The 144,179-nt window shown below is 42.4% G+C and overlaps 1 long non-coding RNA gene and 2 pseudogenes across 1 annotated transcript; 1 reads left to right on the top strand and 2 right to left on the bottom strand.

Annotated features, from left to right (window-relative positions):
- Nucleotides 1-58,473: 58,473 nt before the first annotated feature.
- LOC111165693 (regulatory solute carrier protein family 1 member 1-like) lies at nucleotides 58,474-60,712 on the bottom strand (annotated as a pseudogene).
- Nucleotides 60,621-97,522, bottom strand: LOC111165692 (protein DDI1 homolog 2-like; annotated as a pseudogene).
- Nucleotides 97,523-110,416: 12,894 nt separating this feature from the next.
- Nucleotides 110,417-134,330, top strand: LOC111165661 (uncharacterized). Its single transcript, XR_002642415.3, has 3 exons — nucleotides 110,417-111,510; nucleotides 130,910-131,069; nucleotides 133,379-134,330. It is a non-coding gene; the product is annotated as an uncharacterized LOC111165661 (long non-coding RNA).
- Nucleotides 134,331-144,179: the final 9,849 nt, after the last annotated feature.

The following is a 144,179-nucleotide window of genomic DNA, read 5'->3' as shown; positions in this document are numbered from 1 at the left end:
AAGTTTTAGGAGCAGCAAACTGGGATGGGGGTAAGGGGCTGGCACATTACTGAGAATAATGAGAGGGTGTAAGGTTGGTATAATGTTGGCGAATACCATGCATATGTTCCTTTTCCTCCTTCCTATGCTCATGGAGTTGTCACTAATCAGTGTTGGCTTTTTTCCTTTTGAGAAAGGTTAAAACCTTAGAATCCTTCTCAACTCAGGAACGTTCTAGGAACCACTCTAATAGGTCAGAGCTAGTGTATGAGATGAAATAATAACACGACATCTCGAAGCTAATGAGTAAAGTAGGTACTCACCAGATAGTCATTGGTTAATTATTGATAATAACTTGGGTGAAGTAGTTTAGACAAATTCTGGACTCCAGAAAAAAAAAAAAAAAAAGGCAGTTGACCTTCTCTGATATCTAATTTCCAATAAAGACCACAATAAAATATGGAACATTCTCATATTCCCAAGGTGTGCTGTGTCTGACCAGATTTCCTGTCTCATCAGTGAAAGAGGAGAGAGATTTTTGATGTAAGCAGAAGTTAGTGATAAGTTGAAATATACACAAACACTTGCCCATTTGAAACTCAGCTGTCTTCCTAAGTTTAGAAACTCAGGGAGCTATTATATGACTCTCTGATAAAGACAATTTCTCCTTCTGCCTCCAAACACACATCTACAGTTTGTCCACCCCATCAAAACAGAGGAGCTCTGAGTGTCTGCCACAGACCCCTGCTGAGGAAAGTGAACCCAGGCTTTTCTTTCTGCCTGAATGGCTATGGTTTATGTCATTTGTGATGAGAGACAGCAACCTTGTTCTAGCTGACGACAGTAGGAATGGAACCCCAGTCAAAGGCCATCAAGTATGGGATGACGATGATGCAAAACACTCTTCTACATGGTGCCTTGGGGAGAAACTCTATCCAGTGGTGGCCCTCCACATTGGATAGTGACAATGATTGACAACAGTGCTCTTGGGGAGTATGAGAGGCGCTCACAGACAAGACGGGTCACACAGGAGCCATTACAGTAAGGTGAATCATGTCAAACTGCTTTATTGGGCTTCCGTGGTGGCGCAGTGGTTAAGAATCCACCTACCAATGCAGGGGACACGGGTTCGAGCCCTGGTCCGGGAAGATCCTACATGCCTCGGAGCAACTAAGCCCGTGGGCCACAACTACTGAGCCTGCGCTCTAGAGACCGTGAGTTGCAACTACTGAGCCCATGCACCACAGCTGCTGAGCCTAGGGCCCATGCTCTGCAACAAGAGAAACCACCGCAATGAGAAGCCCGTGCTCTGCAACGAAGAGTAGCCCCCGCTCGCCACAACTAGGGCAAGCCTGCACGCAGCAATGAAGACCCAAGGCAGCCAAAAATAAATTAATAATCAATTAATTTTAAAAACTGCTTTATTGCTACCCTGGATTCAATCTAGACCTACCGTGCATCCCACTGTGAAAGCCTTGGACCAATATGCAGGACCCACAATGGCTATGGAACTGCTGAGCACTTGGCCTACCTCCTTACTTCCCTGTAAATTCCAACAGTAAAACTGCATCGCTTAAGATAATTTAAGTAAGACTCTTTCTTGTAATCTGAAAGAGCCTGAATAATATGTCATCTGTTGTGAAATTCAGAGCCTTGAAAAATTTCAAAGGTGTTTTGAGATGACATTTTGAAACCAAAAAATGTTCTGCTAATTCTACCCTACAAAATGCATCCAATACTTTAAACCTCATCTGAAGCAATTAAATATTTGGAAAATGAAGTAAATCATGAGAAACCTATAAAAATTGATATATAGACATTTACATGATACAATATTTCAAAAGCAAAGCTATTTGGTGTTTCATCTCTTTGAGGAATGAACAAAGGCTACTTAGGCCAATATGAGCAGCTGGCATGTGTTCAGTATTTCCTTTCAAATGTCTACCATACCTGTAGCTTCCTTTCCATTTGTACTGGTACACCCTGGTTCTTGATGTTTCATACCCATATCTTACAATATAGGTGTAATGGCAAGTTCTCCTGATTCTAGTCTGTGTGTCCTCCAACTTGTCCTGCATGCCAGGGCAAACCAATCACCTTTTAGAACTACATTCATGTCATTTCTTTGCTCAACATCTCTGTGGCTCCCCATTTCCTATGGTGGCTCATTTATAATCTTCTTTTTGTGTTACTAGGAACTATATATCATTCAGCCTCTTTCCCTGCCATCCCATCTCCTCTTCCGTCCTAGTCCAGCCGACTCTTCATGAAGACGCCCTGCATATTCCTTTGTCTCTGCCCTCACTCTTGGTGTTCCCTTCCCTTGGCAATGGAGTCCCCCATTCATAAATCTATCCCAAGACTAACACATGTCCCATCTTCCACATGAAGTTTTCCCTGATCACTTCCGACCCTCACTGGGCTCCCCGTCCAGGAACTTCACAGAGTATATCCTTTTAGCTCACAAACCTACTTGCCTTACAGAATCACTGCTTTTCCATATGGACCAGTTTTAGCTCCTGGACTAGTTAGTAAACTCCGTGATTTTGAGTAGGAGATAACTATTTTCTTGTTGACATTGAATAAATACCCTGAATGTCGCATACCACCCCCAGAAGCAGCTTCAGGAAGCAAGACTGCATTAGGAATGTCGTTTTACCAAAAGAGAAAGTGGAAAACTCATTTTAATCTCCTGTAGTCAATGTCCAGCCTGCAAAATGAAAACTAGTGAGGCAGTTCTTACCACCAGAGGGGCTGCTAATACTTCCACTATTAGCTATAAGTAGAATTTATAACAAAAGCACACGTGAAACATGGCGCCATAGGAAAACAAGAATTTCCAGAAGCCAGACATTGGGAATCAGACTGGGTACTAGAAAAAGCACTGAACCAGGTCCGGTGGCCTGGGCTCTCGTGGATTTGCCACTCACTAGCTATATAGCTTTGGTTAAGTCTCTCAGCTTCTCTAAGCCTAGCTTACCCCATCTGGAAGTAAAGCATGTCACAGAGCTCTGAGGTTTGCTCTAGCACTAAAATCTTGGTGTTTGTTGCCATGCCTAGGTGGAATTTCACACTAAGTTGGAAGGAAACACAGGTGTATCTTAGAAGGTGATTTGGACTATGTGGTCAGAGTACCAGCGACCTTTAGCTCGTGGTCTCCCATCTGGCCAGAGGAATGGCTTCCCCAGTAACCCACCAGGAGGCCTGGCTTCAGCCCCACCCTTGGCTTTGGTATACTGTTTCCCAACCACAGCCTAGTTCCTGTAAAACTTGCCAATTGGCTTAAAAGATTGTTTTAATGTATGTGCTTTCTTTTCACTTGGTTAACCTTGAAGTTGAACCCAATTTTGTTTCGCTACTCTCCTTCTTAGCTGACTGTTGAACAGTTTGAGACTTTTGGGGCCTTTTATATAGCTGAACCTGGACTGCTCTGTCCTAGGAGCTGTCCCCCGCCACCACCCCCCGTGCTCCTTCTAGTTTGGGCCACAATCTCTCTTCCTTCCTCTGGTGACATTGCAGAACACTGCTGTGAACTACAATGCAATAGCACAGGTCCTGTTCCATGGAGTCTAAATTCCACAAGGAGATTACTGGAGAACAGAGGAGCTGAACGACTAGACTTTAATTCAGAGGAGATGTGAAATTTGGCACATTTCTTCTTCTGGTTAGCAGCCCCCAAAGCCATTTTAACCACAGTAACATGAATGACTTGCCTACTTCTCAAGCTTATGAAGTCTTTCTTGAAAGCCATCACCAGGCCAGCTTCATGTGTGGACCTGCAGGCTCTTGGTGGATTCACCTGATAATGCCTTAGGGAACACTGGACATGAGGATGCATCTTAATTTCAGGCATATCAGGTCCACTGCTAACATGGATTTGGTGCCCTAAAGTTTAAAAAGCCAAGCCTGGGGTTAGAGTGGGTGCTCTTGAGAAGTGCTGCTGTGGGCACTTGCAGCAGTGAATGTGGGCTTGGGGGAAAGGCTGGAAGAGCATTTAGGCCTCAAGCAGTCACTATCAATGAATGAATGCCCCTTGCTTGATTCCTGTGACGTAAGACATCTTCTTTGAATAAGGGATTTTCTTTACTAAATTAAAACTAACCAAAATAAATAAATAAAAGGAGATTTCGCAGGCAATAAAAGTTGGTTGTCAGATAATGCTGGTTAATAGTAAAACATTACAGCCTCCCTCTGAAGTTGGAGTAGGCTCTGCTGAAAATCACAGCTGTGATTATCCAGTGCAATGAATTTGGGAAATTAGTGGTTCGGTACAGCTGGAGCTCAGGAGATGTACTGGAAAGAAGTAGGAACTGGCAAATCAGGCAGGGGTAAATCTTTTTAAGCCATGCTGATACTTTGTTCTGTCCTGTAAACAGTGAGAATCCAATTAGAAGATCAGATCAGACTTGTATATACCTACAGTGAGGGTCTGTGCTACTTGATGATTCTGAGACGCCACTTGTATTTAAGCAGGAAAAAAAATAAATCTATACCAACATCAACTGAAAACCTTTTGACAGTATCCTAGGAATAAAGAAGTTCCAACAACCTCTACAAATGCCTTTAAAAGTTGTCTTACATCCCTATAAGCACTCGTATAAGCCTGAACCTGGAAAGGCAGATATGCCAAGCACAAGCTGTCTCACCCCGTCCTTTGCCTGTAATATTTATGCTACTAACAGCTAATATTTATTGAGTACTCTGTGCCAGATACTTTCCTAAGCCCTTGGCCTGAATTATCTCAACCAATCCTCGTAATAAATCCTGTGAAGCAGGTGCTATAATTTATCTGCATTTTACTGATGAGAAACAAGGCTGAAAGTGATTAGGTAACTTGCCCAAGGTCACCCTGCAAATAAGTGGTGGAGACAGAACTTGAACTTCTGACTACAATACCCAGGCTGTTAACTACCATGCTGTCCTGCCCACGGCAGGCATCACTAATCAATCATTGCATTCTTTCTCACTCAGCCCAGACTGGGCCTCCCAACTTCTTTTAGCGTAGTGCTCTAGAAAGCCATTACTGATAGATCAGAGTTGATACATGATAGGACTAATTGCTGCCCTTGGCCTATAGCCCAGCAATACCATCTCAGATGCAGCCTCAGATTCTGATTCAGCACTGTAAGCCTGAACAACATCAAAAGCTGACCTGCTACCATAGATTGTATTCTGACACCTTTACTTGGAGATTTTACATTAGATGGTCCCCCTAGACTGCTTTTCCAAGCTGACTCATACTGGTCAATTTGTTGGTATGGAAAAATGACAGAAGGAATTTGAGCCATCCAAAAACTATCAACATGAGTTTGCTGCCCATAAAGAGTGACTTTTATGAGGAAATTGCAGAAGTGATTCCAGGAAGAGACTATGGCTTTATGTTACATGTTCTATACATCTGGATTGTCTGAATTAATGTAGAAACTAGAAGCACTGTTGAAGACTCAGAGTTGATTAGGATTTTGGAAAAGATTAATGTATTTCTAGATATTTTCTATAACACATTAAATGTACCTCATCATTCCACACAAAGTGGCAAGAAATCAAGCGTCCATCTTAATATCACAGGGCCCCTTCAGGCAGACAGCTCCACCTTAATGCAACGGCTTCCCCTTTTCTTTCCAAATTCCACAAAAGTCACAATTTGTCACCAAGTATTTACATTGCACAACAGTGTGATGGCTTGAAATGGTTCAGGAATGAAGAATGGTAAGTCCGGGGACACAGGTTCGAGCCCTGGTCCGGGAAGATCCCACATGCTGCGGAGCAACTAAGCCCGTGTGCCACAACTACTGAGCCTGTGCTCTAGAGCCAACGAGCCACAACTACTGAGTCCTCGTGCCACAACTACTGAAGCCCGTGCGCCTAGAGCCCGTGCTCCACAACAAGAGAAGCCACCGCAATGAGAAGCCCGTGCACCGCAACGAAGAGCAGCCCCCGCTCGCCTCAACTAGAGAAAGCCCGCGCACAGCAACAAAGACCCAACGCAGCCAAAAATAAATAAATAAAATAAATGGGAAAAAAAAACCAAAACATAATATGGTAGAAACTCTTAGTGCCCAGCAAACTTATAAATGTTAAATAAAAATAAACTATTGGGGATGAACTTTGTAACTTCTAAAAATAGTAATAGTTACTGTAATATAGAAAAGAAAGTAACCTTCTCTTTAAAATCTTAAGGCAAAGGAAACACAGAAAGAAAAAATGCAAACTTTCTTATCAAAAAAGCACTTCTTATCAGCAATAATTGTAGTTAAAAGAGCAATAATAAAATGTGGTATTGTAAACTTGAAAAAAAAGAATGGTAAGTCTGGGGCTGAGAGGAGGGGAGAGGTCTCACTGAATCAAGCAAGGGTCTGATCCCTTGTGACGAGAGGGAGAAACAGGAATGACCCACCCAGATTTGAGACGGGTCCTGGAAGGGCAGCTGGGTGCTCCAGGAGTGGTGTCGTGGGTAGCACAGCCATTTCCATCTCAGGGCTGGAGCTGGTGGGCAGGTGGAGGAGCCAGTCAAAGTCCGGGAGCCTGTGGTTACCAAGTAGGCAGAGGGTGATACTGGAAGATGTGCCAGCATAGACTAGGAACCCAACCAGGGCTGAGATGTGAGAGCCAGGCCTCATCCCAGGGAGAGATGATGATAGGAGTTAAGCAGGGTACCGGGCTAGACACTCAAGGAAGGTCTCTGCAAAGGGAGAGATGACAAGGGAGAATCCAACAACAGTTAGCTCACGTCAAAATCCCAAACATGTGGACTGGGACAATGCATGGGAGTAGAGGGAAGCAGAGAGGTTTAAGCTGTTTAGGGATAACCTGGGCATTTGATCCTAGGATGCTAGATCCTAGGAAGAGCTGACAGTGTAACAAGGCTTTGGGACAACCTGGGAGCCCAGTGGCCATGGTCTCCCTCCCACGCCTGGCAGTCTGAATTCACGCCCAGCTCCCACAGGATGCTGGGCAGTGGCTCTGATGCATATCTCATCTCTTCTAGGATGGTCTCAACACCCAGGGAGGCCTACAAGGGGAGCTAATTGTGTGGTAACAGGGAAGGGAATTGACATGTTATTAAACCTGCCAGATGCTGGGTGCTAAATATCTCATCTCTTTTAATTCTCAAACTACTTCAGAAATGTTCAGACCTGCCAAAGATCACAACTAGTTGGTGATCCGGCCAAGATCTGAATTCATGTATGACTCCAAAGCCCTGGCTCTCTCTACCCCATCAAGCTGCTCCTGGGAGGACCTCAGCACATGCTGCTGGACAAGACAGAGGTGAGAGACCCTGAAGACCAGGCAAAGGGATCTGATTCTGTCATCATCTCAGGGGTTTTTAACCCTGGTTACACATCGAGCTCTTCTGAGAAGGTTTAAAACACACACACACACACACACACACACACACACATACACACACATCAGGACCATCCCCAGAGATTCTGATTAAATTGCTCTGTGGTGGAGACTGGACATGGGTGTTTTTCTTTAAAAGCTCTCCTGGTGATTCTAAGGTGCAACCATGGCTGAGAACCATCGATTTTCCTTGTTCCTGGCCCTTTAAGGCAGTCTAAGGCACTCAGGCCTGCTGGTCCAGGGAGGCAAACTGAAAACCCAGGGCTCAAGTCCATCCTTGCCTGTTTTTCACTTTTCTTTTGTTCTTATTCCTCTGGGCTCTCAGGTCCTGTGCTGCCCGGGATAGAAACACCCAGTTCTTGCTCAGGCTCTAGAACCCAACCTTCGTTCTCTGCTCTAGACAAGGAGGGGTCATAGGAGCTGGACACAGGAGGGGTCCTGTGTCCTGGAAGCCAGTGGTGCTGGGGTTCCAGGATTCTCACAGAGGGATGCAGGACATGGAGAGGAGGAGGGTGGTGTTTCAAGGGGAAAACAGAATTAAATCCAGGGAGAACACTTCAGAGAGTCATCATCAAAGCAGAGGATCTAGGCAAGGAGAACCCAGGAAAGAGCTGCAGGGGAACCAGCACAGAGCGGGAGGCGGGGAGGGTTTATAGCTGATGTTGGGAGATAGAGCCTGGAGAAACCCTCTGGGGTGGTGATACTACCTGCAGCTGCTGCTTACTTAGCAGGAGCCTGTGACCCAAGGCCGGCCGAGGTCATCACATGGGCTGGCCTGGGCCTATTTACCTGCCCAAGCTCAAGGAATTTGTGTGCTGTTATCCTTGGGCTGCCTCACCCTCGGACAAAAGATCTGGCTGAAAGGGCAGTGCAGGTGAATAAGGGAGCCTGAAGCAGAATTTCGGAAATGAACCAATCTGGAGATGTCTGGTCTTTCAATGTGTTGGCTCAGGGTTGATCTTGCTGAATTGTCAACGAGAGTTACCTAGATCAGCTCCACCCAGACCTAGCAAAGAACTTAGAAGAAAGATATAAACATACTCTTTGCTTATTTTATCATGAGAACTGGTCTTTTTTTTTTTTTTTTTTGGCTGCACTGCGCAGCTTGTGGGATCTTAGTTCCCCAACCAGGAACTGAACCCAGGCTCTCAGCAGTGAAAGCGCGGAGCCCTAACTACTGGATCTCCAGGGAATTCCTGAGAACTGGTATTTGGATGGCAGCTGTGAGCAGGCCAAGGCGGGCTCTACCACCTAGGGCTTGGACTGGCAATGCCCTTCCCAGGGCCAGAATTCAAGTCGTTTCTCTGAGTGCATAGCTTCCTGCAGACTCTCGTCCTCTGTGGTCCAGTTGCCTTTCACTCCCAGCCATGTTCTAAGCCAAACAGACCGTTCCTTTCTGGGAGCAGCCAGGCCATGGAGAAACAGAGACCCTTAAGAGGTATCTAGTCCAGTCCTTCCCAAACCTGCTCATCATCAGAGCCTTAAAGGCACAGATTCCTGCACCTTGAGAGGGATTTACTGAATGAGGACCTCTGGGGGCTGTGTCCCCACTCTTCTGCCGAATTTCCCATCCAAACTGACATCCACCTCAATTAGCCTGGACAGAGGAGAATCCTCCTTCTGTATGTTGAATTCACAGCTTCCTTTCATCCCTAAAGATGTTTCATGCGATCTCTGATTCAGGCGCAAGCCCAGGCTGCAGGAAGAATCACAGCTGTGACTGATATTTGCGCAGCCAAACAGTCATTTGCCTCTCTGCCTCCTAAATCATAGTTTCTGCTATCAACTCTACAGTAGAAAAGTGATTAAAAGCATTTTACTACCCAGCTGCTGTGTCTATCTCTAAGACAGCATCTTACTAGATAGTAAAGGGAAGTACACTGAATTTTGAATCAGAAGGTCCAGGTGTGGAGCCCACACTTTCTCTATCATTAGTAGATAATCCTGGGCCAATTACAATACTCTTCTCAGTTCCAAATTTATCACAGCCTTCATGAAGCTAACATTTATGAGGCAATTCCTACATGCCAGGCAAAATGCTAAGGACTTGACTGACGTCATTGGCTTTAATATTCCCTACGTACCATTACACAGAAGAGAAAACTGTCTCAGATAGTCAGCCGCTTTTGCTAAGTGATCATAGTGATGCTGGCCCTGGGTACTTCACGGGGTTACTGGGAAACTATTGGGAGATAATGATGTGATGGTTGCCCTATGTATATGTTTCTCTCCTCAAACTGTAAGTTCCTATAGCCAAGATTGTATCTGATTTGTCTTCTGCTCCCTCACCCAGCATTGTACCAGCACATCAGTAGACAGTTGAGTGAAAATGAATAAATGATTTAAGAAACAAATTAACATTGGAATGAAGCGCTATATAAATGAAAGCCCTATTGATCAACCTACTACATCAGTGTGACAAAGACCCCAGAGGTACCTGTGCTCTACATCCACGGTGGGCTTTCTATCACCAGGGTGGCTAATCAGGGGCTCTGTTTACATGAGATCTCGATTGGCCTACTTGAAGAAACAGTAACCAGACATCTGGAGGGTGTGTCCAGCCCTGTGGATCTGGGCCAGCACTACAAACTTCCACCTTGCCAACCTGGACCCCCACCATACAGCAGGCCACCGATAAGAGCCTCAACATCCTTGCCGTGGCTTCTTCACAATTCTCCTCGCAGATCTCATCTGTCCTCCTCTCCCCTTGGCCTGACCCTACCTCTCTCATTCCAACCTTGGCTGTCCTCCTGTTTTGCAGTGGGCACTCTGGACAAATTCCCTTCTCACTCAAGCTTGGCCTCCACGTCCATTGCCCATAAGGCTGATTTTCCCACTGTGCTTGGTCAAGCTTCATGGATTGGAATCAGACACCAGACTGAGCCTCCTGGTCAAAACCAGGGCAAAGCTGCTCATCTGCATTCTCAGAGAGGGCTTCCAGGTGGGCCCGGAACCACCCTGGAACTGGACAGAGCTGCTGTCCCCAGTTTCAGTCCCCAGACGTAGATGCTGATTGAGTATCGGTGGGAGGGACAATTCGTGTGGGATACAGCACTGTACCACTCACAGAGAGTGAAATCAAACACTCAGAAATATGTCCGTGCCCCAAACCCTCGGAGGGAAAGGGAGAGAAGGATGCTCTAGAAAACTGAAAACTACGCAAATGAAAAAGCTGGTGCACTGGCAAAATTGTAAGAATGGGAGCAAGATCTCCCTGATTTGGGATCCCATGAAAATAATACTGAGGGTGCCTTAGTGAGATGAAGCAGCAGAGAACTGGCAAAGACTGAAGTAGTAAAAAGACTGATAAGAACGTGGAGATCAATGGCAGCGCGAAAGGACAGGTGGGCCTCACAAAGCTGAGCTAGGTGACATTAATTTAGCTGCTATAAACCAGCAATTCCTAGCCAAGTCAGCCATGGATTAGCTGTCAGGGCCACCAGGTGGCGCTAGAGTAGAGAACTTCGGCGGTGACTCAGCTGTTACGAGGATCCCGCAAGGGGAGCGGGGGTTTGAGAGGCTGAGGGTCCAGCAGCAATGGGGGGCGGCCGAGAGGGGAAGATGCGAAAACATACTTCGGTCCTCACACTTTTGAATGTCCTTGCCTGAGCTGGAAGCTACAGGGGCATGCTCTACTGGTTTCCTAGTGACAAAATTCCCAGCGGGCCTCTAGTTACAACTGCACTGATGTGATACTGCGCAAGTCTAGGGTGTCGGTCACCTGGGGAAAAAATGCTATTTGCTTCCCGTTTTCCAACTCAGTGAGAATCCATACTGTGACCCCAAACTCGATGAAATACGTAAAAAGAGCCTAGCATAGTGCCCCGTACCCAGAAAATGCCCAATAAACGTTAGTTTTCCTCCTAGGTAATCCCGCGTGGTGGGCAATCTGCTTCCAGTCTCACACCGGGGTTGCTCGATGCCCCTCGGAACTGAAGTGCCCCTGGCCCCATGAAGCCTGTAGCCCCTCTGTCCAGAGACCCTTTTGTCGGAGCGCCTTGGCTGTTCCAGATTTCTCACTGTGAGGCCTGGGCAGCTGCCAGGGGCCACCCCGGGAGCTGGAATCGCAGCTCACAAGGAGAGCACTCCCCGCAGGCCTTCTGCCTGCTCCCCGCCCGCTCGCGGGCTCCAGCCTCCCCCCAACCCCCAGCCTCCAGCCCTCTCGCGCCCCCCACCCCACCCCGCTTCTCCAACAACGTGTTTCTAATCTGCCCAGGAACAGTCAGCACGCTTGGTTTTCCTGCCGGGTCTAATCAGCTTCACCTCTGGGCCTCGGCGTCCCAGGGTGTGTAACACAGAGGCTTGCACGGAGGTGATGCGCTTGCAGGGAACAGTACGTGCCCCTCCCTGACTCCGCTTGTTTTCTTCAGGGGCCGGGGCCAGCCAGCTGAGCTGTGTCTCTCTTGCTCCACTCCTCACCCTCCCTCCCACGTGGTCTGCCTTCAGTGGGTGCGTGGGAGGCGAGCGGAGCAATGCACGGGGCGCGTGCACAGCTCGCCTGGAGTGGCTGTGAGTTGCAGGCAGGTTTTCTAGGGGAAGCAAGATTGCTACCGCTTGGGGCATAGTGGAAGAGGAAGGCGGGACAGGAATTTGTGCAGACCAGTTCTGGCCAGATCTCTTAACATGTTTTGTTCTTGCTTTGCTGCTGCTGTCGGTTTTTTGTTTTTTTTCTTTTTTTCCCCTTCCCTATGCTGAGCTGTCATTTCTTAGTCCAGCCAGACCCCTCTGAACTTCTGGTTCCTCGAGGCAGTAAACACCCTAGTTTCCCAGGCCACACTATTGCTCCCTCCCCTCTTGTTGTTTTCCAACATGCAATTTTGAAAAATGAGAAAAGTGGCAACATCAGTGAAAGGGCGGGGTTTAAATCAAAGAACAATTAAATACAGTGTGTATTGAATCTGACACCTTCTTCTATTGTATCCTCTCTTGTTCTTGGCAATATTAGATCAATACCTAAAAAATGTTCACCCTTTTAGAGCAGTATAAAATAAATACTTTCAATAAAAATATTAAAGAGCTAATAATTAAAGCATGAGCATGTTTATCCCTAGAAGGGGTCAGAGTTCCTTTTGGCCACGTTAAATTTTCCACAGGAGTCGGTAACAAGGTGACTAGGAATGTGAGATCTGAGACTGCCCTCCCAAAGGATCATGAGGTCAGCTTGGGGTGAGTTTGCCTGTGGCACCCCAGCCTCAGTCCCATGTCATCTGCTGCTTGGACTCGTCCAGGCAAATGTCAGCTCGCTGACCAGAGATGGCTGTGGCTTACGTGTGCTCAGCAATCCTCAGGTCTACCAGCCCGTTGTGACCATGCCAGGCACACTGGTGATACTTTGAATGCTTCATCACTTTGCTAGAAGCAGATTTTTTTTTTTTTTACTGAAAACGGTTTGTTTCAGAAGAAAACTTTTCGGTTTCATTTTAAGTGCAAAATCAAGATCACTTCTTAAATAAAAAGGAAGCATAAAAATCCAGAACTGACAACATGAAATCATGAAAACAATGCTATTTCAAATACCTTGCAAGCAGCAATGTCTCATCAATGTATGCAAATAAGTTCCTCTATGAGAAAAATGAAACAGTTTCTAATCTTCCTGTAAAAAAGGCATATCTGGCTCCACGTGCTAAGTTTTCGAGGATGATGAAACGCTACGTCTGTTAGAGGCGGTTACGCAGGCACAGCAGCCAGACTTCCTGAATCTAAGTCCCAGCTCCCCATTTAGGAGAGGAGTTGGGAGACCACTAAGGGCCAGTTTCTCCACATCCCGGTGCCTTAGTTCCTTGTTTGTCAAGGAAGGCTTATAATAGCACTGATCTCAGAGTTGTTTCTGACAGCTGCATGAGTTAATACTTGCAAAACACTTACAACAGCGCCCGGCCTGGCACTTAGTAAGCTCTCAATGAATGTGAGCTATCATGATAATCAGTAGTCATAGTATTAGCATTAGCAGAATTCATGGACTTAAAATTCCTACTCATTAGAGTATTGAGTCGGAAAGACTGAAAAAAAATTTAACTGTTTTCCTCTGTGAGATTGGTTACTAAAAGTCAGTTTCTAACCAAAATGAGGAGAGTGACTTTTACCCAGCAATCTCTAAAATCTTAGTCTTAGAATATATAGAGTTACCTTGTAATGTTTGGAAAGTGAAGGAAAATGGGTTCCTCATCTACTCCCGGCTGCATCCCCATCTAGAAAAATAGTTATAAAGGTATTTTATTTTATTTCATTTTCCAAGGATCCATATATAATATTCAAAACAATTGTCAGCTACTCAGATGAGTTCATAACCATATGGTTCAGATAATGAAAATATTTTCTGATATTTAAAATGAATTGAACGCTTGGGTCAACTCATCCCTGGGTTCTCGGTGTACTATCTGATACCAGCCACCCCTTACTGAGGGTTAACTATGTGCTATGCAAGATTAAATTACTCAATTCTCATAATAACCCAATAGCACACACATTCTGTCTCCATTTTACAGCTGAGAGAACTGAGGCTCAGAGAAGTCAAGTAACTTAGGAGCAAACCATTAATGATGGAGTCAAGATTGGGATTCAGGTCTGTTCACCAGCATTCAGGACCTGCTCTGCATCCCATGCTTCCCTGACTCAGTGGGAGCTACAATGTCAGCCGAGGCTGCAGCTCTGCCTTAGGTGTTCCCACGAACCTAGGCCTCAGAGCAGGGTACCAGGGTGGGATGTTCTGCCCCCTCTAGATTCCTGCTGACCCAGTCCTACCTGGAAACCCAGATGGTGAGCAAAGAAGCCTTGGTCACTTGGACCTGGGTGTCTGTAGCAGTATGTGCAGGGGTAACCAATGGCCTCAGAGCCTGCAGAGAAACCACAGTGCTTTCTCCTTTGCCCAGAACTGCTCCCTACCCCAGTCCCTTCCTTTCTTCTTTCTGCCCCCTCCTCTACTACTGGTAAAACCTACCCTTCTGCATAGTAGTTCTCTAAGACATGCATGAATAAATGAGAAATATAATTGGAAGCTTCTTTTATTGTAAGTACCTCTAGGGCAAGAATTTTGTCTGATTTATCTCACGAGAACCTAGAATAGTGCCTAGCACATATGAGGTGCTCAAAGAGTCTCAGTTGTTGAGTGTTTGGCACAAAGGAGCAGAAGGAAAGCTCAAGAAGAAGAAATGAGTTTGGGTTTCATTTTTAGTGCCAATGTTCAAAAGTATTTTAAAGAAAAACGTTCCACCAAACCCCAAATATTTTATTGAACCTGTAAGACATCTCAGCTCTGGGAAGATCTTCCTTCTTTCCTTCTCACTCCCTTCCTATTCCTACTTCATTCTGGAAGTTCTTCAGTTATTGGGAAAGGTTCTAAAGGCAGAGGACTGGTGGTAGGAAGATGGGCAGAGGCAAGAGGCAGGAGTGGAAGAAAAATAAGGGATGCAGCAAAGAAATATAAGAGTGAGAAAATGCTTCCATTTCTTTCCACGCACTGCCAATTTGCCAAGAGGGACGCTAAGACCTGCCGTCAGCCTTCCCCACCCTCGCTGGTGTCATGGCCTTGGTGAGGGGCTTCAGAGACCTGAGCTCTAAAGCTTGAGGAAGATTGAAAGCTGTGATTATTATTGTCACTATCCAATGTCACCCTTCTTTCTGAATCTGATTTCTTTCAAGTCTTGACTGTTTCTTAGTGCTGGTGTCTCTTTTCAAAATAAAACAGGGGAGGCTTGCAGGAAGCTTCTGAGGACTGGGTTTGGTTTGAGGGGAATACGGGAGGGGAAGGGAGCTGTCTTTGATGGGAGCCCCTGGGGAGGGAAGGAGGTGTCTTTGGAGGTACTCCCTAAGTGATAGAGGTCCTCATGGGGCAACTCATCCAGGGAGGGTGGATGCTGTTCTAAGAAATGGGCACACAGTGGCCCCCAGAGAGTCCTGAGGGGCCCCAATCTCATGTTGCCATGGAGAGTCTCATTGTTCCATGACAACAGATTCACTCAGCCTCTGCTCCGGCCCTACTGAGTCACTGCAGATAATTTTTTTGCTCTCTGTCTACTACATTTCTTTAGAGAGTCTCAGGACTGTTCCTCCCAGCCCATCGCTGAGTAAATTTTTGGTTATGGAATTCAGCTTTGAACACAGTGTTTCCAGACAGGATCATGTGGCCTCCAGTTTTGGCCATCTCTCCTACCGACCCATTACTCTTTGTTTGCCTTGACCCCCGAGAACTGTGTGCTTTGGTGCTTTTCCCCACAAGGAATTTCAATTTTGTCTTTGTGCCCAGGCCAGCCGTGGCTCCCTGCTATGTCAATCTCAGCTCAATATCACATTCACTCAGCCCATGTTTTTTTAGCCTGGCCCTGACACTTGCATAACTAATTTATTCAGCTCTCACATGAAAAACCTCAAAGTCTCAGCCCAGCCCTGGGCACAAGACAGGATTAATCTTCTGTGGATTTTTGAGCTTGACAGTTGAAGACTCGAGGTACCTAAAACCAAATTCATGTGTAATCCATGGCTCTCAACACTACAAAGACATGTAGTGATAGCCCTCAGGTGTAGTGCTGAGCATGTTACATGCAAAACACATACCTGTTAGGCCCCCTTTGAAGGCAAGCTCTGACATATTTACTTACTCCTTTGAATCCCTAAATTCAAACCATAGGAAATGTCACCCCCAATTGGGCCCATGGTCCATTCAACTCAGGTCATAACTGTAACAGCCAACATCTACTTTCAAGTACTGGCATTCTGTTAAGTACTTCTCAAGCGTTTCCTTATTTAATATGGCTGTTGTCATAACAATCCACTGTCACCATTTTACAGATGAATCTGGAACTTGGGGAGACAAAGTAATTTGCTCAAAGAGATATATCTTGCATGCTACAAAAAAAGACTTGAACCCAGAGCTGTCCGAAGCCCAAACCCAAGCTTTTAACCAATTACACTCTGGGGATGAGGTTTTCTAGGGAAGAATCGTGTTCTTTGAAAGGAACTAACCACATAAGATTGGGGTTGGGCTCCCTGAAACACTGTTTAGTTCTCTCAACAACCATGGCAATTTTATTATCTCAAAGTTAATTAAATTCCTCTTGAATCTTAATCTTCTGCTTGCACAATGTCTTGAGTAAAATGGTTTTAATCAGATTCTATGTGCTTCCTCTTATTTGAACTAATGCCCCATCTCCAATCTTTAAAGAACAGTCCGTAATTCTAATACTCCAAGATTTGTAAGTTCCAATTTCCCCTCACAGAGACTTCTGCTTTTCTTTAGATTTATTATATTATGCTTTAAGGCCTCATCTTTCAAGGCCAAAAAGTCATGTTTTCAGTGTTTTTATAAGGCAGCTCTCATGCGTCCTTTCCTGACGCCGTGCTCCAGGCAAACCACCAGTTCTAGGCTGGTCTATGCCTTCAGTTTCCCACGACCCTTCAAACTGAAATGCCCTTCCTCTGTACCCACCTGTTCCTCATTTCCCCGTAGCCAAAATCTATACTTGATGATTAGCTCAAAGATGAACCCCTCCTTGAAGCCTTTTTTAATGCCCCCAGATAGAAGTGATTTCACGCTCACGTGAAATAACCACAGGACTCTCTACCTTTCAATTCTTCTTATGGTACGTTTCACTTTCTCTATTGGATTTTAGTTACACAAAACTTTCATATTTCTCCTTTTAGATTATATCTACTTGAGGGCAGAGTCTGTATCTCCATTCTAGGGACTTGTATTAAATTAGGTACTCACGTCTTGGTTCAATGCATGAATGAATATATAAATCAGTGGTTTTGCTTGATTTCTTTTCTGGAACATTTCTCTTTATCAGAATTAGATAGGCTTAACTGCTTGAAGCATTCCATGTGATAGATTAGTGAGGGCTTATACAAGGCTAAGATAACATTTTATAGTTTGTATCGGACAATCTCCAACATTTTATTGGTCATTTAAAATTGAAGTAGCATATTGATAAGTGAAATAAGACAAAGACAAATACTGTATGATAACACTTATATGTGGAATCTTAAGAAATACAACAAACTAGTGAATCTAACAAGAAAGAAGCCGACTCACAGGTACAGAGAACAAACTAGTGGTTACTAGTGGTGCGGGGTTGGGGGTGGGAGATGGGGAGAAATATAGGGATGGGGGGATGGGGGGTACGAACTGCTGGGTGTAAGATAGGCTCAAGGATGTACTGGACAACACGGGGAATAGAGCCAATATTTTGTAGTAACTGTAAATGAAGTGTAGCCTTTAAAAATTGTATAAGAATTTAAAAAATTAAATAAGTAAAGTTGCAGTAGCACATTGAATTGAAGTATTCTTGGAAAGATTGAGACCTTTCCTACACCAGAATGGGTAGCTCTGTACTTGTCTTTTCAAAATGGAGTATGACTCTTTCCCTCATAAATGCATTACTTTGCTTAACTTTAATCTGAAAATACCTTACGCACAAGATGAATATTGCAGTGGGCACTCTTTCAAATTATATGTCTTACACAGATATTATCATTTGTTTCTTGAGCCATTACTATCAGCAAAATCTCAAAATTATAGGCACCTTTGTGGCCAAAGGAATTGAGCCTCCTAATTCATTTCTCCCCAAATGTAAAGTCTGCGATGAGTTGGCCTGAATTTCTGGCCAATGCTGCATGCAGAACTCTCAGCCGTGGCAACAACTGTGATGAGCACTGGCTAAACCTTCATTCCCTGCACGTACACCGTGAATATTTTGATGAATAGTATTCAAATTATATTGTTCACCCACATGCAGCTGATGTACAGAATATTGAAAGGCACAGTTTGCAAGAGACTTAGAGTCCTAAGAGCTGCCTCTTGGATCAAAAACTGCTCCTTTTAGAGAGATCCGAGGGTATGCCAAGAAGAAAAAGAAATCATGATTGTCTAAGATTACTGCTGCAACCATATTATGTTACCTATGTGAATACCTTCTTCTGAGGTGATCACAGTGCTTGCAAAATAAGGGCTTTCAACCCATTTTCATTTCTAGTCTATTTTGCTACCATAGAAAGAAGTTTTCCCTGTGTCATATAGATCAGGATTCCAAAGCCACTCCAGGAGTAGCAGAACTTAAAGGTTAATGTGCCTTAAGGATTACCTAAGAGGCTTCTTGGCAGAATACAGATTCACAGGCCCTACCTCAAACCCACTAATTCAGCATCCCTGGGGGTGAGGCTCATAATGCATTTTTTAACATACCCTGTCAGGATTTTCTGATCAGCGGTCCTGGGACCAGACTTTGAGAAAAAATTAGAAATAATAAAGGAGAAAGGTTGTGGGGGAGTTATCCCAACATCCAGGGCCGGCAGAATAGAAATGTTCTTACTTTCTGTGAGTTGTGGCATCGACGCAGGGCCCCACCTGCACCCTGCTCAACACCTGAACTCCTTGTCTGGGTCAAAATATGTACTGGAAGTGCCGCGGGCTGATAGCACAGAAAGACCAGGGTTCTTGTCCAGCCAGCTGTGAGAGTTTAGGGAAGTACTTTACCTCTCAGATCATCATTCATGAAATGAGAGATGGGCCTGATTAGCTCCATGATGCTCTATTCACCCATGAATTCATTCAGCAAAGGCCCCAGCACTGCCTCTAGAGCGTTTTCATCCAACAAAGACATAATATGAGCCACGTATACATGTGTCAATATCTAGTAGCCATATTTAAAAAAGTAAAATTAATAATTAATTTTATTTAAGCCCATATATCTGAAATGCTATCATTTCAACATGCAATCAATATAAAATTATTGAGCTGTTTTATATTTTCTTTTTTTACTAAGTCTTGGAAATGGGTATATTTTATACTTGAACACATTTCAATACAGACCAGCCATATCTTGAGTACTCAGTAGTCAGCCATGAAGGTGCAGCCATAAAGCAGGGACCTGCAAACTAGGCCCGTGGACCAAATCTTGTCTTCTGCCTTTTATTTTAAATTTATTTGATTGAAGTATAGTTGATTTACAGTGTTGTGTTAATTTCTACTGTACAGCAAAGTGATTCAGATACACACACACACACACACATTCTTTTTCATATTCTTTTCCACTATGGTTTATCACAGGCTATTGAATATAGTTCCCTGTGTTATACAGTAAGTCCTTGTTGCTTATCCATTCTCTATATAATAGTTTGCATCTGCTAACCCCAAACTCCCACTCCATCCCTCCCCCATTCCCCCTCCCCCTTGGCAACCACAAGTCTGTTCTCTATGTCTGTGGGTCTGTTTCTGTTTCATAGATAAGTTCATTTGTGTCATATTTTAGATTCCACATATAAGTGATATCATACGGTATTTGTCTTTCTCTTTCTGACTTAATTTATGTATGATAATCTCTAGGCCCATCCATGTTGCTGCAAATCTGCCTGTTTTTTGTATGGCCCATTAGCTAAGAATGGTTTTTATATATTTAATTATTAAAAAAAAATTTCATGACACACGAAAACTATATGAAATTTAAGTTTCAGATCCACAAATAAAGGTTTGTTGGAACATAGTCCTGCCCGTTCATTTAGATATTGTCTAAGGCTATTTTTGTAAAACAGCAGAGTTCAGTAGCTGTGACAGAGACCACGTGGCATGCAAAGCCTGAATATTTGCTATCTGGTTCATTACAGGAAAAGTTTTACAGGCCCCAAAGAGGAAGCATAAGAGCTGGCCCTGGAGGGCTGGCTGCCTCTGGCCCTGCACCATTTGCATATAAGTAGGGCTTAGCTAAAGCTAGCCTGGGTTGATTTAGCAAGCTTCAATCCAAAGAGATGGGGGCTGGACAGTAGAGGTTCAGGGGGGCAGCCAATGAAATGGAGAACTGATGGAGATGCTGGAGCAGAAAGGAAAGTCAGGCAGGCATAGCACAGGGGCTTGGAACAAAATGGGACATTCTAGGGGGGCAGGATACTAGACAAGGGCCAGGGTTGGAAGTGGTACCCCATGAAAGAAGGGGCTCTGAAGATGGGCTTGGCCAACTTTAGAAGACCAACCCATTTTCCAGTGGAAGGAATTGTTTGTTTTTTCTACTTTTTTGGCCACACCACGCGGCTTGTGGGATCTTAGTTTCCCGACCATGGATCGAACCCCTGTCCCCTTCAGGGGAAGCACGGTGTCTTATCCACTGGCCACCAGGGTAGTCCCTACTGTGAAAGGAATTGGATTTGGGCCTTAACTGAAATAAGGACATAAAACAGCAGCTCTCTGCTCTTAATTGTTGTTTTCTCATGTTTAAAGGTCTACTCTTATCTGGTGGTGAGCTTATTTAACCTCTTTCTAAGTCCATTACCTGACCTGCATCCTCCCTTGACTGTCATCTCAGGCTCTGGATTCGGATTTTGTTGGTTGGTTAGTTGGTTTTCCTCTTGCCCTGGCTGGGTATGTGGATGATTGATGGGCAGTCTAGCCCAGGGCCTTGAGTTTAGGGAAACTTTCCAGGACAGTAATTACCTGGGATTTAGCTCCATCAAAGTCATGTTTTGATCCATCAAGCCCTCGTCCTGGCCCAACCCTTTCAATTCCTGTAAGTCACCTTTGGGTAAAATAAAGATAACATTTATTAATTTTTCTCTTTTAAACAATTGGAAAAATATGACCAAGCCTTTGGGGGGAAAAAACCTTTCCCTGACCTCTTTGATCCATTTCCTTGTGAGTTATAAATTCCTGGTAGTATTTCTTTAATGCGGTAGCATTTTTTGCTGTATTATTCCATAACTGCTCTTAACCCTTTTGACCCAATCATTTCTGCTTTCATTCATTTTTTAAAAATTCTTTTCAAGCGCTTTCATTTCCATTAGCATAATTTAGTCTGAAAAATAGTCCTGTGTTGTGGGGAGGGTGCGATTTGTTACATTTTTGCAGATTCAGAAACTGAGGCCGAAAGATGTCAAGAGATTTGCTTGGCTTCACACAGCTAGTTAGTGGACGACTTGAGCTAAAGTTTTTTGACTGCTGGGCTCATGATCTTTCTGCAGCATTTTACTGGCTGCCTGTTATTCTTACCCTCTCTTTCTTTCTTTGTCTCAATTATCCTTCCTCTCAACTCATTCTACCTTCAGTCCACATTTTCTCCACTCCCCCAAGTCCTCTTCTTCCTTCCGTGCCACAAGTACATTACATGTTCTCTGAAGCCCCTGACTCAGGGGCTCTGCCCCCCTCGACCTGGTACTAGCTGTGAGCTGAAAGCCCTGCCGAATGGCTGGATTTCCAACCCCCTTGAGCCCTCTCCCTATCACTCCCTGAAACACTATTCATAGCTCCACTGGCATCCAGTGTTCCCAGAACTGCTTGGAATCCGAGGGTGGAGGACCGGCAGTCTTGTGCCCAGAGACTGACAGACCCTCCCCACCGGACCATTCCTGCCCACAAGGGATGCAGTGTGAGGTCTGTGGGCCAGGGTCCTCCGTAAGCTCCTCCTGGACTAGAGCCCTCATTAGCACGTCCAGCCCCAGACCAAAGATCCCTTGACCCTCGGGGCAACCCTGACCCCTGTGTCTAGTTTGTATCCTAAATCTTTATTTTTCTAGGACACATTATGCCTTCATTTCAATTAAAATAAAGTTACCCACCTCTGGCCCCCTCAGCATCACTCTTTGCTGGACCAATGGGGCCACATCCTTTAGAGTCTCTCTTCTCCCCTTCATGCACTTGGTCCCATATTACACTCTTTCCCCACAATCTTTTGAGCTACAACCCACTTGATTATGTGGGTAAGAAGGTAACTTTCATCTGCTCTGGGAGAGAACATCAAACTTGAGATGCCCAGAGCTGAGGTTTCCAGCCAGGCTTCTCTTCAGCCCTAGAGCACCCCCAGTGAGCTCATGAGACGCCGGAAATTTTTCAAAGCATTCAAAAGTCAATGTTGGTTACCTTGATTTTTTTTTTTTTAATCATAAAGTGCTAGAGCTAGAAGATTCTTTAGAGATGATGTCATCCATCCTTCTCATTACAGATGAGGAAACAGAGGCACAAAGAGGTGTCTAAAATTCACCCCAACACAGTGTGTTTTTTAAAAATATTTACTTATTTATTTATTTATTTATTTTTATTTTGGCTGTGCCAGGTCTTAGTTGCGGGATGGGAATCTTTAGATGCAGCATGCGGACTTCTTAGTTGTGGCACGCAGACTCTTAGCAGACTCTTAGCACGCAGACTCGGCATACATGCAGGATCTAGTTCCCTGACCAAGGATCAAACCTGAGCCCCCTGCAAGCCCAGAGTCTTACCCACTGGACCACCAGGGAAGTCCCCCCAACCCCATGTTTTAAGATTTGGGAATGAGCATCATAAAATCCTGTAATGATAGGAACATTTCAGTTGTAAGAATTGAGACTCCTTGGTTTAATTTATGTTTAAGACCTTACCAGATTGTTGCTTGCCTAGTTTACTGGAATATCACCAGGCCAGGAAGGACCAGGAAACATGAGAACCAAATTGTACAAAAGTTCTCTTCTGAAACTTATCTCTGCCTCTTTTTGAAGTAAGTAGTAGCTCCACTCCAAGTTTTCTATACATATCTGAAATGTTACCTAGTCATTTATTTATTCATTCATTTATTCATTTAACCAACATTGATTAGGCAATCTCTATGTGTCAGATATTTTTCTAGAAATGGAAGTTATAATCCTTCCCTTTCAAAGTTTACCCTCTGCTTGAAGGAAAGGACACACCAGCAAGCACTATAATATAGCATGAGAGGTAAGCCCAGGGTGCAGGGGAACACTCAGGGCAGACACCCCACCAAGACCCAGGAGGTGAGCCTGTGGAGGGGTAGTCAGGAAGGGTTTACACAAGGAGGCAATTGACGTCCAGGTGGAATTTGGAAGGATGGGTAGAAATGAGCTACTCTTTCATTTATTCAATAAATATTGCACCAGGCAGTATGATAAGGCAATAAGAAGTAAGCAAATATTACAAAGTGTGACATGCTAGGAAAAACAATAAAGGTGCTGATATAGAGAACAAAGAGAAGTCACATTAAAATGATCAAGAAAGACCTTGCTGAGGAGCTGATGTTAGATACGACCTGAAAGATAAGAAGGAATTAACCATGGGAGGACAAGTAAGAGCATGGGTGGGTGGAGGGAGAATGTGCAAAGGCCCTGAGGCAGAAAATTGCCAGGACTATATAGTAACTGCAAAAAGGCCTTTGTGTCTGGTGCAAGGTGAATATGAAAAGGAGAGATGCATGATACATTGCTAGGGAGGAAAGCAGGGGCTGGTACATTCAAGGCTTGGTAAGCCAAAGTATAATAAAAATGGGCAGCAAGAACTTTCCAAGCAGGAATAGCCCATGTAAAGGCCTACAAATGTAAAACACAGTTGGCAGTTGGAGGAACTGGTATGTGAGCATGGTAGCCTACAGCATGGTGGCATACACTCTGTACACAGCATGAGCTAGGCACCCAGAGGCCTCGGTCATTCCTAACCTGGCTCTAATAAACCTTTCAAATAGACTAAAACCATCGATCATCTCCCTGGATCATCTGGATGGCCGTCATTCAGCCTTTCTAATCAGATGCTGGAGGCACAATTTCAGAGAGCAAACTGGAAACAGCAGCTCACCCAGTGCACCAAGCTGGATGAAAACAAACTCTGCAGTCCCTGTGAGATAAATAGAAATTCAGAGCTGAGACTGGCAAGGACAGCTGGCCAGCAGGGAGACAGGCAAATGGCCAATGGTTTGTGTTTGGATGATGAGGAAGGAAAGAATAAAATGCAAAAGAAAACAAGGACTCTCTCTTCAAAGAGTTGGGAAACACCCTCTGCTTCCCTTCACTTCCCAGCTGGGGAGGGCAGCAGCAGCAGGACAAGAGGTCAGGAGGAAGCATTCAGTCCCAGACACCCTGCCTGCTCCCAGGAGACCTGTTGGGGTGGATGCCACTGGGCCGGATGCCGGAAACGGGACACACAGGATGCGGTGCCCAGGCCCCTGCTGAGGCCAAGGCCTGCCCTAAAGAACTGGACGTCAGCAAACAGAAAACCATTGAGACCCTGCAGCAGGCGGGGTTCCCATGGCAAACAACTGGTCCCCCAGCACCTCCCCATCCTTCTCTTCCTGGACTAAACTTTCCATTTGATCACTTTGGGTAAAGTACAGGTTGGATAAGAGGTGCTGGGAGAGGGATGGATTTGGAAGGGGGTGTCGAGTGTGGGAAGAAGAAATCTGGTTTTTCTATTAAGTTTGAGAATTAAAAGCCAGAGGAGCTCTAGGCAGAGATATAATCAGGCTGTGTTTTGTTTTGTTTTTTTTTTTTGGAGCCCAGCTTTGTTCCAGCTCTGGCACTGGCCTGAGGCTTTTTTATAGCAAAAGGCCACTGGTCACTGCTTCCTCTTGGCCCTTCCCTGGCCATCACTCTTGCCTGCTGGAAGGGACACTCTGCTGCCCGCGATTGTTCCCAAGACTGAGCTGGCTGAAGTCCCTCTGCCGCTTCTCAGTGGTTGACAGATTAAGGGAAAGGGAAAGGGACCCTGAGAATGTTGAAGAAAGTCGAATCCTGGGCCCCGCCTCCAAGTTTAGAAGTCCTTAAGCCTTCAGTGGAGTTCTAGAATCTGTTCTTTTCACAAGCACCCTAATCTATGCAGGTTTTGATGGATGCTGAGCACATAGCAAAGAAACACTGTTCTCAGGGATCACCTACCTTGGAATATAGCCCAAACCATGGTATAAACAGACTTCCAAGCATATAGCCAGATTCAGGCTATAGTGTCTATACTCCCCAGGCCATTTGGAGCTGACAAGTATCCTTCAGCATCTTTCAGCTGACACTATAACTTTTCAAAAGAAGGAGGTTCTAGGTCTTCACCTAGTGAAACGTGTGCTCCATTCCCTCTTCCAAAATGACTCCAGGATCTCTAAGAATAGCAGGATTCATGCAATGCTGGACTTGGATTTAAGTGGGTTCACTGGCTGTCATTTCTGATTCAAACAACCCAAATAAGACACAGGGGAAGTCACATGAAATGAACCAGAAAATGAACAGAAATGAGCATGACCAAAATGCTGGGAGGAATTCCTCTCATGTTGGAAACAGAGGAAATGTTTGTGTTGACCTTGCTTTCCTCTCTGGTGCTGATTAGTTTTAAGTAGGGTTGTTTTCATTTTTGTGTGCAGTGAATATATTTTGCTCTGAGCCTCTTCTGGCCCTTGGTTTCTCTGCCATTTAAGGCAAAGAAATTAAGGAAATCCTTAAAGGAATATTTTGGTTCTTAAAGAAATTGATTGACAAGAAATAAATAGTAAGGAAGAAATGGGAAGTGATTGAATCTGCTCTAGAGAAAAAGATGAGTGGTGACTTGTGGAGGAAATGTGCAGGCATTATATATTAAAAGTTAACATATAGAGATTTCCTTGAATGGACCATACACTGTTCAATGCCCACGTGTCAGAGAACTAAACCCTTACTTTTATATTACCCTGCATGAGTTCATAGGGGTTGGTTTTTAAAAAGGGTAAGGATCATGCCACATTTCTTTGTATTCATGATAGTATTCAGCATGATGCTGGCCATCCAGTAGGTGTTCAAAAAGTCAATATTAATTGGTGGACTTTAAGAAGTAATTCTGATGGAGCAATACCCATTCTGCAATGCATGTAGTGAAGTGTTTAACAAGACTTATAAGCAAATGCTTTTTGGAAGCTAATTTCTAGCTACATTCTCTACAGTGTTCTTGCTGTGAATGCAAGAGATGCTTATACTGTGAGGTGCCTAGTGCAGTATTAGTAGAACATGTAATAAAATGTTTCTTACAATCTAAAAATAATAAGTAATTTTGATGGTTCTGATGCCTGAACAGGCTATCTTCAGGCTATATCTACTGGATAATGTCCTGGGGATGAGATGACAAAGGAAGAGACCTGCAGTGTTTCTTCTATTGCTGTGTGCTTGCAGTATTGGTAATAACTCTCCAGAGAGATTGGCCCAATATGATCCAGATCATATGGCCCAGATTCGGAGGCATCTGCAAGTCTGAGCTTGATCACAAGTTAGGCTTCTGAGTTGAAGAATTAAATGAGGGCAGTACAGAAGAGTGCTGAAGAGCGAAGGCTCTGGACCTCCACCACCTCAGATGGAATCCCAGCACTACCATTCATTAACTGCATGACTTCATACAAACCACTTAACTGGTCCTCATCTGTAAAATGGGGACTGTAATAGAATGTCATAGGGTTATTGTTGAGGATTAAATGAGAGAACTCAAAGCATTTAGAAAATAGCCTGACCCATAGTAAGAGTTCAATAATGTCAGCGATTATTAGCACTAATGGGTAGTGATCAGGACTGGATTGGCTCATAAACAAAGGCTTGGGACCATGGCCACAACTCAAAACTCATAGACACACTCAGGTAGGATTCTACTTCATCTATGTCTCCTACCCAAGCTGCTTTCTACACCTGAATTTGTCACTGAATCATTGAGTATAATGACATCAGATACCTAAACATGAGGATTCTTTGCCCTGTTTCTGTTCCAGTCTCATTTCTAACAATTCCATTCTGGACAAATGTCCTGCCCACATTCTTACTGAGCATCTAGATCATCTAGAACCTGGATAAGTAAGGAAAAGAGGGGAGTGGCACATAGCAAAATGTCTGCTCTAGAAGTCACAGTTAAGTTATATTAATACAAATGGGGGTTTATGAATGATAGAAACAAAGGAATCAAAACAGGCACATTCTCTTCTGTTTCCCACTAATAGATGCTAAAAAGTAGCCCCGAGAGAGAGGAGTCAGCTTGTTTCCAAGGGAAGCTGGGTCCTACTGCTGGGAGTAAGGACCAAAGGGAACATCTCAACAGGTTATGAAGTTTGGCATTCTTAAAAAAAAAAATGTTGTTCTAACTTTTGCATACTTCCAGAGTCAGGAAAAGAAAGCCAGAGAACTCAGCCACCAGGTAGTTTTGGCCTTAGGATTTTTGAACCACTGTCCCCACGTCTTTTATGGACAATACTAGCTTCATAGCATTCTTCCCTCTGCTGCTGGTCCAAAATGAGCATTACACAGTGAATGCCAGGGGAGAAGCAGAAGTGTTTATATATATATTAAAAATAACATCTGAATATATACATATAATGGAACATTATTAAGCCTTAAAAACAAAGGGAATTCTGACATATACTACAAGATGGATGAATTTTGGAAAAGAGCTAAGTGAAATAAGCCAGTCTCAAAAGAACAACTATAATTGCATTTGTATGAAATACCTAGAGTAGTCAAATTCACAGAGACAGAAAGTAGAATGGTAGTTGCCAGGAGCTGAGGGAGGGATGAATGAGAAGTTGTTGTTAAATGAGTATAGAGTTCCTGTTTGAGATGATGAAAAAGTTCTGGAGATGGATGGTTGCACAAAAATGCAAATATACTTAATGCCACTGAACTGTACAACTCAAAGTGGTTAAAATGGTAAATTTTATGTTGTGTACATTTCACTGCAATAAGAAAACACATGAAGCACGAAGAAAAATAATGTCCAAGTAGCTGCTGAAGTTTCTGCTCCCTTCTTTGCATGAGCAGCTCTGCTCCAGCCCTATTAGATGAAGGTTGCCGGTTTCCAACCTTGCAGGCAGATGTCACAGCAGATGCTTTTCAGTGGATGTCATCATCGGAGGGATACAGAATCTGCTCTGACCTTCCTATTTGCCTCACCAGTTCTGATGCCTGCTCCTCTTGAGGGTTCTGCTCAGATTGTGGAAGGAATAGAAGGAGGAAAAGCTGGCTGAAGCACGGGCGTTTTCATGCATAGCATAGTGAGCTTCCTAAGAGAAAGGCAGGTTCTTGGAGTCACTGAGTTTATGCAGTGGGTAACTAAAAGCATTTCTCTCCAGTTCCCTAAATAAACGAGAGACTCGTCACTTCCCAGCAGCGAGTTTTGAAGATAATGAAATCAAACTTCAATTTTACATTTCAGTAGCTTTCGAATTATTTTGATTGCCACCCCACAGTAAGGAATGCATTTTACATCAAGACACAATGTGCACATTCATATTGTTGAATTTATATAACTGAAACAACAGTTTCACCAAACAATACTTGCCCTTGTTACATGTAGGGCACTGGAATGTTTAACCTTCTCCCCTCAGTTCTTTTCAACTCTATTGCATTTTTAAAGTGCTAGTTGTGCTGCATTAAATTTGTTCCGGACCTTCTAATGCGTCTTGATCGGCAGTTTGGAAAATACTGCAGTATGTCTGCCTCTCTAGCCATTGGGTCAACACGAAATGGCTTGCTCCAGGGAGCTAACCACAGGTGAGACTCTCTGCTAGCAAGACTCTCTGCTAGCAAGACTCTCTGCTAGCAAGACTCTGTAGGCAAGAGGAGTCAGTTTCTCTTCAGTCTCAGAGGGAAAGAGCCTGATGTGGCAACACAGGAACTGATTGCAAAACAAGTGTGTATGAGCCACGGGCAAGGCTCAGCAGGAAAGGCTTGGATCATATGTCTGCCCTTCAGCAAAAACGGTGAATATGGGCGTCAGCAAAGTTCTCCCTTCTTGGACACCACCGCAAAGAATTATCAAATCAAATCTAATTTGGGTGATCAGGGAAAAGGCAAAAACGGGAAACTGGAGTCCTGCTAAGCCTTTCAGTAAGGAGTCCACAGACTATGTGTCAGTTTTTCAGAGAGAAATTAAAAGTCAGGTAATGTTTGAGGACACATGTGGTGTCACCTGGATTTTTCAGAGCCTCCAAGACCCAATTACTATCCCACTTCTGGCTCCATCTTTCTTGCTGTGTTGTCTAGGGACCTGGGAAAGAGATTACTGAAAACTTGTGCCTGTTTCCTCTGTTTTTTTTGCTTCTCTTATAAGGTTGATGTAAGCTTTTACAATATATATTTTTTTAGTTTAATCTTTTTTTTAATGTCTTTATTGGAGTATAATTGCGTTACAATGGTGTGTTAGTTTCTGCTTTATAACAAAGTGAATCAGCAATACATTTACATACATCCCCATATCTCTTCCCTCTTGCATCTCCCTCCCACCCTCCCTATCCCACCCCTCTAGGTGGTCACAAAGCACCGAGCTGATCTCCCTGTGCTATGCGGCTGCTTCCCACTAGCTATCTATTTTACATTTGGTAGTATATATAAGTCCATGCCACTCTCTCACTTCGTCCCAGCTTACCCTTCCCCCTCCCCGTGTCCTCAAGTCCATTCTCTACGTCTGCGTCTTTATTCCTGTCCTGCCCCTTGGTTCTTTATAACCATTTTTTTTTTCAGATACCATATATATGTGTTAGCATACGGTATTTCTTTTTCTCTTTCTGTTTTCTCTGTTTTGAGGGACTTTTTCTGTGCATGTGAGAGAGTTCTGAAAGAAGCCCCACTGTGGGAGTGTGTGCTTACTGGCCACTTATAGTCCAATCCAGGATAAGAGGAATTGATATTCACTCAGATCATGTGGGAAATCACAAATGATGTTGTGATAATAAAGTGCTATATGCACCATAAAAACAACTATTATTTTTGGCAGATTATGTTGAAATGATTCATTTTCCAGGGCTTAGAAACTAAACTAAGAATTTATTCCGCCCCCAAAACAAAACAAAACAATGCCTCTATACAGACTCCAGAATACTCCCTAATGCATCTAATGTATAGATGTCTAAGAAAGTCATCTAGCATCCAACACACTTCGTTTATGGCATTCTTGGGCTTCTAAAGTCAGCTCCTATCTCCTTTTCTACTCACCTTCTCACAGGTGTGCCTAATGATATGAAAGGAGGTGGGCCCGTCTATGCTACATCATGTAGGTACCTGGGCAATAACAAGATGGTGGCTTCCAGAACATATAAAGAAAATTGCCACCATCAGAGTCCGTAGGATGTAATATGGATACCAAACAGTTCAGGTTACCATCTCCTTCCGTTTCGATGATGGAATGTCGCATTGGAACAATGTTTAAAGATCACTTTTTTTCAATTCCCTCAACACATCATCCCAAGTCACCTGGGGTACATGGGAATGGCCTTCACTTCCAAGTTGGCCTCCTCCAAATCATTCCAGCTCATCCTTTCCATTTTCTAAATTCCAATAAACAGATGGTCCTCATCACAGAGTTCCACAACTCATTTCTCTCTGCTTTCTCCATGTATATAGCATTCCACGTTTCCACCTAGATTGCAATCTCCCTCTTCGGCCTTCCCCTCGTTCTTCTCCAGAACAGGGCATTGGACTCCAGTTGCTTGTTGACTGACCCCACATAGTCTCTACTTAGTACATGTTTGTTCAGACAGGAGAACAAGCTGAGGAAGGTGTCTCTGACTATCCTCCAAAGACAAAGTTCAGCCAGAAGGGAGAAATATGAATTTCGGATTCCTATCTGATCATGCGAAAGAGACTTTGCTGAATTTTCCAAGATATTGCCTGTAATTAGCAAGGTGTGTTAGTTACAACACTTTTAGCTGCCTGAAACAGAAAATGTTCACTCAAGTAGGCTTAAACAAAGTGAATGTATTGCCTCACATAACTTAAAGTCCAGAGATGGCTTGGTTTCCAGGAGAGATATGGTTCACTGCTGCTCAGTAACATCGTTAAGGACAACAGTTACTCCAGCCCTTCCATTCTGCTGTCCTCAGCATTGGCTTCATTGGAAGGTTGGTTATTCTCAATATAACAAGATGGCTACCCCTAGATATCAAGCTATGTGTTCCTTGTTCACGCCCAGCAGGAGAGAAATGAATGAAAGTAACTTCTCCCCAAAGCCGTCTCCTTTAGTCTGATTGGGCCAGAGTAAGTCATGTGTCTACCACTGGCTCAATGACAGTTGCCAGAAGAATGCTATATGCTAACAGGTGTAGATCAAGGCTTCTTAATAGCAGCACTACTGACATTTTGGATGCATTGTTCTTAGTTGTCAAGCCATTCTATACAATGTAGGACATTTAGCAGCATCCCTAGGCTTTGTTATTGCCTGTCATCACCAGTCATGAGAATTTAAAATGTCTCCAGACATTGCCAAATGGCAGGAGTGGTGGGGTAATCAGCCCTGGTTGAGAACCTCTGGTGTAGACCAATCAAGTAATTTATTGACTCTGTGCCTCAGTTTTCTCATATGTAAAATGGGAATCATGATAGTAGGCCTCTCATATGATCATTATAAGAATTAAATGAGTTTATGTAACAATATAGAGTATAGTAAGCACTATATAAATGTTAGCTATTACTTTTATCCACTACTTCTAGTGACCGGAATGTAGGAGGTACTCAATAAATATTTTCTTTATAAATTAAAGAATTCAGTTAAAAAGTCATTTGTATCCATGTAACACTGATGTAGTTCAGCAAAATAGTATTCTGTAATGCCACTCCTGCTGAAAATTTCTGAAGTTGGTATTATACTCTGAGTTTGTGGGGCATTTAATTTCTTCACTTGGGAAGAAACCTTCTGTTTCCAATAGAAGGTAATGTAATGCCTTATTATATGCATAAAGGTAAAAACTGGTGCCATTCAGAATTTATATGGTCATTACAGAATGAGAAAGGTGAGCTAGTAGGAATCAGTGGCCTTAGATGGACTTCCTGATTCATTCATTTAACACATGGAGTGAGTCTTCTCTGCATTGTGTCCTGGAAACCAAGACTAAGAGCATTTCCTTAGCTGAATGCTGTAGAGTTGGAAGGTGGTCTGAAGTCCAATGATTAAAAGTGCTGAGGGTAGTATCTGGATGACACAATTTAACAGTTTATGCATTTTTTCACTTTGTTACTGTTGATAATAATAATGTTTATATTTGAACAGTGCTCCCATACAGTTTTAAAAAGCACTTTCACATGCCTCCCTGAAATTATAACCAGGGGTGAATCCATATCACAAAGATATTTTATCTACAGAAGCTGGGCATAAGGAGTCCTGAAGGAGAACTTAAACAGGCCACACAAATTGGCCAAAGTTCAAGGGCTAGAAATCACCAAGGTTGAGGAAGCCAGCTGATGGTCATAAAGCCTTGCATGTGAGGACAGTGGTGACATAAGTGCTTCTTCAGGGATACTTCTTGGCAAATTAGCACAAGTGGTGAATGGAGAGTGTATTAGGGCCATATGTGGTGGTAAAGGTAAGTGATAAGAGCTTCTGGTAAGCATGATGTGTTGAAAACGTGATCATCATCCTGAAATGCCACTAATATGTCAGGGAAAAGATTTTAAAACCACATTACACATAAATCATCACAGACAAAGAGAATGGGACAGGAGGCATCACTAGGTAAGAAACAGGCGAAGCTGGGAAGAAGATGAGCGTGTGTGTGTGTGAGTGAGTGTGCGCTGTGTGAGTGTGTGTATGAGATGTATGTATGTGTGTGAAGTGTAGTGAGATGTGTGTGAATGAGTGTTTGAGAGTGTGTGAAGTGTGTGTGTGAATATATGCGTGTGTGAGGTTTATGTGAGGTGTGTGTGAATGTGTGTGAGTGTCATGTATATGTATGGGGGGTGTGTGGGTGAGTGTTGGGTGTGTGTGTATGAGGGGTGTGTGTGTGTGTGTGTGTGTGTGTGTGTGTGTGTGTGTGGAGGGGAATTGTAGGAAGAAGCTAAGGTCTCGTCTTCACAGTAGGAAGTTGTTTTAGTCTGCTCAGGTGGCCATAACAAAATACCACAGATTGGCTGGCTTAAACCACACACATTTATTTCTCACAGTTCTGGAGACTGGGAAGTCCCAGATCAAGGTGTGGGCCAGTTTTGTTCCTGGTTGGCTTGAGGACAGCCACCTTGTCACTGTGATCTCCCATGGCCTTTCCTCTGTGCTCTCTGAGAGAGCACTCTAGTGTCTCTTCCTCATCTTATAAGGACACTAATCCTATCAGATCAGGACCCACCCTGATGACCTCGTTTAATCTTGATTATTGCATAAAGGTCTTATCTCCAAACACAGTCACACCGGGAGTTGGGAGTTCAACATATAAATTTTAGGGGGAAACAATTCATTCTGCAACAGAAGTCAATAGAGGATATAAAATGATAAAATTAAGAAGTAACATATTATTTAGAAAAATGGTGGTAAATACAAGAAATAGCTAAGAGTTAGAAGAGATTGCCCCTTTGGGCAAAAAAGAACAGGGTACAGAGGACTGAGGCAGGGGATATATGAAGTTGCTGATAATTATTATTATCTGCCTTTAAAATTCAATTCCTTCATGAAGTTTAATTTGACTGAAGTTTGATTGATTAAGGCTGGGAGGAAGAGGAATTGATGGGGTGCTTTGTCATTTATCGTTCAAGCTGGGGCATGTCTGAGAATGAAAGGGAGAACTATTAGTTACATGGGGACAATAGGTGCAAATGGAACAACCCTGGATAAACTGGGATTTATGATCAGCCTTCTTATGAGGTAACTAAGGTTTGGCTTTATGGGGAAGGATTATTTCAGTGCTACAGAGGCAGAAGGATGGCTATCCTTCCAGCATTTGTGGAGTGGTGAATAAACAGGTCATCTCAAGCAAAATCTACTCAACTGAGTGGCAGCATTCAGGGAAGTAGTCCCTGACCCCTCTGCCAGGCATCTCAGGGCAGAGTTCAGTGTTCCTCTATGCTTCCTAAATATCTTCTTTATATCTTTATTCAAGAACTTACCACACCCCATTGACTCCATGATTTTCTTATCTGTGTCCTGAGCTCCCCTTGCAGGACTCCCACCCCCAATACTGGACAAAATTTTGGAGCAAAAGGATTGTACCAATGTCACCTGTTTTCCCAGAGTCTTTCATAGTAGAATAAACAGTAGGTGCTCAAAATATTTTCTCCTGAATAAATACTGATTGAAAATACAAAGGAGATTATAGGAGATTTCTTTTAAAAAGAAATATAGGATAGAGGAAGGAGAGCAAGCTAATACCTTTAAGAATGCTTTTAAATGTCAAAAGTAAATAAAATACATCTAGAAGGCTGACCATTCCTGGGATAAAATAACCTACTCAAGTTACGGATTTTTAAAATTATCCTCTGGGCGATTGCTCTAATCTTGTAGCTAGACAGTACTTAATTTGTTGGTGTCCACTAGACAGGTTTTCATCTGCTTATTTTATCTTTGATGGGGATGAGGGTGAAATATTATGGTGAATATCAATACTAAAAAATTTAGAAGTAAACAAATTATGAGAAATATAAGAAATAAAAGTTCTTAAGTGGTCTTGGAGTAGGACTATGGGTAGGAATATATAATTCGATAGTAAACAGCAAAACAAAGCTGAAGCTATATGTCATTTTGACAGGTGCCAACAAGAATCGGATTAAAACATTTAGTAAACATTCCTCCCCAAAACTCTTAGTAAACTGGATATGGAAAACTAATTCAATAAATGACACAACACTAATATAGACCTTATAGTCGACACCATGTTCAATAGTGAAAATATAGGGGTCTTCATGTTAAAGGCCAGAAAGAATGTAAGGAGGTGGCTATCTTGATGCTATTTTAATAATGATGAGGAGATTCTAGTCAGTGAAATAAAATAAGGGGAGGAGGGTTGAAGAAAGGAGGATGAAAATTATTATTTGCAAATAATGTGATTGTCTACATCACAAACCAAAGAGAATGTACTGTAAAAGAAAATAATATAAGGGACTTCCCTGGTGGCGCAGTTGTTAAATTTCTGCCTGCCAATGCAGGGGACATGGGTTCAAGCCCTGGTCCGGGAAGATCCCACATGCCACGGAGCAACAAAGCCCGGGCGCCACAACTAGTGAGCCCACGTGCCACAACTGCTGAAGCCCATGTGCCTAGAGCGCATGCTCTGCAACAAGAGAAGCCACCACAATGAGAAGCCTGTGTACTGCAACAAAGAGTAGCCCCCGCTCACCACAAATAGAGAAAGCCTGCACACAGCAACGAAGACCCAACACAGCCATAAATAAATAAATAAATAAATTCATTAAAAAAAAAAGAAAGAAAATAATGTAAAAAGATATTGTCAGTCAGAAAATAAATATACAGGAGGCGGAGTCAAGATGGCAGTGTGGGAAGACCCGGATTTAACGTCTCCCCACAACGAAGGCACCTGCTGGCTGCCAGTGGGTGACTCTGATACCCAAGGAGACGGGAGGAACCCCAGAGTGAACTGGTAGGATGTAGGGGGACTGAGGCAGGAGGAGAAGTGGAGGCCAGACAGGATTGGCACCCCTGAGGCTGGGGAGATCAGGAGAGGTAGGTGGGAGGAGCCATCCCAGACCAGAGGAGCAGGAGAGGAGAGGAGGGCATTTGCCACCCCCACTTGAGCCCAGAAAGCCTGCTGGGATCCCAGGTGAGGTCCCCTGCCCTCTGAGACCAGGGGTGGGGGGCACACCTGGACCCCTTCTGTTCCTTGAGACTAAGCTTCACCCCCCACAGCCCCCAGGGCCTTTTCCAGCCCTGTGGGTCCTGAGCATTGGTCCCACCCACTGCCTAAACCTCACCCTTGCTTAGGCCCCACCCTCCACAGCCAAGGCCTTTTCCCTCCCTTCTTTTTTTTTTTTTCTTTTCCCTCCTCTTCTTTTTTACTATTGTGGTACCGATGTATATTCTGGTTGTTGATTCATCTATATTTTTATTTTTACATTCTTTCTAACATATCTGTTAGTTTCCTAGTCTAATTTTATTTTTTACTTTGTTTTTGTTTTTTGCCACCCCACAAGACATGCAGGATCTCGGTTCACGAGCCCGGGGTAGGGCTGAAGTTCCTGTGCTGGGAGCTCAAAGTCCAAACCACTGGACCAATAGAGAACCTCAGACCCCAAGGAATATTCATTGGAGTGAGGTCTCATGGAGGTCCTCATCTCAGCACCAAGACCCAGCTCTACCCAATAGCCTACAAACTCCAGTGTTGGAAGCCTCAGGCCAAACAACCAGTAAAACAGGAACACAATTGCACTCACAAAAAAACAAACAAAAAAAAACCGAGATGGCAAAAAAATATGTCACAGATGGAGGAGCAAGGTAAAAACCTACAAGACCAATTAAATGAAGAGGAAATAGGCAATCTACCTGAGAAAGAATTCAGAGTAATGATAGTAAAGATGATCCAGAATCTCAGGAATAGAATGGAAGCACAGACTGAGAAAATACAAGAAATGTTTAACAAAGATCTAGAAGAACTAAAGAACAAACAAACAGAGATGAACAACACAATAACTGAAATGAAAAATACACTAGAAGGAATCAATAACAGAATAACTGAGGCAGAAGAATGAATAAGTGAGCTGGAAGACAAAATGGTGGAAGTAACTGCCAAGGAGCAGAATAAGGAAAAAAGAATGAAAAGAATTGAAGACAATCTCAGAGACCTCTGGGACAACACTAAATGCACCAACATTCAAATCATAGGGGTCCAAGAGAAGAAGAGAAAAAGAAAGGGACTGAGAAAATATTTGAAGAGATTATAGTTGAAAACTTCCCTAACATGGGAAAGGAAATAGTCACCCAAGTCTAGGAAGCACAGAGAGTCCCATACAGGATAAACTCTAGGAAAAACACACCAAGAAACATATTAATCCAACTAACAAAAATTAAATTCACATGGAAAAGACTGACAGGTACAGGTTTCTGGTAACTAACTATACTGCTGAACTGAATGAATAAGCATTTTCAGAACTCTAACGGAAAACTGATGAATTCATAAAAGTGCTAACAAAAGATCAAGATTAAAAAAATTAATTACACAGGACTGAGTGAACTGATGAGGATGATTATGATTTTTGTGACTTTCTGTTTGAATTAAAAAAAAATTAAATTCAAAGAAAAAATATTAAAAGCAGCAAGGGAAAAACAAAAAATAATATACACAGGAATCCCCATAAGGTTATCAGCTGATTTTTCAGCAAAAACTCTGCAGGTCAGAAGGGAGTGGCAGGATATACGTAAAGTGATTAAAGAGAAAAACCTGCAACCAAGATTACTTTACCTAGCAAGGATCTCATTCAGATTCAACGGAGAAGTCAAAAGCTTTTCAGACAAGCAAAAGCTAACAGAATTCAGCACCACCAAACCAGCTTTACAATAAATGCTAAAGAAACGTCTTTAAGCGGAAAACACAAGAGAAGAAAAAGACCCACAAAAACAAACCCAAAACAATTAAGAAAATGGTAATAGGAACATACTTATCGATAATAACCTTGAATATAAATGGATTAAATGCCCCAACCAAAAGATACAGACTGGCTGAATGGATACAAAAACAAGACCCATATATATACTGTCTACAAGAGACCCACATCAGACCTAGGGACACATACAGACTGAAAGTGAAGGGATGGAAAAAGATATTCCATGCAAATGGAAATCACAAGAAAGCTGGAGTAGCAATACTCGTATCAGACAAAATAGACTTTAAAATGAAGACTGTTACAAAAGATAAGGAGAGACACTACATAATGATCAAAGGATCAATCCAAGAAGATATAACAGTTATAAATGTTTATGCACCCAACATAGGAGCACCTCAATACATAAGGCAAATACTAACAACCATGAAAGGAGAAATTGACAGTAACACAATAATAGTAGGGGACTTTAACACCCCGCTTACACCAATGGACAGATCATCCAAACAGAAAATAAATAAGGAAACACAAGCTTTAAATGACACAATAGACCAGATAGATCTAGTTGATATTTATAAACATTCCACCCAAAAGTGGCAGAATACACTTTCTTCTCAAGTGCACATGGAACATTCTCCAGGATAGATCACATCTTGGGTCACAAATCAAGCCTCAGAAAATTTAAGAAAATTGAAATCATATCAAGCATCTTTTCCGACCACAATGCTATTAGATTGGAAATCAATTACAGGAAAAAAAACTATAAAAAACACAAATACATGGAGACTAAACAGTGTGCTACTAAATAACCAAGAGATCATTGAAGAAATCAAAGAAGAAATTAAAAAATACATAGAAACAAATGACAATGCAAACACGATGACCCAAAACCTATAGCATACAGCAAAAGCAGTTCTAAAAGGGAAGTTTCTAGCAATTCATTCTCACCTCAAGAAACAAGAAAAATCTCAAATAAACAATCTAACACTACACTTACAACAACTACAGAAAGAAGAACAAAGAAAACCCAAAGTCAGTAGAAGGAAAGAAATCATAAAGATCAGAACAGAAATAAATGAAATAGAAATGAAGAAAACAACAGCAAAGATCAATAAAACTAAAAGCTGGCTATTTGAGAAGATAAAATTGATAAACCCTTAGCCAGACTCATCAAGAAAAAAAGGGAGAGGATGCAAATCAATAAAATTAGAATTAAAAAAGGAGAAATCACAACTGACACTGCAGAAATACGAAGGATTATAAGAGACTACTACAAACAACTATATGCCCATAAAATGGACAACCATGAAGAAATGGACAAATTCTTGGAAAGGTATAATTTTCCAAAACTGAACCAGGAAGAATTGGAAAATATAAACAGACCTATCACAAGTAATGAAATTGAAACCATATTTAAAAATCTTCCAGACTTCCCTGGTGGCATAGTGGTTAAGAATCCACCTGCCAACACAGGGCACATTGGTGCAATCCCTGGGCCAGGAAGATCCCACATGCTGTGGAGCAACTAAGCCCATGTGCCACAACTATTGAGCCCACGTGCTGCAACTACTGATGCCCACGCACCTAGAGCCCGTACTCTGCAACAAGAGAAGCCAAAATGAGAAGCCTGTGCACCACAACGAAGAGTAGTCCCCCACTCTCTGAAGCTAGAGAAAGGCTGTGCACAGCAATGAAGACCCAACGCAGCCAAAACTAAATTAATTAATTAATTAATAAAATAAAATCTTCCAACAAACAAAAGACCAGGCCAGATGGCTTCACAGGTGAATTCTATCAAACATTTAGAGAAGAGCTAACACCTATCCTTCTCAAACTCTTCCAAAAAATTGCAGAGGGAGAAAAACTCCCAAATTCTTTCTACGAAGCCACCATCACCCTGATACCAAAACCAGAAAAAGATATGACAGAAGAAGATTATAGACCAATATCACTGATGAACATAGATGCAAAAATCCTGAACAAAATACTAGCAAAAAGAATCCAACAGTACACTAAAAAGATCATACCCCATAATCAAGTAGGATTTATCCCAGGGATGCAAGGATTCTTCAATATACACAAATCAATCAATGTGATACACCACATTAAAAAACTAAGGAATAAAAACTATATGATTGTCTCAATAGATGTAGAAAAAGCTTTTGACAAAATTCAACACCCATTTATGATAAAAAACTCTCCAGAAAATGGGCATAGAGGGAACCTACCTCAATATAATAAAGGCCATATATGACAAGCCCACAGCAAGTACCATACTCAATGGTGAAAAACTGAAAGCATTTCCACTAAGATCAGGAACAAGACAAGGATGTTCACTCTCGCCACTATTTTTCAACATAGTTTTGGAAGTCCTAGCCACGGCAATCAGAGAAGAAAAAGATATAAAAGGAATCCAAATTGGAAAAGAAGAAATAAAACTGTCACTGTTTGTGGATGACATGATACTATACATAGAAAATCCTAAAGATGCCACCAGAAAACTACTAGAACTAATCAATGAATTTGGTAAGGTTGCAGGATACAAAACTAATGCACAGAAATCTCTGGCATTCATATACACCAACAATGAAAAATCAGGAAGAGAAATTAAGGAAACACTCCCATTTACCATTGCAACAAAAAGAATAAAATACCTAGGAATAAACCTGCCTAAAGAGGTGAAGGACTTGTACTCAGAAAACTATAAAACACTGATGAAAGAAATCAAAGATGACATAAAAATATGGAGAAATATACCATGTTCTTGGATTGGAAGAATCAACATTGTGAAAATGACTATACTACCCAAAAGAATCTACAGATTCAGTGCAATCCCTATCAAACTACTAATGGCATTCTTCACAGAATTAGAACAAAAAATTTTACAGTTCGTATGGAAACACAAAAGACCCCAAATAGCCAAAGCAATCTTGAGAAAGAAAAACGGAGTTGGAGGACTCAGGCTCCCTGACTTCAAACTATACCACAAAGCTACAGTAATTAAGACAGTATGGTACTGACACAAAAACAGAAATATAGATCAATGGAAAAGGATAGAATGCCCAGACACAAACTCACGCATGTATGGGCACCTAATTTACGACAAAGGAGGCAAGAACATACAATGGAGAAAAGACAGCCCCTTCAATAAATGGTGCTGGGAAAACTGGACAGTTGCATGTAAAAGAATGAAATTAGAACACTACCTAACATTATACACAAAAATAAACTCCAAATGAATTAAAGACTTAAATGTAAGACCAGACACTACAAAACTTTTAGAGGAAACATATACCACAGAAAGATCTTTGACATAAACCACAGCAAGATCATTTTTGACCCACCTCCTAGAGTAACAGAAATAAAAACAAAAATAAACATATGGGACTTAATTAAACTTAAAAGCTTTTGCACAGCAAAGGAAACCATAGAGAAGCCAAGAAGAGCACCCTCAGAATGGAAGAAAATATTTGCAAATGAAACAACAGACAAAGGATTAATCTCCAAAATATACAAAGAGCTTATGGAGCTCAATATCAAAAAAACAAACAATCCAGTAAAAAATGGGTGGAAGACCTAAATAGACATTTCACCAAGGAAGACATACAGATGGCCAAGAGGCACATGAAAAGATGCTCAACATCACTAATTATTAGAGAAATGCAATCAAAACTACAATGAGGTATCACCTCATGCTGGTCAGAATGGCCATTATCAAAAAAGCTAGAAACAATAAATGCTAGAAAGGGTGTGGTGAAAAGGGAAGCCTCCTACACTGTTGGTGGGAATGTAAATTGATACAACCACTATGGAAAACAGTATGGAGGGTCCTTAAAAAACTAAAAATAGAATTACCATATGACCCAGCAATCCCACTACTGTGCATATACCCTGAGAAAACCGTAATTCAAAAAGAGTCATGTACCACAATGTTCATTGCAACACTATTTACAATAGCCAGGACATGGAAGCAACCTAAGTGTCTATCGACAGATGAATGGATAAAGAAGATGTGGCACATATACAATGGAATATTACTCAGCCATAAAAAGAAAGGAAATTAAGTTATTTGTAGTGAGGTGGATGGACCTAGAGTCTGTCATACAGAGTGAAGTAAGTCAGAAAGAGAAAAACAAATACCGTATGCTAACGTATATATATGGAATCTAAAAAAAAAACAAAAACAAAAAGGTACTGAAGAACCTACTTGCAGGGCAGGAATAAAGAGGTAGTCATAGAGAATGGACTTGATGACATGGGGTGGGAGGGCGAAGCTGGGGCGAAGTGAGAGTAGCATCAACATATATACACTACCGAATGTAAAATAGTTGGCTGGTGGGAAGCAGCAGCATAGCACAGGGAGATCGGCTCGGTGCTTTGCGATGACCTAGAGGGGTGGGATAGGGAGGATGGGAGGGAGGCTCAAGAGGGAGGGGATGTGGTGACATGGGTATGCATAAGGCTGATTCACTTTGTTGTGCAACAGAAACTAACACAGTATTGTGAAGCAATTATACTACAATAAAGATCTATTAAAAAAAAGTAAAAAAAAAAAGTTTCCTCTTGTCATAGAGTACTGCTTTTGATTTTATTTGTGTCTCCCCATCCAGATGAAGTTGTGTAGGTTCAGTCAATTCTATTAAGAATCTGGGGCTTCCCTGGTGGCACAGTGGTTGAGAGTCCGCCTGCCAATGCAGGAGACATGGGTTCGTGCCCTGGTCTGGGAAGATCCCACATGCCGCGGAGCGGCTGGGCCCGTGAGCCATGACCGCTGAGCCTGCGCGTCCGGAGCCTGTGCTCCGCAACGGAAGAGGCCACAGCAGTGAGAGGCCCGCGTACCGCAAAAAAAAAAAAAAGAATCATCCCCTTGTAGGAGCCTGGATAGTAAAGACTAGTAATTAAATATTTTTCAAACCCTAACTTAGTTCATTCTGTGGAGCTGTCTTTTTTTTTTTTTTTTTTTTTTTTTGCGGTACGCGGGCCTCTCACTGTTGTGGCCTCTCCCATTGCGGAGCACAGGCTCCGGACGCGCAGGCTCAGTGGCCATGGCTCACGGGCCCAGCCGCTCCGCGGCATGTGGGATCTTCCCAGACCAGGGCACGAACCCATGTCTCCTGCATCGGCAGGCGGACGCTCAACCACTGCGCCACCAGGGAAGCCCTACATGTATTTTTAAAGCATGGCGGAACCCATACAATGGTTGGGAGAACATAGAGAAAAATATCAGGAACTATAATTAAGTCTGGTTCTGGAGAAAAGGAATAATGAAGAATAATACAGATTGTTTATAGGATAGGACTAGTTTTTAATTATGCTTTGGAATTGAGATGGTCTTTGTGGTTATTTATTGTTTTCTATAAATCGTACAAATAATGACAGGGGTACTAACTTTTAGAATCTATTATGGGTCAGGTGTATTAGTAATTCATAGACAGTGTTTCACTATTTAAATTGCAGAGATCATACCTCATTTTTAAAAATCCACCAAAACTATTGTTTTTTTAAAAGGAAAAAAGAAAGAATAAAGAAAGAAAGGGAAAGAAGAGGGAAAGGAGAAAGGGAGGGAGGAAAGGAGGGGGAAGGAAGGAGGGAAGGAAGGAAGAAGAGAGGAAGGAAGAAAGAAAAGCCAATAGGATATATTAACAAAACTGAAGTAAAAATATTTATGAAATATATTTTTCACCCTTGCCTACTTAATTTCCACATGTAGCCACCTCAGAGCGACATTCTGTTGGAAACGCTAGCTGGTTGTTTTTTCACTTTGACCCAGGCCCAGTTTCTTGGATCCTATGAGGGCAGCCTCTCCCCTGAGGTGACATGCCCCAACCAGGGCACAGAGACTCATGAGTAACTGTTGCTTCCCATCAGAATGGGGCAGCCAGCTTCCCCATAGAGTTCATAGACATACACCAGGCACAGAGGCATCTGATACAACTCTGGATGCTTGAGGAGCAAGGATGGCAAGGAAGCTGGATTCATAAGGATCACTTGGGAAGCCAGAATTTGAACTCTGTGCCTAATAAGCCCCCAGAGTCAGATTTAGGAGAGTAAATAGGAATTCCTGGGGAAATCCAAGTAGCAGAAATTTAACTGGGATAAACTGATACCCTGGACAGGTTAAAGGAGACAATCAAAGTTGGTCAACAGCTGGACTAAAATAGGTCTTGCATTTATCTGCTGATTAATTACTGCACCTTGATTGATGTCATGGGGCCCCACTGCATTTAAGCTTCTGGAATATTTTAAGAGCTTGATATTCCCAACTATTTTTAAAAAATCTATTGGGTATTGTTACAGACTGAATATCTGTTTCTCCTCCAAATTCATAAGTTGAAGCTCTAACCCCCAATGTGACTATATTTGGAGATAGGACCTTTACAGAAGTAATTAAGGTTAAATGAGGCCATGAAAGTAGGGCCTTGACCTGGTAGAATTAGTGTCCTTAGAAGAAGAGGTAGAGAGACCAGAGTACTCTCTCTCTGCATGCACACAACAAGCAAAGGTCACATGAGGACACAGTGAGAAGGTAGCTGTCTACAAGCCAGGAAAACAGCCTTCACCAGGAACCAACCATACCGGTACCCTGATCTTGAACTTCCAGTCTCCAAAACCATGAGAAAATAAGTTTCTGTTGTTAAGTCACCCAGTCTGTGATATTTTATTATGGCAGCCCAAGCAAACTAAGACAAGTGGGGACAGAAAAATGTTAATTGGGAGTGTTGCAGTCCCCACAGCAAAGGTTAATAAAAAAAAAAAAAAGTACTTGTGCCTAATAAAGAAAAGGTAAGGACATCACATTCAGGGTCATCCTTTTCACACACAGGTCAGATTATAATGCTCCTCTGCTTAAAATACCTCCCCAGATTCCCTGGGTCCTACAGGACAAAATTGGAATTCTTTGCCTGGCTAACCTAGCCCTTCTCAGACTGACAGAGCCCACATCTGAGACTCTTCTCTAGCCACTGTCACTGTTTCCTGGTTGGGGCATGTCACGGAGGAGGAGCTGGCCTCAGAGGACCCAAGAAATGAGTCTAAGTAAAAAAGCAATCAGGCAGCATTTCAAAGGAAGGTTTACTCTAGGATGCGTTCTCCCCTGCCCCAGAATTTGGCCACAGCCAATCATAGAAGTCTACTCATGTGCTCTGGATTTTCAGTGTCTTCTTACTTTGCTCATGTTATCCTCTCTGAATTTCAGGAGATAATGGCTGGTTACAGGTGGAATAAGATAAAAGCTGAGATACGGTTGCAAGAGAATGTTCAAAGGAGACTCCCATTTTTCACAGTAAGGTACTAAATACCTATCCTGGACTTGCAAAGGAGGTGTCTGGAAATTTTTCTAGACCATTAGCTGATCACTTTATACAGGGTGTTTAAAGAGGCTGAGAGAGGGGGTAGTTTTTTGAAGAGTCATCTGTGTCCTGCAAGTCTTAGGGAGGTGGAGAGAGAAAAGGAAGTACTTTCCCCTCGTCTTACGCAAATCAAGTGAGAAGAACTTCCATGGAACCAACTGGAAAGCTTGGTATGTGTCTTCTGCAACTTGTAGGGCACAGAGGCCTCTGTCACATGCCTGAGGCATCTAAATGTGGAAAGCTGTGGTTGGGAGAATCCTGGTCTGTGGGCAGAGCCAGGAGAAGTGTCTGTGTTTGACAGTTTACACTCCTAGGATTTGTCAGGGCCAAGGATTAAAGAGTGCTTCCTGGCACCACACGTGGGCCATAGGAGAGAGCCTGCTGTGTTTCTTAAACCCCACCTGGGACAGCCCCTTGGAGGGGAGAGGAAGTGGGGATCCTAAGTGACCAGCCAAAGGATGCATTTGTCCATTCAATGGAATAACAGGAGAGAGATTCCTCCAAAGAATCCACAAAGTGCCCTGATAGAAAGTCAGATTGAAATACATCCCTGCTGCATCCAGAGAAAAATTGCAATCCATCATTGCCAGCCAAGTGAGATCTTTCCTGAGCCCTATCTCTTCTCTTTCCTCACTCCAATCTTTGAGGGATCAGAGCCTGTAGATTTCAAGTCTGGGAGTGGGGAATAGGGAGAATGGAACTGTCAACAGAGTAAAGAGAAGGGCAGCCAACCCCAGTCTACTTTCTCAAACCTGGAGCTGCCCTGAGCTCAGGAAGGAGAGAAGATGTATCCTTAAATAAAAGTTGGACCAGACATTTTAATATTGGAAATGAAGTTGTTTGTGAAACTCAGAGTGACCAGAGGGTCTCTTACCATTTAAGAGCGGTCAGAAAAGCCATGGACCTATTTTAGATTCATCCAAGGGTATTAAAAAAAAAAACAAAAAACCAACAACTAGCCCCAGAGAGTAGGATTGAAGGACAGCCGGGTGTCAGCGGAAGGGGAGATTAGTTGCATCCCTGCGTGATTAACACAGACCATCCCCAAAACAGTTTCAGTGGAGTAATGGGAACAGAAGCCAAACTACAACAGGTTAGACTGGGCTAGACGGAGCTGAGGATGTAAATGCATGAACAGGAGGAGAGAGAGAAGGCAGCTGCTGGAGGATTGTGTTGGATACGCAGAGTTGTTTGTTGTTGTTGTTTTGTTTTTTTTAAATGGGAGAAATCAGAGTATATGTAAAAACTAGTGGAAAGAAGCCAGCAGAGAGGATGCTGACCAAGGGGTGTAGTCCCTGAGCAGACCAGAGGGGGCGGGACGGCGGCACAGCTTCAGTCTCAGAAGGCGTGGGCACCTCTTCCATCAGAATAGGAAGGAAAGGGAAAGGGTAGGCACAAGACAGGCAGGAAGCTGAAGGAAGTTTCATCTGATTACTTCTCCGTGTCTTCTGTTAAGTAGGAAGTGAAGGGAAAGCTGAAGGTTCAACCCTGTGAGGAGGATGGAGAAGGTTTGAAAGCGTCATCTACAGAGAAAGGAGAGACACTCCGCTTGTGGAGCAAGGTTGGATGACCTGGCTCCACTGAGAGTATGGTTGAGGCTGGCAGACATGTTTAATTGAATATTCATCTGGACTCTCTGCTAGAACCTTGGGAAAGACCCAACTGTGGCAACTATGGCTGCAAAGTCCCTGGAGTTTGGGAGTGTCTGAGTAAAAATGGAACAATGTGGTGATCACTCTGATTCAGAGAAACTGCTGGTCTGAGATGATTTGAGAGCTTCTGTCCCACATGAATCCACATCACTATCTCTATTGTTTGGGGATTTTTTTTTTCAAATTTTTAAAATAAATGGACGGTGTCTTCCAAAGAAACTTACAACCTGAGCCTATAAAAAAGACATGAGAGACTTATCATCCGGTTACACGCGATAAGACATCATGACTGATGTTTCTGCAGTTTTCGCATCGGGGATATGGCTCCCCTCAGTCTTGTCTTTCCAAAAGTCAATGACAAATAATTTTAAGGAAATAGACAATGACGCACAGGCCCCTGCTCTCTAATCTACTGACAGACTAATCTACTGAAGCCAGATAAGGACTGAAATAGGGTGGAGCTGAGGGCATGTGAAATGTGAAAAATAGAGAGGAATAAATATGCCATGCTATTTTCCAAACTCACACTTTCAGATAAAGGTCTCATAGGCACAAATTAACTTTCACAGAGAATATGAGTGTTTTTAAATGGCATTGTCCAGAAAAGATATGAGTCACCTATTTTATTTTCCATGGTTTCTACATCACGTAGCACAGTGCCTGGTACACAGGTAGGTGCTTGATAAATAATTATGTAATGAGCTCCAGGGTGGGGGCTGACCTGCCCATCTCAGGGCACCGCCTCTCTTCTGCCCTATGTGTGCACACGCACGCGCACATACATGCTCATGGAAAGCTGCTTTACTCCTCTAAATATCCATGGGAATTTGCATGTTAGGCAAAATTAACATTGTTGCTGGAGAGAATTTCTTAGCCTGATGACAATGAAACCAATAAGAGATAGATGTTGAGCTGAGGCAGGAAAGAATGGATTCTGTGCAAGGAGTGTGGATACAGTGAGGCAGGCAGGAGACCCCTGAACTTTGGGGCTCCTGGTCCTCCTGGATGTCTGTAAATCAGCTGAAGATAATTTTGCCCTGTGGTTAGTCTCATTTGTCCATATACTGATTTTGATGGTGAGCAGCTAATATGAACCTACTGGTGTGGTGACTGCTACCAGTAAGCTGCAAACAGGAATTCTCCCTGCACGAACGAACGTACAGCCCTTACTAGCTGGATAACAAATTTGATGACTCATCCTGAGCTTTCAGGATGTTTTGTCTTTGCCGGAATCCTTGGCATACAACTACTGAAGGATTTTTTTTTTTTTTTTAACTTTACTTCCTTTTGTTTTAAATGGAATCCAGGCCCAGCACTAACTGTCCTCTATGCTCCAATGCTTGAAAAATTTATCACCTTGCCTGTCTGTAAAGAGTTTTTTTTTTAATTAACTTGTTTGTTCATTTTTATACTTTAAACCAATGATCAAAACTGAAATGATAAGCCCTCCTCTAATCTTCTGATAGAAGAAAAAGAAAGTAAGTGAACATTAGTCATATAATAAGTCTCTGAATTACGCCTGAAGGTAATACAAGATTGCATTGTGCAAGCAATTTTAGTGCCCGGAGACTCTGGGCTCTTCCATGGATGGTGCACCCTGCTGCTTTTGAGGGTAATACATGGAAAGAGGTTTGCAGGGCTTGCCACACAGGGTGATTTGTACAAGTCAACTTGGTTAACCTGGAATTATGTTTCCTAAAACTCCCTTCTCAGCTCCTTTTGTCACCCTCTCCCCAGTTTCCCAGTGTCACCCAGCAAACCCCAAAATTATCCCTCTGTTGAGAGGGGTCCTGATAGTGTCTTGCACTGGGAAGGCTGAGCAGCAGAGTGAATGTACATATAAACTAGGCAAATCTGGTTTAAAGGCTCAGCTCAACCCCTGATGAGTAGGACAAACCATGTGTTTAAGACAAAGCAACCGAAGATATTAGCTCTCCCTCCGTAACTGCCTGTTCATGCTTCTACCTGTCTTCCATCTTTTAAAGATTCTTATGATTACATTGGCCCACCTAGACAGTCCAGGATAACCTTCCCAGCTCAAGATCCTTAACTTAGTCATAGCTACAAAGTCCCTTTTGCCACGGAAGGTGACATATTCACAGGTTTGGGGAATGAGGACACGGCCATCTTTTGGAGGCTATTATTATTCTACCTCTTGCAAGTCCCAGTGTTGGTGAGGATGTGAAGCAGCTGGAACTCTCATACACCTGCCGGTGAGAATGTAACATGATGCAGCCATTTTGGAAAACATACGCACAAAGACTTGCACCCAAATGCAACTTTATCATGATCACACCTGGAAACGACCCAAATGTTCATCTACATGTGAATAGATAGGTGAAAGAAGCTGTGCTATATCCGTATAATAGAATATTACTGTTAAAAAAAAAGTGAGCAAACGACAGGTATATACAACAACATGGATGAGCAAAAGTCACCACACACAGAAGAGTACATACCATGTGACTCCATTCATATAAAATTTCGGAATAGGCAAAATAATGATAGAAAGCACATCAGTGATTGCCTGGGACCCAAGATGCAGGGAGGCTGGCCCTAAAAAAGGAATGAGGGAAATTTCTGGGTCAATGGAAATGTGTTAAACCCTGATTGTGGTAGTAATTACATGAATGTATTCATTTGTTAAAACTCATTGAACTCCACCCAATAAATGAATGCATTTGCTGTATATAAATTATACCTCAATAAAGTTCATTAATTTTTTTCCTGGAAGGATATTACCTGCCCTGCTGAGGAGACTAAATTGCTTCCAGGAATTTCTTCCTGTGTAGCAGGAAGTGTGCCAGCTGCCATTGGGTTCCATTTCCTCTCACCTGCCCTCAGGGGAGATGAATAATAGCTCTTCAATACCCTTCAATTTCTTTAAGGTACTTAGCCAAGAATGAGCCAAGTCCTGAAAACTATCCCCCTTCAGAGAGCTTCCCTAAACTGTAAATTATCTCTGCAAATATACCCATTTCCCTCATTGCAAAGAGCCCGGAAGTGCTCACATTTGGAGAAATGACCAAGGCAAGAGAAAAGCTTGAACTACAGATCTAGAAAGAATCCTGATGAACTGTCTGACTCTAATTTGTTCTGCTTCCTCCAAGCTAGATCCCATTTCAGTCAGGCAACCAAAAAATGTCTGCGATGTTCTGTGTGCTATGTTTTGAGCTAATTATCATAATAGCTCTCATTTATTCAGAGCATACTATGTCCCTGGGCTGGGCTGAGTACTTTATGGGAATAATACACAAATTAATCTTCATAGCAATCTTATGAAATAGGTACCATTATCATCCCCATATTATGGATGAGAAATTGAAGGCAGGGTGCCTAAATGAGTTCCTTGTTGTCAGTGGAGAACCAGGATTAGAACCCAGAGCTATAGACTGCAGAGCATTTATTTATTTTTTATTTTATTATTTTTTTTTGCGGTACGTGGGCCTCTCACTGCTGTGGCCTCTCCCGTTGCGGAGTATAGGCTCCGGACCTGCAGGCTCAGCGGCCTATGGCTCACGGTCCCAGCCGCTCCGCGGCATGTGGGATCTTCCTGGACCGGGGCACGAACCCTTGTCCCCTGCATCGGCAGGCGGACTCTCAACCACTGTGCCACCAGGGAAGCCCAGACTACAGAGCATTTAACTGTTGCCATATACTGCTGATCTTGGTTCTCAAAGAGCTTTCAACATGTTGGAAGGATGGCTTAGAAGCCTGAAACTAACCATACAGGGAAGTGAGGCTCTAGCCTATTTGAAAAGTCTCTAGAAAGATTCTATCATACTCTCTCTCCCTAACCTGTGCTTTTTTCCTTGCCCAAACCCCTGGGGCCTTTGTGATTAAGCAAAATGATTCCAAAGAAATAAACTGTATGCCTCACCAAATTCCTGATTTATAGAGGAGACATGAATGAGATGCCATAATTTTATTAAAAGTGTTTGGAGAAGGAAGCAAGAATATGGCATTCATGCATTCAGTCATTCATTGGACATCATTTAAACATTATAGGGCAGTTACTCAGCCAAGTTGTTGTATTGGTACGCAGGATACATAAGACAAACATGGATCCTATTCTCAATGTCTAAATGTTCTAATGATTATTGTCTCCTATCACACTTTCCCTGTTGTTGGCCAAATACCACCTCCCATTCATCACAGCCCGACACAGCCAGCCCTGCCCCTGGGATGACCCTCTGAACACTACTTCCCTGACGGGTGTAGGAAAGTAGGGATCCCTGTGGATCTGGCCAAACAATCAGTCAGGAAAGAACAGTCTCCCCGTCCCTGTTCTCCCCCACCCCTCTCAGTGAGTTGTAAAGAAATGGAGAAATAATGGACTGGGATTAGCTGCAGGGCCCCTTAATAAACTGCTCCTACACACCCCTCTTGCATTTTAAATGGAAAGAAAATGGGCGGGGTAGATCTCTTGCACAATTTCAAAATGGAACTGAGTTTAGTTCTGTACAATAGATTCTTAGTTACATCATAAATAATGGTATGGGAACACAGAAATTTGAGCCAGAGAGACAAACTGTTCCTGAAAGTGAAAAATCCTGATGTGCAAACAAACATTAACAAATGAGCAGTTCAATCTCCAGATGCTGCGAGGCTAGATTTCCTGAAGGGGAAGAAGTCCTGGAAAGAGAAGGATTGGCCAGAGGCTCGGGCTGATGTGAGTCATCTGCACAAAGTCTGGCACATAGTAGGTGGTTTGCAGCTGTCCTACTTGATGACATATGATAGTTACACAGGGTGCACAGTACTCCAGCATTCAGCACAGTGCCTGGCTTACAGTAAGCATCCAGATTTTTATTTTTTTGGTAGATAAACAAGGTACATTGTGGGGACCCTTGCTCCATATAAATGGAGCAGTCCTATGTGATCATTTAAAAGGCACCACATGACCCTGCCTGGTAAACAAACAAACAAAGCAAAACTCTCCCACCAGCCACAGATGGTTTTGCTAAAATTTACAAATGCATTGAACATTTACTGCATTTAGAGCACTATGTTATGGTGAGGACAACAGTGAGTATGGGATGGTACCTGCCTTCTAGAAGCTATATTTTAGTATGTGTATGTGTGTGTACTGAAGGAGAGAGGACAGATACAAATGCAATAACTATGATGAAAGAATACAGGGAATCATAGAGGAAGAAAATTCATATTCCTTTGAGAATCTAGAAAGCCTTCTTGAAAGAAAAGGGATTGAGCTGAGTTTGAAGGAGGGGGTGGGGTACATATTCCAAGAAAAAGGACTCTCTGAACAAAAGTAGAAATTTAGGGGAGTAGAGAGCATATTTAGGAAAGGGCCAGAAAATCCTGTAAGAGACCAGTGAGCTGTCTGAACTGTGAGGCGGTGGGTACCTCCGTGGCCTGGAAAGCAGAACAGGTTTTAAGAACTTCACAACCCCTAAGTATGGACATTTTATTACAATACTCTCCAGGTGCTATGTGAAATTTTAAAAATACTAAATTACAAAATAAGGCTAAGGAAGCCCAACAAAGTTCTGACTGCCCATTTAGAATAGTTTAATCTTTAAAAAAAAAAACAAAACTCATGTCAAATTCTTAAAATAAAATTCCATTATTGTAATAAATTCATAGCATCAGTCACTTGTAAATAAACAGCAATGTTCTTGAATAGTAAAAAAATTTTTTTAAATTCCAGAATCTCTGATTTGGAGATTCTGGCGTTAGACTAGGAGAAGCTCTGCTGCAGGAAACATGAACTCTGGAGACTCAGGGGATTTTAGCCCTCCTGCGTTTGGTTGAGGCAGCCCCCTTAGGCAACACTTCCAAATGGTGACTTCAGATTGAAGGCTCCTTGCAAACAGTGGCTCTGCCGTCCACTACAGCCTCCTTGGAATACTCTACTGACCTTCTGCATTTGGCTGCCCAACCAGGCAGAGAGAGAGATTATGGCGCATTGCTTAGTTAGGGTGCAAATCACATCCACCCCCGTTCCAAGAGCCAGAGCTAGTCTCACAGCCCTGCTGATGCTCTCTCTGTAGAGAGACTGGAAAATGTAGAGAAGCACATATGCATTCATTTCCTATGGCTGCTGTAAAAAATTACCACAAACCTAGTGGCTTAAAACAACACAAATTTATTATCTTACAGTTCCATAGGTTAGAAATCTGATATGGGTCTCACTGGGCTAAGATCAAGGTGTCACCAGGCCTGCGTTCCTTCCAGAGGCTCTAAGGGAGAATCTGTTTCCTTGCCTTTTCTACCTTCTAAATGCTGCCCACATTCCTTGGCTTGTGGCTGCCTCCTTCCATCTTGAAAGCCAACAACAGTGCATCTCTTATAAATGTTGACACATAACTTAATGAATATTATTTTAATTGTCAAAGGTTATGTTTTTGTAGTTGTATTATATCTTCATATTTTTACTTTTTTTCTTTTTTGCAATTCCAAAGTTAGACTACATGTGGTGCTTGGTTGAATTTTACTTAATGTAGTTCTCTAAATTTGCTTAAAATTTCACCAAAATATTTCTGCACATTTCAGCCTTAAAATGAAAAAGTTCCTAGTGCATCAGTTCAGGCAGACACGCCTAGGAAAAGTGAATCAAAGTTTGTCAGAAGAGGAGTGAACACCCTTCACATTTTTTGGTAAGCAACAACCAAGTGTCCTTTAGACCCCAGCAGGGTTTTATTTTGTTGTTGAGACACACACAATGAAATTAGAGGCAGCAAACATCCAGGTGGAATAACTTGATGTAACTGACTAATCCATCACAAAGGACTCAGACTCCAAACATGGATCTGGCAAAATCTCCTGGCTGATTTTCAAGAGGAACTAACTGTTTAACAATCCTCAATACATAATTTAAGAAGAAAACAAAATATCTGCTTAAGCCAATAAGAAATGTAGACCAAACCCAGGTATTCTTTAATATGTCTCAATTTCAAGGTCAATATTAAGTCTGCAAAAGCAGTAAAGCTCCCCAGAATAGCAGCTTCTCACTACAATGCTCTGCATTGCTGCCCATGGCCAAAAGTAAATAAGAAGAACCTTTAAGTACTGAATGTGCTCTAGTTGGTAAATAAAATAAATTCTGTGTAGGTTTAATGTTTCTTTTTTCCCCAAAAGCTTTTTTTGAATCAATGAGGTGATTTAAGGAAATACAGTATTTGTAGCAATTCACTTGTGACACCTCTGTCAGAAATGATTGCAATACACCATGAACAAGAAACATTTGTCCATGGACTTTGAGGTCCCTTGCATGTGGGATGTTTCATTATCCTATGAGCCCTCAATCAGTGGTGTGCTGGAGCCAGGTTGCACTGGCTCTTAAGAGTCATTGTATGTGTTTTTTCTCCAACTCTGTGTTCAGTAATATCTCATTGTTAATTTGAAAGGGCCACAGTGAGAGTACTTATACCATAAAAAGTGGCAGATACTACAAATGAGGGCCTTATTTTTTGTTATTTATTTCTGAGAGCCAATTGTTAAGCATTTACCAGCACACAACTGGCTCACATTAATTCTAAAACTGTCTTCAGGATCTATCTGGGGCAATCATCATTCTAACATACTGTTGGATTCTATTATTTTAGTGAGACTTCAGGATCAAGAGCTATGATGTCCTATGGCTTTTAGTAGTTGATGGCAACAAAAAACCAATAAGATTTCATGTTACTTAAGAGGGAGTGCTTTTGCACTATTCACAATAGCCAAGACATGGAAACAACCTAAATATCCATCGACAGATGAATGGATAAAGACGATGTGGTACATATATACAATGGAATAGTACTCAGCCATAAAAAGGAACAAAATAATTCCATTTGCAGCAACATGGATGCAGCTAGAGATTATCATACTAAGTGAAGTAAGTCAGAAAGAGAAAGAAAAATGCCGTATGATATCACTTATATGTGGAATCTAAAATATGACACAAATGAACCTATCTATGAAACAGAAACAGACTCAGGGACATAGATAACAGACTTGTGGTTGCCAAGGGAGAGGTGGTTGGGGGAGGGACGGAGTGGGAGGTTGGGATTAGCAGATGCAAACTATTATATATAGGATGGATAAACAACAAGGTCCTACTGTATAGCACTGGGAACTATATTCAATATCCTGTGATAAACCATAATGGAAAAGAGTATGAAAAAGAATGTATATACGTATAACTGAATCACTTTGCTGTACAGCAGAAATTAACACAACATTGTAAATCAACTGTACTTCAATTAAAAAATTAGAAATAAAACAATTAAAAATTAAAAAGAGGAAGTGTTTTTATTGGTCATTGTCTGTTTTCTTTGCTAGAATATAAGGACAGGAGTCTTCTTCCCTTTTGTTAATTGATGTATCCCAAGAACCTAACAACACATGATAAGTGCTCCATAAATATTTGCTGAGTGAATGAATAAGATTTGTCTGAATCAAGGCCACTGTCTTCCTGGTAGGTGATTCCACCAGGCTTTCTCTGTCATTAGTATTGCAAATTTTCAGTGGGAAGAGAGTTAAACTCCTGTCAATAACTCCTTCTTCTGCATTCTCATAGCAATTTAGAAAATACTTATATGGGTGGCAATTCTGTACATTATAATCATCTCTTTTATTATATACATGTGTGACTCTTCCATTATAATAGCAGCTCCAAAAGTCCAAGTCAATGTTTCTGTTTTGCTTTAATGTTTATTTCCTTTTTAAAAGTAGTATTTCATTTATTTTTTATTATTTATTATCATGAATGTGACACATGGAAAGTATTTGTCTTTGGCTGTGTCCCTTAGCCCAGTGCAAGCCCATTTGCAACAGGTGTGATGGCCAAATCTACATTCTAGGTCTCATTTTCCCTTGTGTCCTAGGCCCTGGCAAGAGTTCAGACTCAATACATGCTTATGAAAGGAACAGTGCTGACTTTGCCTTTGAAAACTCTGGAGAGATTTCAGCAAGCTCAAAGGAAGAGAAGCTGAATTTCTTCCTAAAATTTTGCATGGTCTCTGCTCCCCACACACGTACGGTAGCTTATAATCTTGGTCTTCGCACTAGTCACCTGTCAAAGCAAATCTTTCTTAAAGGGGCTTAAGCAGGAGGGCAGCCCAAGTGACAAGCTGCGTGTCTGAGTGAGGCTGACCATGTTCTTGGCTTTGGCTGTCCCGTCTTGTGACTCAGAAATAACCTGAAACCCTCTGATGTCACAAGCTTTGAGCAGTTCTGCTAAAGTGATTGACAAATCTTTTCCAGGACAGCCTGAGACACCCCGACACCATTTAACTGGCACATTGACAGTGATGATCAAATTAAATAGCTTTCCTTAAGTTTCACTGTCACCAAGGCATAAGTAATCCTGAAAACACGGGCCTTGGGAAAAATATGCTTGGAACATACTTTGGCTTCTTAATAGGGCATTATATTTCTAGTTTGCTAAAAGGCTTCAGGCTGCTGGCATAAACACAAGTGCCACTATATTGCAACCACTAAGAAATAAACAGAAAGCTACAACAAACAAGGCCAGCACATCCTGAACTGATTTTCTGTGGAAACTCCCTAGGGGTCCAAGGTTGCATAAAACTCAACAGGAGAGGACTGCCAACCCCATCTAAACCCTCTTTACCCAATATAGGATTCTGTAATGTTTGAGTTTGCCAGTTGTTGCTTGCAGAATTAATGTACCATTCAGATGCTTCATAGAAAGTAGTTTTCATTGGGGCAGCTCCTTCAGGGATAGTTGGAGGTCAGAGTGTTTTTCTAGAACCCTCTGCCTTGAGCGTTGGGGCCAACTGGCCAAAACACCAGGCAACATTTTTCCAGTCAATCAAGGTCAAAGCTTCAGGTGAAACATATATTTTTGTGTGTATCATGTATGTATGTTTGTACTATGTATTATGGGATAGAGAATCTTTGTCCCAGAGGGCAAAGGGAAATTATGCTGCCTCCTAGTGGCGGAGAGGGTGGAAAATTGAGAGAGCCATTTAGAATAGGCTGGAGTAATTGGAGAGGATCTCAGACTCCAAATAAACATACAAACTCTACCCCTCCCTGCCTTTGAAAATCTGACTCTATGCAATGCAAGGTATCCCTTTCTAAAAATCTATGCAGCCTCACTTGGTAGCCCATTCGAATCCACTGACCAACATATTTTGTACTCCTTCCTATGTGCTTGAACATGTATGTAGAATCATAGAGGAAATATTAGGCAGGACTTCTGCCCTCAGGAAATGTATATATAATTCAGTAGGAGGGACCAGCTTGTACCTTAGAGCAATTAGAATAAGCAAGTTTTCATCTGTGTGGCTCAGTTTATAGGTCAACAGTCTAATTTTCCTTTGGCCCCTCTGTCTACTTTCAAAGATTTTCATAATCTGGTTTCCCACTCATATTCCACCTAACCAAATTTCTTGCCACTTCTCTCTTATATTTTATGTTCCAGCCACTCTTGGAGCTGTCTTAAGGGTGGCTAGTCCCCTCAGGGAGCCAATCTGTAAGGCTTTCTAACACATCACTAGAAATCTAGCAAGGTGTAGAGGATAGAATTGTCAGAACAACTCAAGGAGCAGACATTTTGTGAGGTCCTGTGATAAACTGCTAAGGAGAGGGAGTGATACCCCCCAGGGACCTGTGTAAGTAACAGTAGAAGATTTCTAAATTTCTGCACAATTTTGTTGAACTGAGTCAGAGGCCAAGGAATAGACTTGCTTGGGACAATTGAGATGAGGAATTGCATGTTGCCATCAAAGAGCCCTCCTAATTTCCTTTGAAAAAATTTAAAGGAAACTGGTTAAAAGTGAGCTGAAACCTAAATGTCCATCGACAGATGAATGGATAAAGAAGATATGGTACATATTGTACAATGGAATATTACTCAGCCATTAAAAAGAATGAAATAATGCCATTTGCAGCAACATGGATGGACCTGGAGGTTATCAGGCTAAGTGAAGTAAGTCAGAAAGAGAAAGACAAATATCATATGATATCACTTATATGCAGAATCTAAAAAAAATGATACAAATGAGCTTATTTACAAAACAGAAACAGACTCACAAACTTAGAGAATGAACTTATGGTTACCAGTGGGGAAGGGTTGAGGGGAGGGATAAATTAGGAGCTTGGGATTGACATGTACACACTGTTATATTTAAAATAGATAACCAAAAAGGACCTACCATAAAAAATAAAAAATAGAAATAAAAATAAAATAAAAGTGAGCTAAGAGGGTCTGGTTATGGGTTACTGAACTACCTGTAGTTCTCTGGATTTCCCATGCCACCTCATGCCTCTGTGCTTTAGACAGATTTGCCTGGAACCACTCCATTGATAGTCTATACCAAGTTAATCTCAAAACTCAACAAAACCTATTGCCTCCTCCAGAAAATCATCCCTGACTCCATACTGTACTCTGTATTAGATGCCCAACCTTTGTCTTCCATAGCTGTCTATGCACATCTCTTACCACAGCACTGTGTTATAATAAGCTATTGCTGCATCTGACCCCTTCACTAGGCTGCAAGTTTCCTTATAGGTATGTATTGTGTCTAATTTTTCTATATACACCCAGCATCTCTCCTAGCTCCTGGCTATTTCTGGTATTGGTGCCCTTTTATAAGACTAGGAAATAGAGAGATCACTAAGAGTGCCTGAGGAGTTGGATTCATAGAAAAACACTTGGGTTAGATTTTGGTCAATAGGTAAGTAGGATTTGAAAGCTCAGGGGATGTCCTTCCTGCCAGTAGAGTGATCCAGAGCATGAGTATGTGAAACAAACAGTAAAGGACACAAGCTCAACTGTGAGAAGCAAACGTTTTTTCCATATATCTAATGAAGATCTAACAAAGTCCATTTCCTTTTTCTCAGTCCTTCCCAGAAGGTCAGAGAAATAAAAATATGGTATAAATGTGCAATTGGAATTGCAAGCAGACAGAACCTTGGCTGCCATTCCAGCTATGAAATCAAGTCTTCTCAGGAGCTGTATGAATTCAGAGGACAAGATCCTTCTTAAGACATCCCCTTCCCCTGATTCCCCATGAAAGTCCCTAAACAGAGAGGTCTTGTTCATGTGGTATCACAGCTCAAAGTTGAAATAGCTAGAGGTTGACCAGAATAGCGGGTCCTTGACCTCTCACCCTTTCCCACCCATAGGCCTCAGCTTACTATTGGTGGTCTGTCTGTTCCTCAAGCCCTGGATTATTTTGCAGACAATGTAGGATTTACTTTATTTTATTTTTATTTTTACTTTTTATGCTATACACAATACCATCAATTTTATTCCAGATTACATTATCTTAATGATAATAAAAAGCTTTTGTATGCACATACTGCCAATACATTTAAAAAGACCCAAATTTTAACAAACAGAATAGACAAATCCATCAAATAGACAATCCATCTAGACAAACAGACAAATCCAGTCGAGAGATCAAAAATTACTTTGGCCAAAAAAAATATTAAAAAAAAATCTGGCTCAACATTCTGCTTGCAGGTTTCTACATATACTGTATACGCAGTGAGTGTGTGTGTGCATGTGTGTCGCTTTTTTTTAAGGGAATGGAGTAATGTCTAGCCCACTTTTCCACGGTTATGTAGGAACTACAATGTTCTTTGCTAGCAAAACAATAAGTGCAAGGTCTGCATTTCCACCAACTCGATGCAAAGCCCCAAGAGTTTCTTGCAAAGTAAAGCCAGCACGGAGAATCTGGTCAATGTCTGCAGCAGGAAAAATTAATTGTGTAAGAAAAGAGGGACTTGATGATGGATGGCTGGTAGGTGGTTCAAATTCTAGAAGTGGCCCTGCAGCTGCAGAACATTTTCTCTGGTCTCAGGCCTGTGTGTCACTGGATTCTGTGTGCCCTGACCTGAATCTTTAACCAACGTGATACTGGATGACAAGGACTCAGTTTGCTCAGAAGTCTGATTGAGCGCATCCTCCTCACTTGCTAAAAGTCTAGGTGAAATTTCTACACCTAAGGTGCAGTGTAGTTAATTAGACATTTTAGCTGAGGCTAGAGTGACAGAACTGCTCTCATTTATTGATTCCCTAGATTTGGGGACACCTTCCTTATCAGTTAACAGGCTATCACACGGACCCCTGAAGTTAATATTTTCTACATCTTCTACTCCAGCATCAGCTGAAGTGTCTGTTAATTCTTCTGTCTTCACTGATACAGATATGGCCTGATGAAAGGAGACTTGTGAACACTGTTCACTCTGGGTAGCTGTAAGATGCTCATTTGGGGACCATCTTTCAGAAAGGTCCTTAATACCTGTTTGGCCCTTAGTTACTATCTCTGATTGACAGATAACTTCTTCAGATGTGTTTTCTCAAGCTGGTTTACTATTAATGACCAAAAGTTCATGAAGTTCCTTCAAGGCTGCTGTTATAGATGAGCAAGATTCCTCTGTTGACTCTGCAGAGGGCTGACAACTGCCACAGAGACTTAAAGATGAGGGCAATTCCCATATTCTTTATTTGTTCCAGACATTTCAACATTACTTTCTAGAAGCTGTAAATCCTGAGTGGAAATGGAATTACTCAATATTTCAGAGGAAAGGTTACATTCTGATGTTTCTACTTCCACCAAGGGATTATCTAAGGTGAGATCAGATGCACCGATGTTCTCGACATTGGTATTTTGACTGCCTGTTGAAATAAGCACAGCAACTAGGGACTGTTCTACTGTATCTACTTCCACAAGTGTTTCTGAATTTGAGCAGCCAAAGCATCTTGAAGGTAGAATATTTTTCTCTGTACCTGGAAGGTCCCCATTCTGCTGTAAACTGTCTCCTTTCATTGTAGCTTCCAAATCAACTCTTCTTTGTTGTTTTTCTCCAAGAAGTTCAAGGTCCCCTCTGTTATAAAGATGTTCTTGGTTATGTGGAGCATTTTGTTGTTTAACCTCATGCTGTTCATTCCTCGATTCTTCATGCTGCTGAAGGCCATTTACCTGAATCAGGTACTGATATTCTGGAGGCCAACCATTTTCACTGATAAGCCTCTGTGGTTCTTGCATCTTAGTAAGCTGTGACAAATAATCTAGCTTCCTGTCTTGCGTGGAGATGAGATTTGAGGCCCTGGGTGCGTCTTTCAGCAGATTTCTCTAGATTTCTGCAACAATGACTTCTTCAAGTGTATTCTGCAAAGGCGTAGCTGGACTCTGGTTTGCTGAGCATTGTCTGTTGAGGAAGCACAATCAGAAAGATCCTGTAGAGGAAGATGTTCTTTCTTTTCAGAGCTTATCTGGAATTCAGCTGAAGCCTTCAAAGCCTTCACAGCTTTAGGTTCAATGCTGTCTGGGTCACTGGGCTTGATGGGGTAGACTGAAGCAGAGACAGAGTGAGCGAGACTTGTAGGATTACCAATCTCAGGACTCTGTCCTGAAGGATGGGCTTGATGGTTAAATCCACCTTTTCTCTATTCTGGGGCCCACTCCAGCTGCAGTACACACACACGACACGCATCATGACTTCTGACGCTCTGCATCCTCTACAGATTTCTGAAGGGCTTCTGCTAATTCTTGGTCTGCAACCTCCTTTGGACATATTTCCTCTTGCCTGGCCACGTATGCCAACTGGGCACACTCTGGTAACTCCCTCTCCAGAAGGAAGGTGGTCTGTGAGCCTGTGGTGCTGATCACGAGTACATTTTTCTTGAGGTCAGTGGAACACTGATGCCATTTCAGCATGTCCAGTGCCAGAACCATGTCCATGGGCTCTTCCTCAAGTATAGAGAAGGAACACGCCAAGAAATCGCCTTCAATTTTTACCTGAATTAGATGTACCCTTCCAGTAATCTTCTGGGTGTCCACCAACGGTCCATCAGCCTCATTATTTTGGGCTGGCCAAAAGGTTCGTTCGTTTTTTTCTGTAAGATGGCTCTAGTAGTACTTAGTTGTCTTTAACGTCATTCTAAACAATTTTGTTAGATTGTATGTGACAGCTGTCACATCAGCACGCATTTTAAAAAAGACTTATCAAAATTGATGAATTTTTGTGTACCCAGTTCAATATTGAAGATTAATTTTTGGCATATTATGCTTGATTACTTCAAGAAAGGCAAAAACGCAACTGAAACGCAAAAAAAAAATGATTTGTGCAGTGTATAGAGAAGGTGCTGTGACTGATGAATATGTCAAAAGTGGTTTGTGAAGTTTTGTGCTGGAAATTTCTCGCTGGAGTATGCTCCACAGTTGGGTAGACCAGTTGAAGTTGATAGCGATCAAATCAAGACATTAATTGAGAACAGTCAACACTATACCACGCAGGAGATAGCCGACATACTCAAAATATCCAAATCAAGCGTTGAAAATCATTACACCAACTTGGTTATGTTAATCACTTTGATGTCTGGGTTCCACATAAGTTAAGTGAAAAAAATCTTCTTGACCGTATTTCCGCATGCAATTCTCTATTGAAACGTAATGAAAATGTTCTGTTTTTAAAACAAATTGTGACGGGCGATGAAAAGTGGATACTGTACAATAACGTGGAACAGAAGAAATCGTGGAGCAAGTGAAATGAACCACCACCAACCACATCAAAGGCCGGTCGTCTTCCAAAGAAGGTGATGTTGTGCATATGGTGGGACTGGAAGGGAGTCCTCTATTATGAGCTCCTTCTGGAAAACCAAACGATTAATTCCAAAAAGTACTGCTCTCAATTAGACCAACTGAAAGCAGCACTCAACAAAAAGCATCCAGAATTAGTCAACAGAAAATGCATAATCTTCCATGAGGATAACACAAGACCACATGTTTCTTTGATGACCAGGCAAAAACTGTTACAGCTTGGCTGGGAAGTTCCGATTCATCTACCGTATTCACCAGACATTGCACCTTCAGATTTCCATTTATTTAGGTCTTTACAAAATTCTCTTAATGGAAAAAAATTCAATTCCCTGGAAGACTGTAAAAGGCACCTGGAACAATTCTTTGCTCAAAAAGATAAAAAGTTTTGGGAAGATGGAATTATGAAGTTGCCTGAAAAATGGCAAAAGGTAGTGGAACAAAAGGGTGAATACATTGTTCAATAAAGTCCTTGGTGAAAATGAAAAAATGTGTCTTTTAGTTTTACTTAAAAACCGAAGGCACTTTTTGTCCAACCCAATATTACACCTTTCTGCACAAGCTTGGCTCATACTGGTCATCTGGGCACCTGAATCAACAAAGGCTTTCAAAGGATGTCCATTCACTTTGCAGTTAATATAAAGCACCACTACTCAGCAAAAACTTGCCAGACCCTCTTCCATAGCTATTGTCATGTTTTCCTCAATGTTCTGTTGCCTTATATCTTCTTCTATCTTTGCCTGAGCTCCAAGATCAAAAGGATCTGCAGAAAAGAGATGAATCCTTTCTTGCTCTCTCCAGGCTCAGTCCTGTTGCTGCTCCACCAGGATCCTAGAAGATTTCTCAAGATCTCCTCTGAGCAGAGCATCTGCCAGGGTGGATTGCATTCCTCCAGCAAGGACAGCTCGTGGGGGAGTTGGCCAGCAAAAGGTATCAGAACAAGGCTGGATTGTCCAAGCCCTGATGAAGCTATTTTTCCAGGAGATGAGTGGGACTGCTGGGTTCCTGGTGGCTGGCACTTCCCAGAGTTGGTTTTTTTGTTTGTTTGTCTTTTGTTTCTTTTTTTCTTATGAATGTTGATTTTTATTAGGAGGTGGGTTTTTTATACACATGAGTAAAATAGGCTATAAAAAGAAGTACCTCGTTCTCAAGATTGCTTTGGCTATTCGGGGTCTTTTGTGTTTCCATACAAATAAACCCACGCACATATGGTCACCTTATCTTTGATAGAGGAGGCAGGAATGTACAGTGGAGAAAGGACAGCCTCTTCAATAAGTGGTGCTGGGAAAACTGGACAGGTACATGTAAAAGTATGAGATTAGATCACTCCCTAACACCATACACAAAAATAAGCTCAAAATGGATTAAAGACCTAAATGTAAGGCCAGAAACTATCAAACTCTTAGAGGAAAACATAGGCAGAACACTCTATGACATAAATCACAGCAAGATCCTTTTTGACCCACCTCCTAGAGAAATGGAAATAAAAACAAAAATAAACAAATGGGACCTAATGAAACTTCAAAGCTTTTGCACAGCAAAGGAAACCATAAACAAGACCAAAAGACAACCCTCAGAATGGGAGAAAATATTTGCAAATGAAGCAACTGACAAAGGATTAATCTCTAAAATTTATAAGCAGCTCATGCAGCTCAATAACAAAAAAACAAACAACCCAATCCAAAAATGGGCAGAAGACCTAAATAGACATTTCTCCAAAGAAGATATACAGACTGCCAACAAACACATGAAAGAATGCTCAACATCATTAATCATTAGAGAAATGCAAATCAAAACTACAATGAGATATCATCTCACACCAGTCAGAATGGCCATCATCAAAAAATCTGGAAACAATAAATGCTGGAGAGGGTGTGGAGAATAGGGAACCCTCTTGCACTGCTGGTGGGGATGTGAATTGGTACAGCCACTATGGAGAACAGTATGGAGGTTCCTTAAAAAACTACAAACAGGACTACCATATGACCCAGCAATCCCACTACTAGGCATATGCCCTAAGAAAACCATAATTCATAAAGAGTCATGTACCAAAATGTTCATTGCAGCTCTATTTACAATAGCCCGGAGATGGAAACAACCTAAGTGTCCATCATCGGATGAATGGATAAAGAAGATGTGGCACATATATACAATGGAATATTACTCAGCCATAAAAAGAAACGAAATTGAGCTATTTGTAATGAGGTGGATAGACCTAGAGTCTGTCATACAAAGTGAAGTAAGTCAGAAAGAGAAAGACAAATACCGTATGCTAACACATATATATGGAATTTAAGAAATAAATAATGTCATGAAGAACCTAGGCGTAAGACAGGAATAAAGACACAGACCTACTAGAGAATGGACTTGAGGATATGGGGAGGTAGAAGGGTAAGCTGTGACAAAGCGAGAGAGAGGCATGGACATATATACACTACCAAACGTAAGGTAGATAGCTAGTGGGAAGCAGCCGCATAGCACAGGGAGATCAGCTCAGTGCTTTGTAACTGCCTGGAGGGGTGGGATAGGGAGGGTGGGAGGGAGAGAGACACAAGGGGGAAGAGATATGGGAACATATGTATATGTATAACTGATTCACTTTGTTATAAAGCAGAAACTAACACCATTGTAAAGCAATTATACTCCAATAAAGATGTAAAAAAGAAGTACCTCAAAATAAAATGGCTCTTAGCATATCTCCCCTCTCCTTTCACACTTCTCACTTTGGGAAGTACTGCTGACTGAAAATATCCAATCATATTCCTTTGAAGAAAGCCTTTTGATAAACTACGCAAGTCTATTCGGGGTAAGTTTGGGAACTGCACGGAATGTCAAGGGTCTGCATTCTCCTTCTTTCGTTAAAATCCCAACGTGGCCATCTTTTAAGACTTAAGCAGCCAGTAATCCCTGGTGGTCTATGGGGGGGCCTCTCAGCGGAGACGATCTGGCCCTCGGCAGCTGGGATGCCGACTCAAGCTCGCACAGTGCGGAAGTTGCGCAGCTCCAAGTCAGCGTCGACCTGGAGGGAAAAGGTCACCTGGAGGGGAAAGGTCACCTGGAGGGGAAAGGTCAGCTGGAGGGAAAAGGTCACCTCGAGGAGGTCCATCCGCATACAGTACACGGTGAGCGGCACAGTCCGGACCCGACCCAACTCAGCTCAGCGTGGCCTCGGCGCGGGGCGGCAGGGCGGCGCGGGACCTGATTGGTGCTTCAAGCGGAGGGCGCCGGCCGCTGGCTTGCCCGCTCGCCCCTTCCCTCGCTCGCACAAGCTCAGGTACGCCCTCCGTCCCTCCCTCAGCGGCAAGCGCGGTAGCCACCACCCGCCTGCGAAGGCCTCTCAGGGTTTACTTGAAAGAGTGCTGCTCGGGGCTGTTATCTATCTGGTTAAGTAGATGAAGCGTGGAAAGACTCTATGCTAACACATATATATGGAATCTAAAAAAAAAAAATTGTTCTGAAGAACCTAGGGGCAGGACAGGAATAAAGACGCAGACGCAGAGAATGGATTTGAGGACACAGGGAGGGGGAAGGGTAAGCTGGGACGAAGTGAGAGAGTGGCATGGACATGTATACACTGCCAAATGTAAAACAGATAGCTAGTGGGAAGCAGCCGCATAGCACAGGGAGATCAGCTTGGTGCTTTGTGACCACCTAGAGGGGTGGGATAGGGAGGGTGGGAGGGAGGGAGACGCAAGAGGGAAGAGATGTGGGAACATATGTATATGTCTAACTGATTCACTTTGTTATAAAGCAGAAACTAGCACACCATTGTAAAGCAATTATACTCCAAATAAGATGTTAAAAAAAAAAGTATTGATTAATACTTCCTTTTCTACTTGTGACATTGTTATTCTGAAACAGAAAGAGAAACTAGAGTTTTCTGTTTCTGGAGACTGTAGAAGAGAGGGGAAGAAAAGGAGGGACACACCCCTACTTATGAGAAAGAGTGAAACGATAAATTTGACATTGCCATGAGACACTTTTCTGGAAAAACAACTTTTAGACCATGTTCTAAGACAGGAAGCATTATATCCATACTCTTAAACTGCTTCACCTGCCTCTTCAGTGCCGAGCAGATGAAGATGTGTTTAGAGAGCTGACCCTAAGCTCTATACAAATCTTAATAATCAAAAATGGATTAAATGGATCATAGGCCTAAATGTAAAAGCTAATACTATAAGACTTCTAGAAGAAAACATAGGTGAAAATTTTTGTGACCTTAGGTAAGGCCAAAACTTCTTAGATTTAACACACAAAAAATAAACCATAAAAGGGGAATTCTCTGGTGGTCCAGTGGTTAGGGCTCCACACTCTCACTTCTGAGGGCGAGGGCCTAGGGTTCGATCCCTGGTCAGGGAACTAAGACCCCACAAGCTGCGTGCCCAAAAAAATAAATAAATAAAACTTAAAAAAATATATTTTAAAAAAAGTCAACTGTTTAAAATAAAAAATAAATCATAAAAGGAAAAATTGATGAATTGGATTTCATCAAAATTAAACATTTTAATTTCATAAAAATTAATCATTTGCTCTTTGACAAAAATGTCAATTGCATTGATTAATTCATTTTAAATAGTTATTAAATGTCTATTATGTGCCAACACCCTTCTAGGTGTTGAATTATGGCAATGAATTGGATTCCCTCTGTTATACTGGACTGTCACAGGAAAATGAACATTTTAAAAATGTTTTCAACAAAGGAAAAACACAAAGCAGAGAAAGTTTATTAACACAAACATCCTTGCCATATGTTTTAAGTTTTTTGCTTAAGTACATGGACAGGATGCAGTACCAGGAAATAATGGGAAAATACTGAGAAATAAGTATGTGTATTATCATTTGGTATTTGTTGAATCTTGTATCATTTGAGCAAGAATCCTGGGGATGTGGATGCAGGGTAAAGAACATTAGAGCTTTGGAGAATGGTCTGAGGCCACATTTCACTCCATATTATTTACTGTACTGTGGGAGTTGAACGTCAAGCAACCACAGATTAGATGATTAGTTCCTTCCATGAGCTGTGGGATCGCAGACTGTGATGAAAGTGCCTGTCTTGTAGAGTTGTAAGGATTAATGAGGTAATGAGTGTGCAGTGCATAGCTATACCTCAATAAATGGAAACTCACTGGATGATGATGATGATGGTAATAAAATCCAATCAGGTTCCAAAAGCTGACCAGGACTGAGAAGATCACCTGTTATTTTTGAGAAATGTGCCTCTTCCACTAGGGTCTATGGGAGGAATGGGGCACTTCCTTTCCTCTCCCCATCCTGTGCCCATGACAGGTATCACTAACCAACCCACCACAGCACTGTTCAGTTAGCCTGCATCAGACTTCAAAGTCCTCTCCAGGCAGACAAATCTGATCTGTTTACAGTTAGCACTGGAGATAAATGTATCTACCGTTCCTGATTTAGGGTTTAGTAGACAACTGAAGAAAGACTATAAATTTATTTTTCCTACAAAGTTAAAGGCCCAAGTTAGGCCTAAGGAGGGATGACTGGAGGTTCTAGAAGGTGTTTGGTCACAATGTAGTACAAGTTTATTTCCTAAATAATCAGTCACTGGTTGATTTGTTTTTTAATTTAGTTAAACTATGTTTTTCTGTTTGTTCTAAATGTGGAAGTAAACGATTAATCATTTACCCATCTCTTGGGATTTCTTGAAAGTAGGTCTTTGACTTTTCAGAGCCTAGAGCCACATACCCGCTGTCCCACTTTATAATTAGAAAGGTTGATCCTTAGGTTAGGAGGCCCTTGGGCTCTATCTGACAGGAACTAGCTCCACGAGGCAGAAAGAAAACCTGTCAGGTCGATGTTCTGGTGATCTGACTCAGCTAAGGCAACAATGCTCAAAAGAGCAGAACCTCCCTTACGGCATGGTTCTCAGCCTTGGCTACTACACAGAATCAACTGAGCAGTTTTTAAAAACCCTTATGACCAGGCATTGGCCCTGACCAACTATATCAGAGGCTCTGCAGATGCTGCCCTAGTGTCAGTATCTGAGTTAAAGCCAGGGTTGAGGACTATTTTCCTAAGGTGTTTGGAAATTTACAAGGAGTCTCTCTGGTGGCCCAATAATTGGGGCAGAGATATTACTGGCATTTCTCTTGGCAGAGATATGGGTTAGATGTCATAATGTCATAATGTCTTATAATGCCTAGAACAATTCCCTCCCAATAAAAACATTGTCCCACCCTTTGAATGTCCTACCAGATACTGACACAGTTGAAAAATTTATATGATCTGGAACTTAACTCCACCTTACATATAAACGCAAAGTATTATTTGCATGTTTTTAATTAATACACACTGAATTTTCCCAGAATATAATCAACATATAAATCAAGGTAAAATTGTACTTTATTTATTTAGAAATTTACTAGGAGTTTCTTATCTTGCCAGATAAACATATGACCAATATCAGTACTACTTGTGGTATTTGAATTGTCAGCATTTGTAGCTGTGGTTTCCATGGTGATTCTATACATAGGTGCCAGCATCTGATGATTTCATCATGCTTAAATGTTTAGATATTGCAATGTATACTACTTTATTATAATATACACTCATTTAATGTCTCGTTATGACTAAATATTGATTTTCAAATGTAGTGTGTTAGGTGGGTTATATAATCTGAATTTCATTTCAGGATAGTAAATGTGGTGTTATAAAAGATTTCTTATAAAAAAGGGGCCCTAGGGTTGAGATAGGGTTCAGAACTTCTGATCTAGGGATTCCCTTTGTGATTTATAATAAGGCACTTTCAGTTTGCCTCTCTGTTTATTGAGCATGGAAGTCCCAGCAAGCCCAGGACAGGGGTGTGTGTAACTTTGAGCAAGTTACTTAATGTCTCTAAGCTTCTGTTTCCTCATTCATGAAGATGGCATAATAATAGTACTTACCTCATAGAGCTTTCAGGAGAATTAAATGAGATCAATCAGGGAAAGCAAAGTTTCTGGCATGTAGGAAGCACTGTGTTGACAATGACAATGATGATGGTGATGATGGTAAATTAAGTAGTACAATTCAGAAAGAGACCAAAGACTCTTTAATCCCTTTCTCAGCCAAGCACACCACTTTGTTTCTTTTCTCAAGATTGAACACTGCCTAGAGCAGATATCCAGAACACTCAGTCTTGCATGGAAACACCTTGCTTCTTCTCTGCTTCTTCATTCTTGTAGTTGTTTTGAATAGTAGCCATGGCTGGAAACTCAGGATCTTTTTTTTAACGCGTAAGGAACAGTTAGAGGTTTTATCATGGTGTCAGTGTTCTGGGATCTCTGAGACTTTGCACCTGGAGATATGCTACTTTGACTGTACGCTTTTAGGGTCTTTCAGAGTGGAGCCAGGCAGCACCTTTTTCTGTTTGCTTGTTTTTTCCACTGTATTTTCATCTTACTATTACCCTTTTATCTCATCCTTGCCTCCATGTAAACTTGTGAGAGCTATGCCTCGTCTTTGGGAAAGTCTAAACTAGATGTTCTGTGCTCTTATGAACAGAAGGACTAAAACACTTCTTTCAGGGCTCATCCATAAATCTTAAAAGCCAGAACCATAGCATTCCCTTCCCATTACCACCCAACCCTGACTTTACTCACCTGGAGTACTATATTTCCTAGTGAAGAGACTCTATTTCCCTCATTCAGGAAGGACACTGTCTTCTGTTGCTGTCAGAGTCCATCCAGTCTATGCCATATAAACTGTCAAGTTTTGTAACCATAACAAACCAGGGTCTCTGTCCAGGAGCAATCCTCTATGTAATCCGGTTTTTCACTGTGAGGACCTTAAGTATCACAGTACGAAGTGGTGGGGAGGGGTCCATAGCCAGCTGTGGATTTCCAGCTGAGGAAGCACTGAAAAGGTAACATATTCACCCCATATTTTGAGTAGGATGATACACAAACCATTCCAGATAGAGGAAAATCCATCTAAAATGTTAAGGACCCTCCAAAATGAAGGTTCCACAATGAGTATCTAATACCATCTAGTAATACAATTTCTTCTTACTTAAGGAGAGTTATATTTATTGAGTACTTATTAACAGCTGGGAATAATATTCAGGCTTTTACAGTCATTGTCTTAACTAATTCTTGCAAAAGCACTTTGAGTTAGGAACCAAGACAATTCATTTTACAGATGAGAAAACTGGAATTCAGAGAGGTTAAGTTACTTGACTGAGTAAGTGGCAGAATCTAGACAACCCTAGTATGTCTAGCTCCAAGGTTCAGGAGATCAGTTGCCATGCTTTAGGCTACATTGCCTTACCTAACATGCTGTACATGTTATAGTTTATACATGCTCCCTTGTATTTGCTCCTGGCCTATCCACTAGTCTTACTTAAAATCCTGGGTTTGGACTTCCCTGGTGGCTCAGTGGTTAAGAATCTGCCTGCCAATGCAGGAGACATGGGTTTGATTCCTGGTCCAGGAAGATACCACATGCCATGGAGCAACTAAGCCCATGTGCCACAACTACCGATCCTGCGCTCTAGAGCCCGTGAGCCACAACTACTGAGCCCATGTGCCACAACTACTGAGCCCACGAGCTGCAACTACTGAAGCCCATGCGGCTCTAGGGCCCATGCTCCGCAACAAGAGAAGCCACCACAATGAGAAGCCTGTGCACCACAACGAAGAGTAGCCCCTGCTCACTGCAACTAGAGAAAGCTTGCACGGAGCAACAAAGACCCTACACAGCCAAAAAAAAAAAAAAAAATCCTGGGTTTGACCAGAGCCCCCAGCTAACTAGACCAGCACTGCCCCATGGAAATAAAATGTGAGTCACGAATATGAGCCACATTTATAATTTTAATTTTTCCAATAGCCACATTTTAAAAGGTAAAAATAAATAGATGAAATTAATGTTAATATATTTTATGTAACCCAATACATCCAATTTACAATTTCAACATGTAATCCATATTTTAAAAATTTATGAAATAATTTACACTTTTTTTTTACTGTATCTTTGCAATATGATGTGTATTTAAGCATTCAGCATGTCTCAATTCAGACTACCCACAATTCAATTGCTCAATGGCCACATGTAGCTAGAAGCTACTGAGCTGGATGTCGCCAGCTATGAGTCCAGACTCATAGATCCCAATCCTCTTAATAATCTTAGGGGCTCTTCTGGAGAATAGAAAGGAAAGAATTGGCAAGATGAAGAGCATGTTTCTAGTTAGTGCTTGATTTAATACAAGAAAAAAATAAAAGTAATAAACTCTACAATTTCCATCTATAACTGTGGTTGGCTTAGTTGCCTGAGAGCAGGTGAGAAGCTGAGTGATGGTTTACATGACATGTTCTTAGAGGGGTGCTGGACACAAGAAGATCAGGAAGCTCCAGACCCCATCCAAAGGGTTGGCCCATGAAGCCAGCTCACTGAGGGCATCCAATAGTGTTACCACCACCTCTCAGTGCTTCTCCTCACATTCACTCTCACACCTGGCCCTGCCTGAGAAACAAGGTGCACGAGCCAGCCCTCAGGAGCATGGCACAGGCTCTATTCTCCTCACACTGATTCTGACATCTGGAAAGCAGAGGGAAACCTCAAACCTCCCCTGCCCCCAACCCCATGGAGAATCCTCTACCCTAGCGGTTCACAAACTTTTGCACACATCAGTGTCACATGGAGGGCTTGTGAAAACTCAGATTACTGGGCTTTAGCTCAAGAGTTTCTGATTCAGCAGGTATGGTCTAGGGCCTGTGAATGCGCATTTCCAACAAGTTCCCAGGTGAGGCTGCTGCTACAGGTCAGGGAACCACACTTGGGGAGCCAGCGCTCAATCCTGAAGAATCAAGGGACTTCCCTGGTGGCGCAGTGGTTAAGAATCCGCCTGCCAATGCAGCGGGACACGGGTTCGATCCCTGGTCTGGGAAGATCCCACATGCCACGGAGCAACTAAGTCCGTGAGCCAAAACTACTGAGCCTGTCTTCTAGAGCCCACGTGCCACAAGTACTGAGCCCACGTGCTGCAACTACTGAAGCCTGCGCGCCTAGAGCCCGTGCTCCGCAACAAGAGAAGCCACCACAATAAGAAGCCTGTGCACTGCAATGAAGAGTAGCCCCTGCTCACCGCAACTAGAGAAAGCCCGTGCACAGCAACCAAGACCCAACACAGCCAAAAATAAATTAAATTTTTAAAAATTCCTAAAAATCAATATATAATTCAAGAACAAATCTAAAAGGCATAGGTACCATTTTCACCCTTAATGAGACAAATATGATTTTTACATAATTGATGTGTTTGGCTATTTCTCCCGTCCCCCATTATTTCCTCTAGTCCAGGAAGGGATAAAGCGATCATGATGAGGAGAGAAGACACTGCAGGGAAGAAATTAAGGAGGCAGGAAGTTTGGAGGGAAATAAGGAGGAGGTCTGGGATAGATCACTGGGAGTTCAGGGTGGTAAAGAATCACATGAAACCTGTACTCAGGAGGAAAAAAGGCAGCAAAGCTGCCCCCAATTCCCCTCAGCTAGGACAGATGCACAGACTAGAGGCAAGTTTGCTGGGTCACAAAGCCATCTCAACAGAGATGATTTTCCTCTTTGCTTTTTAGGGGGGACACTGTCTGAAGTCTGTGTGACAGTAGGCAGTAGCTAACACATCAGGAGTCTGGGACACCCCTTGGTGCAGGTTTCTTCTAACCTTTTAGGGCACCTGGATTTTAAAAGGAGGGGCAGTGAGACTTGCTGAGTTGCAAGCAGCTGGGAATTTGGAATGCATCTCTGGAGATACATACTGACCCTGGCTCAGAACTTCCAAGAAAACTCAGTGGGAGGGGAGGAAAAACAGTGCAATGACATGACGCCTGGTAGGGCCTGCCTTGGCCTTGCTGAATTGCCCAGAGATTGCATTTCAACTGCACTGCAGTGACCCAATGTTCCAGTAAACAAGGAGGGGATGGAATGGACAGACCTCAGATCAGGCTATGCTGGGGCTTTTAGAATAGAACACAGGGGGCCAGCTGGGTGTGGCCGGAGTGGGGGGGTTGCCTTTGTGCACTTCCTGGATCAGGGCGGTACATGCACACCACCCACCAGACACACACATACACATCCTCACTTCCAGTGGAACTTGGACAAATACCAAATCCTCAGACGGTCAAGTGTGCAATGGTCAGAAACTGGTGAGCTCCTTTAGAACACTTCCCAGGAACCCTAGAACAAGAGAGTGTTCAAAGGGGCCACTGAGTCAGGCCAAGCCAAGCTGCTGACTAATGCTCTCCACTCCCTAAGCAATACTTCTGCCTTCCAGAAAGACAAACAGAGCTGCCACAGACAAGCACAGTTATTCAATCCATTTCCCCATTTGATTTCATAGTGTACAACAACTGACGATCCTATGATTTCTTGGGCTTTTTCTCCCCTCTCTGCCTCATCCCACACTCTCTTATTTTCTCCACTTCATTTCACCAGCCAGAAAATGGGCTTAAGTAAAAAATCAGAGGTACTTAGTAAAATATGAGGAGTGCTTGGGCTTAGAGAACAAGGTTCTGGAAGTTCCTTCTCTAAGTGTCCACCTACCTGGGGATTTCTAGCCCAAATAGCATGTATAGTTTCCCCCTCCCATCACATAAATGTGTGAGTGATATTCTAGATTCCACATGACTACTAGGTGACCAAAGAATTTATCGTTCACACTGGGACATCTCTGAGAATTAAAGGGGTCACTATTGAAAATTCTGGGACAAAGCCCTTACCTGCATGACTGGTGGGTCCATTTCTTATCCTACATGGTCACCATTCTGCCCCATTTCACAGGTGACTTTCTTTTTTACTATGACTGATTTGTCCTTTCCCTTTTCTGGTTTTGACCTATTATTCCTTTATTCTCTTGGATAATAGTGATCTTCAGGCAATAATTAGATCTCTAGTTTGAAGTGGGGAAAAGGCAGGTTTTAAAAATTCCCCATGTGAAAAGCTGTATGACTCCTCCACTGAAGCTCTGAGTGGTGTCTTCCAGCAGTCTCAAGAAGCTGGTTTTTTATTCCAGAGACTTACTTCATTCTGAATTTTAGTGCCCAGTAAGTATTGTCAGCTTTTACTCACCAAATGGTCACGCCCCAATTTTTGGACAAGCAAAACAGCATGAAAAATGGTGTACTCATGGCAGGAAAAAAGCCTTTCTCATACTGTTTCCTTCAGAGTAAGGATAACAGGCACTGCCTCCTTTCTGTTTCTCCAGTGTGCTTAAAGTACTGTGGGGATTATTTCTAATGTTTATAGCCACACTGTGAAGTTCTAGTCATCCTCATTTTATTGACTGGGGCTGTACATTGGAGCCAGAAAAGGGAAGTAGCCAAGTAGTATCCAAGTCCAGGTTTACCTGGTCTCAAAGTCCATGCCTGTGCTCCACCAGGCCATCCATGCACTGGCCTTTGTAAATCTGAATTGACCTCCTTCCCCAGGGGCTGTGGGACTTTTATGCCCACAGATGGCAGCCTTCATACCACGCCCAGGCCCTCCCTCATAACTGGCCAGTCCTTCTCAGTCAGCTGACCAGCTTAGAATAACCCTTGATGGACCCTTGCTTATTCTTCAGAGACCCATTTTTCTTTCTTTTCCATTATAGCTGTAATGATTTCATACTCCCGGAAGCCCTACTTATTGCATACCGAGACTCAGGCAGCCCCAGAAAAGTACTGGCCATGGTAAGGCTTGGGCTGGGGGTCTGACAGTTTTGGCTGAAGTTCAGAGAGGTCAGAAAATCTTGGACCCAGTAATAAGATGAGATTAAAAACAACAACAGTGAGATGAAAGTTTTAGTGACTTTGGGTCTAAGTGTCCTCTGGGAGCAAGACTCAGTACCAAGCAAAGCTCTCCCAGGCCAAGTGCCTGCCAGGGCAACATTCTGTGCATGGAAGCAAGGAACACATCTGCCTAGAGCTGGGAGCAAAGTGGCAGAGACTAGGACAGGGATTTAATTACCTGGATATCTGAACACCCTTCCTCATCCCAACTGAGTTACGTCTGATCGTTCTGCCAGGTGTATACATTTCTGTATCACTAAATGACCATTTCTCACAATGCCTGCCCTCCTTATGTCCCCTGCCTCTCCCAAAACATAGCATAGTGGGCCCATGAGCATGGGCTTGGAAATCAGATACCCCTGGGTTTGCTTCTATTGGCCGTGTGATTATGGGCATGTTTCTAACTTCTGTCATCCTCATCTATAAAATAGGGATGATATGTAGAATGTACTAGAAGGATTAAAATAAGTAAAGTTATAATTCACCTCATATAGGGTAGGCACTCAATAAATGGTTAGTGTTGATATTACTGCTGTTGCTGTGGCTTAAGTTTGGTATAAGTTCTTCCTCCAGAATCAGCTAGCCCGAGTGCAGTAGGAACGCAGAGCATGTAAGAGATAAAAGGACCCTAGCATCCATTTAGTCCAACTTCTTCGTTTGGGAAGGAACCTGATGTTCAGAGGGGGTTAATTGGCTTGTCCAAAGTTATTTGCCTGAATAGTTCCAACCTTCAAATAAGGAAGTTCATTAGCTGAAGCAGTAGAAAAAGCTTTGGCTTTGGAGTCAGACATATGTGAATTTGTTTTCCACTTGCCAGCTTGGAGGTCTTAGACAGGTGACTCGACCTGATTCTGCCTCATTTCCTTATCTTTGGCATTGAGATAGTAGAGCCAGTCTCCCAGGATTGTGTAGAGGACTTAACGGGCTAGTATAGATCAGGTACCCAGTGGGCACGAATTGCTTGGTTCCCCTCACATCACTAGAACATCCCAGGGCTGGTTAGAACAGGACAGACCAGTAGAAGGAACTGAGTGCTAAATGGAGCTTAAAAACACAATGGGTTTTGCCTAAAAGTTGAAATTGGGACATTGAGAAATAACTTTTGCTTATTAATCTGCAAATTCCCACTTTACAGCGAAGTTTGACACATTAATCAGACAGGAATTCTTTCTGGTGAAGCTGAGAGCAAAGATTAAGCTGATCTGTGGTCTGACCTAGGACTCTAAATGAGGGAGAATGAAGAGAGCTGGGGGCTGGAGTGGAGGAGAGTAGTCAGGGAAGATAATCCTGACAGTTTTAAACTGACCTTCTAGAATACCTTCCAAAACAATTTTGAAAGCACCCTGGTTTCTAGACACAATTTATGTTTTGAATTGGTAACACAAAGTAGATGGTGGCTTTGAGATGGGTGGCCATTTTTCAGATGCAATGGTTTTGGAATAAGAAGCACAGGCAAATTTTGCAATGAAAAGTGAGTTCTGGTGTGGGTTTGTTCCAAGATGAATATGGAGAAGGACACAGACACTCCACAGCAGCTCAGCCCCTGAGTGATCTAATTACAGGTTTTGAAATGGACCTAGAGGTAGAATTTGGAAACCTAAAATGGAAAGGCAGAGGAGAAGCAATTTGTCAACTAGAAAATGACTGACTGTAAAAGTCCTCTGGGGAGAAGAGGGTTTGGAAAAATGCTGTGTAAGCCATTTCTAAATGCCCCAGGGGAATTACAGTGCACTTTTCTAGGAATAATTAGGGTGAGGTTGATTGAGTCTGAGAGAGGACTATAGCACTGTGCCTGTAATTCACCCAGATGCTGGGTGACCTGTGGAATGGAGAGTAGTGATTAGTACCATTAGCAGAAGCAAAGTATATGGTCCTGTTTAACAAACAAACAAACGAACAAACACAGAAGAGAAGTTTGTTCTGAATTGTAAACTTCTTAAGTACTGGGCCTAAGTTTTTGTCACCTTGTAGTCCTAGTGCCTGCCTAGGGAATGCATTCAATAAATATTTAATTAATGAACTAATGGCCTGGCTGCCTTATAAGATAATGAGTTTCCCAGCATACAAGGTATTCAAGCAGTAATCCCTCAGCAGGAACTGTATAGATGGTTTCAGGATCTTTTGGAAGTAACTGATAATCATTAGGATTCTTAACAACCCTAAGATCCTGGGCCTCTAGCAGAGTACAGTAATTCTCTATGACAGTCAGATCTGATTCGAACATTGGGGTCCCAAGTAATGATCATAAAGATTTTCAGGGAACTCCGGAATAAAATGGATGAACATAGGAAAATACAACAATCCAAAATCTATGGGATGCAGTGAAAGCAGTTCTAAGAGGGAAGTTTTTAGCAATACAAGCCTACCTCAAGAAATAAGAAAAATCTCAAATAAACAATCTAACCTTACACCTAAAGGAACTAGAGAAAGAAGAGCAAACAAAACCCAGAGTTAGTGGAAGGAAAGAAATCATAAATATCAGAGCAGAAACAAATGAAATAGAAACAAAGAAAACAATAGCAAAGATCAATAAAACTAAAAGCTGGTTCTTTGAGAAGAGAAACAAAATTTGATAAACCATTAGCCAGACTCATCAAGAAAAAGAGGGAGAGGACTCAAATCAATAAAATTAGAAATGAAAAAGGAGAAGTTACAACTGACACTGCAGAAATACAAAGGATCATGAGAGGTTACTACAAGCAACTCTATGCCAATAAAATGGACAACCTGGAAGAAATGGACAAATTCTTAGAAAGGTACACCTTCCAAGACTGAACCAGGAATTTGAGTATTTTGAATATTCAGATGGCAAAAACCTGGCCAAGTGAAGCCAGAGGAGTCAGAGAGAAAGGGCCCAGGAACCAAACTGGTAAAGATGACAAAAGAGGAAGCAACTCCTTAGAAGACTCCTAAACGCTTCCCAAGAACTTGGAGTGTGAGTGTTGTTTTTTTGCTTCAGCAAATTAAGCTTCCTAAGACCTTGTACGCTGTGTTGCTAGATGCTATTAGGGCTTTCAACCTCTGCCTCAACCACAAACTAAATAGTGCAATTCCAACCTTCATGGTAGCTCTGCCCCGTGTAGAGACTGCTTCTATTTCCTGGAGGTAGAGCCCCCAGTGCCGATGGAATATCGACCTGTGCCTGCAGCACCTCCCTTTTGTCCTTTCTAGGCACCATGCACTCTCTTGCCATTTCAGCCAGGAGTGTGGGGCTTGATTATTTCTAGCATAAGGTCAGGCTTCTGCATTTGTGGAAACCAAGGAAGTCCAACTGAGCTGCAAGAAATGGAGTTAACCCAATTTCCCTGGCATCTGGATCGCAGCTGAATTACAAAACATTCTCCAATGGCAACAGCATCTTATCCAGGAGGAGGTAGGTAAGTTGAAGAAGGTCCCTTTGATCAGACTCAGAATGCCACTCATAATCTGCCTTTGGGGATACAAAGCTTTACTTTTTTGTACTTTGAATATATCCCACTAAAGATGTTTGGCTAGAGTAACTGTGTTCCAAAGTTACATGAAATAATTCTTTGTGTGGTTTTATTATCAATTTCATTGGTAGTTAATGGTTTCTGATGATATTCAATTTTGGGGTTTGTTTTTCTACACTCTTTTTGATTGTATTTTATTCTTTTATTATATAAAACATTTGCAAGTTTCAAAAGCCAAAGCTTAAAAAGGTATGCTTCTAGTTGTCTTCTTGCCATCCCAACCCCTTCCATCTTGTAGCCACACATACTCTAAAGGAAATCACTTTCATTAGTTTCTGGTTTACCCATTGTGAATTTCTTTTTTGCAAAAATAAGTTTTTAAAAATTCATACATATATGCATAAATGTTACTAGATTTCCCAGGGCTTCCTTAACAAACTACCACAAAACTGGGTAGCTTAAAATAACAGAAATGTATTGTCTCGTTTCTGGGGGTTAGAAGTCCAAAATCAAGGTGTTGGCAGAGCTGTGCTCCTTCTGAAACCTGTAGGAGAGGATCCTTGCCTTGTCTAGCTCCTGGAGTTTGCCTGCAATCCTTGGTGTTCCTTAGTTTGTAGATGCATCACTCCAGTCTTTGCCTCTGATGTCGCATGGTTATCTTTTCCATGTGTCTCTGCTTCCTCTTGTATAAGGACACAGCCATATTGGATTAAGGGCCCACCCTACTCCAGTATGACATCATTTAACCTAATTACATCTACAAGGACCCTATTGGCAAATAAGGTCACATTCAGAGGTATTGGGGATTAGGACAGATCTTTTTGAAAGACATAATTCAATTTATAACACTAGATATATTCTCTTTTTTAAAATTTTCTGAACCTAATTTCTTTTTTTATTGAAGTGTAGTTCATGTACAATATTATATATGTTACAGGTGTACAATATAGTGATTCACAATTTTTAAAGTTTATACTCCATTTATAGTTATTACAAAATATTGGCTGTATTCCCTGTGTTGTACAATATATCCTTGTAGTTTATTTTATACATAATAGTTTGTACTTCCTAAACCCCTACCCCTGTATTGCCCCTTCTCCCTTCCCTCCCCCCACTGGTAACCACTAGTTTTTTCTCTATATCTGTGAGTCTGTTTCTTTTTTGCTATATTCACTAGTTTGTTGTATTTTTTACATTCTACCTATAAGTGATACCATACAGTATTTGTCTTTCTATGTCTGACATTTCACTTAGCATAATACCCTCCAAGTCCATCCATGTTGCTGCAAATGGCAAAATTTCATTCTTTTTATTGCTGAGTAGTATTCCATTTTGTGTGTGTGTGTGTGTGTGTGTGTGTGTGTGTGTGTGTATCATATACATGTATACTTTTTTTTATCCATTCATCTGTTGTTGGACATTTAGGTTTCTTCCGTATCTTGGCAATTGTATATAATGCTGCTGTGAACATTGGGGTGCATATATCTTTTCAAATTAGTGTTTTCATTTTCTTCAGATATACACCCAGGAGTGGAATTGCTGGATTATATGGTAGTTCTATTTTTAGCTATTTGCGGAAACTCCATATTGTTTTCCTCAATGGAAATTAACAATGTTAAGACTTCCAATTCATGGTCACAGAATAGCTTAACTTTAGGTGTGGGTTTTATGTTTTATTATGTTGAAGTTCTATCAATTTCTATGTTATTTGGAGTTTTCATCAGGAATGGGTGTTGAATTTTGTCAAAAGTCTTTTTAATAATCCACAGAGATGCTAAAATAATATTTAGCTTATAACAAATAGTATAATGAATTATATTAATGGATTTCATAATATTGAACCATCCTTGCATTTATCCTATCATTTTTATATTCCTGAAAAAAACTCCACCTGATACATATGTATTGTTTTCTTAATGTGCTAAAAGATTCTGTTCACTAATACTTTATTTCAGGATTTTTGCATTAGTTCAGGTATAGGTATATAGAATTTGGACTTTTTTTCTCTACACTGGCATTTAAGTAGCACTGAGAATTCCTGGTCTTTTGTTTTTTTGTTTTCCTCCCTTGCTTTCTTTGGGTTTCACTAAGAACTCCTTCTTAAATTAAGTCTTCATCTTACAGCTCTCTCAGTTGTACTCCACTATTATATTGGAGCCCTGTTAATGTGTTGGAGAGGATAAGTGTTCTATAATCTTATGATTAACAGGCCTGAGTCCCTGGGCTCTGCCCTTCAGAAATGTGTCTCATCATTTTTTTTCTTTTCCTCAGACAGAAAGGGTAGAGAGTGCTGGAGCTTACCCTCTCTCCCAGTAAGATAAGGTTCTGGGAAAGTAGTTTCCCCTGGAGGGCAGAACTTTGGTATGGAGAATATTTCAAAATGTTTTCTTTGAAATATTTCAAAATGTCTTCTTTCACTCTGGGCACATTTTTATTTATTTTTAATAAATTTATTTTATTTATTTATTTTTGGCTGTGTTGGGTCTTCGTTGTGGTGGGGGGGCTTCTCACCGCAGTGGCTTCTCTTGTTGCAGAGCATGGGCTGTAAGCGCGCGGGCTTCAGTAGTTGTGGCTCGTGGGCTGTAGAGCGCAGGCTCAGTAGTTGTGGTGCACAGGCTTGGTTGCTCTGTGGCATGTGGGATCTTCCCAGACCAGGGCTCAAACCCATGTCCCCTGCATTGGCAGTTGGATTCTTTTTTTTTTTTTTTTTTGCGGTACGCGGACCTCTCACTATTGTGGCCTCTCCCGTTGCGGAGAACAGGTTCTGGACGCGCAGGGTCAGCGGCCATGGCTCACGGGCCGAGCCGCTCCGCGGCATGTGGGATCTTCCCGGACCGGGGCAGGAACCCCGGCAGTTGGATTCTTAACCATTGCGCCACCAGGGAAGCCCTGGGCACATCTTTAAATGGTTATTTTTCCCTTCCCCCTGCTAGAAACCAAAGGATATTTTTCTTCAGTCTTCAATGTGAGAACCTGGAGGTATAAATCCCTCAAAAGTGTGGAATCCTCCCTAAGCCTGGGCCCCTAGGAATGTTTAACTCTCGAGCTAGTCTATGCTCAGCCCCCAGCAATTAGTCAAAATTACCATTAAATGTTTCTACCAGTTAATGGCTTGAATGACTTTGATCTTGGCTGTGATATCTGTACTTGCATGTCTCTCCAAATTACAGGGTGGACGTTTGCCCTATGACTTCAGTTCTTTGATGGATCTAGGAAAATCCATTGATTTTTAGTTTGTGCATTCAGCATTTTTCTTGTTGTAAGGAGGGGAGTAACAGCTCTTTACATGTTGGAGCTAAACTAGAAATAAAGTGTTGGTAAAAATTCTCCTGTGAAATAATCCGGGTCTTGTGTTTTTTTTGTAGGGTAATGTCTTGATCACTTTATTTCTTTCTCCTATGGAAATGTGTCTGCTTAAGGTTTCTCTCTTTATGCAGGTCAATTTGGGAAAGAGTATTTTCCTAAGAAATTATCTGTGTTATCGGGATTTCCAAATTTATTTACACAGACTTTTTCAAGTTAATGCCATTTTTAAAAACGTTTCCTGTTTAATTTTTTATAGTATGCTTTCTCATTTTTTATTGGATCAGCTAATGGTTTACCTATTTCATTAACTTTTTTAAGAACCAGCATTATTAATTTATTAGTTTTACTTATTTTCTATTTTTGACTCATTAATTTTTGCTTTTATCTTTACTATTTTATTCCATCTGCTTTCTTTCAGCTAATGTTGTTGATTTTTTCTTGAGGTAAGCTTTATTTATATATGTTAGAATTAAATCTTATATGAATGTCCATGTCCAAACCCACAGAATGTACAACATCAAGAATGAATCCTAATGTAACTGGTGGACTTTGGGTGATAATGATGTGTTCGTGTAGGTTCATCAATTGTACCAAATGTAGTACTCTGGGATGTTGATAATGCAAAAGGCTACACATGAGTGGGGACAGAGGTATATGGAAAATCTCTGTACCTTCCCCTTATTTTTGCTGTGAACCTAAAACTTCTCTAAAAAATTGTCTTTAAATATGAAAAAAAAGTGTGGGGAGGGACGTACGTGTGTCAACATCTGGCATCTACTTTCTTTTAAACATCAAGTTTCTAAAATTAATTCATATTATTGTGTGGAGTGGAAGTTTTTATTTTTCATGCAGTATAGTAGTCCAAGGTATGACTACACTACAAAATATTTATTCATTTTCCTGCCATAAGACATTTTGGCTATTACAGACAATACTGATATGAATGTTCTTGTAACATGGCCCCTGGTACGCAAGTGCATAAGGGTTTCTGGGGCATATAGTTAGGAATGGATTGCTGAGTCATAAGGTGTGGGAAACTGTTCCCAAAGTGGTTGTATCAATTTAAACTGTCACCAGCAGTGTCTAAACTTTTCCTTTGTTCTACATTCCCATCAACACTTGACATTAACATATATCTTAATTTTTGCCAATCTAGTAGGTGTATATGGTATTTCATTGTTTTCTTAATTAGCATTTATTTATTTGCTAGTGTTGTTGAACATGTTGTCAGATGTTTATATGATATTTGCATTTTTTTAAATGGAAATGCCTGTTCATGTCTGATGCCCATTTTTCTGTTGGGTTATATTTTTTATATTGCTTTATCTTATGTTCTCTGGATTCTAATATTTTGTCAATTAGATGAGTTACAAATATCTTCACTCAGATTATAACTTGTCTTTTCCTTTATGATGTTATTTGATAACAGGTTTTTTAAATTTTAAGGTAATTAAATTTAGAAATCCTTTCTTTTCTGGTTAGCAAGTTTTGTGTTTTATTTAGGAAATGTTTCCTTCCACTGAGTTCACAAAGATTCTTCTATATTCTAAAAATTTTGCGATTCTCTCTTTCACATTAAAATTTTATGTATATCCATATTTAAGTATTTAATCTACTAAGAATTGATTTTTTGGTGTGTAGAGTGTGAGGTAATGCTCCAACTTTGTTATTTTTCCATATGAATAGCTAATCATCCCAATTTGTTTACTGAATAATCCATCATCTCCCCTATGATAAGCCATGCCTATTCTCTCATAAATAAGGATTCTATATATTCGTTGCTGTTTCTTGGATTTCTATTTTATTACTTTGATCAATTTGTCTATTTTCATAAAGAAAAAACTGTTTTAGCTATATACTCTAATTTATAATAAGTATTGATATCTCATAGTCCATCTACATTACAGTACTTTTCACAAATGTTTTGGCTACTCTCCCTCTACTTTTCCATATAGATTTTCAAACAGCCTACCAAGTGTCAAATAGATAAAAATCCTCTTGGTATTTTGACTTGAATTTCACTAATGCCCCAAATAATACTTACTGAAACAATTTCTTGGCACTGTTTCTTGGACAGTGTAAAAGGAATCTAAAGTAGGTAGCCTAGGGATAACTTTCTGTTCTAACATCCAAGCAAGTGACTTCCATCCTCAAGGTCAATTTAAAGTTCATGATGGCTATGACAACCCCAACCACCATGCCTATGGCTGCCCTCCCATAAGTCCCACAACACACTTCTGCTTACATGTCATTGGCCAGGACTCAGTAACATGGACTACTAGCTGCAAGGAAGACATAGAAATATAGTCCTTTGGCTCAGTAAACTGCGGCCTAGAACAAAATTATGTTTCTTCACTAAAGAAAAAGGGTGAGAATGGCAAATGCCAAGTCTAAATGATGAACTAGAATAGGACCATTTAAAAGGTTGATCTCAAAGAAGTTTCATAGTGGGTAAAACAAAATAAAGCTTTAAGACCATCTCATGTTCTCCCAAGACCCAATAGGAAGAAGTCCTAGTCTAGGAGAGCCATTAAGGATTAGGGTTAGGGCTAAGTTAGGGTTAGGTTAGGTTCTTCTTTACTGAAGGCAGAGAAATGGGGTGACTTTGTTCTGAGAGCCTGCAGGGCACCAAGAAAACAGGAAAAAAACACTTTCCCTCTAATATTAATCAGAATACCAAGCTCTATCTACAGTATTATTTACATAGTAATGTATGTATAAATACATTGCATATAAATACTGTGTGTATAAATACTATGTAGAGTATTGCTTATATAACATGTACAGTAGCATGTTTCAGTTATGTATAAACACACATCCAGTTTTAAAAAACTGGAAAAAATATTCCGTGTTAACAATGGTTATCAACGTTTACCTCTGGGTGATAAGATTATGTTTAACTTTATTTTTACCATTTATGATTTTCCTTTTTTTCCTAATTTTTACTTCCAAACTTTAGTATTATTTTTATATTTTGAAGAATCTTATTTTAGAAGGAAAAAAAAGTAAAGGAATGAAAACAGGAAAGAAGGCAGGTGGTGGATTTGAACTGTAATTTGCCATTGAATCCTGAGTGTCATTCAGCAGATACTGACTGAACATCTGTATGTATAAAGGGCTGTTGTGAGTTTCCAGGATGTATAAATCTCTGTTCCATGGAGCTTATATTGCAGTAGGAAGGGGAGGCAGAGGGGGTATCAGACAATCACAGTAACTATAATAAACTTGTCAATTGTCTCATATATTAGGAGGTGATATGTACTGTGGAAAAAAATGGAGCTGTGTAAGGAAGATAGGGAATGTAACATAGAGGTAGCAGAGCAGCGCAGTTTGTGATTTTAGATAAGGTGGTCAGGGTAGGCCTTATTGAAACGTAGGGCAGAGGGACATAGACAAAGGAGGTGAGGCAGTGAGTCTTGCAGATGTCTGGGAGATATCTGGTGCAAAGACCCCAGGGCAGAACCACACCCAGTGTATTTTAGAACCAGCAAGGAGGCCAGTGTGGCTGAAATGGAGTTGAGCAAGGAGATCCCAATAGGAAACTCTGGAGGTTTGTTGTTTTTTGACACGGGCACCTGAAACGTAAGAGAGCCTGCCAAGGGTCGCCAAGCCTGTTGACCACTGCCTGCTCCCACCAATCTTCATGGAAAGAGAAAATACAGCACAAAGACATTTGCCGGTGCATCTCAGATGGCTGCAAAATCATGAATAGGAAATGGGCATTTGAAGGGCAATGAAGATCTTTTAAGCTCATATTTCAGTTGAAAGTAATAACCTTGGAAGAGAAAAGGAGATATTGGAAGGGAACTGCTAGCTTCATAAACGAGTTGAAAAACAGGTTTGATTTTCCTGGACCATGGCTTATAATAATAGAGCAATGGACTCTTGGCAAGAGACAGAACAGGAAGGGAGAGTTTGGCAGGTAGTTCATAAACTGAACAAGAGCGTTTTCCATTAACATTTGATGAGGAGGGAGAAAAAGATTCAGATAAAACTGAAGACTCAGGTGTTAAATGAAAAGAACAGTGGTGAAGATTCCCAGCTGATCTCAGGAGAAAACAAGAGGAGAAAGATGTGGCAGCAAAACATATGATCTCAGATATGAGCTAAGCATAGATAATAAAAGCTAATGTGATAATTCATATCAAAAGGAAATCATGCTTTTAAAAAGAAGTATTTGGCTTTTTAAAAAGTGACTCTAGGCTAGAGTATATTCTCTGCCATGTTAAGGCATGCATCGTGTGATAGCATCCACCACCCAAAAGAAGGACAACTAATTGAAGGGTGGAAAAATTGCAACATATAATAGAATTATTTACATTTAGGGACATTTGTAAAGCAGAAGAGACACTTTTAGATGAGGATTAAAGAATAGAGAAATGGAATGATCAAACTGTGGAAGCATTTAAGGATGTGGAGGATATTTTGCAAATCAGATTAGAAAACTAACATAATAAGAGACAATAGGAATGGAGAAGGAAATCTATCTGAACACCGTGAAGACTTATACTCCAAAAGCAAGGATCTGGTAAATTCTTTCCTTCCTGAAGAAAGTAGAAGTAACATTTTGAGGAAATGACACTCCAGATGCAATCCTAATGTACAAGGATAATACAAATAACAATAGCTTACATTTGTTGAGCCCTTAACATCATTTATTGGGTGTTCACTATGTGTCAAACATTACTTCCTTTAATGTTCTCACAAGCTATGAAACTATCCCCATTTCACACATGAGGAAACTGAGCGTTAAAGAAGTTAATGAGTGCAAGGTTACTTAGCTAGCAATAAAGTACCTGAGAATCCAACCCAGATCTACCTGACTCCGAAGCCCATATTGTTAACCAGGCCTCTTAAGATTGGTGAAAAGTAACCATGCCATTTTAAAGACCATATAGTTAAGAAAGAGAAGTCTAGGAAGAATCAGCCTTGCACATTAAGGCTTAGGAAAGTGGGTATGATAAAATAAACAGAGAAGAGAGGATGATCCTGTGGCTAATGACTCCAGAAGACGGAACATGTCAAGGGACTTGGAAGATTATTTAAAAATAACATTTTTATTAATACAGTCCTAAGTCATTCAAGCTGCTGTGCATCTGTGCATGAACATGCCAAAAATAATACATGGAAGTTAACAATTTGGCTGCTCAGGGCACTCAGATGTTATAAACATGAGCACAAAAGATGGAACACCAAAGACCAATGTCAGAAGAAGCCGAGATTTCAAGAAGCTTAAGGACAGCAAAGATTTTTGTTTCAGTCGTGTTCAGAGCAGGAAGAACCAGAAAAAGTCTAGGCTAACTGCTTGAGGCAGATGGTGTAATATTACAAACAGGACTGAAAAGCTGGAAACCAACATGGGATCATTAAGAACAAGTCTCATCAAACTCTCATTTGCTTTATTGATGGGATTACCAAACAGGTAATGTACCGTAGCTTGATCTGAGCAAAATATCTTATCAAAGCTCTCATGGGTAATGCTTTCATGGGCAAGATGGGGAAGCCTAAGATGACTTCCTAACTCACTGAGCAACTAAGCCCATAGAGTATAAGTGGACTATGCCGGTCTGAAGGCCAAGCGTGCCTCGATGTTCTGTACTCTTAACACCTGAAGATGAAATTTGATCTAAGAGTGCACGTTATCACATTCACAGATAACCTGATGCCTGGTAGATGCCTGATTTGTTCAAAACAGACTCAAGTGGCAGAAATATCTGGCAGGCTGAGGCTAACAAGTTTGATGTATATCTACGTAAATAGCTTGGAACTAGTTAGTACAGGATGTGAGGGGTTTGACTTTACAGTATTTGCTTGGAAAGGACCTGGGAATATTAATTCACAGAACAAGAAATGGACAAGAACAGAACCTTCCAAAAGCCTGCAGTCTTTGGCTGTATTCACAAAAATATGGTGTTGAAATTAAAGAAGAAAGTATTTTCACTGCATCTGTAGTGCCCCATTCCCTATTTGGCGAATTGTTTTTTAATTCAAAAAACCAAATTATAAAATGATCTTTAACGGATAAAAGGAATTGTTGATAGCAAAAGTCAACTCTGGGATCTTAGGATCAGAAAACATATTACAGAAAAAAATATAAATAATTAGCTTTGAAAAAAAGTAGGAATTCTAATACTGAAAAAGCTGAGTTCCTTGGAGACTCTATCACATTGCCCTGGGTGTAGGCTCTGTTGTATTTATCACCATCTGAAATCGTCCTGCTTCTTTATTGTCTATTTCCCCTTCATATTTTTCTCTTTTTTTGGCCGCACCATGTGGCATAGGGAATCTTAGTTCCCTGACCAGGGATCAAACCCACATCCCCTGCATTGGAAGCATGGAGTCTTAACTGCTGGACTGCCAGGGAAATCCCAATGGTTCACTATTTTATCTACAGCACCTAGAACAGTGCCTGACACATAGTAGACACCAAGGGAAAGAATGGGATTGACTCTACACAAGTCACAGACAGCCTCCCTTGGGTCCGGTGGATGGGGACAAACTGGTATCTGGGTCCTACCTTTCCCCAGCAGGGGATATGGGGAGGGGCAGTTCTTTAGAAGAGGCTCTGGGGATAAAACCCCTAAACATCTCACTATATGCAGAGGGACATGTAGCTTGAGCTGACAGTTTTTGCTGACCCCTCTGAGGCTTCAGGCATGTCTGGACATGTCCAGGGAAACGGTGGGACATGCTGGGTAGAAGTCAAATTTGCACAGAGTCTAAAGAGCCCTCTGGAAGAAACAAACAAACAAATAAACAATCTCAGGCTGTGCCCCCTGGGTGACTTTCAACCTGTCTGGGAGGGTCTGGTGATTTGGTGGGGTAGTCAGTTAAAAGTTTACTTTCTGATGAAGATGTGGAGAAACTGGATTCCTCCCACATTGCTAGTGGTGACAGACAATGGTCCCACAACTCTAGAAAACTATGTGGCAACTTCTTACAACACGAAACCTGCAACTACCCTACAACCTAGCAATTGCACTGCTGGGCATGTGTCCCAGAGAAATGAAATTTTATATTCACATAAAAACCTATAAAGAGCAGTTTTATTCATAATAATCAAAACCTGGAAACAACTCAGATGTCCTTCAGTAGGTGACTAGATAAACAAAGTATGGCACATCTGCACCATGGAATACTGCTCAGCCATAAAAAGGAATGAACTATTGATAAAAGAACTTCAGTGAATCTCCAGATAATTAGGTACTTACACTGAGTGAAGAAAAGTCAATTCCAAAAAGGCACACGCTGTATGATTCCATTTATATAATATTCTCAAAATGACAAAATTACGGGAATGGAGAACAGATTGCCAGAGATCAGGGATGGGGGAAGGAGGTGGAGTTGGCTATGCCAGAGTGATATGAGGGATTCTTGTGGTGGATGTGGAAATTTTCTGTGTCTGGCTGTGTTGATGTCAATTCTGACTGTGGTAGTGTACCATCGTTTTACAAGATGGGGGAAATGAAGTAGATGGTACACAGGATCTCTCCATATTATTTATTACAACTGCAAATGAATCTACAATCATCTCAGAATAAAAATTTAATTAAAACAATGTTTACTTGCAAGTTGGGAAGGTGAGATGGTAGGGAGGTGTGTAGGAGGGGAGTGAACAATCCAGATAAGTCTCCCAGGAAAGAAGTCATCCTAGATAAACAAAGAACTTGGTGCTATGACCTTGACCTTCCAGAGGGTAAGATCCAATAGAGTAGGAATTGCGTCCACCTTATATGTCACTGGATCACTTGTGCCTACAACTACAAGCCTGACATATCAGAGGGCTTATGACTAGCGTTCCCATCTATCCAAATAAGAGCACTTAGGTATTGAAGAATGATGGGCTACCCAAATCTGCTTGAGTCTTTAGTTTTGAACAACAAAGTTTTAACTGAAAATGTACTTCACTCCATTTGGTTCCTAAGTTCAGACTGACTGATAGACAGCCCTGTTGTGGAGACACCCAGTGGAATCCAGTAGAGCTCTGTGGCTGTTAAATGCACCTGTCCCAAGGTCACCCCCGGATACATAAAAACTGACATAGCTGCTCAGTTAACCCCTGTATCACACTGCAGTCATAACAACACTGCTTTGGGAGTCTCTGACAAAGCATGATTCCACAAAGAGGGAGGTCCCCTACACTGCCACAGAGCACCAGATATCCTTGACAGCCTGAGGACTGGAAACGAGTACTAGCAGAAACTGGTGGGTCTGATGAAGTTGCAGGAAAGAGCACAGCTCCAGAGAGGCAACGACAGTGCTAGGGTGGGTCCTGATCAGTGGCCTAGGGTGCTGTGACCTTCATGGGGTCCAGCCAGAACTGGAACAGTCACCGGCAGCAAAACTTCTGTGAGTGGTCTTCTTGCTGAACGCATGTGAGAAACCTCTTAGGGACTCCCAGAACTTAGGGACTCCCAGAACTAATCAAGGGGGAATTTGCAGGAGAGTAAACTCCTGCATACACAGGTAAGCGGCAGAAGCATGTAACTTGGACTATAGACTTTTAAAAAAATTGAAATAACCTTATATCATATTGGTCCTGATTTTCATGAGGGAGCTGGATTTGGGATCAGAAGACCTCAACCCCAAGCTTCAGATTTAACTTCTTAAACTGGTATCCTAATGTCTGCTCTGCCGCTTGATAAGGCTGTTATTCTGAGAATTATATGAAATGATATATATGCGAAAGCTTATAACATTGTCAGGCACTGTATGCATGCAGTGTTTGGTATCATTATTTTAAGAGTGCTTTGTCACCTCCACTGTAACTTTCTGTCATCTCATCTTCTAGAAGCTGCATACTTTCTTAGCCCCCTTTTTGTGCCCCCTATAAAATACCATGGTATTTCAGGTGCTTGTGACCTAAGACTATTTGAAGCGTGTGTCTGTGGCGGTCTTTGTCTGACATCATTTAAAAGTTGTTCTGGGACCAGAATCTCCTGCAGTTCCCTGCACCCCTACCCAGGGCTCTGCTGAAGGTGTGGTCGTGGGTGTTGGCTGAATGTGAAGGCAGAGGATCCAATTACCCAAAGGCTAGGAATTTGAAAATGTGTTCCAGGATTAGGCTTCTAATTGTCTAATTCATAACATTTTACAAGACCCAAAACCTGAAAATTAAGGGATGATAGTGAATCCTGGAAACGAGGGAGGCGAGAGCCAGGAAGTCAGACTCCCTGTGCCTGGCCCCCACCCACTCAGTGGAACCCACAGCTCTGGGAAAGATTTAGTTCCAAGGAAAAGTGGAAAATGCACTGATTCAGAGTCATGGATTGACTCTGCCACTTAAAGCTGTGTGACTCTGGCTTCAAAAGCTACTCTTTTGAAATAGGGATAATACCTGCTCTGCATATGTTGATCAATGGGAGCTTTTTTTTTTTTTTAATAAAAAAACCTGTTGTGAATTGTAAAGCATGCAAATGCAAAGATTTGTATAGCCCCGGGTCCCCAGACCCCCAAAAAGAAAAGGTCAGCTATAACTGGCTACTGGGATGAACCTTCCACTTAGAGATAGAAACTCTCATCAGTCCTTCAGCTGAAAAAAGGTCTTGTTTGTTTCCGGATCAAGAGACCTTTCAGACACACACTGGAAGCCATAAGCTTTTGTTTTTGCACATAAGCTTCTAAATTGAGTGAAGGAAAATTATTACAACCTAGGAAGATATAGATCATTTCACGGAATTAAAAGAAGCATCAAGGGCTTTCCTGGTGGCGCAGTGGTTGGGAGTCCGCCTGCCGATGCAGGGGACACGGGTTCGTGCCCCGGTCCGGGAAGATCCCACATGCCACGGAGCGGCTGGGCCCGTGAGCCATGGCCACTGAGCCTGCGCGTCCGGAGCCTGTGCTCTGCAACGGGAGAGGCCACAACAGTGAGAGGCCCGCGTACCGCAAAAAAAAAAAAAAAAAAAAAGAAGCATCAATTAAAGTCAAACCCCAGTGTTTCAGATGCTGGGAAGAGGATGAGAGTAGTGCAGTCCTTGCAAGGCCAGGCATGTGAGTGAACCATGGCAACCAGAAGCAGGGACAGAAAAGAGCTGAGAATAGAATGCAAAGAATCCAGCTCTCCAGGTAGCCCGGCTTAGCTGCAGGCTGGGGTTTCTTCATTCATTTATTCATGTGTTCATTCTCCGAGGATCTGCAATATGCTCGATGCGAGAGGTACAGACCTGAATAAGGCAAGGTCTCTGAAATTGAGGCATTCCCAGCAAGAAGGTGTTGCTGCAGAGAAGTCTTGTGTGAAACAGGGAGAGAGCCGCCCGGAAGGTGAGTGTACACATCTGCCCCAGGCTGGCCGAACACTCTGCTTATGTGCTTCTCCAGCTGCCAGCTAGAATGTGTCCCACAAAGGAGCCTGAATGTCCCAGGGCCTGCAATGACTCACCTGGATGCAAGAGCAGACAGTTACCTTTGCAAACAAGCAGATTTGGGGTTCTTAAGTCATTATTACTTGAGAAACAGGCCACTGGATCTTTGAGGCAGGGTCCCCCAACATATTAAGGAATCTAGAGGTCGTGACCCCTTGCCAAGGTGGAAAACAGACACCATCGTGGACTTCTAAGGCCCAGGCAGAATTAGACATTTTCTCTTCTGGGCTCTCACAGCTCTGGGCCCACAGCTCTTTTCAGCATTTCTTACAGTGCATGGTAGCCATCCTCACTGCACCAAGAGCTCCACCAGAGAAGGAACAGTAGGGTGCAGTGGTTAGGCACCTGATCTAGGTGGCAGAAAGATCTAGGTTCACACCCTGATTGGGTCCCTTAAAGACTGTATGCTTTTGCTGGGACAGTGCAATTAGATAACATCTGTAAACGTTTGGACCTATAGTATAACCAATATTTGGTAGCTGTTATTTTAATATTATTTAATATATACAAATACTATATTAATGTGCATAGTATATAATGATATATTATTTATGACAAGATAATATAATAATATATTAATATTAATAACACATACAAATAATAATAGTTGTATCCATCAGAATTCAGGGCATGAAATAGAAATTGCTTTATTTATATTAAATAGGATTTAATTTAATGATTGGAAATGGAGTTTATAAAGGAATAATGTGCTTGCAAAGTTAGTAGAAGGGTTGAAGGAGCCGATTCTAAGCTGGGGCTCCAGAAACAGCTTCCAAAACAACACAGAAATGACCAGTCAGGGGAGTTACCACCTCTGGGGCACCTCGGGAGCTGTGCTAGAATCCTGAAGCTACCTCTGCTACAGTCCCTGCCTCTCAATGCCCAAGAAGCTGGAAAATGGACTCCAGAGCACCACTGCAGAAAACCCTCACATTTCCACAACTTTGGTTGCCAGCAAAAACGGCTAAAAGAGGGTCAACGTAAATAAACCTCAGAGACAATAATCAAGCAAAAAGCCTGATTATTTAGGATCAAAGAATTGCAATTCGGGCACACAGATTTTGGTAACAACCCAGTGTCCCTAGTAGGGACACTGAGTAAAGTTCAGGGGCTTTTAAAGGCAAAGAAGGGCAGAAGATCTAAATAGACATTTCTCCAAAGAAGACATACAGGTGGCCAAAAGGCACATGAAAAGATGCTCAACATCGCTAATTATTAGTAATGCAAATCAAAACTACTGTGAGGTATCACCTCACTCCAGTCAGAATGGCCATCATCAAAAAGTCTACAAATAATAAATGCTGGAGAGGATGTGGTGAAAGAGGAACCCTCCTACACTGTTGGTGGGAATATAAATTGGTATAGCCACTATGGAGAACAGTATGGAGAACAGAATAGAATAGAATAGAACAGAACAGCCAAGACATGGAAGCAATCTAAATGTCCATTGACAGATGAAAGGATAAAGAAGATGTGTGGGGTGTGTGTGTGTGTGTGTGTGTGTGTGTGTGTGTATACATATATATGCAATGAATTATTATTCAGCCATAAAAATAGAATGAAATAATGCCATTTGCAGCAACATGGAATGACCTAGAGATTATCATACTAAGTGAAGTAAGCCAGGCAAAGACAGATATCACATGATATTGCTTATATGTGGAATCTAAAAAAAAAAAGATACAAATGAACTTATATATGAAACAGAACTAGAACAACAGACATAGAAATCAAACTTATGGTTACCAAAGGGGAAAGGGAGAGGGGTGATAAATTAGGAGTTTGGGATTAACATATACACACTAAAATAGATAACCAACAAGGGCCTTCTGTATAGCACCAGGAACTATACTCAGTATTTTATAATAACCTATAAGGGAAAAGAATCTGAAAAAGATATATATTTATATATGTATTTATATATATATATATATATATATATATATATATAACTGAATCACTGTGTGTACACTTGAAACTAACACAATATTGTAAATCAACTATTTAAAAATTTTTAAAAATTTTTTTAAAGAAACAAGTATTAGAAGCTGGATATTCAAAGCAAAAAATAAATAAAAACAAAATAAAGGCAAAGATGGGAGGTCTGCATTACAAAGTCTTAATTGGAGTTGGAGGTGGAAGCTAGTCTTGGCTAATCATGATTTCATGCTAAGGCTATCACTAGAGGAAGGTAGAAGTTTGTTACTATGACAGTTTTCAGGTGTTCTTATAGAGTCCTTGGAATTTTCGTGGTTTCAGTTCAAACCTTCATGGTTCCACCCAGTGAGGACATGCATAAGGTTCACCTCCTTAATAACCTCCCAGCTCCATTTTAAGACCCCTTGACATAAGTGACTCCATTTTATTTCACATATCACAAAAGGGAGCAGATTATGCCTTGCACTTCTTATGCTGAGTGTGTCTACATGAAGGAAGGCAGTTTGCATCTAGAACTCTGACTGCAAAGACATCCAGAAAACATGGTGCTTGGCTTCCCAACGTCTCCCTTTACCTGGGAGGCTGGAATGAAGGTCTGTGAGCCAGTCCACACAAGAGCTAACGTGTGGACTATTGCATTCCAGGCACTCTTCTATGTACTTCATGCCAGGTTAACCTCACAGCCATCCAGTGAGGTATGTACTTATTTCACAAATAAGGCAGCAGAGCCTTAAGGAAGTTGCTTTGTCAAAGGTCACAGATTAAGAGGTGAGGATGGGAGGTAAACAGGTTCTATATTATTCTGGAGCCCTCGCTCTTAACTACCATATTATTCTACCCATCACTGTACCTTGCATGCCTAACCCAGCATGTGGCCACACCTACTCAATGAACATTAGAGGAATTAATTATCAGGGATTTAAACAGAGAATTAAACGTAGATACTGTGGCCTCAGTCTTCTTCACCTTCTGGGTCTGATCCAGGTCAGGAAGGCAGAAGGCCGACAATGATGAGAGAGACACAAAAGAGGTGCCCATGTGGTGGACGGAGTTGGAGCTGTGTGTGCAAGTCCCACAGAGAACTGAAGCCAGAATATAGGGGAAAAGCCATTTGGTGGATTTGAGTGCTTCTAGGATCAGAGGATGTCGAGATGGAAGGGCCTAATAACAATGACTGACTGATTCATCCAAGAGATTTTTATTTTTGCCTTTTTTTTTTCTTTTAATAGAGAATGAAAGTATGATCTTAGAGGAGAAACAGACCCGCAGGAATTCAAGCAGCCTGGTGCCTGTGGTAATTGCTTCCTGAGGGTCCTGTCTCTGCTGATAACTGCAGACACCTGTCCTCTGCAGAAGCAGTTGGCATATCACACACCCAGGCACACGACTGTGCAGGCTTATAAACACCTGCAATAGGACATGCTTTCTCCACTCTCTCCGGACACAAACCGCAGTCCATGTGAGTGCCTAGGAAGTCTCTGTATCTGTATTCTGGCACAAATGCTGAGGTCTGAGAGAAGGGTCCAGGACCAAGACCTGTGGGACTGAAGTCCCCATACAGGAGTGAACACACACACAAGCACAGAAACACAAACATACACACACGGAGGGACACAAACATACACACCACATATCACACACAGAAACATATGCACCACAAATATACACACATATGTACACACAGATGTACACAACACACACATAGACATACATACCACACACACCTCCACACACAGAGATTCACCACATACACACACAGACACATACACACTACAAACCACACATACAAACACACAGAGACACACATACACACCACACCCATCACAAAACCCTCCACACACTTCACCACACACAAACACAGAGACATTCACATACATACACACACCATGTACACACATACAGACACAAATACATATGCCACAAACATATACACACAAATACACATACCATACCACACACATGAACATATACCACATATACATACCAAGACACACACACACAGCAGACACATACTATCACATATAATACATACATCCCAAACATACACACCCACAAACATACACAGTGAACACTTAATACCACATACATATACACAGCCATAAATTTTCTTCTCAATAAGTGCCTCACTATGGTTTAGCCATATTACAAAAGGTTTAAGGTAATATTTATGTGGACTGTGAGTGTGGGAGGTATGTATACAAAACAGTACCAGAAATAAGAAAAGCAGCAAAAAAGGTAAATACACAAAGATGAAATCCAGTGATATGCATGCATGATATTTATAGGAACAGGAAGGCAACGTAAGCAATACAAATAATTGATGTTTATTTAGTAACCTTTGGATCATTTTCTGCGAATGGATTTAGTTGAACAGTACGATTTTTCCAGTAACTACTATTTAGCCTGATACATTCACTATGTGGCCCCTGACTTCTTTCCACGGGGCAGGGTCTGCTCCACCTCTAGCTCACCTCCTTCCATTCTGAATGTACCTGTTGTTAGGGGGACAGCCGCACAGAGCCCCTGCAATGTGTGGTTGATGACAGAGCTTGCCACCCACTCCCTCTTGTCCTTCCTAGCTCCCTCCCTGCCCCAGTGTTCTTGCCTCAGAGTACATACAGGGAAGTGCAAGGGTTTGGTGCTGACCATAGTGAGACACCGTCTTCTCCCAGAGCTACAATTTTTCTCTGTGTGCCTAGGGGGCGCTCAGGTCCAGGAATTGAAAATGTCAGAAGTTCCCTTTAGCATTTCTAAGACCCAGTAGGGAAGGGCTGGAAATCAAAAGTTAAGGGACAGCTGATGAGAATGATGGCTGAGGGTTGTGGAGGAGGAAAGGGTGGGCTAGTTGTAAATATACCTCCAAGACCCATTGTCTCATTGAAGTTCAAATCTAAAAGGAATCTTACAGACCATCAGGTCTAATCCCTACATTTCTCCAAGGCAGAATCCAAGGCCAGAAGAGTGAGCGACATGTTCAAAGTTAAACCTAATTAGAAGCAACTCTATAATAACAAATGTAGAATTCCTCTCTGTTGGAGCAAATGGTTACCATTTTTTATCTTCCTGTTCCACAGTATTGTTTCATTATTCAGTGTATGAGCCAAGATATTATTCTGGATATGAGATTTTATTAGAGAAGCTAATTGATTAAATATACTTTATTTAAGACTTTCCATTTTATTAGATGAATGTTGAAGAATATTGTATAAAGTGCGCAAATCAGCTGCTTAATGCAGACATGTCCTGCTTTAATAGAGTTCAACATCCAAAAATCCAAAAGTGAGGTACGATTGCTTCATTACAAATTATATCATTTAGTGGGGTTTTTAGTTTTTTGATAGGAAGTTTCCACTACATATTTTGACACTGAAGCTTTCCAGGGAAAAAGGGATGTAACTCAAGAAAAATGATGATGAATTTTTGTGTAGTTTTGGCATTCTATCCTGATAATTCTCAACTGTGTGTTTTTATTACATTTAACAAAACAACAAGAAATGGGGAAGATGTATGGATTAGCAATGGGAACCAGAGGTCTAATCCTACACTGGCCTCTAATCCCAAGGCCTTACATGAGTCTCTGAACCTTTGTGAGCTCCAGGTCCCCTTACAAAAGAACAGGCTGGGACCAGACAAGCTCTATGGGTTCTAATTAGGTTGCAAAGAAGAGTGGGAGTATGGTCAGATGTAAGAGTTAGACCAACTGGAGCTGGTTTATCTCCATCCTTAACTCTCTGAGCAAGTGACTTACCTTATCCAGACTGCAGTTCTCTTTAGAGTATAAAATGTGTGCTATCCACCATGGAGGTCTATTTGAATGTTAAATGAGAAAATACACACGGAGGGCTTAGACATTACCTGCCACATCATGGGTGCCCAGTAATTTTAGTTTTATCCCCACCTCCAACTTTGCCATTCTGTCATTTGATAACCATATTAATTTTACAAAGAATTCATGGCATCTATCTGCCTTAGGGTAACATCTTAGGGATGCAGTAGCGGAGGACTTGACCTTGTGCTTCCACAAAATGCCTTTTGCTATCAGTGTGGGAGAGACGGAAGCCAGATGGATGGAGGAGGCCCTGCACCCACTCCCCTGCCGTCACTGCAGCTTTTTGGAGCAGATATTTGCCCCACTGTGGTTTGGCTTTATTTGTTTTGCCTTCTCTTCATTGAGTTTTGCTCATTTGCTTTTTACAGATGACTGTTTTTTTGAGATTCTTTTTTTTCACCTGACTCTTCCTTCATTCGTGCTATTATTTCCTGATTAGGTCATTTCCCCAAACTCCCCTCTCTTTCATCTGGCTAATCCTCCAGGGCTCAGCTTTCCTCATGGAAATTTTTTTGAACCATCGCCACCCTGTTATTTGCTTTCATAGCACCCTGTGCCTCTGCTTCCTAACACTCACCACAATTACAGTTACATAATTTGTGTCGTATTAGTCTGTCTCCCTTACCAGGCAAAAGCTCCAAGAAAGCAGCAATCTTTCCTATTTTATTCACTGATCTGCCCCCAACAATATAATGCTTAGCACACAGTAAACAGTTCTGTGAATATGTGTTGAGTGACTGGGTGGATAAATGAATGAAAAATGAACGAATGAATGAATCCCCAAAGCCATCTGTCATGGCTAGCTTATTAGTACAGTTCTGTCCCTTTTCTCCTTCCATATTTCATCTTCACTTTTTGCAGGATTCTTCACAGCTTCTCCTGCACTCTTAAGAAAGGAATTGATTTACAGCTGCCACAAAAAAATTCAGCCAGAAGTGCTGACAGATCAAGACTTTAGAGAAACTTTATCTTGCTCACAATGAGCCTCACACATCCACAATAATCCCCCGTGTCCTTTAGTTGGGCACTTAAATCTACTTTGGGGTATCCATGGGATTATCTAAAGAAGCAGAAGGGCCAAAGGATTTTATTGATGACAGATCCCATTTTAGATTCCACCTTGACAATTTTTCTAGCCCAACAATTCGCTTCTAAAGATTCTATACACTCCATCTTGGGCCCTGGTTTTGTCTCTGGGATTTTCTACTCTCATCAGGTCCCCAGGTAATCAAATGAGCAGGTGAGCAGGTAGGAGTTCCACAAAAGGAAGAAAGGCATGTAAGTCAAATCAATATTTTCTCCTAATGACAACAGCCCTTAGAGCTAAGAGAACACTTGAGTCTTGGAAAGTGATGTCGAAGAGGGAGCAGAAAGGGAAGACAGAACAATGGGAATGGCTCACACCACTCTTCTTATTTATGTCTTTATGTTTCTCTCCTTAATGGAATAGCAACACACAGGAGTAGTTTTCCTCTCCAGGTCCAGTCTGACTGAAGATTAGGTTGAACAACCGCAGGCAGCTATGGAGGAAACATTTTCAACAATAATTTTCTGGAGCACTGCTATGTTTGTGTCAGCCCTCAAGCTTCCTGACAATATAGCTTTGTTCTCATTTCCTCCCCGATACCTGATCCAGCAGAGTGCCCCGCTCTCAACCTCCCAGAGGTAAATTGTCATTATGAGGGAAACAATAGGCCAAGCTGCTCTGTGGAGGGTATATATTCAAGGATGTCATGTTTAATTTCCCTGCTTCCATGAATAGTCTTCAAGATGAATAGCTTCAAGATTCCTGGGATTTGTTTCTTTTTTTTTGTTTGTTTCTTTAAATAGCATACAGGGTCCCCCACTGCAGCCTAAATGGTGCCCATTTCAGGGATTCAGACCTGCCTGAGTGTGTGTCACAGAAAGGTTGGCAAGAGTCACTTTGGAAGGGATTTATGTGGCAGGAGTGGGAATGGGTATCTCAGACATTAGCCAATCTCTCCCTTGGCCCCAGGGAAAGAGAAGCTACAAGCTGAAGCTACAACAGCCAGTTTTCAACGTTGGAGGAGATATAAAAAGGAGGATTCTGATGCTAGGGTAACTGAAAGTGGAAAGGAAGAGCATTCTGTTTGCTTCTGTGCTGAGGCTGCGGTGTTTTAGACATACTGAGGCCTGAGGTCTTCTGAGACTGTAACAGCTCCTTGGTCTACACAGCTTTGGGGACACGGGGTAAGGGCCGGGGGTGGGGGCGGGCAGACAGCAACACCTGCACAGATATCAGCACTGTCATGGAGGGCACTGGCAGCTGTGGTGCTGAAGGATCCTCAAGTGCCTTCTCAGGCATTGAACGTCTGAAGAGTCCATGGGAGAAGAGGAAGCGCACGGCAGATAGGATGTGGGAGCACGTGAGCACGTATGCCTGAGCAGTCTGCTGCAAGAGGCCTTATTGACTGTGGAGGAGACAGACTCTTTGAGCCATCATTTCATTATGCAGTGAGCCAGTGGGGCTTCAGGGGAGAATGAACTTTCACCAGGTTTCTGGTCAAGCTCCATCCCCCACCCAGTGCAGCCCATGATGCCCTGGGATCCAGTCATACACAAAGCGTTCTCTTGGGCCTGCCTATTTACATTCTTAGACTCCTGCCTAATCTCCCTAGAAAAAGAGTCAATCTGAAGAATATCTACTTCTAGCACCCAAAACTCTCATGAGAAAGCCTGCTCTAAAAGAAGGGCCAGACACTAATGGCTAGAACACACAGGGTGAGATGAAACGAACAACATGAAACTCAGTAGAGTTTGGGAAAGTCTCCAGAGATTAAAAAAAAAAATCTCTGATAAAAGCATCATCGAAGGATTAAGGGTCAAGTGTTGTGATGAAGGCAGATGGGGTGTTATCTACACAATGGTCCCACAGCAAGTTGTAAGAGTTCTCACAACCACCCCATGTCTTTCTAAAGAGAGGGATTGTCAGCAGCAGGGCATAGTTATGTCACTGATCAAGTTCCACAAGGCTGGGATGGCCCGATGGTCATGCGCCCATGGCCATTCACTGCTCTGAGCTAAACCAAGGAGACAGCTCATGGCTTGGGAGAGGTACAGACTTATGGATCTTTTACCTCTGACCTCCAGCCCTGATCCTGAAGAACTGAGATCTTGTCCTCTATGCAGTTCTTTTGGTCAAAGATACCTTGAGCGGTAGCAGGCAGACAGAATGGCTCTCTGGAGGAAAAACTCCCCAACTATTAGAGAAAGAAATTTTCAACTGCCAGACTAAGGGATCCAAAAGATGTGGGAGAAGCCCCGGGACAAGGATGATGATACTTTTCTTCTCCTGTTTGGGGGAAAAAAAAGTGAACCTCTGGATGGTTAACAAATCCCTCACATTTATTTAGTTTTCAATCCAGTTTTTAAAATTTGTCCCCACTCCTATTCCTCTATGAAATCTTTTTTTATCTTCCAATTTTTTTAATTAATTAATTAATTTTTTTGGCTGCATGGCATGCGGGATCTTAGTTCCCCAACCAGGGGTGGAACCCACACCCCCTGCAGTGGAAACCCAGAGTTTTAACCACTGGACCGCCAGGGAAGTCCTTTCATCTTCCAATTAAAATGGAATTGTAGCAGCCTGCTCTGAGCACTGGGGGTACTTATGCGTACTTTTATAATGCTTTACTATGTCTATCTTGTCCACCAAAGTGGAAGCTTCTGTGTTACTGTCTCAAAGAGTTTAGCCATTAGAAAAAGAGCAGTCAGTGGGTTGTAAGGACAAGTAATTCATGAAACTTTCCTGGGGATGAGTAGACAAGTCTTCCTCACTGTCCTGCCCCTTCCTTTCTACACTCTGCCCTTTGGCCAATGTTGACACCCATCCTATGGTCCAGAGAGTGGTACTCACTGAGATTGTGCAGGAGGAGGGACTTTGCTGAACAAGAGATATGCATGACAAAGCCTCAAGTGAACTATCTAGAAAGAAGCATGCAGGGGAAGAAAACCCAATGAATACTACCAGGAAGTTGTTTGGCATTTCTCAGATTTGAAAGGGATGGGATAGAGTTTTAGAAGTATAAGACTTTATAACCAGCCAGCTCTGTGTTTCACTCTACATGACTTAGCCTTTTTCCAGAGGCTGCCCTGTCTCCTTTAGTACATCTACTACTCGAGTGGGGACCAGCAGTTCATGTCCTTACCTATTTATTCAAGGTTAACAAATTGGTCTGTATCACTGTCATTAACACCATCATCTCTATAACCACCACTGTCATCACCATCACCCACACATGTCTAGTGCCTCATAGTTTACAAGGTGTCTTCATATGCACTCTCATTCCATGCTAACAACAACCCTCTAAGGACACGCTGCAGTTGGGATCATGAGTACTGAAGTCACTGGCTTTTCCTTAGGCCTTGAAGCAGGTATTTCCATGGTATAAGAGTATAGACAATGTAATAAAACGTACTGTTGTATAACGTGGGAGAGAAGGATAACTGTATCGTTGAGGCCATTTCGCTGGGGTCACCTATTTGGCACTTCTTCTGGTTTTTTGCTACAGAAATAATGATGCCAACCAAAATAAAAATAAGGACATTGGTCATGAAGATTATAATAAAAAGAGTAATTTCCCAAACTGTCCTTTTGTAAAACAAGAATAAGACCCACTGGGTCAAGTTACATGTGGAATGATAATAATGTAATAATAAAATAACAACTACCTTTCAAGTTATTAAAATAATCATTATTATCTCCATTTTACGGATGAAAAAGGATCTCAGGTAAATAGCTCGCTAAGTCGGTATCAAAAACAGACAAAGATCCAAGTCACCTAGCTCCTGGACTAATGCTCATCTCTCTGCCGACATGTAGTTCTGCACTGACGGGGCGGGCTTTCTCAGAAGCCCTCTGGGAGGGAATAAACCAACAGAACAGTAGACTTCTTTTTCTGATTGGCACATCCAGTAGGAATTTGCTTGCCCCTTTACAGAACCCAAATCGAAGATACTGTAAAACAATAACCTTACTTTTTATTGTCTAATTATTAGCAAACAAATTGGTATTAATACATGAAATGTGGATTTAATATCATGGTGTGTTTCAAAAGGTTCACAGGATCTTTGTGGAATATAGAGGCTCATGAGTTGTCATTTTAAAATGGGCTTCGGTTTACTGGTTTCTGTAGATCTCTTTTCAATGGTTCTTTTAGGCCTCCCTCTCTCCACCCCACCCCCTGCCAAATGTATATTCTTCTGTGGGGATAGAAATCACCTGGTGCTAGGTTAGGTCAAGGTCTTCTTTGGTGTTTACCCACCAGGCTGCCCCCTCCTCAGAGCAATTGCATCTCTGAACCTCGGGGAATAGAGCCCACGTGTCTTTTAAAGGCACCACCCCACCAAGTATTTCTCATCTAAAGTAAAGGTTAAAGATAACAGTTTTACTTTATTTTAAATGTTATCACTATGTTCTCATCGTTATTCTTGCAGGTTGACAAGCCAGTTTAATTTTGTAAGAATGTATGGCAACAAGGGCCTTCTCCTCCGGGTCCCTCGGTCCTTTTTGACTAGGTTTTCCTGGATTTGGGGGTATTTTGTGGTAGCTACAGAACCAGAAGTGGACAAGGGGCAAGGCTTCTGTAGGCCAGTCTTTCTTTCCATGATAAAAAATGGCAATTGTTGGTTAAATAAGTTTCTTGGAAAATCTCTGCCCAGTTTTTCATTCTCCTCTATCTGCTTGTGGACGAATTGCAATCTGAAATATTTAAGTTATATCACCAATCAAGTGTCTAATTGAAAAAAAAAATCCTCCTTCCCCTGCCCAAAGCTTGACCAGGCTGCTATAAATGCAAATTATGAGGCTGGGTGAGACATCGGGGATCATTCCTGCTAGAATTATACTCCAGTACATTAGTCCATGTATATTCTAACCTCAGACCCCTTCTCTTGCCACAAAGTGAATGACCATGGGCACTGCTTAGAGCTCTGTTCATTGGGAGGACTTTCTCTTGCCCCTGCCTTTTTCAAGGCCAAGCCTGAGTGAGACTGTCCTGCAGCTGTCATCAACATTCAACTTTCACAGAAATACCCAGCCAATCCATTCATATGCAAGCTTGCGCTTTTTGATCCTCCTTCAGTTAGTTGTTAAGAATCACCCCGGGGCTTTCCTGGTGGCGCAGTGGCTGAGAGTCCGCCTGCCAATGCAGGGGACACGGGTTCGTGCCCCGGGTCCGGGAAGATCCCACATGCCACGGAGCAGCTGGGCCTGTGAGCCATGGCCGCTGGGCCTGCGCGTCCGGAGCCTGTGCTCCACAACAGGAGAGGCCACAACAGTGAGAGGCCCGCGTACCGCAAAAAAAAAAAAAAATCACCCTTCACACCCCTGGATGTGAGCTGAGGGAGAGGCGTGGATGCAACAGTGATGGGTGTGCGGTGCGGGGGAGCTCTGTTATGTAGCCTGCGTGTGCTCAATCCCAGATGAACCACTTCTCTTTTATGATGAATTATTCGGGGGCCCACTTGGCCTTATGACTTCATGGATATAACAGGATTCAGCTCAAGATGAATAGTCCTAGACTCATGGTCACTTGGTCTCACATGGTCAAGCATTTCTTCCAGGGCCCAGTACCACACCTGGAGTTGTTTTTTAAAAAGGCATATAATCATCTACTGCAAATTGCATGGCCTTGATCCATGTGACTCTCCTTCTAGGGCTTTCCACACATTCCAAATGGCACCTTTCCTTACCAAGGATGCCTCTAACACCACTGGGTCTGCTGGATCATATGGTTCAAGTGGCAGAAATGCTTGTATTGCTGCCTGGACCTGCCACTGGGCTTTTGTCTGCTCTGAGCCTCACTCAAATCTGGCATCCTTTATGTCCTCCATTCCTAGGAGTGGAATATGCTGCCTCTGGAACCCCAAAAGGCCCCCTGGGTGTTGTGCTTCCTTTTTTATAGTAGGAGGTATGTGATGCAATAATTTATATTTTATTTTGAAAGGGATTTCCCAGCACACTCCTTACTACTAGACCTCCAAAAATTGTACAGAAGTGACAGGAACCTGAATCTACATAGGGTTTATTTTCTACTCTCTAAAGTGCACGTGTGCTAGCCATCTGTTGCTCATCCAGCCTGATTACCATAATATCATCAATATAATGGATCAGTACTATAGAATGTCCAGACAGTAGAGCTGTCTTTGGACTTTGTTAGGACAAAAGTCAGGAGAGTTAACATAGCCCTGGAGCAACATGGAAACTGCTTCCGATCCTCTTTTTTAAATGGGATTAAAAAGAATGCATTTACCAAATCAATGACGATATACCATGAACCTGAGGCTGTATATTAGCCTGTTCTAGCAAAAAGACCTAATCTGGAACAGCAGCTGTGCTGTAATCAGGCTACTCCTTATCTGAGTTTGTAATCATCTGCAGTCACCCTCCAGGATTCATCCAGTTTTTGCGGTGGCCAGACTGGTGACTCACATGGAGATATTCTAGGAACCACTGCTCCTGAATCCTTTGGACACTTAAGGATGACACTTATCTCTGCCATCCCCCCTGGGATGCAATAGTGGTTTTTAAAATTTTATTTACTATCTCGGGAAGAGGCAGTTTCATATACTTCCACTTGGCCTTCTCCACTATAATAACTCTTACCCCATAAGCTAAGGACCCAATGTGGGAGTTGGACCAAGTATGTCAATCCTAATTTTACACTTAAGGGTTAAGGAGGTGACAACAGGTGGGTCTGCACACTCAGTGGGCCTACTCTAAGCAGAACTTTGGCTAGGACTGTGTTGAATATCTGACCTCAGGTGCCCTCCAGAAGGGCCACAGTTACACTGCAGGTCTCTGCATAGCAATGTCAATTCAGACCCTGTGCCCAGGACACAGTTACTCAAATAAATAGCTATAGATCCTTTTGGAAAAGGACTAGAGAAATACCCTGTTCACTTGTCATGGTGTTGCAGCGTCCTCCAGATTGTTGCCTGGAGACCCAGCCACCTCGTCAGACAGTGTGTTCCAGGTCTGAAAACTGGATCCTATCTAGGGGCTGTGCAAGGAGTGGAGACTTAGTATTGGGATGACCACCCTCCTCTCATACACAATCTGCCAATCACCCATGCTAGATTTTTTCTGCCAATACAGTCTGAGTAATATCCTTGTCAACTTTCCATCTCTTTTCTCCTAGGACCCCATGTTCTGTTAACTGTTGCCATAGCTCTCTGTGGATCAGGCCTCCTTGGCCGCCACTCTGACCTCATCAGTCTTTTTAATAATTACAAACTTTTAACTTTGGCAGTTAAATGCAGTCTCCTGACCTTTATTATTTCAATGTCCCATCATCCCTACTGCTATGAGCAAGCCAAGGTCTGTAACAGTTTCTGCTACCATCAGCCCCTGGCCTTCAGAGGAGGTCCACTGTTTAACTTTCCCCTAGCACATCCCAATGGCCTTGTGGAATGGTGTGTCCTTTGGGCATTCCTCTGAAACGTAAGCATTCAGTGGATCATCCAGCCATACCTACTATACCCACTGTCACATGACCAGCCCCATAGCCTTTTTTTTAATATTTATTTATTTGTTTATATATTTTGGCTGTGCCAGGTCTTAGTTGTGGCATGAGGGATCTTCACTGAGGCATGCGGGATCTTTTTTTAGTTGCAGCATGTGGGCTTCTCAGTTGCGGCATGCATGCGGGATCTAGTTCCCTACCAGGGATTGAACCTGGGCCCCTTACATTGAGAGCGTGGAGCTAAACCCACTGGACCACCAGGGAAGTCCCCCCCCCCACCATAGCGTTTTGATCCCTTCCTCTACTATCTGCCACTACAATTCTAGCATTTCAATTTCTCTCAATGTGTACCATCACTTTTTCTTTATGCTTCTAGGAGCCATCCGAGTAGCAAGTTCACACTATCTCCTGGGTTCCTTGCCAGGGTGTTCAGTCTTGTATCTCAGGAGGCTTCCCTCAATCCTATAAACCCTTCCCTATCTGTATATTTCAGCTCCCTTGATCAAACACCCACAGAACTTAATTACACATATGGTCCCTTGGCTTCTACCAGTATCTTCTGTTCAGTTTTTCCAACTCCTTGGAGGCATAGGCTCTCTCCTTCCTCATCAGGCCTGGTACATTTCCAGCTGTGCTATCCTGTGGCTCAAACCTAGAGGCCATGAGGGAGGTAGGGATGGGTCCTGTGGAGGGACGATCCACCCAAATGTCCCCACATGCACTGTGCTAGGGTCTCTGGTTTTTCCAACCAGTGCCCTGAACTTGGCATAGCAGATCTGCCTCGGTTGGGCATTTAACTATCTTTGAAGTTCAGGCACTCTTAAGTCATGGGCTTGGTCCTTGTCTTTCTCCATTCTTCCTCTGCAGGGCAACCAAAGAGGCCATCTGGCTTCCACACCTGGCTTTCAATTGCCTGTGACTCTTCATCTGATCTTCATCTTCATGCAGAGCACCAGTGGCGCTTAGTAATAACCATCCGACAATATCATCCTTCCCTCCACACACTGCAAACACCTGGAGTATCTACACAGGTTAGTGCATCCCCTGCCACCAGTACACCTTCCCAATTCACAGAAGTTAAAGTTTGAACGAGTGAATAACCACCTCATGCAGGGGGGCTGTCTGTGCTTCACTCACCACCAGTGACAAGTTTGCCAACCAGGCAGTGAGGGGTCCAGCCAGTGAAATCTCATTTCACACCCTTGCCTTTTTGGCATCCATACTCGAAGGTTGGGTTCTTTGGACAATGTTAAGATGGAGTTTAGGGTGCAGATATTTTTGGGGTTCAACACCTGTGAGAGGATGGGAGGAAGAAGCAGAGCTGGGCGGAGGAAGCAGTCAACCTGCAGCGTAGATCTGACAGAACCTGGGCTGACCTGGGCAGGGAGATCTGGGGTGAGCGTTGCCCACTGTGGTCATCGTGCAGGGGGCTGAAGTGCTGGGCTTTTCTACCCCTCCTCACTCAGTCACCCCTGAGAAGGGTGTGCCTCAGGTGAGGTGGATCTTGTCCGCTGAGGCCACTCTGAAGGAGCTGACAGTGAGAGGCTGTCTGCTGGTCAGTCGCGTGCCCTTCGGCTGGGTCCTTCCTTGGCAGGAGAGATGTGCTCCCACATCCACTGCTCCTCCACACTGTAAAGTGGGGATGGTAGAGTTGGGCCAATTTACTCATGTGATCATAAGGACCAGATAAGGCAGGTGAAAGTATTACACAATGCCAGCATTTTTATGGGAATATTGTTACTTTGGATGTTACTTAGAAATATATTGGCCATAGGTAGGGACTTGAAATTTTAAATTTTATTCGGACCTTTTTAAAAAAAATTTTATATTAGAGTATAGTCGATTAACAATGTTGTGTTAGTTTCAGGTGTACAGCAAAGTGATTCAGTTATACATATACATGTATCTATTCTTTTTCAAAATTTTTTCCCATTTAGGTTATTACAGAGTATCGAGCAGCTTCCCTGTGCTATACAGTAGGTCCTTGTTGGTTATGTATTTTAAACATAGCAGGGCGTACATGTCAGTCCCAAACTCCCAATGCATCCCTCACTTATTCTGACCTTTTTATGATGATGGTGTTACTTATAAGAAGATTTTACCTTAAAACACCAAAAAAAGCAACTTTTAATAATAATCCTAGGGATATGGGGGGTGGGGGGCGAGATGAATTGGGAGGTTGGGATTGACTTATATACACTAATATGTATAAAATATATAACTAATAAGAACCTGCTGTATAGCACAGGGAACTCTCCTTCACTTTGCTGTACAGTAGAAACTAACAGAACATTGTAAAACGACTATACTCCAATTAAAAAAAAATAATAACCCTAGGGATAATAGATGCTCATTGGAAAATATCTGGTCTGGGACTTCCCTGGTGACGCAGTAGTCAAGAATCCACCTGCCAGTGCAGGAGATATGTGTTCTATCCCTGATCTGGGAAGATCCCACATGCCGCGGAGCAACTAAGCCCGTGCGCCACAACTACTGAGCCTGCGCTCTAGAGCCTGCGAGCCACAACTACTGAAGCCCACACGCCTAGAGCCCGTGCTCCGCAACAAGAGAAGCCACAGCAAGGAGAAGGCTGCACACCACAATGAAGAGTAGCCCCTGCTCGCCATAACTGGAGAAAGCCCGCATGCAGCAGTGAAGACCTAACACAGACAAAAATAAATAAAATTTAAAAAGACAAAAGAAAATATCTGGTCAGCCTGGAAAAAAATCTACGTGGCCAAAGTTTCTTGTGTGTTTTTATGTTCTGGGTGGTGTTGATGGTGGTAGGGAGAGTTGCTACTTAGTATTTTCCCCAGGAGAGGTAGTGATAAAATCCCTGCATTCCCACCCCTGCCCAGCTGAAGTTGAGCAGCCCCTCTCATCTTAAATAAATGAGTCACTCCCAGGCTTTGGAAAAAGGTCTTTTGAATACACCTTTAATTTTATTGACTGTGTTATACATCTATTAAAGAAATGCTCACCTTTAGAACTTGATTGTAAATTTAAAAAGAGTGGTCAGAATGGCTCAATCACCAAGTCAGCTATGGGCAGTGGGGAACTGGGAGGAGAGCATCCATTTAGAAATAACCATATCTGAGCTTAGAAAGACATATTAAGTGTTTTGAGCTTACATAGCATCAATTGCATTTTATAAATCAGTTATGTGATACCTTCCATCCAAATTAGGAGCAGAGTAGGAACCCTCTCACCCCGGCCACAACCAGGCTGGGGGGCCTTATCGCATGGCCAGTGGGCGAGTCAGATGATAATCTTCACCTGATCATAATGCTGGGACCCCAGTCCTGGTCTCCTGACCGGCAGGCCCTGTTCCAGGCTGTAATCCACCCAGCCTCTGACAATACCCAGCTCTGCTCTTCACGTTTTCAGCCTAGGGAGGAGTTCCCCTTCAGGCAAGAGAAGTAGCAGAGGGGGGTTTTAGAATCCTAGGTTGGTGATGGTTGGTCCAGGGCCCATCTCTGATCTCTGGTCATATTTTGGCCTGCTTCTCTTTCTTCCTCCAAATTAGGTTGACCTGCCAACTTGCTTGAAGAAGTCATCCACTGGGTTCATTAGATGCTATCTCTAAGGAAGCCACTGTGCCTGGCCTGGTGGTTTTGGTGTATGTAAGACAGAGGCAAACCATCCTAGAATTTCCAGTGTCCCAAGGTGTGCACCAGAGGATCAGATGTGACCGAAAACAAAAGATAGGGTATGGTATTTGGGCATGTGCCTGGGTGGATTTGGATGGGTCAGAGCATTCAGCCTGGGGCCGGTCTTTCTGTGCTGGCTTTAACACAGTGCTTTCAGCAAACCCTGGCAGTGAAGCCTGGCCATTTCTAAGAATGGACCTTGCTGTATCAGGAGACAGCACTTGCCAGAGATGTGGCAGAGAAAGCTTCTTTCTTTCTTTTCTTTCTTTCTCTCTCTGTCTGTCTTGTTCTCGCTCGCTCTCTCTCTTTCTCCCTTTTTCTTAATAACAAGTGATGTAACTTTTAGAAGTCTGGGGCGTGGGGCCAGTGTCTTCATCCCAGAACTCACATTTGTGTGTGATCAGTTAGCTAAATCATCCAGAAAAGCACAAGAGCCATCACAGGGCCCCATGCTGAGTCTTCCACAGAAGTCAGCTCTGATCTATGACTCAGCCTGCTTGCCCTTCCTCTTGCAAGCAGCTCTCGTTTTCCTCAAGAAAACAGACCACTATGCCTCCCCTCTCACGTGACCGCCCCAGGACTCCATAGCAGCATCTTACCACGAGCCAGCACATTATAGTGCTTGCAGACAAAGCCTTGCTTTATGACTTTCACTGCTAGTTATAACTGCTGGGCTCCCTGGGTGCTTAGAACCGTTAGAATCAAAAGTATCTCAACATACAGCACCATGGCCGCAGGCTTGGCTGGAGTCTAACGGTCGTGCCCTGCGGTTATTTTGCCAGTTATGGGTGAACCTCAAACAGTTAAGAACTGCGACTCCATTTCAGTTACCTCCCCAGTAACTCGAATGCTTCTCTTTACCTCATGAGTCTGCAGAAGAAGACGGGCAAGTGTTCAAGAACAGACTGTCTCATGAGATTTCCTGTACTTCCTGCTGCTGCTGCCCAGGCCACACATCCCCCAGAAAGTCTTTCTCATGATAGGTCAGCGCTTCTGCTGCCAGTTGTGGTAGAGGCCAGTTGTAAGGAGGGGCATGAAAAGGCAAAATAATGAGGAAGAAATGTACCCTCTACCTTTTTTCGGAGGGGGAGGGTACAGGGGAAGGAGGTGATGACTTGAAAAATTTACATGTAAGCTCATGTAAAGTTTGCAAGGAAGGCGTAGAGTGGGTTGGAAGAGGCCCAAGCCACTGTGGAATTAGCCACATGGGCGTGCAGCTCTCTCAATCAGACATCTTCGTGGTAGAGTATTGCAAGAACTAATACCCAAATTCTTTCCCTGCTTTCACCCAGCTCCTCCTTCATGAGCTCCTTGTACAGCTCATTGAGTACAATTATTCAAGAGGGAATCAGCAAGTTCAGGGCGACAGGGAACATTGACAGGATTGTGGTCATCACAGGCAGAAGGCCCCGATCACCTTGGAGGGAGAAGATGCTTGCAATGTCAGTGGTGTATCCCCACGCCCAGAAAAGTGCCTGGCACCTAATCAGCACTCAGGAAATATTTATGGAGGAAGTGAATGGAGGCAAATTTGACTCAGGTTAGCATTACTTTTAGAGAAAGATAGTTATTTTAAAGCAAAACAGATATGCTACTTTATTGCCTGTAGAATGATCTCAGGCCTTTGTCTTTGTCCCCTATCCTGGAGAGAACCTGTAAGTGACTCTTCCCTGCCCCACCCCCCATCATACACCCACTCTGAGTGCTTACCTTTTTTTTTTTAGATGACCGTTTAACAGGGAAGAACATGCTACCACAACGTGACGAGATCCCTGGCCTGTGTATCTTCTCAAAACCTCAAGTCTGGTTTAGCCAAGAGCTAGAGATGACCAGGGGACAGTGGTCAGCCTGGGATGGCTCTGCCACACCTGGAATCACCGCTGAGTGAAGGGCCTGTGGAGACCACAACACTCTGAGAAGTCCACAGCAATTCCAGGTAACTTTTGAGGGAAATTCCTGACATTCCCAGTTCTTTTTGTCCCTTTACTCCACAGAGTTTATGGAATTAATGTACACTTTCTTGGAACTGACTGCTGTGGCCTTTTAGGTATCTGGGATCTGAAATACATTTCCTGTTTTCATCGGGACCCATCTTATATCTCTTGAGGTGGCCTCAGGTAAAAATTCCTGGTGGCATCCCTCCCTCTCTTTCTTCTTTCCTTCTTAGAGAGGTGGCTAACGAATAGTAGTCCCTTCCAAACCCATAGCCTCACGCTAAAATCCAAGGAGCAGAAAGTCAAAGACAGGGGCGACAGCCTCTAAGTTCAGCTGGATAGATAAAAATCCATCCCGTTCTGAAGATTCCGTGAAGGAGATGTTGCTACCTCCTCCCTCCACCATTGTTTTTGTGTGTATGCACTGTCCGCCCATCTTCATCCAAAACAAGACAGGAAGTGACTCACCCAAAACGTAACATAAACCAGAACTAGCTACAATAAGAAGTATTAGAAAGAAAAAGGACACACAAGAGTTGGGCACGAGATGGTGCCGTGAATGAAGTTAATACGCAACTCAGGCTCCGAGGCACTCACCAAAGGTCACAAATCTGGCCCAAAGCTGTTGAACAGAGATGAGAACAGGAAGTGGGTTAAGATATCCGTTCATGGGACCCAGAGATACACACGGCAGAGCAGTCCAGGTGTGTTTCTCAGCTCCGGCAACTTCCTCTTCACCTAGGAAGCCCAATGCCCAGGTCCTTCTGGGCCTTCAATCTCAGCAGCTCCCAACCCCCTGCTTCCTCACCACACGTCAGCCACCCTGGTCTCCTTTTTGTTCCTTGAACACACCAAGGTCATTCCTGACTCGAGAACTTTGCACCTGTTTTTCCTCTTTCCTCAGATCTTCACACATCTGCCTTGTTCTCGTCATTCAGGCCTCAGCCTAAAGTCCCATCCTCGGAGAAGTGATTTCTAACTGCCCACTTGAAAGCGGCTCCTCTTCCCCTAAGCCCAATGTGAGATTGCTTCACCCTGCTTGTTTTTTTCTCATAGCCCCTAATCACTACATGAAAAATTTTAACTCACTTATTTGATATGTTTACTGTGTGTCTCTCCCATTACAGAAAATCATGAGCACAAGACCTGGCCTGCACCTCTTAGGACAGAGTCTGGCACTTAGGAGGAGCCTCAGTGAATATTGGTTGAATAATTGAGCTTATACTAAAACTAAGAAAAGCTTTTTCTGAAGGGTCCTCATAAAAGGGACACTGAGCAATATGATGGGCATATCCTTAGCAGCATCCTTACAGCAGTCACTGCAAGGAGTCTCCACAGACTCTTATTTAGTGTCAGGTCAGCTCGGGCAGGGGACAAGGGGAACTTACCATGAATAGTTTTATCTGCACTTGCGTCCAGTTCCCCTTTCTGTCCGACAGCATTCTTGCTTGCTGCAACCAAAGGCCATTATGCCATCCTCAATAGATTCAGATAGAAATTTGCCACCATTGTCTGCCTCAAAAAAAAAGAAAATCATTTTTATAGATGTGAAAAATTCCACTGGGCTTCCCTGGTGGCGCAGTGGTTGAGAGTCTGCCTGCCGATGCAGGGGACACGGGTTCATGCCCCGGTCCGGGAGGATCCCACATGCCGCAGAGCGGCTGGGCCCGTGAGCCATGGCCGCTGAGCCTGCGCATCCGGAGCCTGTGCTCTGCAACGGGAGAGGCTGCAACAGTGAGAGGCCCGCGTACCGCAAAGAAAAAAAAAAAATTCCACCAATTTGCATTATTTGGAAGGAAACTCTGTGGATTAATAAAAAGGTGGTATTTTGGAATATATTTGGTTTTGTTGCTGCTGTTTTGGTTTTTTTTCTTGGCCACACCATGGCATGCAGGATCTTAGTTCCCCAACCATGATCGAACCCATGCCCCCTGCAGTGGAAGCACGGAGTCTTAACCACTGGACCGCCAGGGAAGTCCCTGGAATATATTTGAAATAAATTATTTATTATGATTGAATAGACACATTGGCACAGTTGCTAATACAAAGGGCTAGACACCTTTACGAGCTCCATTTTACAGAAAGTTATAAAAAGCAAAGCTCGACTTTGCCACGAGCTGGCAACTATTTACACAGAATTTACGTTGTACTAGGTATCATAAATACTGTGGTGATGATTTAAAGTATACAGGAGGACGTGCATAGACTATATGCAAATAGTACCCCATGTTATGTAAGGGACTTGAGCATCCTTGGATATTGCTATGAGTGGGGGTCCTGGAACCAATCCTCTGCGGATAATGAGGGGTGACTGTAATAGAGTTCAGTAATAATACCAGAGTTTAAATAACAAAATAAACTGGAAATTTTCATATAAGAATGTAACGCAATCTTGGACTTCCCTGGTGACGCAGTGGTTAAGAACCTGCCTGCCAGTGCAGGGGACACGGGTTTGAGCCCTGGTCCGGGAAGATCCCACATGCCACAGAGCAACTAAGCCTGTGTACCACAACCACTGAGCCTGCACTCTAGAGCCCATGAGTCACAACTACTGAGCCTGCGTGCCACAACTACTGAAGCTCGTGCACGCCTAGAGCCCGTGCTCTGCAACAAGAGAAGCCACTGCAATGAGAAGCCCGCGCACCTCAACGAAGAGTAGCCCCCGCTCGCCGCAACTAGAGAAAACCCGTGCACAACAACAAAGACCCAATGCAGCCAAAAATAAATAAATTAATTAATTAATTAAAAGAATGTAATGCAGTCTTAAGGATTTTCTAGAGACTTAGTGGACAGTGTCTGGTAACTGCAACATGGCCATGGAAGGGTATGCTTTTGTAGATTTCCTGTACCTAGCAGATACAGCAAGTCTCGAGTATCCATGAAGTCAAAGATGAAAGCCCAAAGGGGACCATCTGGGGAAGTCTAAAGACAAGGATAACCAGTAGTAGCAACATGGCTGGACTGAGAATGATGCTATTCTAACACAGGATAGAAAATATAGATGTGATGAGGAATTATTTTCAGTTATCCGGAAATCTACTGTAAGCCTCATTCTTTTTCTTAAAACAGAACTCCTCTGAACTCTTGCACATGAGGAAGCAATAAAGGAACTGCTATTCTAGACTTAATTTTGATCAACAAGTAAAAAGTCATCAGGATTGCAGAGATGAGGGAAAATTTAGGGGAAAATAACCATGAAGAGGCAAACAAGTAAATGGTGAGTTGCATATTCCCAACTTCTGGAGAGCAAATTAAAGTTCAGAGAAAAAAGAACACTGGTCCCATGTCAGAAATTGATTTAACAAAATGGACTGAACACATACAAAATTGACTGATAATTACTAGGCACTCTATAGCTAGAATACAGCATTGGATAAAGCAAAGTTCCTGTCCTCATGGAACTTGCGGTATAGTCAGGGGAGAGAGGAATAAAATCCAAATATATAAATAAGTATATAATTTAAAAGTAGTTTGAGCAAGCTCTTTGGAGAAATGGCTGATTCTAGAACTAGGGCAAGAAATATACAAAATAAGCTTGAAACATCTTATAGTGTCAGGAAGTAAGGAAGTGCTCAAAAACAAAAAAACCCACACTAATGGGGGTGTGTCAAAGGGACACAGAAGCAAACTGAAAGCATTCCCAATGACCAGAACTGGAATAAATTAAGCAACAAAACAAAGCAGTACTGAATTATAACCCAAGGTGTAAAATGAATATCTCTGAGTTCACACTGATATAAATAAATGATTCAACAAACAAATAAATGGAGAAGAGGTGACTCTTCCATGAAGAAGAATTCCAAATAATTTATGTAAATAATCCTTCCTCAAGGAGGTGGACCATAACTCCCACCCCATAAGTGTGGGCTCCACATCGTGTCTTCCTCCAAAGGCACAAGGCAGAATAGCAGAGTGTGCCCTCTCCAGCCGGCCTGCCCATGTCTCATCCTGGCTCTTCCACATAATAGCTGTGTGCCCTTGGGGAAGTCACTTAACCTCTCTGTGTCAGAAATTCCTCATCTATACGATGTAGATCATACTAGAACCTGCCTCAGAGGGTTGTTGTGAGGATTAAATGAGTTAGTACATTTAAAGCACTAACAGGGCTTCCCTGGTGGTGCAGTTGTTGAGAGTCCACCTGCCGATGCAGGGGACACGGGTTCGTGCCCCGGTCCGGGAAGATCCCACATGCCGTGGAGTGGCTGGGCCCGTGAGCCATGGCCGCTGAGCCTGCGCATCCAGAGCCTGTGCTCCGCAACGGGAGAGGCCACAGCAGTGAGAGGCCCGCGTACCGCCAAAAAAAAAAAAAAAAAAAAAAAAAGCACTAACATTCTTGGCATACAATAAGTGCTGTATATGTAAATAAGTATTTAGCCACTGGAGGTGTTGAGCAGAGTAGTGTTAATGGCTCAGTTTAGTTCTTTAAGGGATCTCTCTGTGTTTTCTGTGGAGAATAGACTCTAGGGTGGCAAGCGTGGGACTGAGAGGTCAGTTAGGAGGCCACAGTGGTGGCCAGAGTGATGGCGGCTTAGACCAAGGTGGTCATAATGCGTGTGAAAAGAAACAGCTTCAAGATAAATTTTTAAAGTAAAATTGATAGGATTTGCGAATGAATTGGATATAGGGTATAAGTGAAGGAGAGGAGCAACAATGTCTCCAAGAATTTTAGTTTGAGTAATTGAGTGAGTGGTTGTACCGTTTTACTGATATAGGATGCTGAGAGAGGAGGGTTGGTTTTCTGTTTTGTTTTTGTTTTTGTTTTGTTTTTATTGGTTGGTTGGTTGTTTTTTTGTCAGGGGAGGTATTAAGAAATGTTAAGAGAGGAAAGTGAAGTGAGAAGTTCTAAAAAATTCAACTCTGACAATATAAATTATTCCAATACAGGAGAAAGAGGACGGCATCTGAAGAAACTTATGTAGTTACAGTGTTTGTTATTTGATGAACTTCGATTTTTTAGGTCAAAAAAATAGCTAGAACGGCAAAGAACTATGCCCACACGTTGCACCAATATCAGTTTCCTGGTTTTGTTATTATAGTTAAGTAAGTAGGAACCATTGGGTGAAACTGGAGGAACGGTACTTGGGATCTCTTTGTACTATCTTTGCAATTTCCTGAGAATCTATCATTATTTCAAAATAAAAATTTTAAAAATTACTCTTGTTTAAGAGAAAGAAATAACAGCAGATATTTTAGAGATTTTAGTTGACTACAAGATATTATGAATCAATACTGTGATGTGGTTGACAAACTAACGTTGATGTGGCTAGGATTTATAGAAGTTAAAAAAATTCCAAAGAGGGACTGTAGAAGTACCACTTTATTTTGTCCAGGTCAATCCACGTGCGAAGTAGTAAATTCAATTCTTGGTGCCACACTCGCAGATTAACCGGCACGTTGAATGACAACTAGACACAATACCCAGAATAGGGCAGCCCTGTCATATAAGAAATAGTTGGAAGGAAGCTAAGATATTTACCCAAGAAAATTGCAGACTTCCGTGAGAAAGTCTTCAGATACTTGACAGGCTGTCATTTGATAATCAAATTTAGAAGAGCCTTTGACATCCCTTTAGCTAAAATAAACTTACACTTTCTCTTCACAAAATGCCAGAAGTATTTTTAAAGAACACTTAGAGAAACTGTTTTAGCTGTGTTAAAATTTCTGATTTTTTTGAAAACAACTGAAGCTGAATAAACCTGGAACATCAAAATGTTCTCCCAACTGAATCTAAACTGTTATTTCATTCCGTTTGAAACTGTTACTAATTTTAAGGAATCTCTACTTTATTACCACCACCTTCAACCATTTCTTCCTGCAACTGTCTCAAGAGCTATTAAGATATAAGACCTATTACTCGGAGGTCTGTCAGCTTTTCAGATGGAACCAAGAAGTTTTATATTAAATATTTGCTTTGACTAGCAGAGATGGGAGTACAGCACTTTTCCTATTTCTCCTGATCTATGGATGGAAAGGAAGATGGATTTAATACTGTAAAGTTAATATTGCTACCTCTTAATATTATTTTATATTATACACTGCAATGAAGTTTAGACAGAAATTTAAAAAGAAAGAAATCACTTGGCAGTTTGCTGTAATAAAAGGCTATAAAAATATGATAATAAACCCAATGAAAAGAATCTTACAGATACTGATCTTCATATCCTGATTATGATGGAGGCGTTAATTGAGGAGTATCACTATTGTGTGCCTATTCCATGTGCTGATGAATTTTTCTAATTCCGAGCCAGCAGAGAGCATGAGATGAATATACTGCTTTGGTCAAAAAAAGTCAAACAAAAATGCTGAACATCATCATGAACCAGAAACAAAACATAGAACATTATTCTTCCTTGGAACAAAATTAAACTCTTGTTGCACCTAGAATGGAGAGTATTTGTAGTTCTGGTTGGTGACTGTCTTAGACTCTTGTACCATTTGCATCATCACTGGGAAGAGGCAATGAGCAAAATAAATAAGTGAAGATATAACCTGTTAGATGAGATCAGTGTTATAGAGAAAAATAAACTAAGAAAGGAGGTTAGAAGATGCTGAGATAAAGACCTAAAAATGAGAGAGTAAGATAAGCAAAACTCAGAGAGAAGAGCAGTTCAGGAAAAGTCCTGGGACTGTGCCTGATACATTCTGAAGCAGAGTTAACAGCATGAGAAGTCACAGAGAACCTCGCAGGCCACTGTAAGAATTTTGGCTTCTACTCTGAGTGAGAAGGGGATCTGTTGGGGGGTCTGAGTGGAAGATTGACCTGATCTAAACTACAGTTTTATGGGAGGGCTCTGACTGCTGTGTTGAGAATAGACTGGATGGGCTGGGAAAGGAGGTCATAGGTGGAAGCAGAGCATTCTGGAGGCTGTTATCATGATCTAGATAAGCACTAATGATGGCTTGGAGTGGGGTGACAGTGGTTGAAGTGGGGAGAAGTGATTGGGTTCTGGGTTCCATTTTGAAGGTCAGGTCAACAGGATTTGCCAACTGTTTTGTTGTGGGATGTGAGAGGAAGAGGAGAGTCAAGGAAGGATGAAGTTGCCATTAACTGAGAAGAGGAAGACTGTGGAAGAGCAAATTTGGGAGATGGAGGACGTCAGAATCTCATTTGGGGGATGCTTGGCTGGGTATACTTTTAGATATCTGATTGGAGATAACAAGCAGGCAGTTGGATATATGAGGCTGGAAAGCAGGGGATAGGTTGGTGCTAGAGGTATAAATTGGGAATGGTCAGTATTTAGATGAGATATATAATCACTAGACTAGATGAAAACACTGAGGGCAAATGTAGAGAGAAGGGAGACGAGGCCTACTGCCTGAGTTGTGGAGCATGGCAGAATTCAGCATCAGAGAACGAGAAGGAACAGGGGGAAGGGAGGAGGGAAACCTGGAGGATGTGGGTCGTTCGTTGTCATAGCTGCTCTCCCTCCATCTCTCATTCTCCTTCTTTGCTCTCCACCTCTCTCAGCCTCACGTCCCTCACTCTTAGGTAAACAAAGACATTTTCTGTCAAAGTGCATGAGCCAAAACAGATATTTCCCAGGTAAACACTATCCTTTTAATTGGGTGATTCTTTTAAAAGGCACATAGATCGCTCTTAGGTACATTAGTTACAGCATGTGGAACAGCCAGAACATCAAGTTACCCAGCTCTGTGGGTTCCATGGACCCGCCTGCCAAGTGGTATGGAAGATATTCTCATTAGTGTTGCTGTTGGTATTGTTCAGGGAGGCTTTGGCCCTTGCCACACCCCTCCCTCCTTCCTTCTCCCACTCCACCCCCTGATCCAGAGGCCAATGAATGCTCACATCATTTCACTTTGGTCCAGCTGCCAGGCTGGGGAACAGATGTTGTATTGTTAACACCAAGTAAAAAACAAACAGCCCCATTCCTCTGTGTTCTCCCGCCTCCCCCTCCATCCCCATTTTAGTCCCCTGGTGAAAATGGGCAAACAATGTTGGGGAGAGGAGTAGATGGGGCTCCAGTGAGTAATGCCATCCTCCCCAGCCAGGGCTGAGCCTTGGCCGGAGGCGAGTGTTCTCCCAGGCCCTGTTTACAGCAAACACGAGTTCTATCAGCTGAGTGGCTGGCTCGTGGCTGGTGACGTGAAGATGCTCACACTGAGCAGGGCATTGAGAGAAAGAAGACAATGACCCTCTTCTGCATGTGGCCCCAGTAATGCATCTAATTGCATTTGATGAGCAAGAGCTATGACCACAAGACAATCCCAAGGGAAGAAGGAAATGATTTCTTGGCTGAGGTCTTTCTCTATGTTTGCTCATTTCTTCTTTAGAAACGTTTAAGAGATGGAGGGGGCTGGGATGTTCATTTCTTTTCTGGAGACCAGAGGTTTAGATTCTTCTGATTTTTTTTTTTTCACTTCTCATGCAGACCCTTTCCTCAGGTTCAGGGACATGGAGGGGTGCAGGGGGTGGAGTAACCATGGACAATCCAGGGCCAAGGCTAGAAGTGAAGTAGCGCATGGAGTTGAGGAGGCCAAATGAGGGGAAGCAGGGTGTGCAGGGCCATGGCAAGTGGTTGGAACTTCCCTTGAAGGTACTAAGTGTCAATGAAAAGATTTTACACAGGAGGGTGACATACAGGAAGCAGATATTTCCTCTGTGAAGAAGATACATCTTCTGTGAAGGACAGATGGGAAGGAAGAGCCAGTTAAGAGGCTGCCGTAGCAAGCCGGGTAGCAGACAGCAAAAGCCCCAACATTCCATTAGAGTTGGCTCAATTGTTGTTAATGAGACAAAGTCAACAGGGCTTAGGAACAAATTGGGTGCGGAGAGGGGTTGGGTGAGCATGATCAGGGTTGTAGTAAGAACGTACTGGTTCTCAGCCCTGAAACATTTATGCCCAATCAGCCTCCTGTGTATACATCATTCAAAATAAAATAGGGGTATGGAATTCCAAACATTTTCTGTTTTATTTTAGAATGGCTACTTTGATACTGTTTGAAAGCACTAAACTCTTTCCAAATAATTCTTTGGCATCCTGGTTTTGTTTTCTTGGTGTTTCACGCACGTGCCTTTTCATGCTTATTGGAAAAGCCAGCACTGGGAGGGAGTTGTGAAATTCATGTGTGAGCCACTAGGTGGATGGCACGCCTTTCACCAAGAACAGGGATGCAGGAAGAGGATATGCAGGGGCAGAGGAGAGATGAGCTCAGCCTCGGACGTGTGAGTTTGAAGTATCAACAGAGACAGACACTGCCAGAAGGCAGCTGATTAGATGAGTCTGGAGCGGAGATGGTAGAACTGGGCGTCGTCAGCACTCATGGTGGGGGAGAGTCATAGGAGAGGATAAGGTCATTCGGGGTGGATGTGTGGAGGGAGAAGGGAGAGGGCCTGGAATAAAACCTGCAGAAAACTGGCATTTTGGGAATTGGGCAGGAAAGGAGTCTGATGAGGAGTATCTAGGAAGATGCAAGAAAATCCAGGAGGCAGTAGAGCCCCCAAAGGGTAAGGAACAAAGGAATTTTGAGAAGTAGGAAATAATCAACAGCATCAAATGCTATAGCCTGATTCAAGGCAGATTAGAGGATGAGAAGCACTGATTAGCATCACCGCATGTAATATCAAAGAGGTCACTTATTATTGAGAGTGATTCCTAAGGAGTGTGGAAGGATACGAATGAAATGATAAAAAAAAAAGAGGTAGTGAGTTTACACTATTAGTGGTAGCTATAGAAGAATGGAAAGATGAGGTTGAGAGAGGGTTTTATGTAAAGATGGCAGAGAACACATTAATACCTTATTTAAACCTGCCAGACAAATACATCAAGACTCACCAGATTCAGGGGGCAGGGTGGAGAGCTTTAATACATAAACGAGTTTTAGGGGAAGATTTTTCTTTGCACCACCTATAGGCTACAGAGAGTCAGCTGAGGCAAAAATTTTGCTTGGCTTCAACGTGGTATTCTGCAAAGTTGGACAGTCATTTACCAGGTACCTATTATGCAGGCTGGCTAATGCATGAGCTGCTGTGGGGAGACTCAGAAACAATGAGCTCAAGAAGCTCATCACCCCCTGAAGAGAGAAAACTTATGTCAGAGGAAACAAACCTACAGCATGAAACACCCACTGTGCTTGTCCTACACTGTGTTTTTGTACAATTGAACCGTTATTTTAAAAGATCACACGAAAAGCTGGATATCTGGCTCCTCTCGAAAAACTAGAAGGTATATGACTTCTAACCTGCATTACTGCCAGGCAGCAATTGACTGCAGTGAAGGTGTGACTGCCCATTACTGAGAGCGCCCATTCTCCAATTCACTCCGGTCCCCAGAATTCCCTATGAGCTGACTCATTGAGAAGACGTCATTTACATTATCTGCTCGCCCTTGGGAGTCATTTGTGCTCGTGACCACTCCTGAGGACAATCTAAGTCATGAACTACTATATGCTAGAATGCATGAGGCTGATAGCTTTGTTGCAGGTATTCAGGGAAAGGAGAAATCTGTAGAATTAGACAGTTAAGCAAAGCTTCTCAAACTTGGTCTCAACAAGTAGATAGGATAAGGATAGGTGGTTGGATGGATAAATAATTAGATAGATGAAAGAGAGGAAAGCATTTCCCTTGGGTTCCAGGATGGACTTGACGCCTTTTCATGGCATGCCATGGCTGGAATTGAGGGAGTACAGATCTGGCACTTTTCCTTTAAAATACGAGAGCTTGTTTTCAGAGCAGGGAGAAGAAATTTCAACTTATTTAAAGACAGTGGTATCTGTAATTTCTCCATTCCCATATGACTGTCCTATTGTAGACAGCTTCCTAGTCAACAGCAGTGATCCTGTAGTGATATTGCAATAAGCTGCTCCCTTGAAAGTCAAACAGAAAGATCATATAACATTAGGATTTTATATCTATATAGTCTCACTCTTGCTTGCCACAGTTGCATCAATCCCAATTCCCTGGATAGTCATAATATCCAAGTAATCTTTCTTTTCATCTTTTCCAGCTGATTGTTTGTGCCCATCCCCCAAAGAGGGTGCTTTTCAGGCTCAGTGAGCTGCAGTTCCAACCTTGAATCTAGTTCCAAGATTTGGACAGCATTTGAAATGACCTCAAAGGGATAATAACTTATTAATCCCTTTGATGATTTCTAAAGTTCAAGAATGAAACAGTCACCCTAAATGAGAGGGAAAAGCACTGAACTTTTACCATACTAATTCATTGACCCCTGTTTCAATTCCACCCCTGTGGCCTTTGCACTGCATTTTCTGTCTTCTGAATATGACCAGCTCTGTGTGAAAAGCCCACTTGTCACCTGATGACTGTAAAATGTAGCCTACCAGTTGACAGACCTCACTCTTAAATAAGAGCAGACAACCAGGAAACTTCAGATGCTTAAGGAAACCCTCCAACATGAAAGATGAAAATAATAACAAACAGTAATAAAGCAACTTGGAGGAAGCAGAGGCAACTCCGAAAACAGAAAACTACCGTGAGTACATGATTAGTATCTTCAGAGAGGTAAGGGAAAGTTTATATCTATGCAACAAGCAGAAGATGCAAAGCAACAGCAAAAGGAGCCATGAAAATAAGAAAAAGTGCTTGAGAACTAAAGATACAATAAACTCAGTGGAAGATGTAAAAAATAAAATTGAAGGACTCTTCCAAAAGGTAAGAGAAAATGTGTACAGTGATGGATAAAAATATCTTTTAAAAATAAGAGAATCCAGGGAGTTATTTTTCTGACTAGTGATAGTTCCAGAAAGAAAAAGAAAAGAAAAAATAAATAATAGAGAAGAAATTATCAAAGATGTAATACAAGAAATTGAAGAATCCGAGGTCCCAGACTGAAAGGGCCCATCAAGTGCACAACATAATGAATTTAAAAAGGCTCACACTAATGTATAAAATCATAGAATTTCAACATACTAGGGATAAACAAAAGCTTCTACAGAGAAAAGTAAGTTACAGACAAAGAAATGAGATATAAGAATAGTAGTAAACTTCTCAACATCAGCACTAGACTAAGCTAGTAGACAAAAAAAATTTTTTGAAGGAAAATTATTTTCAACTATTCCCAACTAAAAGTCTTAATTAAATGTGAGCATATAATAGACATTTTCATATAAGCACGATTTCAAAACATTGCCGATGTACGCTTTCTCAGGAATTCTTAGTGAGTGTGCCCCACCAAAATGAAGATGTAAACTGAGAAGAAGGCATGGGATCCAGGAAATGGGAGATGCAGCAGAAGAGAAAGATAAAGGAAATTCTCGGGATGACTATGGAGGGAATTTCCATGTGGTCAGGTTTTCAGTGAGCCTGGAGAGCAAGCCCAAAGAGGAGTTGGAGGACAGAGCCTCCTGGAGGAAGAGCTACAGAAAAAAAATGAAGCTGGACACATAACAAGCTTCAAGACAAACGCAAAATTATCTCCATCCTCCACTGACACCTGGTTTGACCACATGGAAATGTATATAGAGTGGATGTTGAATGGTGTAGGGGAATTTAGCCATAGATACCAAGGTAATTGGTAGAAGAAGAGGAAGAGGAAGTGGAGGAGAAGGAGGAGGAGGAGTACAAGGAGGAGGAGGAGGAGGAGGAGGAGGAGAAGGAAGTAGGTTACCGTGAATTACCTGAAAAAGCAAAAGGTTGAAATCATAGTCCTTAGGCTTGGCATGCACAATCTATCAGTGATAATAATAATGTAAACCCTGAATATTGTTTTTAATTCTCTGTTGGAGGAATAGGAATTGGAAGCATTAGAGAAAAAAAGAGGGTATGAGAAATCTAATACCTCATTTACAGTAAAAATTTAAAAATAATGTCAAATCATTAATCAAGTGACAGCAGGATGAGTATATTATTTAAAAATATGGGCTTCCCTGGTGGCGCAGTGGTTGAGAGTCCGCCTGCCGATGCAGGGGACGCGGGTTCATGCCCCGGTCTGGGAAGATCCCACATGCCGCGGAGCGGCTGGGCCCGTGAGCCATGGCCGCTGAGCCTGTACGTCTGGAGACTGTGCTCCGCAACAGGAGAGGCCACAACAGTGATAGGCCCGCGTACTGGAAAAAAAAAAAAAAAAAAAATGGAAGTACATATCACAAGAAAGAGCTGGAAGATGAATGTAATTGCCTCTAGGGAGCAGGATGTGGGGGAAGGTGGTCAGGAGGCCACTGGGCTACTGGGTTGATAAGTATCTTTAGCACATTTGACTTGTTCCAACTCAGGGCCTATGTCGCTTCGATTAAATTTTAAATTAATTTACTCTCCGAAATATATAGTAGCCCCCAGACAGTTTTAGAATAATTATGCACCTACCAAGGTGAATGCTGGAAAAATAACAACTCACTTAGATGCATCGTTTGTACATCTGGCATCTTACCAAGCAGTTACCAACCTGGAGTTACAGCTCCTTACCACAGTCACCCGTTCAGACAAACCCCCGCCCGGTATGCTCAGGCAACAGCTGCTTCTGCCAGTCCTCATTTCGGGAAGAGGGAAAGGGATGAGTTAGACAAAAATAGGTGTCTGTGTGGAAAGAGATTTTTTTACCTTGATCTTTAAGCCAGCTACGTGTACATCTACTATGATAGAAGCCTGAATGTTGGACAGTGTTGAAGCCAACAGCTAGTTCTCAGCCTCATTCAGAGAGATCTACACAAAGCTATAGAAAAACAGAATGAAATTTGCCAACTTGCTGAGATTTATAATATCCCCTTCCAGCAAAAACTATCAGCTAATTAGTCAGAAAAAAACCCATCCTATCCAGAGGTGATAGAATGCTTTACACTGAAAGGTAAGTGTTAGAAAGGACCTTAGAAATCATCCAGTTCAACTGTTCCCAGAGAACCAGAGAGGCAAAGAGATTGTCCAAAGCTACGCAGCTTACTCATATCAGAACTGGATCTAGAACCCTGGATGGGACTCCATACTGCCAACCTCAGAATTTGACCTGTAGCCTTCAGATAGATAAATAGATATAGATTTTAGAACAAGATCAGGATCTGGACACAGTTGTAGTTCTGAGACTTGTGATCCTTCCATCACTCCAGACTGCCTCACAAAGCAACAACAGTAAAAGGGGAGATATAAAATCCAACAAGTCAGAGGCTTACCTCTCCCTGAGCTGCCAACCTTTAGGGTTTAGATGGTCCATGAATTCAACAATGACTTATTGAGCACCCACTATGTCCTGAGGGATTTCCAGATAGAGGTGTCTAGTGGACAGGTGGATATTGGGGTCTGAGGTGAGAGATTTCAGAGTCATCGACAAGTTAGGTGGTGATCACTGTCACACTGAAGAATGAGATTGCCTCGGGAGAATGAGTACGCTGAAAAGAGAAGATGCCCAAGACAAGATCCTAAGGAACACCAGCCTTAGGACAGGAAGAGTAAAGGAGAATACAAGCAGTGCCTGGAACCTATACCTGTCTCTGAGTAACCATCTTATACGTCTTAAACTCATTGCTTGTTTTTCTCCTGAGTGTTAAACGTGTGTCATAAGTATCTTTAGCCAGTGCTTGAAGTTATAGAAGGAAGGAAGTGGGAGGATTTAAGGGTGAGCAAAGGCATTCAAACTTCTCCTGGTTCATCCTGGAGAAGTTGGTGGAACAAGTTTTGGACTTCCTGTGGAAAAGTAAGCTGCTGCCCACTCTGCCCCCATTGTAGCACTGTTGCCACTAGCAGGGGCCCCAGGGAAACCTGGGGAGGACAGGTGTTTCCTGGAAGGGTCAGTGGAAGGCCATCTACCCCTCTGCCAAATGAACCTGGTCCAGATCAGAGCATGTGCTGCTCAGAGCCATGTGGCATAAAGGTTGGGTAAACATGCACTTGCTCTGTGATGAGGAGAACGGCCAAGGAGACTGGACATGACCAAAAAGGTTATCATATGCTAAAAGCAAAGGGAAAAAGGCAATGACATGCACCTTTCACCTAGTTAAGTGTATTTCTCAGGGAAATGTCATTTTAGAAAAAATAGAAATTCTAAGTAGGAAAGTGTTGAGTTGGCCTGGAAGGGGTTGTTGGTTGATTGTTAGTTTTTGATTGATCCAAGATCCAGCAGGTTTTATGAGCAAGGAGTTCCAGATCTCCTCCCCCATGTCCTAATTATACTAGGCCCTCCCTGGAGGCTCTCCCTGGCTGGGATTTCATACCCAAAGGGAGTAGAGAGAGCTGGAAAGCACTGTAGTGGAGAAGAAAGAGCCCAGGCTTTGGAGCTACGCAGCCTAAGGTTGAACCCTGACGTTAACAATTAATCAGTGTGATCTTGTGAGAGTTATGTAAACCCCATGAGTCTTGCTTTCTTCATCTTTAAAATGGGGAAGATGCTTACCTCAGAGGATCGAATGAGATAGTATTTATGAAAAGGTACCAGTGGGTACTCAACAAGTGCTCCCTCACCTCCTACTTCCTCTGCTCATCTTCCCCTTGAAAGCCACCCTTGAGTGGGCAAGATAACACTTAATAATCTTGGCTTTCCTGCAACTCCTTGCAAATTAGACACATTGCCCAAGCTGACAATGATCTCAGCATTTTCTCTGTGGACCATTAGTAGGGATTCTACCATCATGTCACCAAGATATTGCACCCTGAGCATTGCATGCGTCAATCATTGGGTATGAGCTGACATGCTTTTGTAACTCTCAGCTGTTCACCCGGTTCTTTGAGAAAATATTGCATTTCTATCTGTCATTAGAGGTAGTGGAAGCTTGATGAGGTTCCTGGTCTTCTGTCATCTTTAAATCCTCGGGAAGGCTCAAGTGTGTCAGTTAAAGACAACCCCTCCCACCCCCCACCCCAGCCTCGTCCCCCACATACTGTGATGTATACTGGTCAGCATTGATGAGACTTCCCTCTTTTGCTGCTGTGATTCACCAGCCATGGGTACCATCTTTTCTGTTCTCTCTCCCTGGCATATAAGTGTTTCCTCATTTGTATTTCTTTCCCTGAAGTTCATGCCCTCAATCATCTCCAGCAACCTGGATAAATTTAGCTCTTCTCAGGGACTTTTGCTGACTTGGTTCCATGACTGTTGAATGTTTGGCTGCTCCCCAGAAAGAGTTTGGGGCTGGCTCCCCTCACTTGGAGGTCTCATCTTGTTCTGGTGACTACTGTGTCACTTGTGTAATTGGTCATTTGAGTCACCTCAGGCCAACCAGTTTGAGAACCAACAAGTTTGTGTTCTTGGAACCTGAAGTCCTTCATTCCCGCTTCTGACCCTCTGACCCCTTAGTATCCCTTCCTTGTTTTTATTCTTGCCCTGAACAGCCTGTGGCTACTGCTCTTATCTATCATGGTCACTTCCCATTAGGGCTAAGAAGGCAACTAATAAAGGCTTCTCGACTCTCTTCTCCAGGAGCAGGGCCTCAGGTCTCATTACCAGGATCCAGCAGAGTGAAGTGTACTTAGCAGATGCTCATTTAACGTTTACTAATTTGACTTGTTCAAACTAAACATCAGAGAGGTTAAAGTCAGACTCCCTTGGTCAGCAACTAAATGAAAGAGAAATGCACGCAAAGGCCATTATGTTTTTAGACACCCGCATTTTCAAGCATCCAAAATAAGGCTCATGGGTCATGTTGAGTAGGTTTGTGTCGGACTTTGAAGGATGGGAAAGATTTGAATAGATACAGAGGAAAAGGAAGGACTTATTAGGAGAAAAGAACAGCACAAACATAGAAGACATAGAACCAGAGGGGGAAACTGGCACAAGATGCATGTATGTAATGTGACTTGGGGGTGTCTGTAAAGAGCTAGTCTTATTCCAGTGAAAATATGTATAAGGGGAAGAGGAAAGAAAAAATGATAGCCACCCTTTGCTGGGCCTTGAGAGCTTGGCTGTGACCTAATCAACCAACCAGCTACAGACTCCCCCTACCTCTCAATGTCCTTGTTCCTTATAGGAACAACTAGGTATGGCTTCTTTCCAGTCCCATATTCACCCACACCCCAGTTTAGCTGCTGTTGTTTCATGGAAAACCAAGTTAAAAAGTGTCTGTAGAGCCAAAGTAATTTACTCCAGAGACCACTCATGCGCAAGCCCCATAGTGAGGTTGTCTAGCAGTGTCTGGGGTGGCAAACACTCATCTGAGGACTCTAGCACTTGGTGGTGATCAGGGCTACCAAAGGCTACAGCTTCAGGAGGCAGCGAGAGGAAGGAACAGCTGTGCCCTGCATAAAGAACCCACGCACTCCTGATTGGCCATTGTTCTGGCATGTGAGTGGGACCAGTGACCCAGATGTCACTGCTGCCATCCTGGCTGATCCACAAAGAAGTGAATCAGGTCTATTTTAGGAATCTGTTCAACTGGTCACATGGAGAAATTGCTATTAAAAAACAGCTATTTACCAGGAAAGCAAAGCTCCTGCAAAACAAAAGGTTAGTATACTCTCCCCAGTAACTCTTTAAACCAAAGCAAACACTGGTGCAGGCCAGGTTTGCTCTGTAGTTCTGCTGTCCACCCTTGGTCATCTGATTCCCAAGGTTCCTGGTTGATCTCCTCCTCGGGAATAAGCTGAGAAAGGCAGCTGGGAATATCAAAGGACAGGGATTTCTAGAGGGTAAGAGGGTTAGGGTCACATAGCAGTTCTCTTGTTAAATGACTGGTTGATTTTTCCAGGAAAGTCAAGGGGCTTGACCAGGCAAAGCTCAAAAGAATCTGGAAGGTCTAAGACCCTTTATCATAAAAGTGTCCCCTCCACTTGTATTTGAGGATTCTGTATTAATGGATGGGAAGTACATCAAATATAGTCCATAGAGATATTGCTCTAACTAGAGGACCAAACCATGAAGGCAACACCAAGAGCATTAAGATCAACATTGAAGAGATGACAAATGCGCTGATTATGGTGCCCATGCAGTGGCTGGGACTTCCTACAAGCCATCACCACCGTATGACCTCAGCTTCTCGATGGGTATCCCTAAGCCTTCCTTTCCTCTCAGCTTCTAAGGTGTGCTACCACTCGGAGTCATGTCAAGTTAGGAAATCCTTATGTGACCTGTCCTATGAAACTTACAATCTTGCTTTGTGCACAGTGTGACACATATATCCAACAGAGAAAATAAGATAAGGCAATAATACTAGAGAATAAGTGGCATAAAAAATACAAGTTGTGGCTGGGGACAGATCAGTGTGCATCTGGTGGGCAGATCAGATAGCGTGGCCTAGAGCACACAATGAAAAAGACATTGTCTATAATGGAAATTGAAGTCCCTAGCCTGACTTCCAGTGCTTTCCATAATCTGACCTCCACCCCCATCTCAGCCTTACCTCCCAGGGCTCCTCCTACAATCCAACCAGACTGCACCCTAAGTTCACCTTGCTCCACGGGTGGTTTTTTACCATGTAGCAAAATTCTTCCTTTCCTCTGCTTCACCAAATGCTAACCGTGTTTGAGGTCTGGCTCACATTTCTTCTGCTCCTTGACACAATTCCAGCCACCCAATCCCCCAGCCCTCAGTGACCTCACACTGCCCTTTGTCCACATGTACTTCACTCACAGTGTTCACTGTCTGGACGCTCATTCATTCATCAATCACAGACAGCTTAGGATGGCTCTCAGCTAGTTATCTCAGACTATTACCTAACTTTGACTCTTTGTATATCATCCCCCCAGCTGTATTATTCTCTCCTTGAGAGCTTGCATCTTGGATGTCCTGCATCACCTAGCACAGGACCTAACACATAGTAGGTGGTCGATAATTTGTAAAATGAATGACAGTACAGACAACCTTTTGATGCACAACTACTTTTTCTAATTTATTCCACCTGAGGGGGTAAACAAAGGGGCTACATTTAATGAAGGTCTATCATGTGCACTTGTTTGGCATTTTCTGAACATCATATCATTTAAACTTCACATCAGTCTGAGAGGTAAGAATAACATCTTCAGTTTATACATTATGAAAATAAGGATCAAAGATGTGAGTGAGATAATTTGTTCAATGTCAGTCAGCAACAGTGAGCTAGAGTCGAGAGGCAAACTCTGGTGTGCCTCGCTTAGAATACCACACTCTTTCAATGGTCCTGCACTGCCTTCCATCTGAACATCCACGGGAAGGTTGCTGAGTTTCTTCCTGTGGGTCTCATGCCCTACCCATGAGTTTTACTTCATCACTCCATGCATTCCCTCTCCCTTCAAGCTACCTCCCAAGAGTTGCTTCTCCTGGAACCCATTGCATGCTTTCATATTTCCATGTAACTCCCTTAGCCTGGAAAATGTCCTTCCATCTTTTCTACCTGTGAAATCTTACTTATCCTTGAAGGTCCACCTGAAATGAATATCGTCTCCATGAAATTTTCTGTAATCCTGCATGATAATTAAATTAAATGCCCTTACGTCTGAGTCCCCACAGCCCACTGCCCCTTCCACAGTTCAGAACTCACTTTATTCTGCTTCAAATTCCAATCATTTGTTTACCTTCCTGCTTTTTCTCCTAGGGTGTAACGCAAGGGCAGGGAATGCATCCTCTTCATCTCTGTAACTCAAGCCTTACATGACAGCAGCCCGGTCTCCCAAGAGCCTTTGATGGTAAAGGCAGCTGATGATGTGGAGCATGAATTCAGCAGCATCACACACACCTTCCGTGATTCTGCCCAGGTAATGAGCCATTGGGTACCAATCAGAGCCAAGAATAAGAAGCTCTAAGCAGATTTCCCACATTTCCCACATCTGTCCCCAACGCTCAACCTAGAGGGGTTTCACCTTGAGGCTATATAGTCCCCAGTGTTCAGTGATTCAAGAATGGTTCTACCTCCCTTCTTAATCTGGTCTAAGGTCTAACTTGTTACTAAGATCATTAATGCCACAGGGAGAGGCTGTCATAACAGCTTTTCCTGTGTTTTAAAGTGCTATAGAGGGATTTCCCTGGCGGTCCAGTGGTTAAGACTCCGTCTTTCCACTGCAGGGGGAACGGGTTCGATGTCTAGTCAAGTAACTAAGATCCCACATGCTGTGAGGCAAAAATAAAATAAAATAAAGTGCTATGGAAAAGAAATGGCTGGATATATTCTTTTTAATCTCACCTTTAGCAATAAGGTGTGATCTCTAAGTTTGAAAAATGAACAAATGAATAAATAAATGGTGAACGTGCCAGACTCTATTTAAATGAAGATATTTGACATTTCTTTGGTCTTTCTTATAGAGTTGCAGCCCCTCCCCATGGCTCTAGAACACATTCCATCTAAAGATGGGGACTGGGTTTCCTCCTGAAGAACAGGCAGCCATAAAAGGATGTTAGTTCAGGAGCCAACACAGTGAATACGACCAGCATGGTATCTGGAGCCCAGAAATCTGTACACAGCCTCTGACTCCATATGACTCATCCAAACAACAAAGATCTCTAGAAGCAATCACTAGGGCAGGGCTTAGGAAACACATTTTCTGTGGTATGCCATCCCTTGAAGGCACAGCTTGAAAATTTTAAGTCTATGTTCCTAGTTTCTAGCACAAAGCCTACACCATAATTAACACTTAATACATGTTTGTAAATGGATTCTATCCTTGCTTTTCGTTCTCTCCTTTTATCATCCAACTTTCTCTTTTTCCTCCTTTCCCATCTCCTTTCTGTCCATTAGGACTTGTTGAGGTCCTAATAACTGGAAATAATTAAGATCTTAATCACCTTCCCCTTGTCCACCTTACCCTAACCTCCAGGCAATACATGAATGTTCTTTATGAAATATTAAATATTGGGTTCCCTTGTTTTTGGATACCTGAGCATGACAGTTGGCTTCTTGGTGATCAAGCCCTGCTCCTATTCCTTCACCTTTACTCTCATTTTTCCTCTCGCTTCTTTCCAACCTCCAGTGGTGTCGAAAGCTGCATGAATGAGCTGCTGACCCTCCAAGCTGAGAAACTTGGCCCTCAGAACCATTCCTTGGGAACTCTCACTTGCTGTTGTGTCAGGTTTCTTGCAGATGGGTTCACAGTTGCTGTCAGCCATAATTCCCACCTATACCCCCATTCTCCTACCCTCTGCTCGCCCCACCAAATCCAAAATATTACCAAGAACTGTGCCCTAGGGGACTGGACACATAGGCTGTGCTGGTGGCCTTTAGGGCTGTGCTGGCCACCATCTCCACAGAAAGGATGCTTCTGTTCTGGAGTGTGTGACAGATTAAGGGCAGCCCAGGGAAGCAGGAAAATAAACCACGATGTGGAGAATGTCAGCACTCCCAGGAAAACAGATAAAACTCCCTGTCTGATCCATTTTTATTTGGGCAGATTTCATGTTGAATCATTTTGCTTGCTTGAACATCAAAACATACGCCCTGGTCCCAGCACAGTCCATCCCAGATGAAGTTCTCTGCTTAAGGAGTGGGGCCTTCAAGAGGGGGAATGAGCAGCTATAAACAATCCCTGTGTGCTTACCTCCCACCCCCGGGCTTCCACCCCACCCCAAGCCTACAAATCCCATCTGGAGAGTCTGCCCCTCATAGTGAGGAGTATTTGATCCACCTGACTTCCTGATAAACCTTCAGACAGAAGTGTGTGTGTGTAGTGTTGAGTGGGGATGTTAATGTCGTCAATAATAATTCAAAATGAGTTCCTGCATATGAACATTGTCTAGTCTTGGAAGGCAAATATCTCTTCATTAAATGTCAATCATTGCTTTAGAAGAATTTTTAATGGGGAAGTACTCCAAAAAAAAAGCCAATAGGAAAAAACAAAAGCAGGTAGATACCATATATTATAGGTAGAGATAGAGACAAAGATACGCATTGAGCAAAGAGTAGAAGGAAATACATCAAAATGCCTGGAGAAATTTTCCCAGCGTTGTGAATTATGGGTGATTTTGCTTCCTATTTTTCTTTATGTTTCTGTGCTGTCCGAGGTTTTCTACTATGAACAAATGTGACTCTAGTAATGGTGGATGGGATGAATTTTTAAATTTGTTTTTAATGTAGATCGCCTTGCCTTGACCTGATCCCATCAAGAAGCCTCACTGAAAGCTGAGTGACCTGAGTACAAAGGCTTCAGATCTTCCTACCTCACGGCCGGCCCAGCCCTCCTTCCTGTTGTCCAGCACAGCATCCGGCAAAGGCCATTACCCTTATTTAAGGGCAGATGGTGAGTTGAAAACCACACAACAGAGGTAGTTCAGGCACATAGGTCTGTAGGAACCAAGTTCAGACGTAAGCTAAGAGGTCACCAATGGCTCCACAGCTGTGCCCCTACCCCCAGCGCACCCCGAGAGCTTCCTCCCAAAAGATTCTTTAGCAAAATGGGAAAGGGAGGAGATCAAGAGTAGGAGGGGAATGAGGCAAAGGAGCCAAGAAGGGGGTTTCTAATACAGAATTGAAACTGCCCTGTTCAGGGGCTGGCAGATTTCCAAGGACCTCCAAGGATGCAGAGAAGGCCTGGGAGAAAACCAGGGACAGGAGGCAAGGTTCACTTCAGCTCAGACACACTCCACCTCCTCCTCTGGCTCCAACCCCCTCTACTCATGGCCAGACGTCTTAAATTCCCCTTTTTTTTTTTTTTCCCCTTTTTTGCGGTATGCGGGCCTCTCACTGTTGTGGCCTCTCCCGTTGCAAACACAGGCTCCGGACACGCAGGCTCAGTGGCCATGGCTCACGGGCCCAGCCGCTCCGCGGCATGTGGGATCTTCCCGGACCGGGGCACGAACCCGTGTCCCCTGCATCGGCAGGCGGACTCTCAACCACTGCGCCACCAGGGAAGCCCCTTAAGTTCCCGTTTGTGTTCCTTTTATCTTCCTCACCCAAACTCTAGCTCCCACCCCCACCCCCAACTTAATTCCATCACCCCCTGACAATCTGAGCTTGTTTCTCCAGGGCTTGCAGCTCCTGCTGTGAGGGTGACAGCCACACCCAGCTCTTGAAGAGGGAAGTAGCTTGTGAGGTCAGGGAGGAAGTGGGGGAGGTGGGGCTGGGTGGGGAGGAGGGAAAAAGCTTGGAGTAGACTTTTCAGAAGTGTGGAGAGGGCAGCTGAGGGCACCCAGCTCCCCACCACCCCCATTACACTGTTAGTGCGGCCCACCCTTGAGCTGCCCTCAGTATTGGGTTCCAAGTGGGTGGGTGTCCAAGGAAGAGAAACTATGGAAGCAGAAGGCAGGAAAGTGCAGGCACTGCTGGGCGATGCCCACCTTTGCACTCACCTGGCAGGGCCCACTGGAAGCAGTGACAACAGGTTGACATCTGTTCTTTAGATACTAATGCCAAATAGATTGCGTGACAGTAGTTTAACATGCACGCCTAAGATGGTGTGTGTGGGTGTGCGCACGTGTGTGTGGAGGGGGGGTTAGTGGAGGGTAGTGGGAAGCAATGAGGGGAGGGTCCCTGTGGAGACTGAGATGATTTGTGCATTCCTCCAAATTTCTGGGGGAAAGAACTAGATAACAAGTTCAGAAAAGTCATTAAGTCTTGGGGGATTCAGAGCCAATCTTCCCATGGTCATCTTTGTCCACCATTTTTTCTTTTGGAAACCCGACCTCTTTTTGATAAAATATATCTGTGTTCTTGAAAAACATAAGCCTTCACATATGGTTTCCACAGCACTGACACTTTGCCACAGAAGGCAGTCTGATGCAGTGGTCAGAACACATACCTCGGAACCAGACAGACCTTCAAAAGCCTGACTCTGACAGTTAACGGGCTGGGTGACCAGTTTGAGTCCCTGTAAAGTAGGGATGATCCTAGTTCCTTGCTCCTGGGATTTTTGTAAGAAATAAATGAGAGAGCATATGAAGCGCAGAGCCCAGCTCTTGGTGAGGCTACTATGGTCCTATGATAAAGTCAGCACTCTCCATGTGGCTTTGGTCCCAATAAAGCTACTCCGGGTAGTGTAGTAGGGGACTAAGCACCAGAGCAGTACTAGTAAACTGTGGCCTGTGGACCACATCCTGCCTGATGCCTACTTTTGTATGGCCTGAGAGCTAAGAATGGTTTTTCCATGTTTAAATGGTTGGGGAAAAAATCAAAAGAAGAAGACTATTTTACAACACGTGAACGGTATATGAAATTCACATTACAGTGTTCATGAGTAAAGTTTTTCGGGAACACAGTCACGATCATTTGTTATGTATCTTCTATAGCTGCTTTTGCAAAGGACCCACAAAGCCTAAAATACAAAAAAGTTGGTCAGCCGTGCATTAGAAGATCAGTAGCCCAATTCCAGCTGTGCTTCCCACCTCCCAACTGAAGATAATACCTTCCCCTCTGTCACCACAAAAATGCCCACCAGCGTACATACACACCATTTGGCTCATTCACCATGTTGTTGTTAACACCAGCTGGCCTACATGCTGGAAAGTGTAAGACAGGACCTGGCAATAAAGCATTACTGTTATTTTCTGAGCAAGCATTGGGGGTGGTGCAATCCCAGTCACCCCTACTGAAAAGACTCAATGTGTTCTTTGTTCTCCTAGCCCTTGATCTTTCACTCTTATTTCTATTTCTCATGCCTTCTGTGTCCATTAGCACTGGCTCAGCTGGGAAAATATGAGTTGGGCTTTGTCTATACCTTTAATCAGTTTACTGGAAAGAGGTCAGAAACAAAAAAGGGAAGAAGCATTAAAACATATACATTGTTGAGTGCTTACTATAGGCCAGGGGATTATAGTGGTGAATAAGGAAAGATCCCTGAGAGAGGAAGAGAGAAACAATAAGGCAAATAGTTATGAAACAATGCAATAGCTGCTATAATAGAGGCATGTACAAAGTACCGAGGGAGCAAAGAAAATGATTTCATCTATTGGGATATTGAAGAGGAGCATCAGGAAAAGTCACAGGGAGGTGACAGCTTTGAAGAGTGGAGAAGAGTTTGTTAGGTGTGAAGAAAGGGTGAAGTCATGAGGGTACAGGGGAACAGCAAGGGCAAAAGCAGGGGCAGGGCACCAAGGGCATGTTCAACAGAGGGGGTGACCCATGGGAAATAAGCTGACACTAGAGTGTGGATGACCCTGTGTACCATAGTCGGGAGTAACACTTTATTCTAGATGGGTAACCTTCAGAGACTTCATAGACTTAAAAGAAGGGAGCGAGATCATTAGATGTGCTCTTTAAAAGTGACTATTGGTAGCAACAGGGAGGGATGCACTAGTATAGAGAGATCCTGGGTTAAGAACAAGTCATGCGTTGTTAATCAACTATACTCCAATATAAAATAAAAAGTTTAAAAACAAAACAAAACAAGTCATGGGTGTTGGAGAAGTGTGGCAGGAAGAAAGATCTTGGATGTAGTGGTAACAGGAATTCATGACATATTGAGCTCTTAGGTGAGGTAGCGAAAGGAGTTGAAGAACAAATCCCGGGATTCTGGAGTGAATCCAGAATCTGCCCAAGACAGATATTAATGCTATTAACTGAAACAGAAAATGCTGGAGTTCTACTTGGGATGTGGGTGATCCTTGGGCATAGTTAACTTGTGGAAGATGGCACGATTTTAGTTCATCCAGGTGAAGAAATCCAGTAGGTGATCATTGACACTCTTAAGTCGAGAGCCCAGAAGATGTAGGGGCTATAAATATACGTTTAAGAATCATCAGTCAGGACTTCCCTGGTGGCACAGTGGTTAAGAACCCGCCTGCCAATACAGGGGACACGGGTTTGAGCCGTGGTCTGGGAAGATCCCACATGCCATGGAGCAACTAAGCCCGTGCGCCACAACTACTGATCCTCCACTCTAGAGCCTGCGAGCCACAGCTACTGCGCCCGCGTGCCACAACTACTGAAGCCTGCGCACCTAGAGCCCGTGCTCCACAACAAGTGAAGCCACCACAATGAGAAACCCTCGCACCTCATCGAAGAGTAGCCCCACTCACCGCAGGTAGAGAAAGCCCATGTGCAGCAATGAAGACCCAACGCAGCCCGAAAGAAAGAAAGAATCATTAGTCAATGATGTATGAAATAGAGGACATTATTCAGCAAATATGAAAGGGAAAAAAATTACAATTAGAACCCTGAAGATGTAGGAGCTAGAAATATACATTTGAGAATCATCAGTCAATGATGTATGAAAGTAGAGGACATTATTCAGCAAATATGAAAGGAAAAAGAAAATTACAATTAGAACCCTGGGGAGTACTAGCATTTAATGGGGTGCAAAGCTAGAGACACCAATTAGAGATGGGAAACTAAGAGGAGAACCTGGAATGAGGAGCATCACCAAAGCCATGGAGAAGAGAACTGTGAAAGTTTCTCCTGCACAGAAGAGGAAGGTCAACAGAATGAAAATGCAAAGAGCAAAAACTCCTCAAATAATGGGTTCCCATAGCCCCACTTGGAATCCTGTGAAACACTAAGTGTCACCACAGAGAGTTATAAAAATCAATCTGTCTGTTTCCAGAACTCAGTGCACAGGATTTGAAAAGCAGAGGTATTTTTCAGGACAGATTATTGGTTTTGCATAAGCACCAAAAAGAAGCTGCTGGGTTTGCAAAAAATGGTAGTCATTGATGAGCTGGACAGGAGCAGTTTCTATAGAGCAGTAGGAACAGAAAGCAAATTCCTGTGGGTGCAATTGTCCGTGGATCTGAAGAAGTAAGGACGAGGAGCATAGAGTGGACCTTCAAGAAGTGATATTTCTGTAACTCTTCTTTTTTTTCCTCTCAAAAAACAATTGTCTGTCCTGGAAAATCCCTCTGCTTTCCAATTTACTAACCCTGGGCACTGTGTTCTGGATATAGACCAAGTGACTTTTACAACTCTCCTAGGTGACATTTATCCTTTCACAGAATTCCAAGTGGGCCTTATGGAAACACTATTTGAGGGATTTTTGCTTTTACCTCAAAAGTATTTCTAGATAAAATCAATGAAAAGGATTAAAAAGTCTTGCTGTGTGTGAACCTACAAGGATAGGTTCCTCTGTAAAGGGTTCTGCCATGAGTCCACGCAAGAAGTCAGCCCTCCTTTCTCTCCAGCTTATGGCATGGTATTGATACAAGTAAAGAAGGAAAAGGGGGCCAGCTGTGCTCTTAAGCTTCACTTCTAACTCAAGGTTCCTTTTTCACTTTAGTCTGAAACCAACAAAGAGCAGAGAATAGAGGGTGGTAAGAGATCAGGCCCCTGGAGAGCTGCTATCTAGTTCCAGCTGTACTTCTTATCCACAGAACCTACCAAAAGGAGAGCGTTGTCCCTTTTCTAGTCTGATTTTCCTAAAATATAAATATTAAATTTATAAATATAAGTTTGCTTAAAACCTGGAGTGGCTTCACCTTGTCCCAGGATTAAGTCCCATATTTTAAACAGGGCAAACAGGGCCCTCCACATCTAATGGCTCCCAGATAACTCCTCAAATTCTCCTTTCCAACCCACTGGGCTTTTTTTTCTTCCAAAGCATGCTGCTCTGTATTCTTGTAACTTTGGAATATGCTAACCCTCTGCCCAAACTACCTCCATTTTCCCACTTTATCTAGCAAGCTTAAACTCATCTCAGGTTATGTGTCAGGTGCCTCACAAAACTCTTTGCGATCCCTGAGGCTAGGTTGGACCTCCTAGATCAGACGATATGTCCCTTTCCTAGCACTTCCATGCCTATGCTTGCTTAAGGTCAGTCTCTCCTCCTAGAAGATTAGGCACCCATCAGGGCAGAGAACGGGTCTGACTTTTCACTACTATGATCCTAGTACTAGGCACAAAAAAGTGAATGGTATGCTCTTTTGTTCATTTATTCATTCATTTATTCACTGAACATGTAAGTAGCAGATCACATAATACATGGAAAACTTTTTGAAAAGTATAATGCAAGAACCAAGTATTTGGAATGTTCTATGCAGAAGATTGCAAAGTCAATTTCAATTCAGTCAACACTTCTGAAAGAAACTCAAAATATTCTCCATAGTATACCCTTTATAATCAAAGGACAATGCTATTATTGTTATACATACTTCAAACAAGTCTTTATATCTTCTTGCTTTTATAATCAAAGGCTAATATTATTATTACTATATGTGATCTCAGACAATTCATTATACTTTCCAGAGGGATGTTAGATGTCCTCCAACTCTACTCCTTGTATTTTCTGGTGCTATATCAAATTTAAACATCCCAGCCCTCATAGAGTCCTGCCAACAATATCCAAATGAGTCCATCAGTAAATATTATGACTGAGTAACCTTTATTCTTCGACACACAAATATAATCAAAGTAATATTCTTTCAACTTCTGTTGTCAATGAATGGTAAAAATCACAACTCAAATATTTTATTAAATAACATTTTTTCTTAACTTTTTAAATTAATCAACTAATTAATTAATTATTTTTGGCTGTGTTGGGTCTTCGTTGCTGCGCACGGGCTTTCTCTCTAGTTGTGGCGAGCGGGGGCTACCCTTCTTTGCAGTGTGTGAGCTTCTCATTGTGGTGGCTTCTCTTTGTTGTGGAGCACAGGCTCTAGGCATGCGGGCTTCAGTAGTTGTGACTCACGGACTCAGTAGTTGTGGCTTGCAGGCTCTAGAACGCAGGCTCAGTAGTTGTGGCGCACGGGCTTAGTTGCTCCGCAGCATGTGGGATCTTCCCAGACCAGGGCACGAACCCATGTCCGCTGCATTGGCAGGCGGATTCTTAACCACTGCATCACCAGGGAAGTCCCTTAACTTTTTATATTGAAGTAAAATGCCCAAATCTCTGAGTGACACTGGATCAATTTTTACAAACATATACAACCTTAAAGCTGCCACACAGATCAAGCAAGAGCATATTATCTACACCCAGAGGCCTCCCTCTGCCCCTTTCTAATCAACCCCTGCTCCCACCCCCACCAAAGATAACCAATATCCTGACTTCTTTCACCACAGATTAGGTTTTCTTGTTCTTGAACTTCATATAAATGCAATCATACAGTATGTCCTCTTTTATGTCTGGATATGTTTGCTCAATATTATGTGGCTGAGAATTATATATGTTTTTGCATGCAATAATAGTTTGCTGGGGTTTTTTTTTCATTTCTGTATAATGTTCCATTGACTATATATGCTACATGCACTTGTCCATTCTACAGTACTATTGACAGACATGTGGATCGTTTCCAATATGAGGCTTTGATGAACAAAACTGCTGTGAGCACTTTTCGGTTTGGATGCACGTATGTCTTGAGTTTCCATTGGGTCCAAACCTAGGTGTGAAATTGTTAAACCATAGGGTAAGCTTATGTTCAACTTCAGTAAAAGTTTTCCAGTGTGATTGTGCTAATTTACTGTGTAGGTTTACCCACCCACCAGTAGAGCATGAACGTTCCAGTTGCTCACATCCTCTCTAACACTTGGTATTGTACTTTTTCATTTTATATATATATATATATATATATATATATATATATACCATTCTGGTATAGATATACCTCTTTACAGTTTTCATTTGTATTTCCCTGGTGAATAATGATGTCAAGCATCTTTTCACGAGCTTGTTAGCCATCTGAACATTCTCTAATATAGCTTCTAGAAGAAGACATATAATATTGCCATGACCTTGAGGCAGTCAAAGACTTCTCAAACAGAACACAAAAAAAGGCTATCCATAAAGGAAAAGAGTGATAATGTAGACTCCCTTAAAATTTAAATATTCTGTTCATAAAAGGACACCATTAAAAGAATGAAAAGGCAAGCCACTGAATGAGAAAAGATATTTGCAATCATAGCCAGAATTCTTAAAGAACTCTTGGAAATCAGTAAGAATGAAAACAGACAACTCAATGCAATAGTGAGCAAAAGACTTGAATTAAGTCTTCGTTGTTGTGAAATGTTACAAACATTAAAATATTTTTGACTGTACTTTTTTCTTTTGTGTAATTATGGTCCTTAATAAAGACCGTTCATTCAAGGCAATTTCATTATTTTATATCTTCTCATGATCTTTACGTAAATAAAATCACAAATCAGAATTTAAACAATTCTTTTATGCCATAGTTTGTTCTATATTGGTTTTGAAAATTTGGTTACAATGATTACTTCATCTAGTGCAGCTCCCCACCCACCCTGAGTCCTTATCTGATGAATGAGCTCTCTATTTTTAGGACTTCCAAATGCTCAACAAAAACATGGAAAAGAATGATTGCCCCTCTGCCTTACAAGATCAGGTTCAGATAACGCTCTCCAAGCCTCCAGGCCCTTAGGGAAAGTGTACAACCTCATCTTTTTTCATCTCTCTTGGGACTGCCTCAGAAAGTTGGATTTCCCCCCCAAGCCACCTACAAACTCCCCTTCTCCCCATACACCACCACTACCACCACATTCTTTGAAAATCTTCAAAGCGCCAGGAATGGACAGAGAAGGCAGTATAAGTAGGAAGGGATCTCTGCAGGGAAGGAGGTGGAACAGTGGGAAAGACTAGGGTAGGCGCCAAAGCTCTCTTATCTACAGAAATAACATCTCCCTGCAGTCCCTTGGGGGCTGGACCACAGCCCAGGGTTAAGAAATCTCTATAAGTAAATGCAAATATCCCCTCCCCCTTTTCTTCTCATCTTACTCAATTTTTAAAAAGAAAAAAAATATATTGAATTGAGAACCTGAAGTGGCAAAGCCAACATTGAAAACAGGAGAAGGATATAAAACCCAAATGTCTACTGAACACCTCCCAGATGCCAGGCAGTATACTAGATATTAAATAAATCATTGCCTTCAAGCCACTTAGAGTCTAGTATGGATGAGCAATTGTAACAGGTAGAATAACAGTGACATTTATTTAGTGCTTACACTATACAAAGAATTTTAATATATGTTTTGATATATAATATATAATATATTTAACATAAAATACTATATTCTGATATATAATATATTTAACATATGTTGTAATACACTTATTTTAATAAACTTATTTATTTATTTATTTATATTTTTGGCTGTGTTGGGTCTCTGTTGCTGTGCGTGGGCTTTCTCTAGTTGCGGTGAGCGGGGGCTACTCTTCATTGCGGTGCACAGGCTTCTCATTGCAGTGGCTTATCTTGTTGTGGAGCACAGGCTCTAGGCACGTGGGCTCAGTAGTTGTGACTCGTGGGCTCTAGAGCGCAGACTCAGTAGTTGTGGCGCACAGGCTTAGTTGCTCCGTGGCATGTGGGATCTTCCCAGACCAGGGCTTGAACCCGTGTCCCCTGCATTGGCAGGCAGACTCTTAACCACTGTGCCACCAGGGAAGCCCCATGTAATACATTTTAATGTTTTAAATATCTTGAATCTTCAGAGCACATTTATGAGAAATGACATTTTCACCCCCTTTTATAGATGAATAAATTGAGGAATCAAGAGTTTGAATAACCTGCATAAGGTCAAGTGGTTAGGAAGAAGCCAGACTAAGAGCTGAATCTAACACAATTAGAAGGCAATAGAAACAAGTGCATAGATAGTAAAGAATATATAAATTATGCTGGGGGCACCAGAGAGGGGCTTTTAGACCAGCCAGGGGAAGTCAGGGAAGGCTTCCTGGAGGAGGTGATATGTACACCATCCTGAAGGTTAGGTGTGGGATTAGGAAGTCAGGTAAGGGAAAAGCATTCCAGGCACAATTATAGCACCTGGGAAGATACAGAAGGGTGGGATAGCAGACCATGCAGTGTGACTGAGTCACAGGTGGAAGACAGAGCTAAAGGGGGTGGGCAGAACCCTCACCAGGAAGGGTTTGTGTGTCAGCAAAGTCAATGAGAATCCAGAGGAGGATTTTAAGTAGGAATGGATGAGGTCAAATTTGGATGGTGTTGAAGATGATTGCTGAGGGTGGGAGAATGGTGGTAAGGAAGCAGGTGAGGAGGGCATGGGAAGCCAAGGGAAAGAACTATTATAGAAGTAAGAATATTTTGACTTTCTTCAGAACTGTACACCACCCAGGGGTGTGGACTTCCTAGAGCAAGCAAGACCCAGCCCACCACCAGCTGTGGCTAAGCCAGCTTCATCCTAGTTCCTGACCCTGCAAACAGGCACAGAAGCCATCTCCCATCCTTGCCTCAACCCACCATATCCTTCACCCTGCACTATGTTATAAGCTCCATGAGGTAAGGACATTTTAGCATCATGCACATGCAGCAAGATGTATGACCAAGGGCCTAGACTTTGGAGTCAAAGAATCCTAGGTGTGAATTTCAGCTAAACCATACCAGATATGTAGCCCCTTGGCTTCCTTGCTGTAGTGTGTGAATAATAACATAGAGCCGATTAAGCACTAGTGGTCTTATAGGTAAAGTCTGCTTTGTTAATTGTAGCCTTTATTGTTCTTATTATTATACAGATCCCTTATGATTTGGTCCCTACCTACTACTCCAAGTTCGCCTCCTACCAAATATCCCTTTGCCATGTACTTTACATTCCCATCAATATCACACTGCTCATGTGTTATCAGATATGCTATTTGGTTTCACGTACTCATGCCTTTTACATACTATTCTCAATGCCTAAAAATACCATAACTCCCTTGCTTGTCATGCAAATTACATTTCTATTTGTCTTTCAAAACCCATCTCAGGCATCATCTCCTCAAGGAAGCACTTCCTCATATTCCATCTCCCAGTTAGTCCCTCTACTGTGCTTTCTCTGTGTCTTGCATCTTTTTTTTTTTTTTTTTAATTTTTTGGCCACACCAAGTGGCATGCAGGATCTTAGTTCCCCAACAAGGAAGTGAACCCATGCCCCTTGCAGTGGAAGCTCGGAGTCTTAACAACCAGACCGCCAGGGAAGTCCCTGTGTCTTGCATCTTAAATGTGTTTCTATTTTTTCACTTCCCTCTGATGATGTCTTACAGTATACTTCTCTGATTGTTTACCTGTCT

Source organism: Delphinapterus leucas, chromosome 1 (genome assembly GCF_059928025.1).
Source record: "Delphinapterus leucas isolate spDelLeu-1000000601 "Yukka" chromosome 1, BTC_Dleu_Yukka2, whole genome shotgun sequence".
NCBI lineage: Eukaryota > Metazoa > Chordata > Mammalia > Artiodactyla > Monodontidae > Delphinapterus > Delphinapterus leucas.
This window is presented reverse-complemented; position numbering and strand designations above follow the sequence as displayed.